We start from the raw sequence: 144,179 nt of genomic DNA, 5'->3' as shown, positions 1-144,179 counted from the left end.
AAAGAAAGAAAGAAAGAAAGAAAGAAAGAAAGAAAGAAAGAAAGAAAGAAAGAAAGAAAGAAAGAAAGAAAGAAAGAAAGAAAGAAAGAAAGAAAGAAAGAAAGAAAGAAAGAAAGAAAGAAGAGAAAAGAAAGAAGAAAGAAAGAAAGAAAGAAAGAAAGAAGAAAGAAAGAAAGAAAGAAAGAAAGAAAGAAAGAAAGAAAGAAAGAAAGAAAGAAAGAAAGAAAGAAAGAAAGAAAGAAAGAAAGAAAGAAAGAAAGAAAGAAAGAAAGAAAGAAAGAAAGAAAGAAAGAAAGAAAGAAAGAAAGAAGAAAGAAAAAGAAAGAAGAAAGAGGGGAGATGAAAAGACAAAGAGATCATTGGTCTGGGTTTGTGTTGGTCCACCAATGGCACTGAGGGAGTCCTCAGACTGTAAGAGTGCTTATGCAGAAGTTCCGAAGTCCTTAAGGTATCAAGTCCTCCAAGAGCCTCCCTCAGGAATCTTTTTATGCCTGCTAGATTTGGGGAGTTTATCATCATCCAGCAAGTTCATTGTCAACGCTCACCATCAACAAGTTCATAGTCAATAAGTCTGTAGTCAAAACTCCACGGTAAACAATTTTGTTCCAATAAATAGGAGTTTTGGACTGAGGAAGGCTGTCCTATCTCCACAGGGCTCCCTCTTCTAACAACATCTTAATCCTTTATTTTGTTGTCACAGTGATGGTCTTATTTTGCAATGTTTGAGACAGTTCGAGGCATAACACAGAGAAAGTGTTTTATCTTGGTCTACTACAGTGGTCCTCTAATTCTCTGAAGATTAGTAGGAGCCCACTGTCTCTTATGAATGTTTAGATGACTTTTCTTTTGAAAACAAAACAGCAGTAACATTATATAGGATATCATATGACAATTTCCATTTTGGGAAAAGATTAAACCATCTGTTTGGATCTTTTAGAACTATGATACTACAGAATAGAGATGAAGAATGAAAGCTCTTAGAAGGATAGAAATATATCCACACATACCCAGAGTTACTTTGTCATACAAAAGTGCTTGAAAGCACTGTAAATTATTCACTGTTTACTTTTAGCATCTGTTTAATTTAACAAAATAAGAAGAGACAAATTGCATTATTAGTTCTTTCAGTATCTGGGTATTGTGATTTCATTCTTAAGTACATACATGGGTAAGATTCATGGTTATTAAGCAAGTGTAAAGATAGGGGAAGGTTCCATATTTTATTGGCTAGAAAGAGCTTGATATACAACTACTCACATAAATTCATCATACAGTAGAAGACACTTTCGTACCATTGCTCCACTGGGAAAGCCTTTTCCAAATTTTGTTACTCTGAAAAATTCAAATGAAGAAACGAGGGAGGAAAGTCTAATATGTTTCCTCAGCAATATCTCATACACCAAGTGCAAGATTTTCAAGCTAGTGGCAAAATTTCTTTAAATTTAATATGGGAAAATTTTCATCTAGAAGGGCTGCCTAAGAAAACAGTTATTTGTAACAATTGCATATTTTGTACTCAGTCTCTACTTAGATAAAGGAAATGGGTTTTAAGCATGTTTCTGAAACTATCACATTTTTAATCACTTGTATTTCAACATCCAAGGACTTAGTCAGACTGAGACATAATTGTCCTAGACATTGTGCAAATATATGTTAAATGAAATTCCCTGTCAGAAAGAATTCAGCCTTGTACATTATAGTTATAAAAGCAGCCTCAGCACTGAATATTCTGAGCTTTGTGCAATATTCAACTAAAGAGATCATATCCTGTGTAGACTAGAGTCCCAAGAGACTGGAGATGCCTGCATGTGTCAAGCTGGCAGGAATTAATTTATTCTGATAAATGCAAAAATGTTACTTTATGTCTTCAAGGCTATCCTGCTGCCTGGGCATTTGCCTTTGATCCAATATAAATGAAGATACTTGTTCCAAGGAAAGGCATAATATTTTATTCATCCACTACTCTCTACCTTTCTTAGCAAAGAGCTGTTAACAAATATGGTATTTTTTTAATAATTACATATAACAAATACTTTTGAAGAAGGACTTGCTTACTTTGAGTATAGTGGCATATCTTTCATGGTTCATCTAAAACTATCCAGCCTCTGAGAAATATAAGCTGGTGAGACTTGACTGTCTTCACCAGTAGCAACTGACAGATTAATCTGAATGATAGGATACGACGGGACGGGACGGGACGGGACGGGACGGGACGGGACGGACGGGACGGGACAGGACAGGACAGGACAGGACAGGACAGGACAGGACAGGACAGGACAGGACAGGACAGGACAGGACAGGACAGGATAGGATAGGATAGGATAGGATAGGATAGGATAGGATAGGATAGGATAGGATAGGATAGGATAGGATAGGATAGGATAGGATAGGATAGGATAGGATAGGATAGGATAGGATAGGATAGGATAGGATAGGATAGGATAGGATAGGATAGGATACGTCTGGAATGGACCTTCAAAGATCATCTAATCAAATTGCTTAACTTCCTCAGGGCTTACTGAAAGTTAAAGGATATCATTGAGAGTATTGTCCAAAATGTCTCTTAAACACTGACAGGCTGGGACAGCAACCACCTCACTAGGAAATCTGTTCCTGTGTTTGACTACCCTCACAGTACAGAAATGTTTCCTAATGCCTAGTCTGAGTTCCACAACTTTGTGATGTTCACACACATTCTGCTGTTGATTCCTAGAAGATCCCAACACCTCCCTGTGCTTCCCTTCTGAACTGCACTCCAGGTCCTTGTATCCCAAACTATAACTGTATTTGGCATCACACCATCCCAGGTGCAGTACCAGGCATTTTCCTTTGTTAAACTTCATGCCACTGCTGATTGCCCAGTGTTCCAAGGTATGTAGATCCTTATGCAGGATCTATTGTCCCTCCAAGGAGCCAACAGTGTTGTCAAACTTGCTAAGCATGCACTTTCCTCCTGTAACTAGATTGTTAATTAAATTCTTGAAAAGTATTGGCCCTAATATCAAGTCCTAGAAAACACCACTGGTGACCATTCACCAGCCAGAAGGTTGTTCCTCCTACAACCTGAGATCTACCATCAAACCAGTTAATCACCCAGCAGAGCATAAACTAGTCTGTTTCACAGTTGGACAATCTGTCCAAAGTATGCTAGTATCAAAGAGATATTACTGAAATACAGAAATATTACAATTGCTGCCTTCCCTTCATGCACCAGGTAGGTTATTTTATCATAGAAGGAGATCAATTTACTAAGGTAGGACTTTCGCTTGATGAATCTCCTTAAACATGCTTGATAATGGCTTTGTTCTCTAAGTTCCTTTCAATAGCACACAGGATAACATTCCATATAAATCTTCCAGGGGCTGAGGTTGGACAAATAGGTCTGTAGTTTCCTGGGTCATCTTTAATTCCCTTTTTTTAAATGGGTAAAATGTTGGCTTGTTTCCAGTTGTCAGGGAACTCCCCAAACGGATGCAGTATCTTACAGTATCAAGACACTGGCATATCATATCAAAAAGTTATGTATACCAAACTTGCCTGTACCTTGATTCCACCTAAGGTGGTTGTGGTAGCTGCCACAGTGGGAAAAAGAGAAAGTTGGACCAGTTTCAGACAACTGATTGTGAGAAACAGGTCTCATCACCCTTCTGCTTCTCCTTTCACATTTAGCTCAACTGTCAGACTCCAATAATTTGTGCTGGGATAAAAGCCCTCACATTTTCTAAACCACAAAGAAATGAGTGCTTAAGAATGAAGACTTGCATTTCCTTGTGCATTACTCTCAATTCCATAATTGAGGATCAGAGTTCAGAGCCAGGAGTCATTAAACAAAAACATTTGTTACACAGTGATTTCTCTCCCAGGCACTTAACATTAGCCCCTTCTGCCAAACTGATGAAAAGTTTTGATCTCCTCCTTTTCTAAACACTTTCAGAACAACAACAACAAAAGTTTCCAAAGAAAGAAAACATATTTTCAGAATATGGAAGTTGTGGTAGACACTTAGTTGGAAGACGCTTAGTTGGAAGACAACCAAGCAGTCTGACATTCTGACCAGGTGTTCTTCTGACTGTAAAGAAATATGAATGATTTGCACAATCACAGTACACACACACGCATCCAAAGTCCTAAACAGAATAATAAGCATTCTCACAGCAAGGAAGAAAAATAACTGGGTTTGTGGCTTATTACAAGCTTCTCAGGTATTTCACACAAAAGAGCAGCTAAGCTGGCCTGTGATTTCCTGCTGACATCATACAGATATGACTGTTTCCCATGAACAGAATGGGAGAGAAGAGGAAACTCAGTACTGGCAGATCTGACATTTAACATGCAAGATGTGAGAAAGTAAATCCATTTCTTCACAAATCAAAGAAAATGTTTGCACCAATTTTTGGGTCATGAAGCTTCTGGGTTATGCCCAGCCTCATTCTAACTCCATTACTTCTTTCATGTCAACCCCACATTTTGACTCACCACTGCTGTCACAGAGAATATGTCATTCATGCATCTTCCCTTTACAGTCAGCTATGCAAAGTAGCATATAAAATGTGTTCTGCAAATAGATATTATATCCTATTTCTAACAGCAATGCAGGGCCAGGCCACTTTTTTAACAAAACAAACAAAAACCCATCAATACTGTGGTGGCAGATTTGGAAAAGGCCACTTCTAGGATATAAAGAAAAATGAACCACTGGGGTTGATGAATACAAAGAAGGTGTGTTCCAACTCTTCCCTAGCTTCAAGTTCTCCTGTTTTCTGAATCAGGAATGGTCTGTCACATTCCTTCACCCCCTGGAAATCTATCCACTGATCCTCTCACAAAATTCCTGGGGAAACATTTGTCTGCAGTGGTGCAAGTTATAAGTTCACAGTAGCCAGAAAGGTAAGAGAGCCTCCCAGCAACTGCAGTTTTTCAAAGTGAGGCTCCACTCTCATTGCCTATTTACTCACTGGTGGCAGGACTTCACTGTCTGTGTGATCTGCCTCTAGAAAGCAACACTGCTGTGTTTGTTCTAGAAATGGACAGTAAAGCAAGCCAAAAATATAGCACAGGAATGATGGCTGATCCACATCCGAGATTTCTTGCTGTATGCATCAACATCTCACATATGTTTGATGCAAAGATAAATGCTCTTAGTATTTGAGTTCAGCCATAACATATCAGAAAAACCTGCATAACCAGTAACTTCAGTAAAACAGATACCAAATGTTCTATTCAGGGTAAGAGAGCAAGTTAAGTTAACTACAATAATGAAAGTCCTTTCCATTGATTAATCGTGTTGTTGTTTCACTGGCTATGTAGAAATAGATCTTCAGCCCTTGTATTTTAATTCAGATTTGAATAACTGAAGATACCACCTTGCTAAGGTCATGAAGAGTTTAACCTGTTTATTTTTCACAGACATAGCTAGAAATATGTTGCCAACATATTTTCAAATTAATTTTGATTTTTCAATGGTATAACATAGATTTCACACTTCTGCTGCTTTCACAGGATGATATTCCCATTTAGAAGTTTTTACTTTTTTTTACCCATTAAAACAGGCCCCCAAGATACAAGAAGGTGTCTACAATATTACTGATTCCATTTTGCACAAAAATACACAGGAATGTTTTCCCGATTTGGAAAGGATGTTCTGCACATTAGCTAACAGTTTGGTTCTTTGTATAGCTTTACTGCAGTTCAGACACTAATTTTACGACTAACAAAATGCAAGTTTTACCTATCAGTTTCTCAGAGGAATGTTTTGAGAGAATCTTTGGGATATTTAGAGAAGTTTAATTATCTTACAGATCAGTAGGGAAAGAGGGAGAAGAGTTTATTAATTGGCCATACCTTTATTTCATTTCTTTTTCTTTACAGTTAACTATAGTACATAAGACCCACAAGAAACCTATTTTAAACAGAAGTATGAAGAATGACTCAGAGGCCACAACTTGAGCTTCTTAGAGAGCTTTGGTGCCACCATGACCTAAAACACTGCCATAATTTTTAAGTCATTCCTCCTTTGGTACTATAGGATTCTGAATGTAATCCTTTGGATTACAACACATCCATGTTTCATGTCACTGTGCAGTTTCTAAGAACTGGGTTTAAATAGCAAGTTACCTACATCAATAGGAAAATAAGTTTTTTTGAAGTTTTTCTGAACTTATCTGCTCAGCGTGAGATTTTTTTTTCTTAATGAGGGTCTTACTTGTATAAATAGACAATTGGATGATTTCACAAAAAGAAAACAAAGCTGAAATGAAAGAGACACTAACTATCAGACATTCTGAAATGTTTGTAAAGCAGTTGCATAGAAATAAGATTGCCTTTATAGGGATTTCTTTTAGAAAAAAAAAAAAGTCCCTCAGCTAATGCAGTAAAAACAAATATGCCTTACACAGTAAAATTTTAAGTAATATTGTTTTTCAATTTATAAAATACTGAACAAATACAAATCTAACAAAAAGTTCTCCTGAAATTCAGAAAATATGGATAAATTATTTCTCTAATATTTACTCAAGTTTGACATGTGAAAGTAGTGGAAAATATTTTCATTTATAGTAACAATATCAAAACATGGTTTTAAAGCTTTGATACTTGGTTCTTGTTTTTATCTCTGGTCATTTCTATTTCATTTCTGAATATCAGTGTATCTCTCACTTTCACTTTGGTTCTTACAATGTATTTTGGACACAAAATACTAATATCACCAGAATATCTGGATGCTGTCTCCTAGTTATTCATAACTAGAAAGTTCAACATTTCTACATTTTGGTCTATTTACTTTCACAAAGATAGATCCCCAATAATACAGTTTAAATGATAGCAATTCTCTACCTCTTTCCTCAGTTGCTTTATCTCTTTTATCAGTTTCAATGAGAAAATATTTTCTGAGAGAAGGAAATATTCCTTTGATCTAATTTCATCTATTGGATTGTAGATCATTTAGCTTGACAAAAGTAAGCATATGGATTAATATATGTAATAATGTTATATACCTGTCATTCTTCAGGCTTACATGTTTAAAAAAAATGATGATATGATGCCATATCATCTACTATCAAGTCACAGAGTTCTTCAAGTTTGAAACTCACTCAGTCTGAAAAAACAGATTCAACTTTGACAGATAAGCTAAAGATACCAATGGTCCTGATCCAAAGCTGTAAGTAACTGCTTTCGTCATGCAGAAAAATCACCACCAGTTATTCATACAAGGGATTCAGAAATCTTAATTCCCAAAGGTGATAAAGTAATGGGAGATTTCCAGCAGGATACAGAGAGAGAGACAACTGCAGTAAAAGCCATGTCATGTTCCTCTATGAGTGCTTCCAGCACAGTTCAGAAGAGAAGAAATTCTTGTTTAAATAAGAATTCTTGATTAAATAAGAATTGCAGTGAGGAATTGTGGAGGTTTTTTTTTTGTTTGTTTGTTTGTTTGTTTACGTTGAACATCACTACAAAGAGACTTTTACACACTCGAGAGGGGGATCATATTTTAAATCACTTAATGAAGTTTATTCTCCAAGATGCTAGATTGCTAGATTTATTTTTGTTTATATGAAACTCCATATTCTAATTTTATGATAGTCTTAGATGCAAAGCCATAGGTTAAATGTTACTTCTTACAGATCAACACATATTTGAAAGAAGTGACAAATCAAATGGCAAGGTTGACAAAAATGTTAACTGCAATGGTGGTAAAATACTGTTCTCCAATCCAGGGTTTACAGTCTGTGACAAGTACTGTTTAACCAACAAGATAGCAACTTCATATTTGTTAAGCTTTTTTTTTCAGTTTGCTTTGTTTTGTTTGTTTGTTTCTGTGTTCTTCATTTTTTCACTGTATATTGGATATAAATTAACAATAATACAGTTAACTGCTAAAATACTACAGGGAATTTATTAGACTAATACAGTTAAGGAGTTATCTGCATGCAAGCATTTCTCTTCTAAGTATTTTTTGAGAGATTTGTAAACTGAACTCAAGAATTTTGTTTCAAATGGAACACAGAATGTCAGAATTCAGTCCAAGACTACATTATCTTCACTACTGATTATATGTTTTCTCCTATATTACAAATAAAGATGCAGTGTAAAAATTGTCTGCATGTGTAGACCAAGCATCACAAACAGAGTTTTCAGGATTATTTTTACACAGTTCATTAAGAAATATTTTCTACTTAAAAGAAATAGCTCTTTTAAGGATATCTATTAATAACAATGAGATAACTTTCATAGTATTGCTATCAAGAAAGGTGGACTCCATATTTGTTTTCCTGGACATACTGTTTTATTTTATTTTTGAGAAGCAATTATATCTCTTCATGGTTATTTTTATTATAATGTTTTAATTTAATACACAAATACAGGCTTTCCCTGTGTAGCACTATCATTTACAGTAGAACTACAGAAGCCAGTATTTTTCTTTATGTATCCATTTTTTATATTCTGTCAGAGATTAATTGAAAGATTGAAAACAAAATAACTTTATCATAAAGATGTAGGAATGTTAATGGATAGGTGTAGTGGAAATGTTAAATCTCGTCTTGAAACAGTGATTGAGCACCTGGTAGGAAGGGAGGGCCTACCCAAGGGAGCTCAGGTGCTAGAAGTATACCTGAAAGGCAACCATTTAGCAAGTAGACGAACTTCTATTTGGGGAGATGTAAGAACACTGAATAAGCTCCCAGAGGAGAAAAGCAGAACATGCTGTGCTCTGCTGGTGGACAGCTGTCTTGGTATTGACTGTGCATCTTCAGAGGCAGCTGCTATGAATGCACCAGGCCTCTCTCACCCATTTCCCAGCAACCCTGACAACAGCCTTCAGCTACTGGCACCACAGTTGCCCTTCCCTTCACTCTTCTCCACAGTCCCATGTGCTGGCTGGATAAAGCTTGAGAAAGAAAAGTGAGTGCAAGGGAATATATGCCACATCCTGCTTATAGTTTGTTAGTCTGTTTTGATGCTACATCCTATGTATCAGCAGTACCCCAGCCTACCCCAACCACCCACCATCCCTGCGTAGCAAGAGACCAGGGAAGGTACTGTATCACATATCCCTACCAGCTCCATTTCTTCTAGGACAGCATTAAGGATTTGTCAAGAAGAATTCCAGTACTAGTACTGTCTTATTGGTGATATATATATATTCTCATGGCTGATATAGCATTGATAGCCTGAAATAAAATGCTTTATATTGATATAAAACATGTTTATAATTGGGATTATAAAATACACTAAATCAAGATGTTTAAAATTAGGATTATTAATTCCTAGACAAATTACTCATTACCGTGGTAATCTACCACATTCAAACTAATGCAAACAATCATGATGTTTATAGTTGGAATTTATCTTCTATTTCAGGATCACCTTTATTTTACAGCTATCTTACTACTAAAGCCAGGTTTATTATTTGAAATTGGTAAGACTGAAAATATTACAACTAATACTGCAAGCTCTAAACAATTTTGCTAAAAATTAAATGCTTACAATCATAAAAATTTTGACATAAGAAGATACTCTTCCCTGACTTAACCGAAGTGTTGTGAACAAGAGCAGTTGCTTAAGGCTTGACTACATGTAGAAAAAGAAAGCATTCATTAAAAAAGATTATTCATTAAATAAACATAATTTTGTATATCATGAATGGGATTAAAAAAATACAACTGCACATGTTTAAATACAGGAAATTTTGCAAATGAAGTCATTTGCCTGCTTCACTGACACACATCTTGTTACAATATTAAAAAAAAATCAGAAAAAAAAAAACCCAATATCAAGAATACCTTACTAATGTTATACATTGAGATAGTCTTCTCCGCCACCATCCCTTTACAATGGTGGAAATGAATAACTACGAAAAAAACACCCTTGACACTAGATTAAATATTTCACCCATGCATCTTGTAAACACATTGAGTCTTGCTGCTTGAGAAACAAGCAAATGAGGACTGTAACACCAGCACCAAACAGCTCTGTAATGATTAACAAAGCTAAAAGGATTAACATTTAGTATTTTTTCATGAGGGAAACAATATAATTCTGGAAGACCACATAGATAAAACACATGCAAAGAAAATCTGGATTTCTTTTTTTAATAAGTGAAGGCTTCTCTTAGTACTATTTATAATTTCAGAGAACATGGCTGCTGGCAACCTCTGAAAAATGACATCATCTTTGACCTTAGCAATAGGAGTGATAAATATAAGAGGATTATAAACCATTTTCCATAGTGCTTTAATGCTACTTCCTAGCTTGTCAGAAATGACTGCCTTAGAAGCAAAGTAGTAAATATTTAAAAGTCTTCGTTGTTGGCAGATTTAGCTTGTTAACTGTGAAGGCAACATTAGCATAAATATCTTCTAAATAGTGCCATTACTGTTTAGTGTCTGCTAATGAGGCCAGGCCAAAGATACCTGTGTTTGCCACCATCCACCCTCAGGAAAGGCCTTACTCTGCCTTTTGGACACCACTTCTCTCCTTCTCCCTGGCTCTCCCCCCTCAGCCTCTTTGTTTCTGTAGGCAGAGAGTCCCACTCCTCTATACCCAAATTCCCATCACTGTGATGCACTTTACACTTAATGTTATTGAACACTGCTCCCTCTTCTTTCAGGTCCATATCCTGGCTGCTGAGGGAGGCACAACACTGACAACCCAGAGCATTTTAGCTCTGTGGGTAACGGGCATCAAGGAACAGCTGTGAACATCTCTTTCTGCATAAAATCACTTCAAGGGTGGCTATTGGGTTTTTATCATCTCTTCATAATGCCAAGTTTTTCCCCACATTCCAGTGGGCTGCAAATGGCAGGAGCACTGGAAGACAGCTGTTGCTTGTTGTATTTTGATTTACTAGTTTACAGCATTAATGTCAACCTATAAAATGGCATGCCAAACAATCAGGTACTTAAAACACTAAGATAATGAATAATAAAAACAAACAAACAAACAAGAAACAGTATATTTATATTTATTTTAAAAGATTTCTCACATTTTTTAAAAAATTATTTTATTTTGTGGAGCATTGGAATTAAAACCAAACATGCACAGGGTACATACACTAAGTTACACTAAGTTTTCTCCTGAGGAATAGGAAAGAACGACTACTATATTATTTCATTCATTCCTCTGTAACCCTACCCTATTCATCCATATATATTTTTTATTTCATGTTTAATCAAGCAAACTGATGTATGGGATTACTTGGCATAGAGGACATAAAACTTTAAGTATGTGGCACATTGAGCTGTAGTCTGATAAGAAGGACGACAGAATCAAACCTCCTGAATAAAACCTAACTGTACTTGCCAACTGTACATTTTGCCAGACATACGGCTGCCCTGCGTGTCAAACAAAGTTGAAACCAGGGTATCTGTTTCACACTCCAGTTGTAGAATCCTGGAACCACTTACTTTCTCAACGAGCGCTTACTCAGTTGAAGTTTAAAGAGACTCTTAAAATATTGGCACTACTCATATGACAATAACAGCAGGATCAGGTTTCATACCAGAACAAATGTAAGCAATGTACTCAAGCACGTGCTCAGGCACATATACAGTGCCACTGAATTCAGCAGTAGTACAAGATGCATAAAACACCTTTGCAGAAGGGGAATTGAGTGAGGTAGATTCTCAACAACATGAAAATGTCTGCTCTATATCTGTCCTTGGTTAAGGATAATGTGCATTAGTAAGGCTGTACAAGGCTGTATAGTTAGAAAATCAAGACAACAATGTAGGTACCTGCAATCTCTCTCCAGCAGAAGCAGAGAACCAGTGACTAACCTTTGTTTTCATACAGAGTCAGTACAAAATAAAGAAATCCAGTAGAACTGAAAGAAAGGAGCTTCCTTTAAGATTAATTTTGAAGATGAAAAATACTGGTCTATTCAATTTCAGGTGAAGGTGATTTTAAATAATTGTTTTCTCACATTTTGTGTTAGAAACTGATAAATTATTGCAACTTTTCACACGATCATTTTAAATAATTGATTATTGTTTACCTGCATCAGGTTGTCCTTTGATGTTTGTTGTCATTTCTCTTTTTGAGAGCATTTACAGCTGCACAGTAGGATTGTTCTATCATCAGCAAACTGACATATCCTAGAACATTATTGCTTACTCCGAGCTCCAGTCCTGATTTCACCATATCAACAGGAAAAATCACATTAAATTTAATAACACCAAGATAAATGCTCTCAGTTCCTCTCAACCTTTTGGCAAGAAGGCATACAGGATACCTATATCCATATGCACATAGACCAGGGAAGGTCAACAAAGAATTCTGACTAAAAAAATTAAAAGAACCCATGCCTATTGAGGAGAAGAGTAATCTCACACTGATATAACCACCATCACTATGTTATTAATTAAACCTGTATAAACATAACTGGATGTTCAGTTATCAAGATACTGTGAATGTAATCGTTCTATGTTCCACCTTTCCAACCAAAGGAATACTAGAACATCTTGACAATTAGTTTTCGTATTTTGTTCTGTTACTTAGCCAGCATATCCATGCATCAGACTTTGGATAAGATCTCAGCTCACATTTAATAGAAACATAAATTTCAAAACAAATTTTTATATGGGCCAAAAGTGTTCTGAACAAAATTAAATAAAATCTCCAACCTCCCAACATCAAAATGCAGAAACCAGAAGTAAACTAAAGAGAAGTCATCATCAATTACTCAACAGTTATCACATGGCACTCTGGACGTTACTTCCCATTTCTTTAATTTTTTAGGATCTTGGAGTACTAGTTTTCCTAAAACATTTTTTAAGCCTTAAAATCTTCCTTTTTTTTTTTTTTTTTTTTAGAATGTAAGGGAAGTTGTGGAAATGATAAATATAATAATAATGCTTCAGTTTCCCTTTTCTTAGAAGAGAGATGACTAAGTTATAGCAAGAGATAAAGACCTGCAGTAGACAGGAGTTACCCTACTCAGCTTCTCCTGCATGTTCCTTATGTTCTGAAAGTCACTATCCCTTCAAATTTTCCATCTGAGCATCCTCACATATGATTCCAAGATTAGTAATATTAGCTCCTATGGAGCTACTCCTTCTACTTTTTCAGCCAAACCCATTCCTTTGAACCAAATCAGTTTACAGAATGTTCATACAAACAGCTTTTCTAACAATTCAGGAGATGAGAGCATTCGTCCTATGTCACTCCCTCTCACAGTCATTCACAGAGCCGCCCTATTTGTCTTCTTTCATTCTTTTCCTGCTCTACATATGGCCTCTTGGACAGATATGAGTGACTTTACTTGGAATAACAACTATCGTAAATGACATGGAGAATAAAATAGTAAAGAAAATAAAAAAATGCTACTTGAAGAAGCAGAAAAATATTTGAAATGAAAGTAATTTCTATCAATACATGACGAGTTAATTTCTAGTCTTAAATATATGTATGCAGTGAAATACAAGTGAATATATGTTTTTTTAGGTAACTGAAAATGACTCATTAGCTTTGACATCATACTTTGGAGACAGGTCTGTGTACACACATAGGCTCACATACCTGATTACATTTTTGCATCTCCATGATCTGCCATTCTGATCTAGAGGAACTGCAGATGTGCAGAGAGCAATCAAGAAGATGAAGAGAAATAACAAAGAGATATGTGTGTGTTGTGTCATGCGAAGTTCGGGAAACTTCATAAATCACAACAGAGGATGCAAAAATACCATACAGGTTTAAAGGAAATAAAAATTATCCTCTCAAAGCTAAGAGATGAATTGTGGATACAAGTAAGTACATAAGTTCTAACTGTAAAGAAGCAAAAAAATTGTAAATGAGGATAAGCTAAAAACGTGATCAACTGTCAGAAAAAAATCAAAACAAAACAAAACCTCAACAGCAAAAAATGCACTAAGACAAGTGGGAAAAATCTGATGCAGCTGGTCTAAACTAAAAACTAAACTGAAAACATGAAACAGCAATGACTTGACAACACTAAAACAGAATATGGTGCAAAATGCTCGGAGATAATTAGAGGTTTTCAGCACCTCTTGCCTGAAGATGATTTTGTGTTGGCAATACCAAAAAGCTGTGGTGATAGCCAACCAGGCCTATGTATATAGATCACCATCTGGAATTCTGAGTCTGGTGAAAAATTCAGGACCAGATGACAGTACTTGCATCTTACATAGCATCTTTATAAGCGAGAAGCAATAATGTTATGGACTATATATAATATACATTCAGAAAACATTACTACTCTTTAAATACTATGGTAAATAACTTAAGTGGAAAAATGAGATGAAGGGCACAGCTCAGAAAAGATGGAATTAATGAATGAACAAAAGAAAAAGAAGAAGAAAAAGAAAGAAAAAGAAAAAGAAAAAGAAAAAGAAAAAGAAAAAGAAAAAGAAAAAGAAAAAGAAAAAGAAAAAGAAAAAGAAAAAGAAAAAGAAAAAGAAAGAGAAAAAGAAAAAGAAAAAGAAAAAGAAAAAGAAAAAGAAAAAAAAGAAAAAAAAAAGAAAAAGAAAAAGGAAGACATGGAAGAAGAAGGAAGGGGAAAAAAAGGGAAAGGGAAAGGGAAAAAAAAAAAGAGCAATCCATTCTCCATATTTCCTAGAAATTGATAACTTAGTTCAATTGGTGATTCCAAAGGCTGATGTTGTGACAAAGAACGTAGATGGGAGATCTGCATGAAGAGTTGATCCTAAATTTTTACATGTAGGGTGCAGACACACCAAGGAGTGTTTATGGAAGCCTCCTACACATTGTTTTTGGTTTTCATTGCTTTTCCGAACATAATCATGCAATCTTCTGCTGTTCTTAAATATCCTCTCTGTATGAAATTACATTTTTAAATGTTAAAATGGAAAGCTAGTAAGACTGAAAAGGTAATATTACTTTGAAAGAGGGACTAGCATTTTCAGTAATGAAAATAAAATTCTAGCATTTCCAACATTTTTATTTTGATTGACTGGCAAATAACTTCTTATGGATTTAAAGCAGCAAATTATATGTATGGATTTGGGATATAAAATACACCAGATAAGTTTTGAAAAATAACACAGAACTCTGCTGAAATCTCATATCCAAAGGCAAAAGATATATAACAAAAAAAAAAACCAAAAAAAACCCACATGCAAATTTAAGAAAAAATTCAAGATTTCATAAATGCAACAAATACATGTAGATCTACTTTGCTTGTTTCATGCCAGACAAACCATTGGAAAATAGTCTGGAAAATAAATTACGACAGACAATTGTAAATGTACTGTTTGAGGATTTCTGGACAAAAAGCTGCATCGAGTTCATGTTGACCACAAGAGAGCTCTGGATGCATAAGCCAATTTCAACTGTGCTTATTCTAGTAGAAGATGCAACTACTCCCTTTTTCTTGCTGCTGGACACTGCTAAAGTGGTACTCTTGTTTCTGTATGAGGATTTCTTTTGATCCCAAATTAGCTGCAAAAAATAGGCCCAATAGTAGGTGATTTGGTCATCTGGCTGAAACAGGCAAGAGAATAGCTGTAAGAGACTATTATTATTTTATACCATTGCCTCAAAGTTTGCTGATGAACATGTGCAAACATGTCCAAGCAAGTCCTGGGAAAGGGTTGCAAAATCCTGTCTAAGGGACAAGCAGATGGGCATGTCCTGGGGCAACAAAAGAGAGATAACCTGCAGCTCAGTGGCTGCTTAACACTCTTTTGTTTGTTACACATCACTGTGGGGAAATCTCAGGAAATGCTTGCCTGGCATCCTAGCACGGGATTTGTCACGCAGGCAGGAAAAATGGAGGATAAAAGAGGGATCGACCACCATGAGATTGAGGTGCCCTTCCATCAGAAACCTCATGAGCTGATCCCTGCTGCTGAACTCCCTCCTGGGCCTGCTGCCTGAGACATGCTGCTTTCTCCTGGACCTCACCGCTCCTTCAAGGTGTTCTACCATCTGAACCCTCACAAGCTGATCTCTGTTTGCTGCTTCTCGGAGAGGCCCTCTCTTAGGAGAGACCTCACGAGCTAATCACTGTTGGCTGCTTCTCCCGTGCTGACCCGGTGCCGCTTCTCCAGGACAGCTGCTTGCTGCTCAGGGCTGCCCGTCGCTGCTGCTGTTCTCCCCACTTCTGCCGCCCCTGCTCTTCTGCCTCGGACCGTCGGAACCGCTTGCGACCGGACCGCCCCTGGGATCCTGGCTGCTGACTTTCCCCGCATTGTTCAAACCCTTGCTTCTTTCCTATCTTTCCTATCGCTCGCCTTCCCTTCCCCATCACCCTTATTAGTAACAGTGTCCGCCTTCCCCATCTCCCTGGTCAATACTGGTAATTAACTGGTCGGACCAACATTTGAATCGTTGCTTCTTAATCTCATAACGGGTATACACATAATCTAAGAACCTTGTCTCCCTCCTTTATATTGGAGCGTGACATTTTTATTGGCGTAGTCGGCAGGATAACCACCATGACTCACCTCCCTCCTTTATATTGGAGCGTGACAAAAGCCACTCAAAAAGCTATGGCAAGAAAACATAGAGAAAAGTAACCACTGCTAGGGAGTCAGTTATTTTGAGAAGATATTTTGAACCAAATTGCTGAGCAGATGTGCATTACAGTGAGGATGCTTTTCTCCAACACGTAGAAAATCCATGCCCTGCAAAACTGTCAAAGTAAGTAGACCAGGCAGAAAACAAAATGAGAAATTAAGTGATGGTGAGACAGTATCCTCTTTTCCATGAAACACATCTTGTAATCATTAGGACACATCTGCTCAAGCGTTTTGTCAAAAGGTGTTACAAGAATAATCTGCCTGAAGCCACTCATGGTAACAGTAAGAACAAACACCATCTCCTGAGTCTCAGGCTATTGTCATATTAGAAACACAGAAGTAGCTGAGCAGTTTGGCCATCCATATTCATACTCATGTTATCTACTATAGTAGTGCTGGGCTTTGACATTCTTTAGAAATTCTGGCCTCCTCTAGACATGATACTCATTTGTAGAAAGTGCAAGAAGCTTGTCTATTTTGTGGAAAAAAAAAAACAAAAACTGAAGTAGCTACAGCAAGACAGCTCATTTCCTCCAAAGACATTCATTTATGGAATGTAATGTCCATTTGCCATACATTTTCTTCTGGAAATAATACCATTTTGACAAAGTACAGATACTGACACTAAGCTTTGGTTTATTTGTATTAGATGCAAGTCAAATATAAGTACTCATGAGGTGTGTGTGGGAAGTGGTTATAAATACCTATCTCTAACACAGGGGTGTTCAAAAATATATCAAATTTTATGCTAATATATATATACTTGCAGAAATTGTATTTTAGTTGTACAAAGATGCAAATGTGAAGACATTCCTATGCCTTCATCCCCCCCATCACAATAATTAGCTGCATCTCAACTTTAGGCAATTATACTTTGTGTCTTTTCTTCCCAGGGCAATTCTGTACTTAAATTGGATGGGAAGTATTATATGCATGCATTCGACAGAACTCATCCTTTGTAACACTCCACTTTTCCTGGCAATATTGTATTATTTATTCCTGAAGATCCAGTCCACATCCTTTTCATTCAGAAATAGAGCATTATCTATGGCAGCTACAGAAAGGTACAAATCGGTGTTAGCCAAATCTTGGTCTGGCAGGCAAGAGTAACATCTGTTTTATGCTCATATTTTTCATTCTTGTTTTAGCAGTCATGAACACTTTTCTCAAACTGGAAAAGAACAGAGCTGGAATTCAGGTAAAATAAAGCTTCTGAATTCTGAAAACTACACTTGTGTTTGTTCACCAACTTAAAATAAAACTGATTTTATTCCAAGAATGTTACATTTTTATAAGTACTAGAGAAGGTTTTTAGCACCACTGTTCGCCCCTTTGATTTTGTGTTTTGTTATCCCAGGAACACCATTAATGGTAAGCATTCAAGACTAGATAGTTCAGTCACTCTAGACACCTATATCCACATAGGCACTCTGAAGAGCAGTTGAAAACCAAGAACTGACTGGTGATCAGTTAACTCTCTTAGCATGAAGAGATAAATTAAATTATTATTATTTTTTATTAAAAATTAAATTATTATTATTTAATAATAAACTGATCACCAGTATCTTGGAGTAGAGAACTTTCAGTGAACTAACCAAATCCTGAATATAGCCTCTTAATATTCACACTGAAATATACAAACTAAAGTATACAAACAAATAATAATAATAATAAACAATTTTTTCTTTTCTATTTCAGAAGATCTATATATCTCATATTCTTTCACTATGAGTAAGGAATTACATGAATATTAACATAGGAAATATAAGCTTGCAATCCCTAACAGGGAACAAATATAATAATCAGATAAATAGTCCATGGTCTCAAAAAAATAATAGCAATCAAAATAAGGATGAGTAATATTTGCTGAGCAAAACTGGTATCAGTATATAACTGTGTTCTGTAAAGAAGCCTTTAAGCAACTGGAAGATCAAGGTTGCAGATAGTTTGAAAACCAGTTTAAATGGGAGTCACAGATATCTTTTCTTGTACTATCTCCTTCACACAGTTCCAACTTACCTATTGTAATAAAAACTAACCTAAGTTTCAAGCTTCAAGTTCTTCCAAGCTACTGTTCAGTAACTTCAACTACCATCAGCATTCCCCCCTCTATCTAATTAACATAAAGAGTTTAATTATCAGATTTTCACAGCATTGAAAAAAAACATTTTTCAGGAAGTGAGAAGTATTCTTCTTTTATTATATAACTAAAAGAAATGGTGAAGGTGGAAGCTTCTGCAGATTGAAAAGAATTTAAAGTGATGGAAAGAGCAAAACCCAATTAGTTTCCTAATTATGGTCTATGATTAGCATGGCGTACTGATTTCACCAGATAACAAAGCTACTCCACACAAAGTGAATAAACCAGGATTCTGTGGCAGAGATGAATCACATCAGGAAAATTACATTCAAAAAAAAAAAAAAAAGCCTTCCCAACAGCCAAAAGGAAAACAACAACAACAACACAGCCATCAGAATGACTGGGAAAAAAAAAGTTATTTTTAAACTGAAATCTACAAAGATTAAACAAAAAGAACTGTTAGGCAATTAGAGCAGGCTGGGTAGTGGTTGGCACAAGATATGCCAAAATGCATTTACCCTGCAACAATATGAGAAATCTACACTACCTACTCTGGCTCAGTGGGAAATACCGGTGATAGGCATACGGTTGGACTGCATGATCTTGGAGGTCTTTTCCAACCTTGGTGATTCTATGGTTCTACTCCTTGGGAAGGCAGTCATGAGTATCATTGCCACTGAGACTTGCACATGGCTGTTATTACCTAAATATGTAATACATCCTGTTTGATGGCTCCTATGTTAAACGTTTAAAGACATTTATTAACTTCTAATAGAAATATGGTTTTGGATCACATAACTGGCCTGATGCAGTTCAGCTTTCCAAAGAAGCTGCACATATAAAGTCATACTGTGTCCATACTATACAGATGTTTTGTAAAAACCTTCTATACTGCAAATAATAGTTCAACAAAACAATATGTCATTCAGTTCTGAAAACAAAATAAACATATTCTATAAAGAAATCTGTTGTCCAGAGTAAACCATCACATAAGACTTACTGGAGGTTTCTCTAACCCAGGTTGTTTCAGACCTCCGAGGTTGAAGATGTTTAAAATAGTCAAAAGAAGACACTTAGGCTTTCACTTTTATCCTGATGTTGGAAAAGGAGAGAAGGATAGTCTCAAGGCACAATTCAGTACTCTGGCTGCCAAATTTTCCATTGAAAGCTGATGGGAATGAGGTGATCAGGTGCCTTTGGAAGTATTTCTTCTAATTACTCTCTTTTAATTAAATCTTATAGAGATTAATACATATTTTAAGTGATTAGTACCTGTTATAAAACTAATAAGACCACAAGCTCAGCTAGAGGCCTGTTTTATTTATTTAACCTTCAGAATATGACAAGTATATATTTCCATACAATGTGAACACCATAAAATAGTGCATGACCTATAATAAGTTTGAAGAATTTCATTATTTTATACTTGAAAAAATACAGCTTTCACACTTTGAAATGTTGTTAATGTAATCCATGCAAACGAGAAAAAAAAATAATAATAAAAAAAAACAACCCTGAAAGGATTCAGTGATTGCATTTAATTGGTTTTCCACAAACCAGGATATATTTCCAGAGGCAAGTGGTAGCTGCTCTTCTGGTAACAAACTTTCTTTTGTGGATCCTTTTCCTGAGCTGCCAAAAGCACTTGCCCGTTGGCAGGCAGCCAGCACTGATTTTAGACCCATAACAGGAGCTATTCTCTAACGTGGTTGCTTTCACTGAGAGGAGCTTTCTCAGCATTGTACTGGTGGTTACTGCAACAGTCAGCATATTCTTGGAAGCATGCTTTAGCTCTAAATTAGGAATGAGATGCTGTAACACATTGCTCTAAATTTTGCACACCTGTCAGCAGTAGCTTTTGAAGCCTCGAAAGTGCTGCAAGATGATCCTCCTTCTCCATTGCCTTCCTGCAATTCAAGGTCTCCTTGAAAGTGGCAGTAAATCGCATCTGAGCCAGGTACCTGCTCACCCAGCCCAGCATCTTTATGGGTGCAACTATGAAAGACAGAAACTGTTTTCCTTTGTCTCAAAGCTTGCTTCGTAAGGCCTTTTCTGGTGACAAGACTGACTGATAACTGCCGGTTATCTGGATGGGTGTTATGGTGCCATTGTCTCTGCTTATGGTTGTAAAGATAAGCAGAAATAGGTGCAAATAGTCTTTTCCCTACGGCTTGGAGAAGCTTACCACCACAAAGACAATGCTCCTGCATGGCAATGAAGGCAACATCCGCTGGTGGCTTATCTGTTGGGCCAGACATGTCACACAAATAAACTCCTGAGAAATGGGGGATAAAAGGCCTTCACTGAACTAAGGATTTTGGGGGGAGAAGAACTTTCAGAAAAGAACTTTGGAGAAGAACTCCCAAAGTAAAAATCTTTGAGGAGAACTCCCGAAGAGACTTAGGGCGGACCCTGAGGCCTGCTTGCTGCCATCTCCCATCCCCCGCGGTGACCAGACAAGTTCCTGAGATCAACGGACCTACTACGATCCTCGCTGGATCCACGGTGGTGATTATATCTCTCTTGCTTTCTGCCAAGTTCCCTTGCTTTTCATCTCTTTTCTATCGCACACCTTCCCTTCCCCATATCCCTAAGTAACTAGTATTTGTAATAAACTGGTTGGGCTAACATTTGACCCGCTGTGTCTTAATCTCGCCCTCGGGTATACATATACATATAAAGAACCTCGTCTCCCTCCTTTATATTGGAGCGTGACAGCAACCTCTTCTGCTCTCTCATTTCATTTCTCCTTATAGTCTCTCCCAAGCAGCACAGGTGCTGATAATCAGAACACAGGCTGGGGTTTCATTCATGAATTAATATGTAATAGATATGAGATTAAAAAAAAAAAAAAACAAAAAATGTGTGAGGTGTTAGTAGGCTGAGCAGAGTAATAGAGGTTCTTTCTTCGGTGGTTAAGAATAAACTGAGATAGAAAATACCACTTACCCTTTTCTGTTGTTTTTGGTTTTGCTCTGTCAGTAAGCAGATGGTAGCTGCAATACGTGATCCACCTGGCAAGAGTCTTATGTGCTCATAACTCTCATGATTTTGAAAAGCCAGGTTACCAGGATTCCAGCGTGACCTCTAAAACACATATCTGTATTTTGGGAAGATTTGTCAGGGTTTCTTCAGGATGCACAAAACACCTCATCAGACATCACAGCCAATCACTCAGTAAGTCCCTGTCATCCCTATACAAGAAAAAGATGAAAAGTTTCATGAAACATCCTTTTGTTAATAAGTGCACTTGCAAGTAAATTCCACTCCTTTGAGCTCCATCCGCTTGCACCATGAGAGTGGTTTCTCATGTCTCAGCACTTGATCTTCTGTTGTTTCCATTAATTACTCAATTTGACCCAAAAACATTTCAGGTTCAGTTCCTTGGTGAGTGTACACAACAAAACATCAGATCATAATCAATGAGAAGATGTCTGAATGTTGAGAAAGCCTCAACCTCCCCTCTTTAAGAGCTTTGGCAGGAATTCTTGAGGAACAAGATCAGATAAGTGGCATTTATCTGTTTTCTTTCTGTAGAAGAAGAAAACGCATCTGTGAAATCTGTTAGAGGAGATTCATGTTCTTCTTTTTCCTCCTCTGCTCCCATCACTGCAAAAAAGCCCCAACACATTACATACTCTATTAACATAGACTGTTTACAGTGATGCAAGAGGAGCTGTCTGCTGACCCAAAGAGGCCCTCAGCTACTTAGGACCATCTGCAGTATTTATTTAAAGAAATGAATATTGAAGAAAGAAAGTCATCTTCAAAATCGTATTAATCTGACTGTTTTCTATGGACATTAGAAAGAGAAGGGCAGATAAACAGAATAATCCTATTCCAATTTTATTTGGTTTAAATGATGAGTTCCTTCGACAGTGAACGTGCTTTTGTATTCTGTATTTCAAGTATTTCATGGCAAATGGTTACATAGATTGAACTATCTTGAAGACTGCTGCTCTCCTTACAAGTCCAATTATAATAACAATTATTTTTAATAGTATGAATCCATCCTTGACCTTGCTTGCAATTAAACATTCACCTGTTTTCCAGCTAGTGCAGACCTAGAACAAAAATTGTGCTCACATTTATATCTCTGCACTTTTAGGTACACAATTACTTAAAATTCATATTGTATCTCTAAACACACCTTTCAGCATCATGTTGTTTCTAAGAGAAACAGTTATTTATCACCAGACCCCCCCCAGGCATGTATAATTCCCATTTGACTTGCTTCTATTGCAAATAAACCAAACTCAGTCAGTTTCCTACCACACTTTTAGTCCTGTGAAGATGAAAACAGCTTTTGTTTTTGGCTTTTGTTGTTGTTTGTTTGGAATTAGGTGGTTTTCTTTGCCTTCTTTTTTTCCTTTTTTTTCTTTTCTTTTAACTATTTATATTAGCATTCAAAGAGAATATTTTTCAAAAGCATTTTCTTACCCCAGGTATGAGCTATAGAGCCATTGAAGCAAAGTTGTTTACAAGTACAGCTATAAAGCTAAATTGTACACCCCAATATTGGCTTTAAACCTGAGTTTTCTTCCCTAAGCAGAAGTGCCTGAAAGTAAAAGGCAATTTGTTTGAGCAAGACTGGAAGAAAATCAAAAGACTGTACCTTTAAGAAAAATATATCTCCTCTATCATTCTGAATGGTTGGATTATAGCTCTGCTACTTTTGTGCTTCAGTTGAGCAAGTTACAGATATTAAACAGAATGGCACATCACAATAGGACATGAAATGAATTATAGCATAATGAGTGAACACATCTACTGTATTATTATACATAGTCACCTTTTATGTATTATGTAAAAGAACCCAACTTGAGAGATCCAACTCATTTTTCATTTCAAAAGAATTTTGTAGAGAACAGTAACAGCGTCAATTACTTCAGTATCAAATACCAGATTTTTCTGAAAGCTGAAAGGTGCAGAAGAGGGAAATGGAGGGAAGTACATCACCAATCACTCGGACAGCACTGATCTTAACACACAGCTGTTAAAAGCAGCATCAACAAATTTCAACCCTGTTTTGTTATCCAGCAGCATAACTGCTCTGCCTGGGGTAAATGGCAACGCATCCCCTGGTCTCTGACAGGATGCACAGAGGTCTTAGCGGAGTGGTGCACAGCTGCACTCTCCATCCTATTTTATAGGAAGCTGCCTGCACCTATGAGGGGCTTTTATTCAGTAAAACTGATGTCCTGTAGTAAATAAGGCAGAATGAAGCAGAACAAAGCACCCTTCTCCAGGAGGAAATATCAGCACCTGCAGAAATAAGGCTGCTTGCAGCAAGAGAGGAGGCAGATCGCAACTGACTGCATCTTTAAAAAGAGATGACAGTGTTTCAAGATTCTGTAACTTCTGCTCAAATATAATGGAGCACCGGACCCTTTAGCTCTTGGGAGCATATGTAAGCTAAGGCCTTGGCCCCTAAAAAGGCACTCCTACTGAAACCTAATGTTCATCAAAACATAAGTAGATTAATAATCTCTATACAGTTTATAGTGTCTTGACAACTGCAAAAATACAACCCAGAGTAATAACTTTATAATCATTTATCTATTGGAAACCAAATACATTTTTAAGAAAAAATTATACATATTCTATTATTTTACCTTGGTAAAGAGATTTACTGAAAACATGAACTTACCTACTCACCATGTATAACCGTAAAAGAGGATGAATTTTAAACACTTCTATGGAATCAATCACAGATATTCCTATGGCTACCCAAAGCTGTCCCCTTTGGCTTCTGCAAAATATTAAACCTGTTTGTCTCCAATTTTTACACAAGCAATGTTTATAATAAAATACATTTTTACCAGTTTCAAAGAAAGTAGCCCTTGGAATAAAAATTTAAACAGGGATACCAGTGTAAATCTTCTTACCCCTGGTGTCCATAGAGTCATAGAATGGCTTAGGTTAAAGGGGCCCTTAGAGATCATCCAGTTCCAACACCCCTGCCATGGACAGTATTGCCCACCACCATATGAGGCTGCCCAGGATCCCACACTACCAGGTCTAGCATGCTACCAGAGATGGGGCAACCACAAACCGTTTAATATCCTGTTCCAGAACCTGACTGACCTCTTAAGAAAATTTTCTTCCTAGCATCTAACCTAAATCTCCCCTCTTTTAATTTAAAGCCATTTCCCCTAGTTCTATCACTATCATACCGTGTAAATAGTCAGTACCCCTCGTTCTTGTGAGCTCCCTTCAAATACTGGAAGGCTGCAGTTAGGTGTCCCAAGAACCTTCTCTTCTCCAAGCCAAACAAACTTCAGCCATCTCCTTCCACAGAAAATGCTGGTTTTACCTTAACCTGTGAAACAGAAAGTATACAGGACTCCAAATGTCATACAAAAAAAAAAAAAAAAAGACTTCCATGACTGCCATTGCCAGCTATTATAAATGATGAGCAAGGATACACTTTAAGTAAAAAAAGAGACACAGTTACTACATGTTTCCTCCTATGCCCTCTGTTCACATAAGAGTCACTAGAGAAGGCTTTCAACTACAACACAATCTTTTGTAAACGTTGTCCATCTGGAATCTGGGTTCAGAAAAGGAGAAATGTGACTCCGGTTGTGATGATGTATTTATTAGAACACTGTTTAGGGACTGAGAGTAAGCTTAATATTTTAAGTTTCTGGTCTGCCTGGGAAACTGCTACAAGCTTCCCTGTTACATTAAATCCTCCTGAGACATTACTACATCTGAGAGTAACATCACAGTGCGAGGCAAATGCCAACTGACAGACATTATGATATCCCTCGGAGAGGTACCTCATTTTATACATGATCCTGCATAATGAGACACAGTGTGCAAGCATTCTGGATTCTGGAATATCTATAGATGTGTCAGGTTTTCACATTAGCCTGTCTTTTGGTCTCAAATTTCTTGAAGCAGTTATGTTAAAAATGTTTCTGTTCTTTATGTAATCATCCACTGAAATAATGTTATATAGTTTATAAGTGAATACCTGAGTTAAAGATAATAGTTGCTCTTCCCACTTCTAATCCAGAGATACCAAAGTGTCTCATAAAGAAGCATATTTATCAACTATATTTTAATAAAAGCTAAGAGCTAAGTTAAAGTAGCTTTGCAGAAAAAACGTTGTAACTTTCAATGAAGAACATCATCAGAATATCTGATTAGAAGTCACTGTGGAATAACTGATCCATTATGGCCATTACTGAAAAATAGAACATCATTTACATCAGATCTCATGCTTCTGCCAAAGCCTTGGCTATAGCTATACAAACTGTAACAGTAAGTGACATCAAACATGATTTTAGGATCTCCTAGCTTGGTCAGTATAGAATTAGTAGGATATCGATGTTACATCTCCTAACCTTCAACACAGGAACAAGTAAACAAACCTATAATAAAATGCAAGTTGACTATATCAAGCAGTAAAGCAGATTAAAAAATAGTTCAGAGGAACCTTTAGACTCATAGTTCAATCTAGTCCTCTAGAACCAACAACCAGAATACCACATTTGTTTCTATTCTGAGAAAGCATGAAGACCTCAAGAAACCCAGGCAGTGTGCACACAGAAGGCAGTCCTCAAAGCCAAAGGGGTTGAAGCCTAGGAAACAAGATAGGAAGAAGACAGACCTAGGCACATGGCTGTGTATGTGATGGCTGGGGTCAGCATCCTGTCCTGTTGGCAATGCTTCTGCTCAAGTTTTTGCACAGAGTTCATTAGAGCAGGGGGCTGAACCTGGGGCTTCCACTTCATGCTGGTCTGTAGCAAACTTATTTCCTCACAGAAAAACATAATCAGTTACCAAAATAAAATATTCCCTTATTTAAAGTCTCACATTATATCTGAGAGGAAGGGCACAGCTGAGATGAGGTACCAGTGCCCAAAACAAAAGCCCTTACAAGAATTAAGAATATTCTCATCTTACAACCTACCCAGGGCTCAGGTAAGGACAAACTCCTTTGTCTTTCATACTGTTACCACAGGCATGGGAATTCCTCTGGTGCCGAAGTCTCATGGTTGCTGATGAGAGGCGGTAAAGAGGATCACAGAATCATAAAGGGTGAAGGTGATGCAGTATTTCCCTCTGCACTCAGACCTGTAACACCAAGCTAGGACTACCAGGTGGAAAACACTGACAAGATGCTCATTACATATTTGGTATTTCTTTGCCACCAATGTGGGTCAATCTTTCAGTGAGATCAGCAAGAGAAACCAGTGCTCCACAATCATTCCATGTCCCTCCTTGTAAAGAAACGTTTCTGGTAGCATGTGAACAACTGGGTTCAGATGCACAATAATCAAAGGCAATTATCAAAACCTGCTCACATGAGCAAGTGTATCTTGGGGCACATCCCCAGCAGCAACCAGAAGTAGCCTATATTTTCAGCAGGGTTCAGATGGCATTACTTACTCTTTAGCACGTACACTTCCTCTGCTAAGTAGCTGCCTCCCATCAACCTCGCTATGGCTGGAGTTCAGCAGTAAATAAAGCTTTCCCTGCCCTGTTCCTACAGCTTGTCAAGTACACTGGACGAAGGTGCCACATAAATGTCACCAGTTATTTTAGGTGATTCCCTAAGGGAAAAGCTGCTATAAAAGATGTCAAGAATAAGTGATACCTCAGAGCTTGCAGTAGATACATTATCCTTTTAGCCTCCTCTCATAAGCCATTGCAACAGAGAGATGAAAAGTCTCACAGGAGCAACCGAGCACAAGTGTGTGTTATCCTGCAGTATTCTCAGTGTGAAGGAGTGCAGAGAGTTCTTCCTTCTCTCTTTTTTTATTTTGCCTATTTTTTTGAGCATGCCATATGCAATCACCCTCATGACTGTTTTCTGCATTAGAAAATACAGCCATCTACATTTTTCTTCTGGGTATTTCTCTATGTACCTGCTGTATTTAATTATTAAAGCAGTTGGGAACCCAAACTCAGCTGCATCAGATTTTTTTTTATTTTTATTTTTTGCTTTATTTCAAAACCTAAAACCTAAACCTACAAGGCCATACAAACTCAGCTCACATTTTCCTACCTTGCGCTTTGGTATATTAGATTCTGGAAAGCTATGCATGATGATGGATTATGATTTCTCTGGTGGACCGCAGTTCAGCTTCTGAAAATAGTGTTTGAAAATGGAAAAAAAAAAAAAAAGAAAATAGGAGAAGTTAGATTATATGAAACAACACTCTAGGTGATCTATCAAGTCAGTACATGCACCCTCACATTTTTCCAGCTGCAGCATTGCCCAGCCAGAGTATATAAATACTTCTGGCAAGATACCAGGAAATTTCCCATTGCTAGGCATTAAGAAAGCCCTGGTCTTGAAGACAAAACTGATAAAATTTAGCTTGGTGTGGGATAGCTACTTGTGTTTTATATGGAACAGTTTGGTTTCTCATACTATTTTCCTCAACTTTTCCTGACACATAAGTCAAAGAAGTGAAGGGATCCTCAGCCACATGTCCCCAGGCCACATCACTCCTAGCAGCACACAGAAAGCAGCTAGTATGACTGATGACCCACAGCTATAATCATCTGTCCTTCCCTCTGTGCAGCAAAAAATATCTCCCCTCTCTCTCCTCACAGTTACTCTGAGCAGCTTACAGCTCTCAGTCTGTACGGCTGCAGTCCAGGAGACTACACTGGGCCCACATGCCCCAGACATGACCACTAATAGATGGGAGAAGAAGCATGTGCTGAGCCACCAAGCTCAAAACCCCCCCTAAGACTTTGGCTTAGAACAGAAACCAGATCACTTGTCTGAACTGATGGAGTAGAAACCCAGCAAGTTTAAGTAGGCTGTAGCACACTGCATTAGTGCTTGAATAATGTGCAGTTTTCCTTTTAACTATTGTTTTTAGATAAGCAGTGTCATAATAAATAGACCTAGCAAGAAGCACTCATTTTTCAGCAGCAGTGAAGCACTCCAAATGAATGTTTTCTGTTTGACAGCCCTTCTCTCCCACTCATTTCACCCACCTTCCTTCACTCCCTCCCTCACACCAAACTTTTTTCAAAATAAACAGCATTTAATTCCATTACCTTTATATATGCAGGTCAAATACACAGGAAGAAGTGGCAGACATCCACTGCCCTCCAGCTGTGGACACCCTCTCTTAAATGCCTCACTCTCTACTTTGAAAGCAGTCTGATTTTCTCTGCCTCCAGATCGGAAGCTGTAGGGTCTCCAGCCTTCACAGGAGCCTCTTCAGTTCCAGGCTGCGCTGTTTTCTTCATTTGCTGTTTGTGCTAGTGTTATCCTTCAGATTTAATACCTTTTCATTCTTGATGAATAAGCATTTTAAGTGTTTCCAGATGACATTACTATCTGCTCTCAGCTTGACAGTTCACTAAAGTCTTCTGGCATGACAGTCCCTATTCCCTCGATTTTTCAGTTTGCCCCATAGGCCCTTCTCTCTATCAGCCCCATTTTCAATTAGGTTTTTAAACACAGGTGACCAGACTTGCACTCACCACTCCCAGGCAAAGTCTCACCAGCACGTTGTATAATGGCAGCGATACTTCCCTCTCTGCTGCAAATCTCTCTCCTGATGCACCTTAGATTAAATTTGCCTTTTTCATGGCTGTCTCCTGCCTAGGCCAGCAAGACTCTGCTCCTGCTCCTGAACACTTGTGAAACTAGGTAAAGGGTCCTCAAGACAGAGGACCAGGACCATTCCGGATGCATCTCTTTATTTAAGACACAGAGGAAGAAAGAGGTGTAAATGAGTCTGTAGCAGCTGTGACAGCAGCTGCTCTAGCCAGACAAATCCTGTGAACACTTCCCACTTCCATTTGCTGAGCAGCCCCCAAGATCCAGACCAAGCCACAAACAAGAGCATCTCTTCAGCTTTGGGACATTTCTCAGTGGGGAAGGGAGGAGTGATAAAACAGCAGCAAAGTCACAGGCACACACACTCACAGATGCATTAGATACAGCACAGAGAAGTTATACTGAGTAATATAGGTCTGAATGAAATAAGCTGATTTTAAAGGAAATGGGAATTTTTTAATTCAGGCAAAATGTGTGTGAGGAAATGAGAAGATACTGCTTTGCAAAAATACATTTTTGTTGAAATATTATCATCACTGTTCACAGTGATGTGTTCAGAACAGAAGGTCCTGCTGTAAAATAAGCAGAATTTTCTGTGTACTACTACTTAATGTGTTCCAAAGAGAAAGCCCAGTAACCATCTTCATTCTTTCAACCTCATTACTTTCTGTAAGAAAAACATGCCATACTTGGACGTAATTTGGACTTCACAGCCAATATCTCAAAGCCAGGCTGAAACACATGGAATTCTATTAATGTCGTACCATGTATTTTAGAATTTTCTTCCCCCACTCCATTTGCAGCTTCCAGTGATTGGGCGGAAGACTGACAGAGCAGCAGAGCTACTGCCTTGTTTGCACACTCATTGTGCTCAATAAGGCCTTGAAACGATTCCCCAGAGATCATCCTTGTTCTTTTCTCAGCAGAAAATGCTTCCTTATATTTCAATTCAGCTGTGATGAATTTTTATAAATAAAGGATACCTAGTATTTAGGAGGTGATTTTTGTGTGGAAGAATGTAACGCTTTGCACAGGGCTTGGGCAAGTCATCTCACAAATGTCAGGAGGCAGAGCAGAAAGTAGGGCTCCACCCAACACCTCCAACTGTGACCCCAGCGTCCGACTCCTCAGAAAGTATCACTCTCAGCATCAAACCAACACTGAATGACAGTAAAAAAATCCAAGCCAGAATTGCTGATACTCATCACGATTCCCCTAAGATCCACCAGACAGACGTCCAAATGCATTCAAACATATCACAAAAACAAACAAACAAACAAACAAATAAATAAATAAAAGAGGAAGGTTTTTGTTGCTCAGGAAATGAGGTAACAGACTATCAGGTCACGCTTTTTTTTTTTTTTATGTCAATAGCACTGTCTCAAGACTGGTTTGTAAAAGTCCTATTGTCTCTTTTCATTTTACATTTTTCATCTCTTTTCACATTACTGTGAACTGTGCCACAGCACATTTGTTATAAAATTCTTCAAGAACGATGATAACAAAACCAAGGCAACTACTCTTCTAAGCTCTTTTTTAAAACAGATTTGATTGAGAGATAAAGATTAGCTTGGAATTCCTCCACCCCTTCCTTTATCTGAATATGAAAAGAAGATGTAATACAGATGCTTGCCCTGATATGACATTAGAAGACAATTTAGGTCAATATAATTACTGTAGAACGGGATATAAAATATCTGTATCTCTCTATCTATATCATTGCAAAATATTTGTACTTACTGATTTTACCTCTTGTATGCATTTTAGCATTCTAAGGTAATCAGCTAAGTCCAAGCCATGGATGTAGAAGTAACTACTAAACAGTCCCTCACTTCATGTGTTTACCATGCACGCAATGTCATAGACTAATTGTCCCAAAACAAGAAAAAACGTGTTTCTGCAACAACGTGTCCATGTGACTCAAAGTGACCCCTAGAAGAGCTTCTCTGCATTTGATGGCAGGATTATGGACAAGCTGTGTATGTCAGCCTACACCATTTTTAATAATAAAAAAAGACACTATAATACTGTTTCCTTGTAACTGAGACAGAAAATCATTTGCTAAGAGTAAGAACATTTATTGGTTTTGACATAAAAATTCCTTGCTGTGAGGTGGAAACACTGTACTCCAAATACCGGAAGAAACGTGAAATCTCAAGGGCTATGTTCAGTAACTCTTGGTTCAAAACCAGACGCGACAGGTGCATTATTTAAGAGCTTGTCAGAGATGATCTTGTACAGCACACTACTCCAGGATTCAACTCGTGCTATGCCTGGGAAGGACACTCTCATATAAATATAAGGCTGTGTGTCAAGCCCACACTGCCCAAACTATTTCATCACCGCTGTGGTCACTACAAAACATTAATAATAGAAAAGATCTTCATTACTAAATGCAACTGCTTCTCCCACAGACCCCATGTAATAGTAGGTCTTTGGCTGAGCTTCTTCAGCACACATCTGCTCTGAAAATTTCAAACATTTTTCACAGCAGGCATACTTGATGTTCTTAAATGTTACATCAATGCATTGCTGAATTCAGTGTTAATTTGGTGCCACAAAGACATCGAAAATTCAGTGTAAACAAGAAACAGTTGCAGACCAAGATACTGCTTTGAATTTCCTGATTTCTGCACAGGCAAAAATCTGATTATGTTCTACTCAACAGTAATTTGCTTTTCATTCTTACAGAGCTAGAAGCTAGCCACGTCAGGATTTCAGTGGGAGTGATCAAACAAATATGTTGTAGAACAGAAGAGGCTCAAAGGTCCAAACTGTTAAAAACAACACCACAAGTAACCAAAATCATACACCAACAAAATAGTCTGATTAGGTTCTGCAGCAATGAGACAGAATTTCATCTGCATAAACTGTGGGAGCACTGCTATGTTTGGCACCCAAACATTCACTTGCACAAAGGATCTGACCTATGTTTCATAAGAGGATACTTGAGACAGATGTAGATCTGCAAAGGTTCCTTCCTGTTTCCACCGATCTCTCAGGAAGAAGAAAGAATTTTTTATGTTTTGCATGCCAGAGTGAAAACCAAAATAAAAGATTTGTTTGAACTAGTATAGACTTAAGTTTGCTCATAATCACATCTGTTTATATGTATATATATATATATATATATATATATGTACACATACACATACAATGCAGCTGAGTAGATTAAAAAGGAGAAAAGTATCTACTTTGTCTAAATTGCATGAGAAATGTCATTTGAAATTTTCAGAAAATACTATTTTGATGGAAAATACTCCCACCAAACATGTCCATACTGGCCAGCGAGAAAAGACAGAAAGATTAGAAAAAAATGGCTTTCGTAATGCATCGCTGCACGAGGCACAGTTTGTGAGGAAAAAAAGAATAATGAGAAAGCAATGCCTGTAACTTGAATATGGAGAATGCAGGCCTCGTGTTTGCAGTACAAAAAACATCTGTGACAAAATATTCCTGCACAAAATTGCACTCTGCAGTGGCAAGAGGAACTAAAGAATGAAAAAGGAAGGTGACCTTATGTGTGCTTAAATGAAAAATAGAAAGTAACTCTGTACCACCTCTCACTTGCATTGAACCCTGAAAAGGAGAAAAACAGGGACGATTACTTGTTTAACTGTGATAATCCTGGATTAAAGCACTTAATTCCTACACTGTTTACAAGCCATTAATACAAATATTAATAAGCAGATATATGGCAGTCTGCTTTAAAACTATATTACTTCACTTTGAAAACTAGCTCTGGTAGAAATTCAAGATACGCAATTCTTTATTCTTTTTAAAGGCAGGCTTTATTTTAAGAGTTTAAAGTAATTTCTTACGCCTGAACTATTACACAATAACACAACATCCTCTGCAAACATTAACTAGGTGCTTTTCATTTTGTTAGTAAATGGGAGTGCACCCCTAGCCTTTAAAATATTTGAATGGCAAAATAAAAGGCGTCTCCTACATAACATTTCTAACAGGTAAATTGCATCTCTTCAAACAAAAGTAATAACAATTGACAGAGAGCATCTGTACAGAATTTATCTTTACAAAGCATTACTGTAATAAGTAGCAGAGAATCTCCATTTGAGTGAAAACTCAGATCATTTTGGGGGAACTCAACTGTTAACTGCAAGGAATCGGGAGAGCTCTAAAGGACAAGTAACAGCATTTCCCTCCACACTCCTCTTCACTGACAAGTATCCCAGTCACTCACGGTGAAGATAAATGACTTAATCAGCTTAAGCCTTGTTTTAGAATTTCAGAAAAACAAAAATTTCTCAGCTGGGGGTTTGTGAAACAGCAGTTAGCATAGACAGGATGTGACAGCATGACAGGATTACACCTCTGGGAGTTGGTAACATGCACATCACTTTTCAGATACAGACTGTGGGAGAAACATTTAATTCCAATATCCACTTAGATGCTTTCCATTTCCTTTTCTCCCACTATGACTAGTACAACTTCCTCTCCCCTTGAGTGGTGTGTAACTTCTCCTAGTCCACTTTATTTTCCATTCCCAAATACTTCACTTTAACCTGCATCCTAGCTACTGAGTTCTTAATCAAAAATCTATTGCAGTCAAGAGAACTCTTTGGATGGTTGATGACAAAATTGAGGTGCCGTTTTCCACTGTACCACCCTCTCACTCATATGCTACTGATTTCTGCAAACTTCAGCAGGCCTGGGAGCTGGAGCTGTTCTAGATTTCTCTATGAGGTATGGAATAACATAAAGCTTTGTATCAGATGAGAAACTAAACAAATAGGAAGTGGCAAATTCCTAGGTGATATGGTTGAAGTCTTGGGGCCTCTGAGCATTGAGACCACCAAGAGTTGAGAGCTGCTGCAGTCAGTAACCTGAGAAATTACTGATTAATTGATTTTGTTGACTGGGAAAAACTTGGTGAAACATGGCATTGTCTATGAGTGACATCACGTATCTGTGCTGGCACGCCCTACTGAATGTCAGTTCCCCTTACAAGCAGCATTCCGCATACCTAAGTGAGATTACTGTACACAAAAGAACAAGGGAGGGAAGAAAGACTTAGAAAAATATATGTTAGAAGATACTTATGTTTAATGCTTAAAAGTCTGAATGCACAAACAATAATCTACCATTATAGAAGTACTGGTGGTCAATACAATGCATTAGAACTATGTACAATGACACAGTTTAGTATCAAAATCTTTCTACAATGTAGAGTATTACGAAACTGTTAATGACATCAAACACTAAGCACTTAAGACACCATTTTTTGCTACCACATTTGGAACTTCAATGAACAGTCCATTTTAACTTGCAGCATCAATCCATTTCTAGTATGAAATTAAGTAATTTTCTACTTATACAATAAGATTTATCTACACGGGTCTTTTGATTTTGATCCATAGCAGCAAAGGCACTGTACATCAGCAGATCCACAGACTTAAAGATTTTTTTTAAAGCATTCAAAAAAAAAAAAAAACCAAAAAACAAAAACAAAAAAAAGAGTCACAGATCATAGTTTAACAGCAACAACAACAACAAAAAAAGATAACATGTCTCTGGCACAATGGCTCAGTCTATGTCCATTTTAGGGACATCCAATTGAGACTTGGATTGAACTGCTGGCAAACAAAACAAGTCCTTTTCCCAAGTGAGAATCCATTCCTTTTTGTATGCCGGAATGAGTGCTCTTGTAAATCCTACCTTGGAGGTCATTGCTTTTGAAGTTTTTATATCGGTAGGCATCCTTTTTTTTTCAGTGCAGTTTCCAAAGAACATATCAAATATTTTTCATAATCTCTTGTAATTGAAAAATTGCCCAAAGACACATATCCCCATTTTCAAGGAAACATTGCAAAAGTTTCCAGAAGTAACAAAGGTGATTCTTTGAGGCAACTTATTGTACTCTCTACAATATAACAAAGAGAGGTGTTTATATTAAAAAACCTAGCTTGACACCAAAATGCTTTATGTTCATCAACAGAAAAGCATTGAGAACAAATCTGTACACAGGATGCTATATTAACATTGCAAATATATAAATTAGCACATTCTTACTTAAAGTGAATTTAATTTAGATGTGAACTGAATTTGCCATTCATCACAGGCATGTAGATTACTGGCTACAGTTTGCAATTTCCTAAGTTTCCAAGACTGTCTAAAATAGTTAAGTTACAGCATCTTCCCACCAAATAATTATACTGTAATAACACTTAGAGGTCTTATCCAAGAACAGGACTAAAAAATATAACAAAGGTTTTTTTTTGTTTTTTTTTTTTTGTTTGTTTTGTTTTGCTTTGCTTTTAAATAGAAACTACAAGCCTATTTAGTGTAGCTATCACTATCTCTTGAACATCCTTCTCCAAAATCCCCAATTTATCCACTAGCAAAAACACGAAGTATTCAATGCACCTTTTAAACTAAAGCCGGGCCAGACAGCTTTATTTAGTCAGTTCATTGTTAGAAAGCCTTCTTTACACAAAATAAATACATTACAGATATAATACATAATTAAAGAGTCAAGTTCACTGTTAAGTATGATTATTCCATCTTCTCCCAAATAGCTATCTGACAGTTTGGTATCACAAGTTTTTAATGAGCATTCACAAATCAATAGCAATTTAAAAAGGTAAAAATAAATTCCACAACTGCAATGAGCATTTAAGTTCTTAGTCTAGAAAAGGAAAGAAAAAAAAAAAGAAAAAGGAAATACAGCAAAGTGCTAGGAGAAGGAGTTCTGCCTGCATTTAGATTTGTCTCTAATAAATAACTTCATAGACTGTAGCTTTCTTGTCCCCAGAGCCAGTGACAATGTACTTGTCATCCACAGAGATATCACAGCTAAGCACGGATGAGGATTCTTTGGACTACAAGAAAAAGAGAGAAAGAAAAAAGGAGAATTACATCTTTTCAATCCTTCAAACCAAAAGGGCTTGAAGATTAATCAGAAGAGTTTATAGACAGGGAATACACAGAAAGCTCACTTAAATACCAGCTCTAGAGGTCTGAATCTGAAGTGAAAGGGTGACAGCTTTTGCTACAAGCCTTTCCCCAAATTTGTTTCACCTAAAGCTCTGTGGTAACACAAAAGGGCAGCAGAAAGGGAAGGAAATGTTTTATTTAGTGCTATAGACCTGGAGATAATCTATCAATCTACAAACCAAGCAGAAGGTTGTATATATGTTCTACAAGCTATAAGCATTTATAAATATTTTATGCATTAGCCTTTACGTAAAAATAAATCAAAAGAGATCTTATTCTTCCCTTCTTTTCTCATTTTAATCCTTATGGAGAAACACTACAAAACTGCACTATCTACAGGTATGAAACAACTCCATAGAAGTAATCACATCTCATCTCAGTATTTGCTTAACAATGGAAAAACAAAAAACAAATAAACTTACATTACCAGCAAGGATGCAAATATAAAAAAGACACTGTGGTGTAATAGGAAGGTGAAAGGAAGATAGCATACATTAGGATGCAATAGCTTTGTGCCCTTCCCAGCTGTTCTGCCTTTTTTTTCAGATGATGTGTATGTATTGCCATATTTTACTTGCTGTTCTAGTGCATTGTTTCCTGAATATATATGCCAACATTTTCTGCAAGTTTTATACTACAAAAATACACTAATTTTTTTTTGCAAAGAAAGATCTACTGTGCTGCAGTTCTTTCTCTATCCCTTATTAAGAAAGTTGCAATGGGATTAACAGTTTCTAGCAAGTTCCTTGAAAGACAACTCAGACTTTGTGTGGGAAGTCATTCCAGAGCCGAATAATCTCCACTACTAAAATTCAGAGCTCAGACTTCTCATGCCAAGACAAAATCTGCTGCTGTTCTGGAAGACAGAACCATTACAGGTATCAGTACAGGCAAGATCTGATCATTTAAGCAGGAACACCAGCTAACTTAATTAAAAAAAATCCCAGCACAGAAGTACCAGTAGGTGAAAGTACATGCCCCAGATCCTGCTTTTCTTTAATGGCACTTAAGTACTATTAAAACTGGACCCAGAAGGATTAAAAACTACTGAAAGGTTACAATTTCCAATTCCATCCAACAGGATCCCTCCATAAGGATGCAGTCTTTAGTTCATCAGAATGGCTGTCCAACACACTGAATTTATGCATCTCATTCAAGAAAAAACATGTTTTATACAACTTTCACTAGTTCAGCTACAAAATGGACCTTCAGTGAATGCTAATCTAACAAGACTTGGATTGCGCACAAGGTTAAAAAGAAAAGACAGTAAGAACAACTTCAGAATATATGGTTACTTTATTGCAAGAGATAAATTACTAAAATGTTAGAAAGGACTGAAGTATGTCTCTTTAATTACAGAATATAGCAATTAGCCAGGAACTTCTATTTAAAAACTCCTTAAGCTAATGACAGACTGTTAGATGTGCAGCTCTACTGCACTATAATGTAATGTGGAAAATAGCTTTTAGGAGATTATTACCTGGAATATACTGGCTCCATAAGGTGTTCTCCAGGCATTAAGAAGATTATCTTTTCCAGTGCTTACAAACCATTTGCCTGCAACAGATTGTTTAAATGTTATTGTTGCATTTTCTTTTCAAGGAACACACCCCAAGCAACAGACCAGTGTAAGAACAACACATTCACATGTTAATGAAAAACATGTCTATAAAGAGTAGCCACATTTTAAACCAGTAACAATAAGAGGTTTGGTGACAACATAGAGTTTCTACAAAAAAAAAAAAAAAAAAAAAAAAAAGGAATATTTTAATAGCTTCAATGGTTAACTTCAACATCCAATTCCTAAATATCTCTTAATTCTATCTACAGGCATTCTTGAAAGAATTTCACAGGAAGGAAGAAAGAAAATACCAGCATGGAAGTACTTGCTTACCACAATGAGCAAATTTGAGTGACAGCACGCAGCTCTCATGAAGATGTAGCTGATACTTGTCCGGTTTAGTAACGTGTAGCACCTCGACGTTACTGTTCTCCATTCCCACTGCCAACCACTCACCAGTTGGACAATAGCCCAGGGAGAAGATCTGGAATTAGCACAGCACATGCTTCTGTCAGTCAGGAATGAGTTCCAGATATTCAAAGCGGACTTCTTGCTACTCTTGTTAACACTATGCAGAAACATCATTGTCTGCTACAGTTTTAAAAACATGACAATCCAATTACTATAGTAATCAAGATAAATTAGTGTAAACAAAACTCAATTAAAACTATAATAGCAAAGCACTGAATCAAGCTTTAAAAGTTAATATCCTAGCTTATCGAACAGAACTTAAAAAATATTTTTGTAAAATATTTTTGAACAAGGGTCTACAGGAATGGGAACAGACTGCATTCAGGAACACTTTAATCTGGCAGTTTTTTTATAAAAAAAGATTCTCCACTGCTTTCATGGGAGAAGTACAAATCTGTCAAACAGACATAATCCAGAAAGATGCTTAGCTGGCACACAGAGAAAAAAAAAAAAGAGCATGAAGCTAAGTGAAAAATTATTTGTAGTACTTTTTCCAATCTGTTTTTCTTCATTATATAATAATAATGAAGAAAAATATTATTATTATTATTATTTTATAGAAGGGTTTGTTTCAGAAAACCATGACAAATTTTTCTTAACACGTTGAAGCTCCAAAGACTGGACCTGTGATGTGAAGTCATGTTGCTGTAGCTGTCTCCCTTCTCTGAGATCCCAGGATCTGACTGTGTTGTCCAAGCCTCCTGTCCAAAGCTTGGTGCCATCATTAGAAATATCGATGCAGCTGGCTCCATCTGTGTGACCCTGAAATTGCCTGAAAATATCAGAAGAGTCACATATTCTCATAATGGAAAGAATCAGTTCTGATGATGTACTCAAAACAATTTCTTTTTCTTTTAGACTCTGACAGTGTCATTAGAGACAGGTAAAATTCACCTAAAAATGTAAATTTTTAGATTTCCATGGAAATCTAAGATTAATCTGAACTCTGAGATGACCATACAGGTTTTGCAATGAATTGATGATGGAATTAACCAGGCCATACAGCCAAATGTTAATTTGATCTTGAGAAGCATTTCTTTATGAATTAGGTATTCTGAAGATCTTTGTTGCTGACTATGTATTACCCACATCTCAACTGGAAAGACCAAGTGTTCCAGAAAGAAAGTTACATGACTGTCAAAAGTTGTTTGCTTTAGTAAGAATCTGAAGGACACTGACAATTTATTTTAAAGCAGTTAAAATGGAAACATCCGAAGGTAAAAGCCTGCCTTTGTGTGTGCAATATTAAAACAGCATGTTTTATAATGATATGTCTGCTGTGTAGTGTACAAAGAAGGTCTGTACAAGTGGCTAACTACCTTACTGGTCATTAGCATTGAACATCAACTCCAACTTCTAAGACACTGAGTGTGCAATGCAGTGATTTACACGCATTTGTACTTGAGACATTATCTGCTGATTAAAGAGATTGGAGTGTGAGCACAGTGTATTGCATGAAAACAAAGGAATCCGTCTGTTCAAAGAAACAACAGCAATTTCTTAAGAAATTAACAGTTACGGAGCAGTTTGGAAGACCTGGAATTATGAAACTCTCAAAATTCACAAACAATTAAATAGATTTTTGTTGGAGTACTACCACAGCTATTGCCTAACAGTGAAATAGCAGGAGCAGCTATGCTGACACAATGAAGAAAAGAGTGTATTTATGTTGAAGAGCACATAAGGCTATGTCTAATTAATTCTTCACAGCCCAGCAATCTGGTTCTGTTGACCTACCTTACCAAAGTCTGGTTATGCAGATCCCACACTGCAATATTCCCATCACTACAGCAAGAGAAGCAGACCTTGGAATCAGGGCTGATTGCTAGGGCATAGCAAGCTGGAGCAGAAGATGTCAGCTCTGCTTTAATGCGTGGAGTCGGAGCTGCCAGGTCCCAAATGGATAAAGTGCTGGCTTCTCCACCAACAATCAGGGTGCGGCCGTCAGGGAGCAATCTGCAGGAACGGATGTAGTTATCTCTGTTCTGTGGAGACAGAAGCCATCAAGAGATTACTCATGAGGAAAGGAAAACAGCATTAACATCAGAGCAGAAATCCATAAAAGTATTGTATTCCCTCCTGGTTTTAATGAGCCATTTATACTTACGACAATGATAAAGTATATTAACGCCAGAAAATTACATGACATTAGGGAAGTACTTAAACTTGATCTACAAAATTCAGTAGTGAGAGATATTTAATCTTAATTAGCATCAAAATGCAAAGACCTGAACCCAGCTCCAAACAATTCAAGACAGCTGTATTCAACAGCTTGTGTAGAAAGTTAGATTTTCATATGCTGTATATTTCAGCATATTAACCTCTGGGCATGGAAGAGTACCAAATTCCCTGCACATCCCCCTGCTCTGCTCCAGTGAGACTTGCTGCCACCATCTAGGAGATGTCAGAGAAAAATATTTGGGCAATTTTCTACATTTGTGTAGCAATTTGTGCTCCAATTCATTATATGTCTACATGTGCTGCAATGTTCTCATTTTATTGCCTTCGTAACAAGAAGCAACATCTTACCAAGAACTGGTAAATGACACGAGAAAAACTGCTAACAATGGTTCATCTTGTTAGCACATTCAAATAATTTGTGAATAACACTCCGGGATATTTTTAATTAATAATAAATATTTTTAATTTTTAATTTTAATTAATTAAGACAGGGCAATGCATTCACACACATACTCAGACAGAAAATATGTGACAATCTTCAAAAAATTTCTAAGAATACAGCTGCAAGACAACAATTCTTCAGCATGGCGGGATATCAAGCTTTAACATTGCCAACAAATGTCAAAGTTTATAAACAATATCTGCTTTACTGTCTTTGATCTTTCCCCCTTCCAATACGATTTTAGGATATTAAAGATGTCTTGATTCACCGGGGGGAAAGCAACACAAATAGTACAAGGAACAAACTTCAAACTGCATTCTAAAAGAAACAACATTACAAATAAAATATCAAGCTTTGATACCACGGATAGCACTCAAATAGCCACTGTTTTTTGTACCTTAACAGTATCATTTCAATCTTAACACAACCTGCTATCTTCTCCAACCACGATTCACCTACCAGGCAGTCGAGCTGAGAGACAGGGCTCTTGTTGCCAGGGTGGCTGATATCCCAGACTTTGACACACCCCTTGCCACCCGTGTACACATGTCTTGTGGGGTTGCTGATGGTAACTGCACACACAACTTCCCCATGATTCAGAGTGTTAATCTGACGGGCATGGCGAGGGATTCCTGGACCAATGAGGGCATCGGGAGGGAAAGGAACAGGCTGCATCTGGCCATCTGCACTCACATGAAATGAGTATGCTCTAAGGGGGGAAAACACAGGGGTGAGAGGACAAACAGTGACAACATTTTCCTTCAAGCCTATTTCAGAAAACAGAATTATATATGTGTTTCCACTACAGGCATTTAGATGGCTCACTGAGCTCCTCTTAAAGCTCATTTTTCTGTAACATAAGGAAGAAATTATTTAGGTATCTATAATAAGGATTTCAAAGCATATACATCAGTACTCTTAATGTGATGAGACTATCTACCAATCAAATGAGCTGGCTTCTGGTCTCTCCACAACAATACATGGGGAGACCACGGCCGGCAGACAAAGGAAGAACAGGTTAGGGCCCACTGGAAGACAGAAATAGGTAGCCAGTTGCAGTAGAGCCCTGGGGCAGCTGTGTGCCAGGGGGCATTTGGTTGCTACCATACTAGCTCTAACATGCAGACTTCAGCTGGATCATTGCCTAGCTGCCTCAGACACACTGCAGGTCCCTCGCAGCTCAAAGGAAACTGCAGAGCACAGTGCGTTACCAAAGCAGTAAAAACACCGTTAAGAAGGGGTTAAGCCCTCACGTATGCTTGCTGACATCTGACATGACAAACCAGCAAAAAAGCATTGGGATTTTCTTCCTTCTTTTGAGCTTGCTTTCTTTTCCTTCTTTTCTATTTTAATTCTTTCTTGTAAAGCTGACACAACAACTACAAATCCCAATTTCTCTTGCCAGAATTAGGACTCTCACTGAGAAAAAATGTGTTGTGTGACTGCCAGTTATGCCACCTGTGAATAACCTATCAACAGCTTCATCTCAAAACATTTTCCACGGAGAACCACTAGGATGTGAAACTGTCTTGTTCTTAGATTCTTCCTGGCACATCTTATCTATTACAAGAGCACAAACGTTATAAAAGGGTTCACCTACATTCACAAAGGTAACCTTAACAAAAAGCTTTACTTTCTTTAGACTTAAAACATCACAGAAGTACTGACAAAAATAAACAAATGAGAACCAAAACATAATAATAATAATGGTGAGGATTAAAACAGCTCACAAAAAAAATAGATTATGATACTACTTAGAAAGCTCACTTCTTTAATTGCTGCTTGAAAGTCAATGAAGGAGAGCTTCAGAATTCAGCTACTAAATTTGTTATTTAAGATTCAGAGTATATTTACATCAGAACAGTAATTTTTATGAGGATAATATGCAACTGCATTTTCACGTTCCTGCCCTATTTGCAAAGCTTTACAAACTCTTTTCATCCTGCTCTCCGTTTCTTGTTCTGGCAGGTCTGAGTGACACATAATATCATCATTCTCCATTTTTTGACATTAAACACATTCAGGAAAGGGTAGGACAGATTTCTGTGGCAGTCAGAAGCAGTGAACTGCCAATGTAAGTAGAATCTTGGTTTCAATTATCACCACAGAAATCTGAAATAACTTTCTCATTATTTCCTTAATTCCTGTTTGCTGCAGTAAAGTACTGAAAAAAAGCAGCTAAATCTAACAAAACTAGTGAAACTTCATTATCATATTTTCTGATTTCTGTTTTAAGTTTCAGTCATCCTGTGCACTGCTATGCTGAATACTTTTAATGTGTTTTCATCATCCACAGAGATCCTTGCCAGACTTATAAAGTACACAGCTAACAAATTTGGGGGGTTGTGGTGAGGAGGGGATGGGCCTCTTCTCCCTGATAAATAACGACAGGACGAGAGGGAATGGCCACAAGTTGTGCCGGGGAAGATTTAGGTTAGACCTGAGGAAACATTATTTTTCTGAAAGAGTGGTCAGGCACTGGAATGGCCTGCCTAGGGAGGTGGTTGAGGCACCATCCCTAGCGCTGTTCAAGAAGTGCTTAGATGAGGTGCTAAGGGATTTGATTTAGTAGTTGGGTAGGGATAGTGATAGGAGGATGGTTGGACTAGACGATCTTATAGGTCCTTTCCAACCTTATGAACTTATGAAATTTGAACAATTTCAAAAATAAAGCTTAGTTCTGGAGCAATTAAAAACTACAGTATTCTCATTCCATCTGTTATTCTCATCAGCATATGTGACTAAACTGTTGCTTTTTAATTGTTCTTAAGTATTGACAAATTCACACTGTGTGTTACTTAAGTAATTTAACTATAAACACTTGGTAATTTTTTTTCTTTTCAAATTACCTATTTTTTCTATTTATATAATGTACTATCCTCAGCTTTGTGTGATATGTCCAAAGTGGAAACAGAATTATTAGTAGCTAGATCCCTGACACACCACACTTAAGGGATCCATTTCAACTAGCTGCTCCATTTCAACTAACACTCAACAGTGCAGATTTTCAAAACTTTTGTCTTACAGTAAATCAGAAAGCAACAGTCCTGAATGACAGCTGTGAAAAATATCGTACTTAAAAGTTAAGAAAATACAACCATGCAAAAGCAATCACAGACTTCAGATTTTAAGGCTGACAAATATTTAAATGCAGCTGTCAATTAAAACAGTCATCATCAGTGACCATTCAAAAACACTTCAGATGCAACAAAACCCAAACGGACTTGACTTCAGATCTTCCCACCATCACCAAATGTGAGATGTGAGCAGCGAGGTCTGCACAATTCAAATTTCTCAGACCATACAAGCAAAGCCTAACGCAGCCGGTTACCCTTCCTGGAGCCAGTTCTGCCATGGATAAACTTGAACAGTGCAAACATATATGATTGTTACATCTAGAAATTTCTAAGTTTCCACTGCATGTGTAAGATGAAAATCTGCACCCTGAAGAAATTCTTAATGTAAACAGCTGATCTGGAGGTTGTTGCAAAACAATTTTCAAATTTGGAATTCAGGGTATAGTAACTGGAAGAAAGACAACCGAGGAAACTACGGTGTGCAGTCTAAGAGAGTTAGACATGGTTTATGAATTTGGTGTTAAGTTTGTACAAAAGGAATTGTCACACAGGAAGTGGAATTGGGGACCCTCACATAAAACCCAGATCGATATCGTTTGCATCAATGCTTTATTTTTCTCCTCTCTAACTCAAGAGGGATGTGAGCACACAGCTCTTCACATCTACGTAATTGTTTTTCTGAGGCTCATAACAAGTGATGCGTGGTAGAGCAGGTCACCTTTTACGGTCAGTTCCATCAGGGATGAATTTGAACATTATGATACAATAATTCTTTCCAGTATTTTCAATCAAACAAAACATTTCAGTGTTCCTTTCTCTGCACACTGCTGCCTATAGCAGCCTGTAAGTTTGCAAGTAATTGCAAGGCTTTTGCAAACAAAGAAATCATTTTTTAAACTGAAAAGCAGAGTACAGTGGAAAAGGAAAGCCAAGATCCCACTCCAATTTGTATTTCTATGTAAGACCAACCAGTCATATTCAGCATGTAACATCTTGAAATTCAGCTGCCTTTCTGTTTGTCTCCTTTTCTCTACTCCACCCAATCCTTTCCAGCTGCTATTAGTCTTCAAAACAAATTTGCAAATGCAACTTTAAGATTAAATAGAGTTTCTTCTTCCTTTGTCAAAGAGCCACATTTATTCTACTTCACACAATAATTTTCAATAGCTAAGGGCAATTCCAATCAACTAGGAAACACAACTTCAACAGATGAATAATTTGTAAAGCTGAATGTTTGATACTCACGGTTTTCCTCCTGGGATGCCTGTGAGATTGGGGGGGATGCCTGGGACTCGCATGTGATGATGTGGATCAAAACCAACCTACAGTTTTCCCCAAGCAAAACACAAAGGTATACTGAGGTATGTTATGCCTTAACAGGTATGTATAAGAATATATAGGTATATAAAAGGTATATATAAGGTATAATAACGTGTATTATAAAGATGGAGACAGCAAAATAAGACAGTTTTATTTACAAAGCCTACTTCCTGAATTACAAAAGCTAAACTAGATTTAACCCCATAGTTCTTACATTTGATATGAATTAGCACCAAATACTCTTGCAGCTAACACTTACCACTGGAGATCTTCCATAAGCTGCAGCTGCTGCGGCCGCTGCAGCTGCTGCACTCATCTGAGGGGAAATATTGTGAAGACCAGCATAGGCAGCTCCAGGACTGGTCAGCTCTCCATTCATACCAGCATGTGGGACAATGCCAAATGGAGTTGGATAGGGACATGGCACTGCCATGGGTGTCCTTAGACCTGAAGCTATTGAAGGAAAAAAGAAGGAAGTCACACAGCCACTCCAGACCCATCAGATGAAATATGAGTTTCTCAAACAGTACAGTACATATACAGATATAACACAGCAAATTCATATGTATATATCTATGCGTCCATACATCTCTCTATACAGATATATATATGCTATTCTAAAGTGCTGTCAAGTTTAAGTAGAGGTAAACTCTGCCTTGCCACTGTACACTGAAAGGAAAACATGTTTTGGGATGAACAGAAGCATCCTCACACTGGTGAGGCAGATCAACACTCACCTAGTGGGTCCACACCCGGAGGTTTGCCGGGCACAGGCCTCAGTCCAGGAGTGGAGTTGCTGCCTGGAGTTGGTGCGTCAGTCCGTGGAGTTGGGGTATTTGATTTAGATACAGGAGTAGTAGATTTCTCATTCTAAATCATCAAGAAGGAAAAGGGAAAACAGCGTGTTAGTTATTTTACTCTCTTGAGTAATTGCTAGAAAGCAAATGGAAGACAACCAGAGCACATGTGATCAGTGAAATCTGGCTTCTGGTCTTGGGTTTCAAAAGTCACTGGCAATGTAAAACCAGAGAGACACTGAAGAAAACAGAATGGATATGGAAATTAACTATAGCCTTCAGAGCTTTCATTGCCTGGCATCTATGCGTGATACTAACTGAAGTCAGTGACTGAAGACCACTGTGCCCTGCCAGTTATACTGTCAGCACATGTTAAATCCATCCAGTGGTCACAGATCTGTCCGTATTTCAAGCTTCTTTGAGGAACCACTGCCATATAGACAAGAAGAGCAGAAAAAAAGCACAACTGACCAACAACTCACACACAGATGTGGTGCTGGTAACATATGGTAGAGACAGTGATGGGCATTAAGTCAGAGACTGTGCAGTGCTGCTCTTGTGACAAGCTTGTTTATCAGACAAATTGCTGACTCCTGGGCCTGAACCTGTCATTCCATCACCTTTCCTGAGCACTACATTCACTTTAAGCTTTCTTTTTATTTATTTTATTTCTTTTAATAATCACGTATCCTGACCTGTGAAGAACACAGAAGGGAGTTACTGTGCAGCTCAGAAATGTGATTAATTTTGGCCACAAACAGGAAAGGAAAGCACACCCCTGACTTGCTGGCAACTCTTTTTTTGCCTTGTGATTTGCGATGTAAGTCAAGGAAGGCTCTTGTAAATGACAGATTACTTTTTAGATAGAAAATAAAAATTATTGTTGTTGTATATAGCCTGGTAATTCAAACAAAGCTAACAACCAAATCACATCCAAGCAGAAACTGAATTTGCTATAAACCACAGGCACAGGCAAACAGATCAAGGAACCCCTGTGTACTCTTATTTATTCTAAGAACGACAGTTTTTCACATGGGGGGAGGGAGAAAAACATCCCTCAGCACAACACATCTATCATCTACACACACCACCAGTGAAATTACCTTATCCTATCCCCCTAAAAGGCTGTGGACTTTCTCCCTACTGTTTCCTAAATTTAACTTAAAAAAAAAAGAAAGAGAAATTAAATTTCAAACTGATGCTTCATAATGCTATACTAATAGTTGTAGAAATTCAAATTGTATCCAGATAGAAATCTGGTAAGCAGTTGTTTCAGTGTATTAACTCAGGTCAGGAGAATTCAGAAGCACTTACAAGGCTAAGCTCTTTGGATTTGGAGGAAGGAGTACTGCTGGAGGATGCAATAGATGCTGGACTAATTGGTGCATCTTTCTTCAATAGTCGAGTCTTGTCCAGGCCATTCTCCCTTGGAGAGTGTGCTGGGCTTCCCCGTGGAGAGGAAGGATCCTGAATGTCAGCAATGTAGATTAGTATAAAAAGTTCATACTAGCCAATAGTGCTTGTCCTGAGCAACTCATACTTTGGAGTGAATCTCTTCCATAAACTGTGACACATTCCTTCAGTCCTTAAGCAATTTAGTCGATAAAATTCTAAAACTGAGATCTATGTCATATATATATATATTTTAAGAAAGACTTAAAAATTAACATAATTAAACATCAAAAATGATGTTTGAAGTCTGTGGATAATGAAATAGGCAAATAAGTCTCATTCTTTAGGTGACAGACTAGAAAGATTTGAGGCACTTGGCAGATCTGATAAATTCACAAAAGAAGTGGAGACCAGAGTGAAAGAAAACACCATTAATGAGATGTACTGGGCTGGATTCAGAGCACACTTTTGGGGCATACAAGAAACAAAAAACGTCTTTTGTAGAAATAAGTGTTACAGGTGTGATTTTTAACTTGAAGAAAGACCAGACTGGACTCTCTCAAGCATTGCTAGCTCTCTTATGAAGGCAAAGGCTGTAATCTTATTCATATCCAGTATGCATAGACAGTATTGAAGACATCACCATCCAACCCCCATTGCTGTAAAGTACAAGGAAAAAAAAAGACCACCACCAACAAAAAACAACAAAAAAGAAAAAAACAACCAAAAATGTTCTGCGCACCTCATTGGAAACATCAACTACCAAGTTGTCATCACTCTTTTCACCATCACTGTCCTGCAATAACAAGACACAGTGTGAAAAAAATGTATATTCAATACCCTGAAATTTCTTAAGTGAAAAGAAAATTAATCCACATAAATAATGAGCTGCTCACAACTATGTGACGCAGCCTTTTTTTTTTTTTTTGAACCAAGATCTATCTAGTAATAAAACTGTAATATTTAGGTCACCTACAGTGCTTCTATCCTTAAGAGGTTCCACCAGCTACAGCATTATTCCCAGATCAGTTTTCAGAGCAGTGAATGAGGACAGAGGATGAAAATCCTCACCCAAAGTTGCACTGCACCAAGAACTGGAGACGAGCTAGAATGCAGATTTATCAAGTCCCAGCCTAATTAATGCTCCATCCTCATCCACTGCCTTCCACGTATTCATTTCTGTTATCAAAAATTCTACAAATCCTACACATTCAAGCTCTCTAACCATTGTAGATAGTAAGTACAGACAGTAAGAACATAGTAAAACCCTGAACATGGACTTTAAAATTAGTTATGCAGTAGGAAATGAGCAAAATTATAGAGGAACATTTAAGTTCGACAGTATACAAACGTAATTTTTTACTCACATAACGAGCTGCTATTTCCTTCTCTTCTGTTTTCTGTTTTTTACTCTCTGAAGAATAATCTGTCGAATTTCTGTGCTTTTCTGCTGTTCTGAAACTGGCTGAGGGAGATACAGAAGAGCTCTGCAGTTAGAAAAGAAATGGAGAAAACACATCAAATGCTCTTTCCTTTTTTTTGTCAAATTCCCTCAATACAACTTAACCCAATCAGATGATTTAGAGCTGTTCTTAAGGACAGCACTTTGGGCTTTATACAGCAACTGCTTCCCAGCAAGTTTCTTGTGTTAAAAGTGCACAACGCACTGCAATAGACACAGATAAAGGAGATCAATTTACACTGAGGAGTTGATATTCACAGTGTTAGTAAGATGAATGTAGAGCTACTTTGGACCATTTTGTAGATACTTTGCATTGGCCTAGTTTTGGCATGTTTCCTGTATAAATATGCATGGTTAAATCAATACTGACCTCCCAGAAGAAGTATGTAGAAGCCTGTAGAAATCAAACCAAGAAGAACAAAGATGGCTCAAGCTAAGATAGATCTCAGTAAACATTTGAACAAAGATTTCTAGTAAAGACTAAAGCAAGCTTCTGAGTAATAGCCCCGCTCAAAAGAATAGGGAAAAACCTCTGTACTCATTTTAATCTAACACCTTCTGCAACTTCCAGTTGTGCCTACAGTAGACAGGAATACAACACAGTGGCTCAGGGAGTCTCCTGCCATTCTGTGGACTTCACTTACTAATGATGGTTACAGAGCATATTTATGGGATGGGAAAGAAAAGAAGGTAATTTTATGCACTGTCATCCAACAACTCTTTTCTTCTTCTTTATACAATCAAGATGACACTTATCAATTCCTAACGTATTTCCAGAGCTTGTTGGAGCCTTGTAAGTTCATACACAAACAAACTAAAGATACTAAATTCCTTCTGGGATTGACTTCAGCAACAGCAGAAACTTTTGGCCCTAACTCAAGAAACGATTTAAACACATGCTAAACTTTTATCTCAAACTGAAGTCAATAGTTGAATGTAAATAACTAAGGATGTGTTCTGGCATTCTGCATTATTGGAACTGAAAGATGAAAATAATCTTCAGTTTAAACCCTGTTGACTGTTTGCACCTCTCTATCCTCTTTATGTAAGAGGTTGAGAGGAACAACTAAAGAAGTCCTTACTGCTGGATTTTAGGCCCTCCTGCACATGCAGAAACACTGGTTTTGTGTTTTTTCTTCCATGTCTTATGTCAAGTTGCTGTTCTTCGATAAAGCTGTACAATACATGACTCTGGTTTTAGGGTTAACTGCGCACCTCCATAGGTTTATTTTATCACAATCACCAGGAACACAAACACCAGAAGTCAGCATTTATGCTCTGCAACTTCAGTTCCATCACTGTTATTGAATTTCGTCTTTCCTCGACATACTACGCCACGAACTTCTGGTAGGAATTAAGAACACCTAACCACAAGTTGAGTTGTAGTCATTGCTCAAATCACATGACAGAACATCTCTCCTTGTCTGGATACCCAGTTGCTACTACTTCAAAATTTTCAGTTCTTGTCAACAGTAGCTCAGATTAAGGAGTGATAAAAATTAATATATATATATAATAATAATCAGCTTTCTTAATTGGTGATTGTTATTTATACAAAGAATTTTAGCAAAAAGCCAGTGCTGAGCACTGCCTGTGTCTTTCTCATTTCCCCCCCTCTTTCTTGAGAGCATACATGGATTTCCCATTCTGAGAAAAGAACATCTTAAAGCACGTTCACTGGTTTAGCTTTAAAGTAAATCATTAATCAAATGTTACACCACAAATGACAAATAAAATATGTTATTGTTTGCTCTGAAGAAACAATGTATGCTAAGGCATTTGAAGACAGTAATGACAGTAAGCACAGAATCCTTAAAAATAGAGTCTAAGTAGAAACACAGTATTAAATGAACTGATAGCTTGAAAAATGTATTTGTTTACTGCAATGATATAGCACAGTCTTTTGCAAAAGATTTTAATAGCACACTCTTGTTACATTTATATTCATTTATAATTTGGGAGGCGGTAGCTAGTAATGTGAATTCAATTCATTATTTCTCAACTTCACCCTACAGAAAGCAAATTACTTTAAAACGAAGAAAAATAATCACCAGTAAACTACAAATTAGACTGATGTCTAAAGAATTAAAGTAAATTACTGCACTTATTTAAATAGAAATACTTATTTTCATGAATTTGAAACTATACAGTTTCATTTTTCACAATCTAGTTAGTTATGTGCTATAGATACCATTTTAATCTTTGATTTCATTGCTTAATAAAGTAATAAATTAAAGCTTCCTACTAGAATGATAAAGTAGTTAATTATCACTAGCACATAAAGGATGAGTACCATACTGGGCACTGGAGCAATGCACGCTGCTTAATGGTTTTATTGCTTCAGAGATGGGTAAGTCTTGATTCTGATATGAAAAGACAGTAACCCACCTGACATTTGTAGAAAAAAATGTTGACAACTAACCTAACGATAGCTGATGGGTAGAATGGGCAAATTAGAGTGAGGAAAGCATTAGAATCTCATTTCCCAAACTGAAATTTGGCTGATGAACTTAGACTAACATTATTATATCTAAAGAGTCAGTTACTACCCAATAAATTAAATATTCATGCTTTAAACTGTTCCATTCCCCTTCTTGCATGGAGCCCAGTCAACTGGTACTCCTGGAATACCAGCTTATTTTCTGCTTAGTATCTAATGTACCTGCAACATATGGATATCTAACTTCATGGGATCTCTGGTACAAGTGCTGACACATCTAAATTTCTAATGCTAAGTAATAATATGCCATGTATCACTTAGCCAACAGGCTATGATTTAGATCTTTATATGCAGTTAACTCCTATTAATTTCATTATCTGTGGGACAACCATTAACGATTCTGCACTCCTAATTGTGTACAATAGATACAAGATGTCTTCACGGTTTCCACTAAAATTGAATTCCTACATACTAACCCTGTACCATTACCATTCTACTTTATGTCCGCAAATCTACATATTCCAGTTCCTCATATTTGCAAACCGTGAGGCAACAACCACAGAAGTGCACCATTTAGCTGTCAGATTCTACACTGCTCCTCGATTAAAACATCGGTGCTGTTCTAATCGTTGCCTTTAAGAAACGGGAGTAGAAAGGCTACTGAGAGAAATTAAAAGACTCAGCATTATGCCTTGGCAGGCAGTAACTTAACGGGCCAGAGCCCTTCTTTTAGTGACTATTAAAATTTATAGAGAAATAAGTCTTTTCACACTGAATTTCAACAAAATGCATTTATCTACTAGAAAAAGTAGCATTTTCCTACTAACCAACACAGAGTTTGATCACATATAATAATTAGATCAGACATAGGAAACAATATTCTTAGGGAAAAGTGGGTTACATTTAGTTTCCATTTTAGCGAAATGTAACAGTTTTTATTTTCTGCTTAGGTAGGACATTTTTATTCATGTTAAATACATCACAAAACGCTGACATAAAACATTTGAACAGATACATTTATAAAAAGGCTGAGTGCATTGCCTTCTTCACATAATTGGCTTAAGATGTGAAACAGTTTGTTTCTAGTGCTAGATCCACAGTATCTATTGCACTAGACCGTAAAACACGACATGGTATACCTTTCTGTGCATTCTGGGCAGTGCTAAGGGAAAAGATTGCCCATCACAAAGGCCATTAGGGGTTTTGCAACTCTAAACAGACAAAAGCAGTGCATTTTCTCTACAACGCTCACTGGGTACCTCTCCTGGTGGAATACTGGTGTCACACAGGAACAAATTAAATTATCGTAAAGAGGGCAATATAAGCCTCTTACTGAGCCACAAAATTCTTGTTGGTAACAAGGCAAATATCAGCATCCTTGCTTTCTACTTGGTATAATTAATACTTGAGACTGCCTGGAAAAAGAGAAAGCAGCGGTACTGCAATCACCATTTTAACTCTAGCTTCCACTGAAGTTACCTGCATTAACAAAGATGACTCACGCTGTAATGGGAGGCAAAAAAAGAAAAAAATCAATATGGTCAGATTGTGCAGTCTTCCTACCGCTCTCAAATCCTGTCAAGCCCCAGCTATACATATGCTCATTCCTTCAAATGAAGACCTGGCCTGAGCAGACTTAGTGATAACTAAACAGAATCAGTGTTAAAAGTAATGACTAGAGATGACAGGATGAAAAGCCCTCTCCCATGGTAAAGCTAGTAACTCTTTAAAGCATTCATGAATATGACCATTCCCTGGTGTACCCTTACTGTTAAAATGATCTATTTGGAGTGCAATAATTAAAACAATTGTTCCCAACAAAGTGGGATTATGAGATAATTGACCATCCTGAAGTATTAAGCAAACTGCAGTAAAAGCCAAGGATGCTCAACGCTAAGGTCAATTACAGTATAATTATCTGAATGACATTACTGATGTTATAAAGTCTGTTGTAAGTATAAAAGAAACTATAAAAATGGATACAACGCATACTACAGTCAGTGATGACTGGACTGCAATACTGCTTAGTTGGACAGTTGGTGCCAACACTACACATGGACATATAACTGCCAAGACCTGTCAAAGGCACTGTCCTGCTTTGGGTGAGCTCTGTCTACTGCCCTGTCCCTCCAGCTTCCCCAGGACCCTGGGCTGCTGCATGGAGGCTGCTTGAGGACCACACTGCCTGCTCCTCTCAGAAACTGCTGGCAAACTGCTTAGTCTGTGGATTTATCTCACCCATCCCCTTCAGAAGCTGTTGGTAACTGTCCTGCTACAGCAGCCTCTTAAGACATCAGGCTTCAGAACATCTGTGTGTAGAGAACTTTCCCTTTTTTGCTTCAGACTCAGTCTTCCATGCATTTCATCAAGTGTCCCTTAGATCTAGTGCTGAAGGAGCTAGTGAATTTAGCCCTGCATTAGGCAGGCCTTGTCATTCTGTAAGTTTCAAGCACATCCTCTCTCAGCCTTCTCCTCCCCAGGCCGAAGGTCCTGCCTTCTCAGCCTTCTTCATTTGAGCCACTCCATCCAGTTAATCATTTCAGCTGCCATTTCAGTGCCTCCATCACTATGTCATCACTTAGACATGGAACCAGGACCACCCAGCATGGGCCACCAGATGCGCAGTAGTCACACAGTACCCCATTGGGCTATGGCCTGTACCAGATCAAGGCACAGCGGGAATGACCACTGTGCTGTCTTCATGGAAGAAAACCCCACTAGCCACAGAATTTCCTGTAAAAGTCTGCCCCTCCAAGTTCTGGACATGAGTGGAAGTGGAATTCTGCAGGGAACCCTCTGGCCTCTTATGCGAAATGATGAAGCAGGCTGCCCAGCCCTCACCACCTCTGCTCAGAGGCAGGTAAAACAGACAGTCTGGAGCAGCCTGCCAGGGCCACATTACACAGACAGGGAAAAAAAACTAAACAGCTCCCACACAGTAGGCCTTCTGCATGGCTTTAACTGTAAGGGAATACTCATCTGTTTAAAAAAATGCATTTGTTTACATACTTCTCTATGCTCGTACATGTATTTTTTATTAAACTTAGGAAGATGGTGTGAAAATGTTGTAGGCTGCTCTGCAGGTACCATATGCTGTGTTTCTACAGGGGCTGTATTCATGAGGTCACCCACAATTCCACAGTTACTACACATTTCTGCTCTTATTATTACCACTACTGCATTCCAGTATCCATGCCAGCCCAAATGAATTTCCACTGTTTGCTTTAATTTACTGATGTCCTTCCTTTGCTGTCCTAATTTAGGCAGCTAGGTTTTCCTTACCATTCTATCCCCTTTATACATACACAATAGACTGTGATCACTCTGATACAGTCCAGAATGGGCTCATCAAATGAGGAGAGACTGGTAGCCAAGTATTGTTCTCACAGACATCATCAGAGGCAGCGAACTTTTAAAATATTTTTACAGCTCATTTCCAACTTGTTTCTCTACATAGGCAACATGAAACCCAACACCCAATCTGCCTCATCAAGATCAAACTGAGTTTCTTGTCTCATTCCCCGTCTTCTCCCTGCTTCTGCATTTTCAGATATTAGACAAAGTCTCAGTAATTGTTAGAAAAGAATGATACTAACTAGCTGAGAAAGGCAGAACAAAGCTACTTTTAATATCACGTGACTCTGAGCTAAGTGAACTAAGCATAGTAATCATGGGTGTAATAATTATTTTTAATACAAACTATGATTAAAATGCAAACTTTGAAGTTTCACATTTTTACCCACTAATTAACATCATTAATTGCAAAATGAATGAAGTTAATTACTGGATAAGAGTGGCAAAAAAAAAAAAAAAACACATCAAAGTCTAGATATGCAGCGCTGCTTTCATGAGCAGTGAAATGGCCATAAAGAAGCCCAGAGTAAAAAGAATGTGTAGGCTCAGCAGTTTGTCTACAAAAGACAAGCATTCTCAGAAGTCTCACATGAAAAAAAAAAAATAATACAGATACGTATATACATTATGTATATGTGTTTGTAATGTCTTTCAAAATATCCACGTAACTGTTTACATGGGTGATTTGCTTGCCCTGTTGACCCCACTGTGGTATTTCACCTAAATGAACTAGTCAAAAGCATCAAAGTCCAGGTAAAATGAGTGTTAAAATGAATGACAAACCTCTCCTGTTTGCATGTTAATTCCAGTAATGTATTTTGAAGTGATGCACTTATCAATTTGCTATGAGGTATGCAGTCCACACAGCAGAAGCCAGAGATACCTAGCAATTTTAACATGTAATCCTATCAGCATGTGTTGCTGTTTCTCTGGTCCCTCCTGGCGTACAGGTGCACAGTGGTGGCAGAAAAAGGAGGTGTTTAAAGCAATGGTGAGGGCTGCTGGCTAGCCCTATATGGACAGATTTTTGCAATGAATCCTTTAAAATACATCTCCAGTAATCACTGGCTGAGGGACATACACACATAAGGCCTAATCACTGCTGACACTGTGAGAGTCAAAGGATAGAGAGAAGAACCAATGTGGCTTAAGTACAAGCAGAGAAGTAGTAGAAGAGCATAGCTGTGAGGCAAAAAATGAAATACAGATTTAGGTTAAAGTATATCTTAGCACAAGCATGTGAAGGTAGTGAAATCAAGGAGTGTGGCAAGAATAACAAGCATCCTTTGGTAAGCAAGACAGTTTGAACAAAGGACCTGCTTTAAGCAGCGAACAAAAGAAAAAGTATCTGATGGGTAGGAAAGGAAGTTATACACTTCTGATAGTTTTACAGAAGCTTCAGAGTTCACAGATTACATTTACCACCAAGCTTACTCTTGTCCTCATCTGCCAGCTCGTAAATATTGAATTTAATTGATGGTAAAACAACCCAGGTGTTGTCAAACATCCTCCCCTTTAATCCACAAAGTAATTCACCGTTTCCCACTCACTGCCCCTCACTTCAGCCTCCTTCCCTTTGAAGAGACCCAAACTAGGACGACAGGCTTCATCACACAGAAGAGCAGGTGACTAGGCCAGAGTGAAAAGATAAACAAGGCATTAAAACGAGTTACAGCTGGTAGAGAGAATACAGAGAGCGAGAGCCCCAGGGCATATGCAAGCTGCAAAGGAGTTCTGTACCTAATCATGTCAGAACATGTAAACACTCCTGAATAACCAACACACACAAGCATAGAAATGCTACCAGACAGGGAAAATTCTGCTGCTAACACTTTGGAAAATAAATGCCAAAATATGAGACAAGCCTGCATATCAGTCATCATGGCATACAAAATCTTAACTGTTATTTTAACCAAAATCAGATACTGAAACAGAGGGGTCAAAGGCCAGTAAGTTAAGAGATTCAGAAGGATTGTGGATAAATGCAGTCAGCTTTGGAAATGTGAAGAAGAGAGCTGTGCCAAGGAAACAGAACTACAGCCCTGCTCTCCTCAAATATTTATTTGGGGGTTCCAATTACTGATCTCTCATGCTATTTCCTTCAACACAGACCTGAAACCGTTTGAGCAGCTGTAGCAAAACAGAAGCAGAAAAAGAGAGGAGAGTATTGGGAGTTAACCAGTGAGAATGAGCAGGGGAGAGCATGCAATCACAGGATAAGAGAAAAAGCTCAACCAGCCAGAGCATTCATTGCAGCAATTTAATTGTGGGCTCACCACCATGAAAGAGAGTGAGACAGATAACCACCAGCCTGCATTACAGGCTTTGATTCAGCAGCATGCCACAACACGAGGAAAAGCAGTGGCACTACCTCAGCTTTCTTCAAAAGCTAGTGATGGATGTGCACAGAAAATTCCCAACATCCAGTGTATCTCCAGAATATTAACACTAATTATATTTCCATAGCAGCTAAATTTGAGCAGAGCACACAAGGTAATTTGGTTAGTTTCAGAACGGTAAGAAAACACTAAAGAGGGAATGTTTTATGATACCCATTAATGGCCTGTGTCAGTATGTCTTATAATTCGTTAAAAAAATATCTGTAAGAATCGAGAAATTCCCCTGAAGAACAGTTGGCTATTGCTTAGTGCCCTTTCTCAGACTGAGCACCACAGTAAAACTGTTATCCTTTCACTTTGCACAGTGATTAAAATGGATTGTGTGGCACTGAGCCAAGCTGAACATGAACACTTCCCCGCAGTGGCTGAAGCCACAGGGGTTATAAAAAATATCGTCAGTACCAGCAACAGAGGTTAGGAGGTAAAAATACACACACCCACACCTCCCCTTAATTTTCCGTGTTAAAGTAATAACGATCAGGTTTTAAGCTTTACCTTCTCTGGGGATAGCTAAGTAGATTCACTTTCCAAATGACAGGTCCTAACAACTTTCTCCTGGGATTTACATTCTCTACCTAAATCTTCATTTTGACCAGAAGGATATAACCTGGCACTAATTAGCCTTTTTTGTTTGTGCAAAACCACAGAGATCGTATCTGAAGACAGCCACACAGGGCGTTTCATTTAGCTGTTTTCAGCAGCCATCCAAATCAGATACTTTGCCTCAGTGCCTCACATTTGTAGTTTTGGTTCCATCTAATACAGGTTATTTCCTTGGCAAAGGTATGAATTTGAGTTTTCACATTTCTGTTCCTTTCCACTGTACCTGTATGTGGAAATTTAATTTTTTCATTCTGCCTGTTTGTATCAGAAGTATTTCAAAGATGCTTTGCTGCATATGTGACCTAGGAGACAACACGGAAAAGCAAATGGTTGTTTTTATACAATATTTCAGTTATCTTTTTCTTCAGTTTCTGACTTCCTTCATCTCTTTCCCTTATTTTCAGTCCTATTTTCTCCTGATGTGATCAATAAAAATAGTGACAGGAAAAGTTACAGAGGATAAAAAAGCAACCTAAATGGTAATAGAAATATTACTTCTACTTCCCAATTGCCTTGATCAGCAGAACAACATTCATGTTTATCTCAGGTACTAACTCAGAGTCTGCCACTTTGGTCATTTCTTCTCATGGTGGATCTTGTGCTGTGTCTGAAAACTCTTAATATGTTTCAGCCTTTTCTAGTACTCAGTATGACTAAGGAAGCTAGACCTACTGCTAAGTACCCAATGAAAACAGTACTCACAATTTAACCAGTCTCTTAATTGTGCAAGTGGATAAAACATGGCTGGGTGCTATTAAATATCTGAAAATTCCAGTTCATGCTGATTCTGAAGCAAAACATTTTCTCAGCGATCTATAAAAATATTTCCCAGAAAGAAATCTTTGAACACTACTGTTTGCCTCCCTGCCCAAACATTCAAGCCCATTATTTTTTCCTCACTTCATCTACAATTACTTATTACTGTTCCCAAGACTCTTGTTCAGGAAATTATCCTACTTCCTATTCAGAAAAGCACTCAAGCGGATGCCAGATTTGAGGCACACACTTTGATCTCAGAAAAGTCACAAGGCAGATAAAGAAATCAGAGGAATGCATATATGTGCTGAACTCTAGATGCCTACTGCAGGCTATCTTGAATCAGGACCTCAGCAGGTTGCAGAATTAACTGTACCCAAACTCATTCTTCAAATCAAGGATTTTGGTAAGCAGAATGGATGGTGAAATGCACACTTCCTGCAGTCAGACTCAGAACAGTTACACTGGCATATAATAATGCATTATACATATAACTGTCTTCTTCGAAGACAGAAAATAAAACATGCTGTTCTTCTGCCAGATTTTCAGATGCATTACAACTCCTGAACATCGTAGAGTTCTGCCAAGAGAAGCAGTACTAGCTTTTATTTTTCTGGGCATTTCATTATTTATATTATACAGGTCATGCTGTTAATTTTTTAAATGTTAAAAGCACAACCAAATACTAACTTCAGGCTAGCTGGAAATGGTTTGATGTCAGAAATGAGCAGCCAATACATTTTTAATTCGGGCTAGAGGAGAAGAAAAACAAAAATCTCCCTCCAGTACACCCCATACACTCTGCCAAGTAGTTAAGTGTGATAACTGGCATATACACACACCATCTTCTGTTCAATCCAAATGAGTTATTGTAGAAAATTTGTGAAGACTGTTCTCCCTCATTTGAATACTTCATAGTACGATCCATCTTCCTCTTTGCTTTGGTTAAGGGAAAACTACAGTAATCCCCTTCAAACAGAATTCTGGCAAATGCTCCTAAATTATGTAACTCACTAGGTTCAACTTTCAAGGAAGACGAGTACAATACATTATCATTACAGCTATACAACACTGAGCTGAATTTTCCTTGGCTGAATTCCTAACATTTTAATGCTGAAATTGATCTGTTTTTAAAACATCATGTGAAAGGTTTTTTTAAATACCATACATGCTCAAGCTCTTTATTTTAAACAGTTTATAAATGAGCTAGTAGAAACAGGGAAAATCAAAAGTAAAAAAAAAAAAGTTTGTGTGCTCTAATCTAGCATTAAGTACATTCTGAAGAACAACAGACATGTTTCCAAACAAACGACTGCAGCGTACAAATTACCCATAAGGGATGGAGATAACAATACCTATGGTGTGGGTTTAGATATGCGAAGAAGTTGATGTTTCATCAAGGTTGTCTAGGAAACCATTTTTAAAATTTACTTTGAACACAAAATGAAAGATGTTTATTTCTGTTTGGGATGTCTCTAAGAGCTGGCATGTAACAGGTTTATTAAAATTACAAGTTCGAGGTAGTTTCCTTGTTGACTGTAAATAACCACGCCATGAGCCAATTAAGAACAGAGATCAAAGGCCCAAGCAGTGTAATAAAGCCAGGAGTCAGAGAGTTAAGAGAGAGCCTCCTCAAGCTACTGCAGCAAGAGAAATTTCCTTTATCCAACATACACTCTAGTAATGCCATTTTCATATGGCTTTGGACAAGGCTAAAAACTAACATCCACATGTTACTGGATGCCTACGCAAGTGGCTTTCATTTGTGTATACAGCCAGGAACTGTTTTGCTTAAAAAGAGTGATCCTGATGGACCTGCAGCAGCTCGATAGTGAGAAGGCAAGAAAAAGTGTTGATGAGGTACATAAGAATGCCTGGCTCTAATTTGTAAAATAGGATTCTCAGTTGGGAAATGTTATTAGATCCTGTATCGCAGCAGTTTGTCAGTTAATTTGTCTTCCTTAGTAGCTGCCAAGACTGCAACTTTCAAGTCAGAAGTCAGCATACTAGCAACCTGTCTCCTAATGAAAGACTTGACTGTTGTTGTTATTATCTCTGCACACACCAGCTTCAAATTTGGTATCAGCATAGTGCATGTTTATCCCTATGAGTGAGTGGAGTCTTTTCACCGGGTACACAGAGTGCTGCCATCAATTCTCTTGCAAGTCATGCTACTGTTTACTGATCAACACCTGGGCTGCTTGAGCACGAGTACACTCTGCTCCTTCCTCACCGTCAGTTAAATCCAGCTCAAAGAAAATATTGAATCTTTAAACAGGGTTTCATTACTGCTTCTTTAAATTAAAGGACAGATGTGAATGTATTAAGTCCATTTCCTTTGATCCACTGTCTGTCCTTGCCCCTAACATGAGCAGGTGGAGGTGAGGGAAGCACTTTTAGCATGTGTTGTGACTGGTAAGATCATCAGACTGAACATTGTGTGTAGACTTCAATTTTGACAGTAAATGTAAATTTCCATTTAAAGACACCTAGAGCACCAGATGGAGCTCTTACAGTGAGAAAATGTAACAAGCTCATTCACAGCAGGCACAATTGTATTCCAAGCTTTAGACCGCAGATGGAAATCCTTCTCTGTCTACGCGATCTCCCCACAGGGTGCTTTTGCTACCCACAAAAACCACGTTCACCTGTGGGATTGCTCCCACTGCAACTACACCAGAAGAAATGAAAGAGGGTCCTGAAGCTGTGCAACATCCTATGTTGGTAGCACCACACCATACCAACGTTGATGCACAGCTGAGGAATCTTGCTCTGCACATGGGAAGCAGTGCAGCCCAGCAAGCGTGACATCAGGCTGGAAGAATGGCTCAGGTACAAGCTGGCAGTGATGCCCTACCAATTCAGGTCAGTGCAAGGCACGGTTCTCAGTGGCGGTGTGCTTCACACAGTGGTCTATATACGATAACGTGTGATCCCAGTGCTGCAACCCTCCCACTGAACAAGGTTTCTACCCATCCTTGCCACATCTACAGCACCAAGAAGTATTGAAGGATCTGTACAGTGCAAAAAAGCAATGTAATCAACCCTCAAAGAAGGATGAGAGTAAGCCAAAGCTTCTCTTTTGGAAAAAAAAAATGGTTAGAGACCAGGTAGTCAACAGAAATAAGCTCTGAAGGACTGAGCCAGCAAACTAAGCCTCAAGAGCTATGACAAGAAAGAAGCATGTATACGTCTGCCCACAATGGTACTCAGTGGAAAGATTTTAAACAGAAAAATTATATAGAAATGGATCACAAGGTAACATTGATACCCAAGAAAGAAACTAGAACTGAGGAAGACAGAAAACTGTACTTATATTCGAAAAATCTAGGCTTAGTACTCTGTTCTTTTATCTGATTGGGTGAAGTCAATTAAGCTTTTCCATGCCTCAGTTCATTATCTGTAAGATAGGGATCATTTGAGAAGTCTACAGAGCCTTTCTTTCTCTTACAGAGATTGCTGAGAAGATTAGTGCACTGAAGATTTGGAGGTACTACCAATACTAATATTAATAGGAATAGATTCATTAATATCTCACACTGAAATGGACAAATAAGGTAGGGGGCAAAAACAAAAATCACTTTTCTTTGTATCAACACCGACACAACTAGAACAATATAAGTACTTCAACAGCTTGCCTGTATCAAACGCCAGAAACTAGCATGTCTAATTTTAGCCCATTATTGGTTTGTACAAGTCTGTATCGTGAAGACACAGGAAACTGAAAACAGGAAACGTTTCTGTATGTACATAAAGCTAACATCAGCTAAACTAGACTGTCAAAAATCTATTTATGTCTTTGTAGAGACGTAAATAAATGAATAATTCCAACATTTCAGGAAGAATATACTGCTGTTTATTGTTGGTTTGTTATATTTTGTGTGTGTGTATGTGTGAGTGTGTATGTTTAAATAACCCATGATTAATAAGATTAGTCAGGAAATGTGCTATCTGCAGACTTGACTTTGAAATGTTTTTCACAAATTAAACTTGTGTATTTGAAGGGTGAACAAAATCAATCCTGCAGCTGCTTAATAAACTCAGATCTATACCTCAGAAGGCATAAGGCCATCTAAAATACAGCCAGATGTCAGATAAACTGCTCTGATTTCGCAGAACCATTCTTATCACCATCTCTCCTTCCCTTCCTATAGCCTATCAAATACACAGTCTTTCACTGCTTTGTGCAACCCTGTGTCTGCACTTATAGCACTCCGTAAGTACGAAAAACAAACAAACAGAGTGTGTGTTTATCTGATTAAAATCCAATGTAAATGATATGAAAAATAGGTACAGCCCACTGGTTCATGGCAAGCTGCCAGTAAAGACCTTCTGTGCTGAAGGTTGTGCATTGCAGATTTAGGGCGTCATAACTCTGTCAATCTTCTATAACTGTATTTTTATTTTACACTTTCCTTATTGTCCTGGTTTCATCCAGGACCAGCTGATTTCTAATTTGCAGTGTCTGGTATGATGTTATGTTTTGGCTTTAGGAGAAAAATAATGCTGATAACAAACCGACGTTTTAGTCGTTGCTGGGCAGTGCTGTAGAGAGCCAAAGACATTTCAATTTCACGTACAGTCCTGTCAGCAAGAAGGCTGGCTGACACAAATTGGCCAAAGGGATATTCCACACCATAAGACACACATGAAGAAAACTTCAAAACTGTGGGAGTTGGCTGTGGCTAGGGTCAGCCTCTACGTGGGGACAGGCTGTGTGTTGGTCTGTGTATGGCAAGCCACTGGCTAAGCTGCCTGCTGAGTTAGACCACATTATTTAATGCCCTTTCACACCTCTGCTCTTATTACTGTCTGGAAACCAGCAGTTCACATCCTTACCATTTGATGCCAGCCTACGTAAAACAAATCTTGCACCATAATGTACAATCACTGTGTACTAGTAAGTTCAAATCCAATCTCAACTTGAGCAGTCCAGCACTTCTCTTCCTTCTTCTTGCTCCTGTAATCACTTCTAACTACTGTTACTCCAATTCAAATTCTTTCCAGAAGCACTTTCCTGCTCCCAGAAACTTGTGCCTTCTCCTGTTAAATAGCTTGGGGCCATTCCAAGGGGGTCATTCTTACAGGTCCTCGAGCAAAGATTAGCCTAAAGAGCTAACACTCTGACCAAGTGGAGGGAAAAGTGCACATCACATGAAATCAGCAAACTATCCAAGCTTGATTTAAAACCATCCAGGCAATACCACTGAACATTCACAAGTTATTTTTCTAAATTTTTGCATAATTCAGACGATTCAAAACTGGATTTCCCAAATGCTGTGTAGAGATGATTATGGGATATATTTGTTTTGACAGGGCTGTAAGTCTCTACTTTTCAGAGATTTCTCATTTTTCCTTTACTTGGGGTTGAAATTTGCTGTGAGAATTTCTTCAGCCCCTTGCAGAATTCTTAAGGGTATTCCCTAAGGAGAGAGACAAAAAGAATTGGGGATTCATCATGCACAAGCTGATATTTACAGTAACACCACTCCCAGTACATGTCAGCTGGAAATAGCTTGATATTTCTTCACTTTCTTTTAATATTTGTAGGATTAATAACAAATTCAGGCCCTGATCCCATAATATTTAACATCTGGGCAAAATGTTCCATGCTGACGTCCACAGAGCTCTAGTTTGGCACAACAAACACACTGCATGGTACAAAAAAAAAAAAACAAAAAAAAAAACTTAGCAATGGCAGCAGTAAAAGGCAATTTCTTCCTTATCTCTTTTTACGCTTCCCTTCTTTTGTTAATGTGAAGCGACTAGGAACAATATGGCAACCAGAACAAAGGAGAATAAAGAAAACACTCATGGATGATTGCTCAAACCGTGTCCATCAACACCACGATTACCTTGCATTCGGTTTTAGGACAACTTGAAGCTTCATGAAAACATGGAACAGAAGATATTTACATATGATAGCATCAGTGCCCCGAGCACTCTGGGTGCCTCAAAAACCACCAGGCATGTAGACTGCAGCAGAGGAAAAAGAAAAAAGAAAAAAAAACCACAACAAAACAACAACAACAAAACCCATACCAAACAGCCTTCTCTCACCGTAGTGGCATCTTCGCCCCCGTTAACTCTATTTGCCACTTTCTAATTGACGTGCACAACACTCGGAGCTTGACTGCTACAAGAAAACTGAAGCTACAGTAACAAATATGAAGCATCTCTTGCTAAGTGCTAACACTCTTGAGATCACACATCAACTTCCTCCATGACCAGCCACAGTAACCTTATTTCACAACACATTAAATGCATTAAGGGTCCCACACAAAGAATGCTGAGGCACAAAACTCAGAGCCAAGATGGCGAGAACAAGTTTGAACCTTTTCCAGGGCCAAAGCTGCCTTTTTAGTGAAGATATCCTAAAGTAATTCTATTCTTCTCTCCCTATTCTCTGCCATCCCTCATGACAGCCTTGAAAAGAAAGACAGCTGGCAAAAAAGCAGCAATGACAGAACTGTGAGTCACACAGAGGTAAAAAGGTTGGACTTCAGGAGCCAGAAAGCACAAGGATAGGCCTCTCAGACACCTATTTTTAAATGCTTCCTTTCTCTCTCCTTCCTCTCTTCTTGAAAGACTAAATGCAAAATGAAATCATCTTAGAGAAGGACAGCCGCTTCCCCCCTGTGCTCAATCATTCCAGTCACACTATGTTGTCCAGTAACCTGCATTGATAATTCCTCATGAATAAAATGCCAACATTATCATCCTCAGCTATGTTGTTGACATGCTTTTGCTATTTCACTAAAAATACCATTAATTTTCTGGCTTCACAACAGCTGAGCTACTCCCCATTTGAATATACAAAAGAGTATTTTGTTTAAACCAAATTAAAAGCGTTCCAGTAAATGACTTCAATTTTGCTGGCTATACTACTTCAGTGTACACCGTTCTATTTAATCCTCTCTTTTCCCAACTCTACCCCCTTCTACCTCCCCCCTCTTTTCTTTTTTTTTTTTCTTCCTTCCTTTTTCATACTTAATCCTTTCATGCTAGGAGCTGGATTTGCCCAGCAAGACATCCAGCAGGCAGAAAGAGCTTCAAAAATGTGGTGCCAAAGAGTTAAGGTAAATGCGAAATTGCCTCTGCTCTGTTTTTATTCACCTGTGTTTGCCAAAACATATTTAGCAACTAGGAAGGAAGAAAAAGGGGAGGGGGAGCACAAAAACAGTGAACACACCTTCAATTTCCCATCCTGTAAGTGTCGACATTCCCCATCTAAGTCAAAAAGAAAAACACTACTATTGCCAACCCCTCCTGGCATCTCAACACTTTATTTGTTCCCATTTGTATCTAATGCTTTTGTCAACAGTTCAACAAAAGTCAAAGCAAACAAACCCACTACAAACACTGGGGGTAACAGCAACAAGCATGAATCCTTCACAATTATCCAGCCCAGCTGCTCAGTGCCTGTCCAGGCTGCTTTCATTTACAACAGTGTCAACAAAAGGCTGAAACCCAATAACTAGGTGGGTCAATACTACCACTGTAAACCCTCTAGAGAAGGAAATGCTCTTCTCCTGCTTTACTGCTTCAGCAAACATGCAGAATAATTCAGTTAGATAGACAAGTGCTTGCCTAATCACTTGTTGTGTGAATTATTCAAGGCTTTCCCTGTTAACTACTAAATGATGACTCTCCAAATATCTCCCAGAAACTACCAGATGTCCAACAGGAGAAAAGGAAACATTAGGCAAATTCTGCCCTAACAGAGGACAATGGAAACCTATTGAAATGTCTAACGTTCAGAGGGTTGATACATTTCTACTCTTTTTTTTTTTCTGGTGCTACTATACAGAAAGAAAACAAGTCTTTAGAATACAAGTATGAAGTACACATTCGTCTACTAGAAGCCTGATTTTTATACAATACAATCAAGTCTGCTGCCTACAATTTTTCCTCTCCTTTTCAAATATAGGTTGTAAAAGAGTAGTCTCTAGAGAATACGTAAGTTGTGGATACAAATAAGCATAGTAGTTAGCTAGGTGGACACAAGCAACATGCATCTATTCCCACATCTCTCTTTGTGCTGTTCATTTCATCTCTCACTAATCACACACTTTAGTGTTTCCTTCATTTCAGCTATAAGGTGAATGCTCATGCGCTTCAGAAATTTCATGAAGGTTCATGTTTACACTTCCAAAGAGCAGCGTAAACACTCTACATTGTAATACTGATTTAAGTATTAAATACTACATTTTTTTTTACTTCTCTTCAGGGTAGGAAACAGCCGCCTTTAGAAGTTCCATTTTCTTGGTTTGTAGGCTTTAGTCATAACCACACAATTGCTAACATACTATTTATAAGCTTTAAGAAAACAGATAAATTAGTTAACAAGTGGTACTTGTTTTGATTTCATTTTAGAAATTGTTCACAAATAAGCCTGGATATTGACAACTGTTTCTTCTAAGACCAGTTTACACATACATCATAGAGTTGGACAGATACATATTTTGAGCCAGAACATAGTATCAAATACACTTATAAATATTTTATTTTTTGACATCTACTGTAGCAGTTGTGCATGCTGAATATCTGGTATTCCAAAGAGAATCTCTGGCAGTTTTAAGATTTAGCAAAACAGTAAAAGAAATTCTGTCTGTATGTCAAATTAAAGCACATAGTTTTGTTTTTATAATTAAGATCTGTAACATATTTTGTTTGTAAAACAGTTTTTGACTGACTGCACCGTAACAATCTCTGGAGTTCTGTGTTGTCAACATAGAAACCTCTTCCAATCAAAAGAATTTTCTTCCCACTCCTGTCCAACATAATTACAAAACATTTTGTCTACGAAGCAGAAGTGGCTATGCCACTTTGTGATCACTGCCACTGTTTGTAGGCATTTCAGCTCCGCACTGCTTGGTGGGCAACTTCAGTTACATTTACTACTAGAAATCCAGCCGTTGCTTTACTACAGATCAACCGAGTGCTATTTGCAGCACTAAAGTTGTTAATCACTATTTGTAAGGGCAGTACTTTCATTGCTTCAAGTCGATTAGTGATGTCTAAGAAATGGTTTAGGCTTCACAGGGACCAAAGGCACAACAGAGAGGTACTGGAACACAGAATACTTGGTATCAAGAGGATTACGTATTGCACAGATGAACTGGAGAAAAAAAAATACACGATCTGGTGCTAGATACTCTAAAACCAGAGGGAGATAATGTCACACAGTAACTTCTCCCTTTCCTAATCCAGAGGAGGAGAAAAGAGCCCCAAAGTGGCATTTCCAACCTCTGCCATCGCTGGAGGCAATGCAGTTACCAGAAAACCTTCACGAGGCACACAAGAGTCCTATAGAAGGTCTGCTAAATACTTAATTGCTTTCAAATACCCTGCGGTGTGACATAAAGCTTCCTGGCTACCTAGGTGGCGACCATACAGTGCTTTTTACAAAGGCATCAAATGGACCCTGGACAGGCTGTCTTTATACTGAAAGCAAGCTGCCTTTCCTTCTCTGATGCCAATTACGCATTCTGACAGGGCACTTGGAAAGACACTTTACTTCAAGGGAATAGCAGAAAATGGGTTTCTTTCACCCCACAAGGCTTACTACTAACTGATTTTAAAGGGCTTATTTCTAAATTGTTCAGACATTATTCAGAATTCCTCTCATATTTTGCAGTATGGAACAACAAAGCTCACTACAAAATAATATTTGCAGGCCACTGAAAGAAACTCCTTCTCGAAGCAGGGGAGGAAAAACAAGACATTTGTTTCCTGCAGGGACAAAGTAAATTGCAGTTCGGTATTTTTAAAAGAAGCCCTGAAGTAGACATGTGACAGACACAGAGCATCAACAAATATAAATTCAGCAAACAAGGAGAGACAAGACGTTTGAAGTCACAGTTATAACTACTTCAAGCCAATGAGAAGGATTTCCTAGTATGCGTCGGACTGTAATGTCACACGGTAAAGGTTCAAGTAAATTAGGTCAGCACTGGCTTTTTAATTCAATGCAAGTAATGACTTATATACATGGTCTGTCCACTTGTTACTAAAATAGAGTGAGCAAAGGACTCTGAAACAAGTTGCAACAGCTGCCAAGCCAGCTGTGTGGCCAGAGCCAAGACCACAGTACACATCCCACACACAGCCCAGCCTCTGGGGCTGCCCGGCTGCGAGGTACCTCCTGGCCCCAATTCCATACGGCTATGCCACACCTTTGGATGGACAGCCTCGGCAAAAATCATGACTGTTAATTACTTTGACCTAACACGGTTCATAAAGTGGAAAAAAAAAACAAATAAAAAACCCCAACTCTGTGCCCTCTTTAAAAACTAGCTTGAAAGACAGCAGCTTTGCAGCACAGAGAAACTGCGGCAGACCACTGATCCTGAGAGCAGAAGAAGGAACAAACAGTATCAAAATCCTTCCCTTCTCCCGCCCCTTCGCCCCACTTAACTCATAAGCACGCATTAGGGAAACTCCCACAGCTGCATTTGCTGCCTCTCAAGAGGCAGAAAAACAGTGGTACAGCTGTGCCTGCTCATACTTGTATGCAAACAAGCAGCGTCCGGCTGGCTGCAATGCCTCACTTAAAAGTACCTCAGTACTCTTTGATAAGCTTGCAGCTCAGAAAGGAGTGATTCAGAGCAATCTGCCGTCCCCGTAATGCAATTAGCAGATTAGAGAGGCATTTCACTCTCAGTGCTTCATTAAAACCCTGGTTGCATCCAGCATTAGCTGCCGATACGACATACGCAGTGTTCCCCCTACAGTCCTCCCGGAGACTCGGTGTAGGACGGTGGGGCGAGAAGCCGCCAGCCCAGCCCACAGCCTACCGAGCCGGGCCGAGAGTGGCAGAGACCCACACTACACTGCTCAGCTGGGACAGGAACAAGCTTCGTGCCTGCGGATTGTGCTCAGGACCAAGCTGCACAGAGGTGATCAGGCTGCTTGCTAGGTGCACAGCAGCCAGCCCTGTGCCTCTTTGCTTGCTGCCAACCTGTGAGGGTGTAGCAGGAGAAAGGTAAACTTCAGTGAACTGCAGTGCAGATAGAAGCGATCACTTCAGTCCTTCACGTGGCAGGCGTCTGAACCCATGGCTGCCCACATTGGCTCGACATTTTTCTACTCGTTTCCCCAAGTGTGCCATGAGCATCCTGCAAGAGCAGAGAAGGTCTGCTACCACAGGAGCATGGCCAGGACATGAGCAAAGGTGGCAGCAGGTGGATCTGGCACAAGCATGGGCCTGCACAGCCCTACCAGCATCCAGGGAAGGACAAACTAAAAAACAAAACAAAACAAAAAAACACAAAACCAAAACGATTAATTCACAGATGTTCATGCATTTCACACACAGGGTGCCCTGTGGTCCGTTGCCAGGGCAACATGAGACCACCGGTGCGCGCTTTATTGGCTTTATGAAGTGCGTCTCGGGGGCTATCGTCCGAGAAACACAGCATGGTAATTGCCAGGCTTTTCACAGAAGCCTTGTTTTGTGTTTATCCACATTTAACCCTCTGAGTGTGATTAAGAGCATTGCTATGCATGCCTTGTGCACTGAGGGACAGGAAAGGAGGGGCTGATCTCTGTTTTAAGCCTGAAAACCCCAGAAAGTGTGTTCCTGCACCCAGCTCCTGCCTAAATTGCCTTGAAGGCATCACCTGCAGGCCGCATACAGGCTGCCCCACACTAGCAGCGTTCACATAGCAGAGCCTGAGCTAAGCCTGGCACGGGGAGGTGCCATCATGAGTGTGGCACCAGAATGACAGGTTACCAGCTTTGGGCACGATGTGCTTTACCATCAGCTTTGAAAGGAGTAAAAAAAGCAGCACACTGACTTCGTACACTCATTACAAGGAGCCCTGAAACTACATTTTGACTCCTGCCACTCAAAACCCCACCAAGACGAGGCCACCACCACAGCCATTCTGAAAGAAGGCTGTACATCCCGTGCCTCGGTGACATGCGGAACATGCACACCAATGAGCTGGAGCTTGCCAACCAGGGACAGGGTCGCCATCACAAATATTGCAACTCTTGTGGCACCAGCATCGTCATTCTCAGTAGCAGCACACATCAAGTGTTAATCTGGCCGGAGTGGAGAGCGAGAAGGCGAGGGCAGCAGAGGGAATCAATAGAAGAAACGGCTTACATTCAGAGTCGCAGGAGAAAGAGCACACAGAGACAATCATTTCCTGGGAAAAGCTAAAGCCTAATGAGAATTTACTCTGCCGCCTTTATTCACACAACCAGCCCTTTTGTGGCAAGGGCTTCCTGAGTGACAGGAACCCAGGGCCCCTTAATAGGATTTCCATATTATTTCCAACACCTGCCTAGAAGTTATTTGTTTACATTGAAGGAGGCAAGATTCTCAAATCAGACATCTGCTTCTGGTTCAGGCATATCTTAGGAAACCATCTAGAAAGAAGCTTTGTTGCTATGGAGACATTTTTATTTTCTTCCCTTAGTTGGCTGAAAAACATTAGCATTTCCAATTTTTTGTTCTTCAAAAGGCCAAATGTCGCTCATGAAAAAACACATAACTTTTCAAATCGTTACGCAGAATAGGTTAATTGAGCTTTAGATATTTAATTATTATTCGACTAGATTAGAAGCATACCAGAGAGAGGAGAGAGGCATGGTGTAACTTTCCTACAAATTCTCCTCAATGTCTGATTCCCACTGGCCAGCATAATTGATTCTTCCATCAAAAACACATCTAAAACACTGCAATTCATGATGCACTCAACGATCTTTCATAACAACTTAGGTATCAGTCAGACAACTAATTTCCTCCAACTTCTTCTAAAATCAGCCTAAGAAGCTGAAAACGCACAAACTGGGAATAAACTTCCTTCCCAGTGTGGGAGAAGAGACAGTATGAAATGCAAATACTAACCTACTACTAGCATTCAGTGACTTTAGCCTAAGGACAGAAAGTTTCATAGCCTTTTACCCTTGTCTTTGATTCTACAAAGTAATCTGTTATTCTCTCTCTAATACATTTAGAGTGCCCAATGAATCCACTGATTTGCATTAAAATAAGGGATATCTCAAATTACTTTGGATAAAAACGTCTTAATAACAATTCAAAATACTAATCGTTAGTTACATAGAAAAAAAAAAAAAAAAAACCAACCTGATCTCACTGACAACATAAATCTATGAAGCAGAAAAGCAGCCATCTAGTTTGTTTTCACATTGGTAAAAGTTGATGAATGTTACCTACTTTCTCCCACTACTGTGACTAACACCACCTTAACCTAATCTACAGCTTTTCTCCAGACACATTCACTGTGAGTAAACTGGTGTAAGCCACAAATGCCAGCATCCAGAGAATGATTTTAATTGCATACTTGCATTATAATGAGAACTTTAAAAATATATATAATAAATAAATTAATTCCCTCCCTTTAGTTCTTTCCTCCTAACTATTACATTGTCAAAGACTTCACACTGGAGAAGACCTTTCCACCCACCTCCCACCCCAGCAAACTTCCTCTTCCTACTCTACAATGTGAAGTCATAATCCTGCATTATCAACATCATAGTCTGTTGCCATGGAAATAATTAGACATGACTGCTCAGGTTAGAAATTACAGCCCATGTAAGTGTTTGTGTCCTGGGTGAAGAAAGCATCAGGAGAGAGAACATTTGAGTTACTCTAAATCAGCAAGTGGCAAAATAAAGTTTAATAGTGAGAAGTACTGTAGGAGTTCATCCAAATGTGGGCACACTACTGAATAAGAGCTGCCCTGCTGCAACAGGCACAGGAATGCAATGGAAGAGGCCAGCATACATATGCACAGAGGATACTGAAAAGCCATTGGGTAGAGGAGGAGAAACCATCAGACATGGCAGAAGCGACTAATTCTTTGATAACAAAGTACATGCTGCTACTTTCAGCTATACTAAATTAAAATTCACAAATGACACCATTAAAAAGGCAAATTATGTGATCCTGAATGACAGAAATGTAACTTAAAAAAAAAAAAAGATAAACGTGAAGTTCAGTTTTGTGTTTTAAAATCTATTAAAAACCACAGATTTAAATGAAGTCTAGCCATAAAAGGTTATTACAATTAAAAAAAAAAAAAAAAAAAGATGATAATGCCAAAAAATCAGCTTTATAAGACAAACCAAGACAACAAACAGGACTCTGCTAATTAATATTTGTTCTGCTTCAGCAGACAGTTACTGGACAAAACTGCAACAAACAAGCATGTCTCACCCCATCACATCATTAATCCATTCATGTTCACCACCTGAGGACCATCTATGCCCCACAGATATTTATTTATCTGTTCCACAAACAAACAATTACAACACATTTTCTGGAATTAGGGCACCTGTTACATTCAGCACTGCTTACATGCCCAGAGGCTGATATCAATTAATACTGAACAAATTACTGTATTGCAAGTCAAAAGAAGTTACTCATTATATTTTGATAACACTACCCTCAAAACACCCACGAAAATAATAATTAAAAAAAACTGCACAACTCTCGTGGAGCAAAGTTTAGTTAAAATATGTTCCAAATTACCACTTCATCATTATAGGAAGCAAAATATATGCAATGTCTTTTTTCTGTATGGAGAAAGGCACACACAGAAGCTGTGACACGAATACGAAGTATGTTTTGATTTTTACAAGCCTGTGAAGTGCTTTTCAGCTGAGTGGTATTAAAGTGGCAAAATAAAATGATCAGGAAATAAATTCTGCAACTTTCTTTAGGCATGTAACAGATAACTATGTTTCTTTGGCTCGTTAAATACAAACTGAATGTAACGGCATTTGGCAAGAGACTCACATCACTGGAGGAAATCTCACTTAAAAGAAACTTGACAATTAAGATGAAGCCTACTATAGTGCAACACATCAGTTTGTGGTGTTCCTCTACCAGAGAAAGAATAGTGTCTGAGCAATGTAATTACATTTGGAAATATCCATAATTCTGATCATAGCTAAATCTATATCTAATCTATCTATATTATTTTAAACAACCTTGATCTTTATAGAAGCATTACATTCATACAATTCCCCCCTTTTTTTTTTTAAGTATCACATAACAGCTGCAAAAGCAAGAAGCTTACTGTTTCTTACATACTAAATGAACAGAGATCTAAACACTTAATAGTGGCTAAAAGCTCAAGAAGCTAAATTGAGACAGGCTCAGGTTTTAGCAAGCACTGGGGCACCTGCCACAAGAAATGTAAATGAGACTCACACCAGTCCCCTTTCTCTGTATTTGCTGCATGTATAATTATTAGCTTTCCCAAAGATTAAGGCAAAAGTAATCTCATTGCTAAAACCACTTGAATTTGCCCTGACAGACTACTTCTCATTCACTAACATGTTGGACAGAAATTCATCTCAAATCTGCATTTGATTTGTTAATTCAGAAGCTAAAATAATCCTTTCATGTAAACCTTTATTTCCACAGGGGTCTCAAAACAGGCTGTTTTATTTCTGCCACAAGACTTCAGCTTTTAATTATGGACTCTTATTGCTGCTGAAACAGTAAGCTCTGACACAGAAATGAAAAGTTTCCATAATGTTTGCATGTCTTACTACCAGCATGGTCTCATCCCCAAATAATTAACAATGGAAATGAAAAAAAAATACCCACCACCACTAAACCCACAAACAAATAATGTATTAATGTGTATAAAGTTGGGTTAACAAGAGATATGGAAAAAGTTGCAAGAGCTAAATCCTGCGTACAAGACTCAGAAGACACTGAAGTTCTTGAATACTCTGGTAAGAGATAGGGTGACAGACTCCTATCAGCCAGCACATGGGGCTCCTTTATTCCAGGTGCCTCATACAGAGCCACAGGAAGAGACCGCCAGCACTTGGTAACTTTGCCAGGTGTCACCTTCACATACAAACTGCTTCCTAGGCTACTTCAGAGAGTCACTTCTCCAGAGAATATTTTAGAAACCAGAGAAACTTTTGTCAAATTTGTCCCAGAGAAGGTAGGTAAGAAGCGAAGCTGGGAATAATTACCTGCCTCCTGCATTAGCAGTCCTTACAGGAGGTGGAAAAATCCTTTATGGGAGCAATTAGGAAGTAAGAGCACACCACAGAATCTTTTACTTACTTAAATTAGAACAAACAAACCAACAAACAAAAAAAACCAACAACAACTAAAAAAACCAAATACATTTCATACCTTGCAAAGAAGACATATAAAGTCTTCTCAGAAAAGGTATACAGCTAACTGCAGAGCAGTTTGTTTGTCCTTGTACCTAAACACGTTATATTCCCTCGGAGCCATTACGCCAGCGCTGCACTCGCAGCACAGCCTCTGTGCTTGCTGCCCTTCCCTTCCCTGGCTGCATGAAGAGCAGACCCATGAACCACTCTACTGTGCCCAGCATTCCTCCACACTTTTTGAGGGATTCAAGCTAACTAAAACCAACACGAAATCAAACAGTTCCCAAAGCCACCCACCTCCTCAGAGCTTGCTGTGTAGATGACTATCTATTATTTAGGAATAGCTTCTGGACAATCTCATATTATCTGGAAAGTCCCTACTTGGTTTCAGCAGTGAACTGCTCACTCCAGGGAGGTGATGGGAATGTTGTGAGCCTGGGCTGTCTTATGCAGAAAATGTTGTGTTTAGAAGACTTATACAAACTGGAATGGGACAGTGCCTGAAAAGAAACAGCCTTCTGAAGCTGACTTGCCTTACACTGCAGCTCCAGCCACAATATCCAGGTTGACAGGAACAACTTACCTGCCAGTCCCCAAAGAACCTATAAAACCACATATGCAAGAAGTATCATACACCCAGTTCTTTCCTTCCTGCTCTGCTCATCCACAGGGACAGATCTCACTCACACAATAAGTACTCCTGTGCATAGGAAGCCTCAGTTTCCCAGCATAGCATATTCACTAGACAGAAGTGAGGCGAGGATCTCAGTAAGCATTACTGGAGAAAACAAGTTTTGCAAGCAGAACTGCCCAACAAATCAAAAGCACAGGAAGTGGTGGCAAGAAATGCCATCGTGCTCCTCGGTACCAATGGGTAGGGTGCCGTCATTATCTGAAGTGTACATTAAAGTGTAAATTTACACTTTATGAGCTATTGTAAAATCTGCCCTGCTTAATAATCTGTATCAGCAAGAAAACACTTTAAAGTGTCTCTCACAATTAAACCCAGGCACAACCTTGTATAAATCAAAATTTTGCTACCATATCAAAACGTTACACTGGGGCTGTATAATGTTGCCCATATCCTCATTACATGCTACACTAATTACTACCAGCAGATTCAGAATTTTCTGCACATTAGAGGCTTTTAGAGGAGCTATAAAAAATTTCAGGCACCATTAATTTAAATTTGTATTGAAATTTCCTTTTGACAGATGGCCAAAAATTACTTATTATTTAGAGTACCAGAGCTGCCTGTTTGCACATTAGAAGAGGAAAGGGAAAAATTAAAAGCAAGAAAGAAATTTATGTCACGTTCATTACCTGTTAAATGTTAAGGAGTATTATCCTGCATGAATAAATTATTTCATACAAGCACGCAGACTCCAGCTGCTGGCAACTGGCACGTTCTGGCTGACAAAAAACATCTCAAGTCACACAGCAGATGATCATAAAAAGCCTCTCTTAACCAGAAGCCACTTAAGGGAGGACAGATCGATAGAACAAGCAACTAACTGCTACTCTGGGCATCACTGAAAACATATAAGGAAATTAGCAAACTATTTCACCTTGCAAAACTGGAAGCAAGCCCTGAAATACTGACACACAAGCCAACTCACAACCTGAACACAGTATGAGATGAACATCTACTTATCATTTCAAAATAAATTGGTACAAAGTGGTGACACTTTCCTCTTAGTCTCAGAAGCTGTATGAATAACGGAGTGTTTGAATCATTCTAAGTAACTTGAGAGCAACCAAACAAATCAGCCTTTTTGGTATAAACACTCCCACATTATTCATACCAGCATAAAAACATCAATATCACACACATATTACAGATATAGGAAATACATACACTATATATATTTTTTTAAATAATATATTTAAAATTGTCATCAGCATACCTGATACACTAGCCACTCTATTCATTCACCTTCTTGAGTGAAAGGTCTTGTGGTTTCAAGTTTCAAGGTAAGAAAACTTACTTTAAGAAACAAAATGTTTTTTATATTCACAGTTTTAGATATCTGCCCTACTTGTACTTTTTTTTGTTTAGACACAGGGATTTAAAGAAAAAAAAAAAGAAAATCTATTGAAACTATTTACTCAGACTGAATGGGATGTTCTGCTGAAATCATCATTAATCTATGCCTGCTTTCACTGTACAAAGCAATAATTCCAGTTTCTAGCTCTCATGACAAAGTAGATGAAGTGAAATCTGACATGTTGTTGTCCTGCATTTGTGGATAGACAGCTTCGATGCCTTGGCTGCTCACAGTAAAAACCGATAGTCCTGTCAGTTCCCAGTTCTTATGCAGAACCACGTGGCTAACATAAAACTGACAACACTTAGCACCATTTCATTCTGCGGGGACACAGCAAAGTTGCCAGTGGCAGAATAGATATGTGGGGTGGGGTGCAGGGCATGCCTCCATCCACAAGTGCTGGAAAAGCAAAGGTGTTTCATGCACAGCAGCCCCCAGTGGGACAGGACTCTGGGAGGCAAAGCTTGTGCCTAGCACTGTGCTTCCCCTGACTCTGTCCTCAGCTCAGGAACAATACAGAATCACAGAGTATCCACAGTTGGAAGGGACCCACTCAGGACCTCCCAAAAATCAAACCATAGTTCTGGGAGCACTGTATAAACACTCCTTGAACTCTGGCAGCTTGAGGCCGTGCCCACTGCCCTGGGCAGCTGGTTCCATGCCCACCACCCTCTCTGGTGCAGACCAGTTCCCTAACCCACAGCTGCCCCTCCCCTGACACAGCTCCATGCCATTCCCTCGGGCCCTGTCGCTGTCACACAGAGCAGAGCTCAGCACTGTCCTCTCCTCCCTGTGAGGAGCTGCAGATGCCATAAGGCCTCCCCTCAGCCTGCCCTGCTTTGAGCTGAACAGACTCGGGGAACTCAACTGCTCATCTCAGCTGCTCATCGCACATCTTCCCCTCCAGAGCCCGCATCATCTCTGTAGCCCTTCTTTGGATGCTCTAATGGTTTTATGTCCTTCGTACACCGTGAAGCCCAGTACTGCACCCAGTGCTGCAAGTGAGGCCATACAGCGCAGAAGAGAGCAAACAACCCCTCCCCCACTCCATACATATATCCAGGGCTACACCATCCCAAGTGCAAAAATCAGTACCTGCTCTTGTCAAACTTCATGTGATTAGAGTCTGCCCAGTACTCTAAATTTGTCAACATCCCCCTGAGAGGCCTTTCTACTCTCAAGAGAGTGAACAGCTCCTCCTATTTTAGCGTCATCTACAAATTGGCTTAGTATGCATTTGCGTCCTTCATCCAAATCATTTATAAATCATTGAAGAGAACTGGCTCTATAATGGAGCCCTAGGGACATCCTGCTGGCCATTCCTGGCAGTCTCATCAAACACACCTAAGACCTGAGCTGTGAACACTTCTGCTGCTTGGCCAATTCTAAGAGTAAATCACATATTTCTAAGAAAAGCACCACTGAAAACTTGGCAAATCAGTTGTGAGTGTTCAGTAAGGTGAGTGCACATGTCTTGCCCTTTGTAAGACAAGCACCTCTTCCATTTCACACTCACAATCATCCAAAAAATGCTTAATCTTATGCTCCTGAAGATTGTGAAAGCTCTTCAAGCTCTAAGCTGTAACTGCATCCAGCTAACCAGGGCTGTGCAGGTAATTGTGCAACTGGCAACAACTGCTTCTACTGCGAGTCTGTAAATGGTCAGTAGTAGAGAGGACAGCAGATGAATCCAGGAGAGAACAAAGCCCTGATACACCTTCCCACTCATGGCATTAAAGCTTTAGGAGCCTCTGTGAGACTCTGATGACTATCAAGCAAGGACAGGAATCCAGGTATATATGTTTAATCCCTGCAGTACATATCACTGAATGCTCAAAATTACATGAGTTGCAAGGTATGCGTTACATCTGTTTATAAACACTACCATTCAAAGGACAGCAAACGTATATGAGCTAGAGTTATTCACAGCCTAACAATTGACTTTTGGAAGGGGAACATGGGACTCACATATGTTTGCAGAATAGGGAATTGAAGTTTCTTTCTCTCCACTCAATAAACTGCTGCTGAAACTACATTTTCTCCGCAAGTAACTCACCCCCGTTCCGTAACTGCACTGAGATGGCCTCATGAGGATCTATCAGAATTTTGGTTTTACAGTTGCCAAAAACTCAAAACTTCTGTCTCACTATTTCCATTTCATAAGCTTATACAGAGACTCAGGGTAGCCCTCTTTACCATATCCAGGAACAACTTCTATGCTGAGGAGCCAGCCAAGGAGCAGAAGTGCTATCACCAGCCTCACTGTATGGTACGTCACCTGCAATTCTAGCTGCACTATCTAATGAGTGATACACAGCCTGCTGAAGACTTTGTTAATCAGCATGAAGGTCACAGCCCAGTTTTGCTTGGTGACTTTTTCCACCATTATAGACCATGTCAAACAAATGCACTGTGCGGCTCTTTTGAGCCACTCCTGTCACCTACAAAATTGAGTCCTACCTTGATGGAGTCTCTGTCTGCACATGGAGAATCCACCATTTCCATCGAGGACAGAAGGCAGCAGAGGGAGATGAGGAGGAAGAGAGAAAAAAGTACTAGTTAGTTTATATGAAGTTATACATTTATCATACTCAGAAGAAAGAATTCTGATATCTATTAAATAATTAACTGCACAGATGTTAACTTTTCTTTGTAGTTAATTATTAATATTCCACAGCCAGATTTATAAAACCATAACTCCACCATTTCAACACACCTTCTGACTACCACTAGGCAATAAGTACTAAAGCAATTATCTGTAACTCTTGCAAACATTTTGAGATTTTTTTTTCCTAGAACAGGTGCAGGAGAATTAGAATAGAAAGAAGAAAACATAAATAAATGAAGCCACACACTTATCTGGCAGCACCCACCTCTTTGGTGATCGTTATCATGGTGCTTTTTTTCATCCTTGATTGGGAGGTGTGACTGGCCTCCCAGTGCACTCGACAGTGCCAGAAGGCCAGCACTGCTGCCAATGGGTGGGATGGCTGGAGGCTGCAAGCCCGAGGGATGCGGAGTGAGAGGTACAGGAAGACCATGTCCATGTGACAAATGCTGGGCCTGGAGTTGTTGCTGCTGTGAAAAATGAAACACAGATATTGAATTTGTCCGGGGAGCATGGGGGTTGTTTGATTGACCCTGTACCAGTCAGATCAGCCAATACAACTGACTGACTCAGGTATCAACACTTAAAACACCCTGGCATTTAATAAATGTCCACATGTTTGGATGCAATGCAGTCTGTGAACTTCAGGCTGAAATAACAACTAAAAAAAAAAAAAAAGGAATTTTCCAGTTTTAGTAAAAATAGTGTTTTATTCATCTGACAGAGCTATTACGTTTTATTCTTGCTAGCAGAAACACACCATGTACACGTCTAATCAAAGCATATGTAACTATAAAAGCAGTTATATAATGCAAAAAAAAAAAAGCTGAAAATTGAGAAAATTAGCGTTAAACAGTTCTCCCAGCGCTACTGCACAGCATGCAGCGAGAGTTAATTTGAAAGAGAAAACCTGAATTAACAATCCAGAAAAGGAAACTGGTTGCAGCCACCGTTTTAAGCCCTTTAAGTGTCCTCAGCGGTACTTGAGCAAATTACTAAAGAAAATCTAATGTAGCAAGGTTTGGGTCCTCCTGTAGGCTTGTTCAATAATGCTGAAATAATTGGGCACTCTGTGCACGTTTAGTGATGCTCGAATGGAAAGCTAGAGGCCTGCCCTTGTACTGTTCTCTAGCTGCTGACTCTGTGTTGTGACAGGTTTATTTGAGTGGGACTGTGATGCATGCACCAGTAACTGCGCTGACAAGAGTTTAAAGTCATTTTTACCAGTACACTGGCAACACATACAGAAAGCCCTTGAGAGGGTCGAATTGGGAGTGCTTGACCTCAACCAGGGCTGCATCAAGCTCTGTGCTATACTAACCATTGTGGGTAGATAGTTTGTTGCTACTGAATAGGAAGGCAGGAAAAAAAGTTACCTTAAATACCTCCCAAGAGAGATGTGTTCAGGACCAAGGTTTGCCTGCCAACTGTCCAACTAATTCCAGCTCACTCCGTAACTAGATTAGCTCTGAAATTTTCTCCTTGCTTTCAAGCAGTCACTTCTCAAGACTCATGGTAAATCAAATCAGAAGCCCTCTCAGACTGCTCTCTTCCCTGTACATCTTCATAAAGAACTTTGGAAGAGTAAGAAATAAAAACTTGTTTTGTACAAAAAAATTCTGAATTCCTAATTACAAAGATAAAACTCCTACTTTTATTTGGTTTCATCTGAATTCGAATTAATTTTGAATCCGAAAAGCAGCAGCAAGTACATGACAACTGATTTAGAACAGTGCCAGGGACAGAAAATGAATGACCCACAAGGAAGGGAGGAAAAAATCACAAAGAAATAAACACACACACACACAAAAAAAATAGGGGGGGGGGGGGAAGTGGAGTGCACAAGAAGAAAGACAGAAAGATGATTATTCCAGGTAGAAAAAAAAAGGATCACTCCTCCCCCAAGCATTGCAAGCCTATGTCATTCATGTAATAGACCCTTCTCATAGATGTATCAAAAACATTTTGTTTCTCTGCTGCTCTTATGGAAGGATGCTTCATTGCTCAGAATTTAAAATTAACTATAACAAAATGAAACAAGAGCCAACTGTGTGTTGTTTAGCTTCAGGGTTTGACTGGGGCTTCTTTACAGCAAAGGAACAAGCCAGCAAATTGGATTCGTAGTAGAGTGGAGGGAGGTCAGTGAAAGAAAAAAAAGAAGGTAAAAATTGCTGAATATCATCTTTCATTTTCAATGCAGATTTTCCCATTCCTTTTCAAGAGTATACTATAGACCAGTGCAAGATGTCTGCCTTAGTCTACCAGAGGTTTGAAGTAATGGTTTTGAAAATGGATTATCAACAGTGATAAGATTTTTTTGGCCTTGTTAACTATTTCACTGCTGATCAATAAATGCAAGGAAAACAACACTCATTGCACATTTCTGCACAATCCACAAAGACCTCTCTACCAATCTGCATTATAGGACCTCCTTCATGGATACTTAATGATTTCCACAGAGCTTGAAGGAAACTACAGTGAAAATGTAACCTTTTACTGTTGTATGTTGGGAATTTCTCTACATAACTCAGCAACACAGCAGCACAGATTCTGCACTTGGATGTGCCAAACATTCTTATCATTTCCCAGACATAAGTGCATTAAGAGTAATATGTGTAACAGTGTCTCAATGGCTTGTGATCACTCATAACAGCATAGTTGGCCTTTCTCATCTTGGCCAAGAACTGATGATTTCCCAACAACTTGACTTGCAGAGATCTCTGAAACTAACTGAAGAGATTGAGGAGAAAAATAAATAACACAAAGCTAAAAAATCCACAAACTTCCTGACAGAGAGGAGTATATATGAATCTTTATTAAATGGATCAAGGTCTTCCACAGAAATTGATGGGAATGTGAAAACTGGCCAAAACACAGCCCCACAGTCGCAAATCAACTTTTGCAAGTACAGCAGAAATTTGGTGTGATTTAGTCACACTGTAATGGCAGAAAGAAAGCATTTCGGTATGAAATCCTGACTGCTAAATACATCTAAGTTAACACCCCAAATTCCATTACTTCCCCATATATTTGTGCCACACAGATGTACACATGGTGCATGTTGAGAGACTGAGGTGGAACTGCAAGTTCAACAACAAAACGGTCATGATCTAAGCCTGCAGTGGCAGAGGAAAGGACTACAAGCTCCTTTGATACAATGAATAATGCTGTATGGACAAAGACTAGTCTAAAAGTAGAAGTGAAAATGATAGCTGTACTTTTGCCGTCAGTGGCAGAACCTCCTCAGCTGCCATTTCTAGACCTTAGACATTTATTACTGCGTTCAAAAACCCACAATATTCACACCTTAGTTTTGCTTTTTCACCCCCAATCACTGCCACCAGTGAACATCAGCTTCCAGGATGGTTGTCTATGGTTGTCTGGTTACAGAGAAATCTATAAAAACATAGACAATTTCTTATCCACTGGGCGTCATGTTAGCACTACAACATAATAAGAAAAAGACACTGTATCCTCTCTATCCTTCAAAATGCTGAAGATATGGAGGAGTAAGACAACTGACAGATATGCTCCCCACACAGAAACATTCCACTAGAGAAGGCTGTTTACATTAATTTCTGTCTATAGAATGAATTTATATCATTAAAACTTAAAATTTAAAAACCTGCAAGGAAAGCCTGAAAATGAGCCAACTGAGCAACCACGTAATTTTTTGATATTGCTGTAATTCTTTCACTTCTCACTCCTCCATCTCATCTTTAATTTGCTATCCTTAGTCATGTCATTTGTGAACTCTTAGAATGTGGTTAACTTTACACAATCCTAGCACATCTGACTGCAGTATGCATAAAATCAAGCATGCATTTTCATAACAAGTGAAAACTTGCGAATGCAGTACACCAAGCTATACTACACTCTAAATTTTCCAGAGCTATTTAAAAAAGAAAACAGCTACTGCTAACACCCCAATTTCCTTCAGTTACCGATAAATACACTCTACAGAATGCTAGTAGGTTTCAAGGTTTTTAAGAACTGTACAATGAACAAAAAATATAAGAGCAATGGTATAAACTAGTAGTCAGAAAAAAGTAAAAAAATAAAATCAATCTATTTTTGGTAATAAGTTCAAGAAGACAGTTTATTACTAAAGTCTGAATTAAAATGGTCAAGACTTATTAATATATATAAAGATAACATCTAGTTACTAATAATCTGCTTTTGTTTCTCACATTTTCTGAATATTCTCCTAAATAGTTTACAGTAAAAAGGAGAAAAATAACTCCCAAAGCCACATCTAAAAAAAAAAAAATAAAAAGGCTTTGCAAAAGATTCTTATCACTAGTTTTTATAACTAGAATTATAAATACTGATGTTTAACTTAATTCTTATCCCCATATATCTTAAGAGATCAAATTTAAAGCAAAATATGAAAATAAATCCACTAAGAAATTAGCTTTTAATGCTATCTTGTTATAGTCAGCACACCGAAAGCCTGTTTTCCTGGAAAAGGTTCAAGTTTTTACTGGATATTTTCCAAGAATCTCTGCGTCACAGTAATCTACCATTTTCCCCTCAAAGACCCTGAAAGCACAAAGTCACTATCCAAACAACCTGAACACACCCCTCTAACCTGAAGACAATTCTTAAGTTAACAAATGAATGCCTCAAAAATACATGTTGTATCTATGTAACTATACACATGCATACACTACCCAAATTTGCTTTTTATTATCATTTATTGTTACATGAGATTTGTTATTATGACAGCACTTATACAAAATGATAACCAAGATAAAGAATGTTGAGATAAAAACAATGGTTCAAGAGTACAAAATCGCAGTGTCTAAGCCTCTGGCCAGCAAGAAAGACGAGCAAGAAATTGAAGTATTTTGGCACGTACATTATAGGATGATAGCAGTTTATATATTTCATGCTTGTATGCACCTCTTGACATTATGTGCACTGTATTTCCTCTCTCTGCTAGCATACCATTCCAAACTTATATATATATATATATATTTTTTTTTTTTGCAGTGTTTGTTTTGTTTTTATGCTAAGATACAAGCATGGCAAAACAGCGTAAAGAGATAGTCATTCAATAGCTCCTTCAGTGGAATGGTCGGAAACACTCATGCACAAATACATGACAAGTTCACCACAAACACAATGTGGTACAGAAGTAGGACCTTAAGAATTAAGTAACCAAACAGAAAAGAGATCATTTTGCAAATGAGTGCACCCAGTGAGAAATGACATTAGAGAATAGTAGGAAATCTATATCCCCTTATACAAACTCTCTGCAGCAAACTGAAGTGCTTCACAAATGACAATGAAAGCACGGGTTACAGAAAATCCGTGAAAAACAACCTTAAAACTGCAGAATTGAGAAAAAAAAATGACATCAATTAAAGAATAAAAACAAAACAAACAAACAGACTCTATGCAAATGCCAAAATCCTTACTCTCTGAGAACTAGTAATTTCTGTTTTCTGGATACCAATTCTAATCAAGGAAAGCAAACTCCTCTGGGAAAACTATGAGCAGAAGGGAAAAATTCAATAGCTGTCATTAATAATTAGGGAAACAAGCTGTCATTAATAATTAGGGAAATATTCAGAACACCTGAATAAGTAACCAAGAAACTATCATAATCATATCTCTATGAATTGTCTCCAATATCTTTAAAGTGATCTACAAATAATAAGTCAATTCCAGAATCATACTGTTGGGGTGAAAGGTAATACAGGCAGAGAACATTTCCATTCTTAATCATATATACAGGGACATCTGAGAGGTTACACATTTCACTAGATGTCCTTACTTCTCCTTTTAGGATTATTTTTGACTTGGTGAAACAGTGTAGAGGACAAAAGCAACAAATATGACAGAAGATCCACTACTAAGTCAAAGACCTGTGGCTAAAGAGGTGAGTATTTCAATGAAGAAAAACAATAACTCACTGCAAAGGGGCAGGTGCATTTTTCCCCAGAATCTTAAGAGTTTGGTAGTTCATTCTTCTGCCTGCAGGACTCCTCTCTCATTTTCACACAGAGAGGAGGCTCTTTAAAATCACTTTCTATTATCATTTAATAAAGGGCAGAAATTCTTGCATAAATCATGCCACTTCAGCTTTCTTCTTCCTTTTTTTTTCTTTTTTTTTTTCCCATCCTTTTGCTAGCTTAGGAAAAGAAAATTTGCATCAAGAGAAGGCAGAAAGTGACAAGTGCACCTGCGCTCAAGGTCTTACCAGATGAAATGCCAGTGGCTTCCCATGTGCCACACATCTGACTAGTAAGTCAAATTTCTGTACAGCAAGTAATGATTAGCACAGGCTTCTTAGTTCTTCCAAAGCTACTAAGTTTTGTCATGGTTACAACACATGAATCCATAATGCTGAATTTAACCAAGCTGCCTGTGTTTTGGATAAACACCTGGGTTTCTGGAATTGATCCATTCTTTCCAACCCATTCTAAACTTCAAAGACTGCCATTTCTGCTATAGCCATGCTCCTGCGCAGACCACACTGCAGTACCTACTCTTCTCACTGGTGAGCAGCCTCTTCCCACAGAACAAAGTCAGCTGTTAAGACGCAAGGATATCAGTCTTTCTCTCTCTTTAAGAAGAGTTGATTGGGTGTACTGGTGTTCTGCCTTTCTAATGCAGTACCCATAATTCAAATAACCTAGACTTAAAGTGATTTCTTTTGCTCTAGTACAGTTTACCTGTTACAGCAGTTTTGATAAAAGACCTTGACAAGGACCAAATAATCTACATTTAAGTCACAGCTCTGAAACTGCAAGAGGGCTTACTTGCTGTTTGCCTCAGCTTCTCCCAGCTGTAGAACAATGAAGCAGTACTGACTTGTTTCAGAAACATTACAGGAGGAGGCTCATCAGTGCTTGTGATGCATTCATTTATTAAGGAAACTGTTGTGAGGAGTCCATCAAATGGTAAGTGGAGAATTATTTCGCTAACAAAAGTAAAACATTTTGAAATTTCAGACAACTTAAAGATCTCTTAAATTCCATCCTTTCAGAGTAATTTAAATCTGGAAAAGAACTATTATAGTCTGCATCCTGATAACTGTAAGGTTCTTGCCCTAGATAATATGATTGAAGACATACACAACTGAAGAAAAGCAAATGCTTAACTGACCCACTGTTGGGACATCTAATCTTCATTCACCGTCTATAGTACCCTACAACATGTGCTCCGGATGAAGACTAAATGAGAAATATATAGCCCTGCTTGTAGATGATAGCAAAACACTGTGATTTGAAATCCTGACACAAAAATGACAGCCTTTAGGCTATGAGGTACAGTACGGGTTTACTGTTCAGATGGACCATGTTTCCACTGAAAATGTAAGCGCTGTTAATTTCTCAGTTATGCATTTTTGGGAAATCCCTGCCTTCACATTATACACTATATCTTCATCTTATACACTATTAATCTTCCGAAGCATAACTATTTTGACCAAGTATTACATAGCAAACAATGGACCAAAAGTCTGAAGGAGTGTGACAAATTCATACTGGGTTGGAGATGGAGACAGCTCCCATGCACTTGAGTATGGACCAATATGCAAACATTATTCTCTCCTCTTTATTCCCTGTTTATGAAGCAAGTCATAAAAATAAAATAATGTATATGTTTGCACTGTAGAGTATGAATAAAATTCTCCATATGACTCCTCATACACACACTGATTAATCTTAATTCAAAAAAAACAAAATACAGTGGTCAATCAGCTTTGGTGTCAGCATTTGGAAAAACATGAGGCAGAAGTCAGCTCTCCTGTCGGATCAGATACAGTATGTGAGCTGTAGTACTTTTGTCATATGCACTTACTTAACCATAACAAGCAAGGCCTCTGGCATCAGGATATTGGCAGTGGGATGTAATAAGCGGTCTGCACTGTGGTCTGCACTTCGCCCTGCAACATGTTACTGACTGGTCCTACAGTGATAGACCAATATAAATTCAGTAGCTACAACAGCTTGTGTAAAAAGGAAAGCAGTAGCAGCCCATTCCAAGTGTAGCAACAGCATTTAAAATCCACCCTAGGAGGGGGTGGGTTTTCAGTAAATATGGAAGCTGGAGTTATGTACTTTCTAATTATTTCTCTCAAAATTCAAAATTCCCTAAAAAGATTTTCTGTACTTCATTTTCACCTTTTCTAAATTAGGATAATTAATGCTAAATATGGTAGAAATTAATTTAAATCAGTCCTCACCTGTAAGATCCTCTCTGAAGATAGAACTTGGTAATGGGCAGAGAAAAAGAAAAAAAAAAAAAACACTACAGAAAAACATCTCTTCCCTCCTGATCCTCCAGAAAAGCAATGTCTTTCACCTAGCCATACTTCAAACAAATCATTCGAAGCAAAAAATGTTCACCTAAAAGCATTCTACATCTACAATTTCCTCTTCTGCAATACAATTTCAGAGATTAGGCAGCCTCAAAAACGTTGCAGATCGTATCTCACACATTCTTAGCATACAATCGGCAAACAAGAGTCATTAAATAGGGAGGAATGAATCAGTATTTCTTTAGGTAGACAAATGAACACAACTCAAAGCACATATTCATTAAGCCAATCTTGTCTGCCACCTTCCTACTATAACAATCTGTGTACAATGTACAGCAGGTGGCCACTTCGTTTTACAGCATTTAAGCTTCAACCATTTCTTAATGCCAGCACAGCCCTCGAACAAACAATACAAAAAGGACCTAAGGACCTAAGAGGAGTGACTTGTGCCAGTGCTACAACACAGGCATTTCCCTACCTTTTGCCTGGCAGGAGCATGTCAACTATACATACTAGAACATTAAACATTCCTAGTTTACAGGAGAAAAGCTTCTGCCACACCTCCCTGTGGTAAACAGTCTGCCTGCAGCTGGGCATGGTGTAGGGGACTGTCCCTGCTCCTGCTTCAAGGCCAGCCCTTGGCCCTCCTCCATCATGTCACAGCCAGCAATGTCAGCCCAGGTCTGCTCTCCTTAATCAAACAACACCAGAAGTTCCTCTCCTCTCTTCCTCACTGCACAAGCACATGCGAAAGGCAGAAATAACCTACCATGCAAGGAGTCAAAAATCCTTCTGAAATGCTACAAGCACCTTAGCACCTAACAGCAGGAGTGCTGCATAACTGGTGTCCTGCGAATAAGAGTACACATTGATACTAGGTTTGCATTACAACTTGTGTGCTGTTATTACAACACTTTCAGAACTTTGCATGCCTGCAAAATAGCATATGGTGTATTTAAACAGGCATTGTCCTTCACATCTGTAGAAACAGAACATTTGCTTAGAAACAACCAGAAATTACACATCTTCTGAGACTGGGCAAACTAGCACCTCAGCCTCAAACACAGGACATTAAAAAAATATAAATATGTATAAAGAGGGTATTAAAGAAGGACTTTAAAGCTTGACAGTTATACACCACAATACAGAAGCATCCTTTCTTCCCATAACTGTCATTTGCTTATATTTAAAATTGATGGTAAAAGTGACATAATAAAACAAAATGCCTAAGAATTAAACCAAAGCCTATTTTTTCCCCTTTTTCTCAGATGTATAGAATGGTAAAGGCAAAATCATTTAAATCATTTCCTTAGTAATACAAGTAATATTTAAATAGATTTAATAGTGCTGCTCCAAACCAATGAATTATGAGTTTAAAACCTATTAAAATGTAATGTTTTTTTCCTGAGCTGAGGGGAGAGAGATTTAAATCCACTGAATTTTAATATTTCAGCTTGAGCTGCAGGAGGTAGAGAAAGTCCAAATGAACTATTCCATCAGCACCATTCAAGCATGAACATTTTAATCAGTTTTACTTCCTTGGAGTTCTCTAACACAGTTTACGCTGTCATTCTGAAAGCACTTAACACAGAGAGTGTGAAAAACCACCAAGGCTTGTTATTGCCTTTACAATTGATGGCAAATAATTTTGCAGACTTCCTATCATTAAAATGTCACTGCTAAAAATTGAGGTTCAGCATTTCTTGTGCTAAACTGCATTTTCTTTGAACACCATCACATACCTGTTCTTAAGTTTTTGGTGCATTTATCTCTCCTGTGACAAACAGGCACACAAGCAGTAGCCTCCATTTCTGTCTTACTATCCAAAAGCTGTTGAAAGCCAACTACTTTAAAACAGGGAAAAACATACTCTGGCGAAATTCTTATAAAGTTACAAGTTAATTCCCTGGTTCCCTTATTAAAATATAACCGCATTCACACAGCATGTTCTCATTGTATAGTAAAGTGGATTGAAAAAAAAAAAAACAAAACAACAAGAACAAAAACATTTTAAGAGAGTTAGACAACTCAATTTAGTAATACAGGAAATGAAAACATCATTCCTAATTAGATCATACTGCTGATTTAAGGCTACAATTTGTGCATTGTTCCAACAGTGTGATCTTGCAGTTTCCAATTTAAAAACACGGCAGCTACAACACATGACAAGACCAACTGGATGCATCATGTTGCTGACGCCTTTGCACCCAACCTGGAAAGGAAAACTGAGTGTGCACTACAACTTCTCCAAGTAAAAATCCTACACCACACCACTCATTGCAAATACCAGATACAGATTTACAATCCTCTTGCAGCATGCTTATGACACATAGTTTTGGTTTAGTTTTTCTCACTGTATCTCTCAAAAAGAAGATGGATGATATTGAACTTGTTTCAGTCCGTCAACAGCTTTAAACTGAACATGACCTGTGAAAGAAGTCATTATAACTGTGTTTCATTCCATTAAACACAACGAGTTTATTGTCAGGAGAACAAGCAATCTCTCTGGGTTCCAGGCTCACTTCAGTATTTTGCATTTAAACTGCACGGATCAGTGATTTGGTTCATTTACCAATGAAGATAGAATAATATTGCAAAGTTAAAAAGGTGCTTCATCAGATTCCATTAAATCAGAGAACATTCATATAAAAATATGTATGTGAAACACAAAGAGAGACATGATTTGTCTACATTCAATTCTTTTCTCGTGCCTAACTCCATTTCAGCAAAATCCCTTTTGAACTCTAGCCATAGCTCCTCCACTCAAAACAAAGCAGTTCCACCTCAAGGATGTGAACTGAAACATAGGTCTCACAGAGAAATTTATACTACATTTATATTTCAAAAACTAAAGATTCTGCTCCTGTCTTCTTCCAATACACACCTCAGTAGGAAATTAAAAGATAGATTCAGAAAAGTTGTGAAGAGCAAACAAACATTGGAAGCTTTTAAAATATCAGTGTTAACACAAACTCTGTCAGACTCACCGAAAAACAAAATAATGTAAGATAACATAGACACAAGATTTCTAATTATGTACATTTATTTATTTTATTTATTTTTTTATTTCCTTTTACCAGTCACAAAATACAACAAACCTCTTTTAGTCTCATACTACATTTTCAGACTCTAATTTCACAGGTAAAATTATTGCAGGTATTCACACAACTAGAACTTAAGCTCTTCTGATAACTTGTTATTCTATTTATTCCATTTTTTAATGAATCTCTTTAAGACTGAATTAGATTACTTCCCCTTAACTCTGCATTTTCAGTCAGTATTGCTCCCATTTCTCTAAAACTAAAGAGAGATGCTATGCAGTATTTCCTAAATCAACATAAAACAAGAGTGAGAAAACGAAATACTGAAAGGTAAAAAACACCCTTCTGAGGGAGATGAAAGCTATCCTATTTTAATGCACAGAAAAAAACTTTAGATATTACAAAAATTTCCAGCAATGGAATCTCAATTGCCTTGAAAAGATAAATCCAGACAGCAACAGACAAAATAGAAAATCTTCTTCTGTCTGGTGGGGACAGACCAACAGAAGTAACTGCCACGCTCTGAGACAAGCATCCAGTCTCTTTCTATCTATTCTGAGCAGTTTAGTGGTTCATGAAAGCAGGATAAACTTAAATAACAAGTGCAATAGGCTCTACATCAATAAACTTTCTCATTTCTAGGATGCAAATTACATTTTGAAGTCTCCCTAATATATGCAAAGGTGAATGATAAAAATGTATACAAATAGACTGAAGTATTCATATGCATGTGTGTGCATATATACACATACACACACACACCAATACCACAAACACACACGCAAAGCTGACACACAAAAACTTCTACAACAAAGAAGCTAACCTTTAGCTACTTACTTTATGCAAAGAATGTTAATAGAAGGCAATATTTTTGGCTAGGTAATGAAAACTAATTGGGAAATTATTCATCTCCCACTTTCCCCACTGGAGCGTAAAAGACGTAAAACAAATGTTATTCATGATGCTACACGACTCGCTCTGATTCACCTCCTTCTTTCTAACGGGCACTTCAGAGGAAATAAAGGTTACTCTTTTCCATTTATATCTTCTAATTGACTACCACTGTTTTCTTGTGGTCAGAGGGATAGAAAACAGAGTTAAAAACAGACTATTAAAAACAAGCTACAATAAGACCACTGCTCTACACTACCATCAGCAATGATCAGAGAGTCCTGGTTTCCTTGTTAAAAGACAGAGGCATAATTGAAGCAATATCTTCACTTCAGATTGATTATTCCGCGACCCTTATCCACATCTTCACTCAGCAATTTGAATTTTAATGAAAGTAAATGGAATAATTAGCATTTCAAAGTGTGTTTGATACACTGAATAAAAAAAAAAAAGGAAAAGACTTTTATGTATAATCTATACACAAAAGAAAAAGCATTTGGGAGGGGGCAGAATATGGGAAGTACAGTTGTAGCTCCTTCATTAGAATAACTTAAACAACTGCTTGCACCAGCTGCATAATTATACATGTGAATAATGTGCTATTAAGCTATGACTCCTCACCTTTATTTTATGTAGTGCAAGCAGCCATAGCTTTTGTTATTACGTCTTTTCTCTCCAGTCATAAAATGTAAACACTGTGGCTGCCCACACCCATAAACCTCACAGGGGTTCCACACTGAGCTTGTATCATCAGTACTAAAGCTTTTACAAGAGAGGTTCCACACACACATATTTTCAGATAACTGACTGGAAGCCTGCAACCTATAAGTGAACCATGGAAGGAACATTTGGCTGTGTTGTTTCCAGTGTTCTGTTTGTTATAAAAAGTAATGAAATTATTTTTCAAAGTAAATATGAATGTGTGATGGATATTCATAGTCTCAGACCACCATGCAGAGAAGCACATGAGCAGTACCTAAGGGAACAACTCCTTGTTAAAGCCTAGTGTCACACAGAAGTTGTTAACATGCTGCAGAAGCAGACTGGCAGTCAGTATACAAAGGAAGCAACGTGACTTAAAAGTACCAACAGGAAACAAATATCAATCCAACTTCAGGGAATGGATACAACAGAGGCATTATCCTGTTTGCCTTCTCCATACACTACAGGCAAAATTTTCAAGCAGTAGTTAGATTTTACAAAGATCAAGCTACTGAACTTCTCCACTGCCCCCAACTTCAGCCCAGTTGATGGAAATGTGTGAGGAGAGAAGAAGAGAAGAAAGAAGAGAAAGAAGAGAAAGAAGAAAGCAGAGAAAAAAGAAAAAAAGAGAAGAGAAGAGAAGAGAGAGAAGAGAAAGATGAGAAGAGAAGAGAAGAGAAGAGAAGAGAAGAGAAGAGAAGAGAAGAGAAGAGAAGAGAAGAGAAGAGAAGAGAAGAGAAGAGAAGAGAAGAGAAGAGAAGAGAAGAGAAGAGAAGAGAAGAGAAGAGAAGAGAAGAGAAGAGAAGAGAAGAGAAGAGAAAAAAAGGAAAAGAAAGCTATTTATAAATGTTATTAGAGCTGAAATGGAAAGACCACATACCCCAATGATTGCGTTCAGTTCTGCCATGGTCACTTGCTTGGCACGCTCCACAGCCTGCACCACTTGTTGCTGGTGCTATAAATGAAGATCAGAAACAGAATAAAATTATTTGTTTTCTAAATTACTAAGCACATTTTTTCCCTTTTTTCTTTTTTACTTTTCAATCATGTTTGAAATGATAGTTCTCTAACAGTCAAATTCTGTGTATAAAAAAAAGGAAAAATTTTAACTATGCTATTACTTGACTGGAATACCCTTGTCACCAAAAAAGACCAATTTTACAACCCATAAAAGGGCCCTGCCTTCCTTTTGTTCATCATTGTGCTTAACTTAAATATTTGTTACCTTAAAAAGCAAATCACTTTCCTTACAGTCACAGAAACTTCTTGATTAAAAAAAAAATATTACTGAAAATTAAAGGTATGTATTTTCAACAACCACACAGCTCCCACATCACTGAAGGATATACAGATTCTCCTCCTTGGTACATTTCAAAGCAGCTCAACCATAAGAATGAAATTTAAAATGCCATTCACAATTCTGTCAAACATGTGAAAGAGAACTAATTATTTCAATCCCCAACATGTAAATTTTAATAGCTTTAAAAAGTCCATCAGAAACACATGGTCTAATTAACAACACAGTTTACAAGCTTCAGTGGTTATATTATCTCAGTTTGAGTGATACTGTATTCCTGCAGTAAATTCAAAATTGCTGTATGCTGAAAAGTGATTGGTATTTACTTGAAAACATCAGCTACAAATAAAGTAAGGTTCTAATCTTGCAGCCAAACCTGTGCCAGTTTGGAGCTGCATCAGTGGCAAATTCATTTGTACATGCAGTCTTGCAGGGTGTAATTACCACGACAAATTGGTGCAAGGGGTGAGGAGGGATCGTGGAGAGATGCAAGCAATTGTATGCTCAGTATTGAGAGTGAATCACCTTTGATTTATAGCCTCAGAATGAGCATAGTAAAGCACTTCAACCTCCACTCTGAGGAGGAAGGGCTCTGTTGCACCCAGGTTTGACACCCTCGGATGTGCCATTTCCCAGTGCTCCCCACCCAGCTTTCTTCATTGAAAAGAGGAGACAGAGTCTGCCATGCAGAAACAAGAATTGTCTTGTCACTTAGAAATTCCCTCTCCTAAATGCTCCTCTGGTGAGGAAAAGCAAGCCTAAAAATCCACCCATAACCATAAGAGTTAAGCTCAAGTACAGAAAATGGATACCAGCAAATAATGAGGAAGGTGATTTACAAATATTCCTGGATCAAAAAAATAGTTTTAAGGTTTGCTTGTTTTTAAGCAAAGAAGAATTAAATGAAAGAAATGCCAGGACAGCAAAAACATACTATGGCAAAGAGAATCACAGCAGTCCTGTTTAGGGTTTTCTAAAGGTACTGCACTAACATAAACCAAATCTGTCAGTTAAGAGCAGCCAATGTGAAAACAAAAACCAGCCCAGACATGAGCAAATGTGCTCTTGGCATTTGGGAAAAAAAATAATTTGCACGGAGTGGTGTATCATCATCATGGATAACCATTAAAAATAAAATTGCAATTCTTGAGCTTCAAGTTCCTGACAATGCATCATCATGTCCAGAACATCATGTGGTGAGGACAGTACAGCTTACATTAATAACGCAGCTGAACAATCTTCGATACATTGCTTTACAAGCCAAGGAGGTGACAGAAAAAATAACACCACCATATTCTGGTGAAGGTGAATCACATCCAAAAAGGATCATACAATTTTTGATTATGTCATCAAACAAACAAGAAAAGTTCTGATCATTGAAGAAACCCTCTCATTTACTGAGTGGTTTACAGTCATCATTGTTTTCCTGTCATTTCCTAGGTAATACTTTTTTGCATGGAAATAAAGACAGGAGTCAGCTCTATGTTTGAGTATTCTTCTCTAAAACTGTTATACCCATTTACTTTTACTCTGTTCCCAGGGCTACAGGGAGGAAAAGAAACAACTTCCAAGGAACCGGCAGAATTCTGGCCTGAAAATGTGGTACAGAAATTATTAATCAGTACAGAAATTATTAAAATTAAATCCAGGCTTTGGGAAAATAACTCTACAATAGTTTAAATGTCTTTCACATATACAAACAATGGATCTGAAGAGTATTTGGGAAAAATGTTGTTTCATTCCCAGGTGAGAAGAAGTGACAGTGGAAGGGTCAAGCACCAAAATCTCTCTTCAAGATTTCTGCTGAAAAACACTGTAAAATAGAAATTCCCTAACCAGTCACCAAACCCATCTTTCATTGATTCTAACAGGTTTGGGATCAAGCCTTCATAGAGAGGAGAAAACCCATGGGCCTTGTAACACTGAACCTAAATTAGGTATGGTAGAAACAATTAAAACTCTCTGTTGCTAGCTGCTTTAGCACTGATTTACTCTTCAGTGCCACAGTAAGCACAACAGGGAAAATGGACAGCTTGTAATTAGCTTCTACATCACTTCCGCCCCAGCAGAGCAACCAAACCACATCCTCCCATCTCCCTGAGACCCCACTGCAGGCTTGCCCCATGCAATCCATAGGCTACTTCATATCACAGATGCAAACAGCACATGTCGATGCAACACAGCAAGCAAAATCAGAGTGGCCTCCACACCTACTCACACCTTCTTGGCATGGGGATCCCTTACTCATCCAGTACCTTGTGTGTGAAGGAATAAGAGGTTTCACATCACTGACCACAGCCTGGGCAGTGCCTGGAAGTCTCTCTATCTGTCAGATCAGACAAAGAGGCACATGGTAATGGTCTAGGGATGCGGGGTGGGCAATGTGAAGGACAGGTAGCACTGCAAAGGGCAAGGAGGCCGCTGGTCCAGGCCACTGCTGGACACCAGCATAGTGCTTGGGCACACACCCTGCATGTACTCCATCAGTAAGTGGTATCATATTAGCACCAAGCACTAGTGTGGCCATCAAATGATCATGGAAAGACTTACAAATAAATTTAAAAAACACCCCATAATAAAATATTACTTTTTTATCAGCTACGTGAAGACAGGGTGTTGCAGCTTTCATGCACTTTAATGCCAGTCTATCTTCTTGCATGCAAGAAAATGATAAGACCACTATCTTCAACTATGAGGAAGCAGTAGTTTGCATACCAGACCAGAGTAATGAACTCAATGTCCTGCCTTGCCTGTCACGCAGATTAGTATCGTTTCTCCTTTTTAACTTCTTCCCAGTCTCTGCTCCTCGTCCCCTTTTGTTTTCCTCAGGGAGCATTGTCCACAGTTGCCTTATGTTGAAAAATCTTCTTTTGTTCTCATGGTGGGTAGTGACCACAGAGACCAAAAGTAGTATGTAGGCGTTTTTGCAATCACATTGTCTCACCACACTGTCACCTAGCCCTGATTCCTATGCATGTATTGCAGCATGGTGGAAAATACCCGTTTTTATTATATTATTATTATTATTATTATTATTATTTTAACATATAGGAGCTCCCTGCTGCTTCCAACAAGAGAGCAATGCAGATGGCAGCCAAGCAGTGAAACTCCCCAACATACATGCACAAGAGTTAGTGTTATTAATGTCTAATTCCAGCCTTCCTCCAGCACTATTACTAAAACCCAATGTAAAAATTGCTGATAATTTACTTTGCACAAGCAGGTGGATTCTGATGTGTTTTATTTATAATATTTTGTTGTTGTATTATCTGTTTAAAGGGAGTACAGATCAGGTCTTGCTTAGGAACGGCAGCGGTGTCATTCTGAAAAGCCTGATCTAGAGAAAGCATAACGAGATGAAGCAGTACTGAAAACACCAGTGAGCAAAAACACATTTACAGTGGAGTGCAGCACACACTTAGAAAACTAAAAGGGACCAGCAGGGTCAACTGAATCCAGGCTCTGCAACTCAGACAAGAAATAATAACCACTTCATAAGATCCTAAGAAAACTACTAGAGATATATGCATAAATTGCTAATAAGATGTCTTCCTTGGTAGAAGGATTACAGATTGCAATAGCTTCCTTATATTTTCAATTTCAGCTTATCTTGGGCATGTCTAAGATGGAGAAAAGTAGTTTTTTCTTCTCAGCCTCTCACATCTCAGACCAACGGTTATTGCCTTTTGAATAACATTCAGGGTCCCTGCTCTGCTTCTATATATTGCATGTAATGTTCTTCATCCAAATTTACTGAGCTTAAGAAGCACCTCTATAGATTATCAATATAGAGAAGAGATATTATGGCTCATATCTATTATGGCTCATGTCTATTCTGCAAAATGAAAACCATTCACTAACAGTAGAGTGCTTGAGAGGAAAGCAGTACATTTGGGAACACATGCAGCATTTTCTTTTGATTGTTTCTTGGCAACATATGCATGAATTTGGCATCTGATTGTACTCCTCAGTCAATGTGACCATCCTGTTTAGCAGGGGAACTGAAGACCACTAAAGACCAGGCCTTGTAGCCTGTTACCAGCCAGTCCACTGGAAGGGACACCGGATCCTCAGAAATGTTTCTGATATCCTCTTTCAGCCTACGTGACACATGCAGTGTCAATCCATTTATGTGTGTCTGCATAATTATAAAAAGAGTTAATATTAACCCAAAATTAGGTAACCATGATCCAAGAGCAACTCATTCACACCAAACAAATGTCACAAACCAGCACATGTCATGTGGCACTCAGGGCAGACAGGCAGGGTCAGACAGCAACAGCCGCAGGCTGCACGGAGACACTCACACACCACGCTGACAAGACAGGAACCAGCTTCAATCTGAAACCAACATGTCTGAGGAAATGCCATGCTGTGCTGTAGCTGGTATGCCCAATTGAGAAGAAGCATAAATTAGCAGCGGTGTAATCTACAGCTTTATACCCAAAATGAATGGTCTCTAACCAGCTAGGTCATCAGAGGATGTGAACACCTACCTACATGAGCTGCATACAATGAAAAATATGTTAACTGAGTGCTAACAACCTCCAAGTATTTACTATAGCCTGCAGGCACCCCCTTCCCCGTATTTAATCGAAAGTACCTTGAGCACACCAGTATCTCACAACATCACACAGAGGTGGAAAATGACTATTGCAACACAGGAAGTCTGCAACAGCAGCAGAAATTGAACACAAATCACCCCTGAGGTTCATCTCATGCCTCGACCACAGTCATTCTTTTTTTTATTGAAAAGAGGAAGTTTGTATTTCTTAATGCTATTCTTTAGTCTTCTTAAGCTGGAGTCAACATAAAACCAAGATGCTATTTGACTGCATATATAGGAGGTTTAAAAATTTTATTTTCAATGTATAGGTAAGTAATCTAAAGCACTGTAAAGCTGACTGAAGCCTTGCATCTGAAGAAATTCCTGAATATTTTACTTGTATGCCCCTTGAAACAAAGCAGGCAGTAATACACAGAAGGGTGACGTACTGTAATTGCATTCATTTCATGAGATCTCTAGTGATTTCGGCCACAATTTCTTACTTCTAAGTGAGTTATCGCAAGTCATTGATTCCTTACAAAGTTAACAAGCAATAAGACAAGTTAACCTGGTGCTATTATGAGGCAATAATGTTGCCATCAGTGCATGTAACCACTGTATTTTGTTCATTTTTCCCTCAGGCACAATACAAAAGAGTCTGATCACATTTTTCAGGCACTGTTCCACAATCAGACTGTATGCAAACTGCATAAACAGCAAAAGCAGACTGCAATTCAATTCTCTATTAATCTAGATGATGAAATAAAGGGGCTTCCATTAAGATACTTAGTTCTTAAAGATACAAATTAGACAGAAACTGAGACTAGCAGAATGCTTGAAACTGGAGACCAGTTCTTTTGTGCCTCATCAGCATATGACAATACAACCTGATCATAAAACATGTTCGTATAATAGAGGTCAAATAATCACTAAGATTTTCTTAACTCCAATATGAAAAGTATCACCTTCAGTAGCATTCACAAGAAACATTGAAATTCTTTTTGTACTTCCCCATTCAATCCTAGTCCCTCTCCCATTTTATCAGATGAACTAGAAAATACATTTGCCTCCAAGAAATACAAATGTGTACAGCAGCTTTTTGGAAGTTCTCCCTTTTGCCTTTGTCACCACAAATAAAATGCTGAATTTGTGAACTTTTTTTGACCTCTTAATTTCCTGTATAGCCCCAAGAGCTTTGACACCACAGAGTTTCCACAAAGAAGCCATAAGACTAGTAAACAAGACACATGTAAACAGGTGAAGGAAAGTTTGCAGGCTGTGGTTTTGAAAAGCAGAGGCTCAGTAGGGCAGAAACCAAAGTCTGTTTTCAGGTCTAAAACTTGTGAATCCAAAGCTCTGACCTAAAAACAGAAGAAGTAAATAGCAGTCAGGAAGCACACTGACACTGGTGAGTTTAAGCCCTCGTGAGGTAGTATTGTACCAATGACAGAAGTGGGACAAAGTCATTATTTAAGTTTACAAACTCAGCCATCTCTGTTGTCTACCTACATAGTCCTTACAGTAAGCATGTCAGTGAAGAGGTGCTGCAACAGTTGAGAGTTATTTTAAAGGGATACACTCCATGCTTAGCTTGAAGTCCAGAATGTTGTCAAACAGTGATCAGGGCCCTTGGCTCATAGTTCAGAAATTACTGCATGTGAGCACCACAAGGGAGATTAGCCTTGACTGACAAGAAGTAAGAAATAAGATGTGGAGCCATCACAGTGTCTCCACTCTCTAAAACATGAACTTAAATTGTGTCAATTCTAGCTTTCAGGAGAAGGACTCCAGATTGATGTAGCTGCAGGGACTGGAGAGCAAGAAGAAAAACAGACCAGAGAAACAGGAGAAAGTCTGAGCTCACCTAAGCAGGATGCCACTAACACTAAAGCTCAAGAACTTAAGTGTATTTTTTTTTAATCCACATAAACACATAGAGGGGGTGGAGGCTAACATTTCAAAAATCAAAGCTGAGGGTCAAAATCCGTCAGTCACTGTGAACCAAACACATCTCCCTTCAGATGTTATAGGCTCACTTTCTCTGCAGCAAGAACCATATTTGCTCCAGGAAAAATAGGTTGGGACCAGGAAGCAGAGCAGCATGACCCACTATTACTTACTGTACTAATGCTCCGTTCAGGAATTCTTCTGAAAATAGCAGATCCAGTAGGAGTATTCTCGTACTAAGTTTCTAAACACTGTACTGCATACTCTGGAAGAGATGTCTCAGTCATAGAAATGCTGATCCTGTGCCTTTGCCAAGATCACAGCTTTGCCTGCCAAGAACTCAACTCTGCCTTTGTTTCAAAATCGTGACATTTTCGTGCTCACTTTAGCATGAGTATGAATCAGCTTTGCACCTCATTTTCATATGCTGTGTTATATCTGTGCAGCAAATGAAAACCCATAACTAGAAGTACAGTGATTCTGTAGCAAAGTACAAAATCAACAGTTACTCATTTTAGATCCACGCAGGACTTAAATTTTGGTCCCCTAGCAATATAACTAGATCATCACACATCATTTAGTTTCCAAAAACCCATCTTTAAAGGCAAAGAGCACTGCCACACTCACAAACATTGCCAGGTTCTAGTTCTGATAGCATGACTTTCATCTCAAACACCAGTAGATGCATGCATGCACATACACACATGGAGCATTAACTGAATGCTGATGTTGAGCACATGGCCTTTAGAACATAGTAGGGCAAGCAGCTTTCCTGAAAAGCAATGGTACTTAAAACGATGGCTGAAAAGGTGGCAGAAAGAGTTCTAGCACATTCTCAGGTACAAATATGATATTTTACGGACACACTACAAAGAAATACCATTTCAAGCTTTGAGTTCCATGCTACTGAAGTAAAACTTCACATTAAATAGATGCACACCCAACTCCTCATCCCCTGCCCCAGAAAGGTTCCCTTGCTCACCCATCACACACCCAATGTCTCCTTTCATGAACCACATTGATTTTTCCCTTCACACATTCTTGCAGTTTCAAGGCTCCATATCCAACTGATTCCCCCAAATCCCACTGCCTTTCCAAGTGTATCTACTGAGCATTTAAGATAGTACCAGCAAATTGTAATTTGGAGAAAATCAGTGTCCACAGAAATCAGCTCACAATGAGTTTCAATGCAAAAATACACAGAAATCATAAAAGGATTTAAGGTAATAACTCATCTGGGGTGGGAAGAGAAAACAAGCAGAAAAAAAACTGCACTCTTAAGTCTGTGGAGCATCACTACTCAGTACACCAAAATAGAAATTTCTGCTGAACTTTAAAGCCTTCTGCCAAGAATGTAGAACAAATCATGCCTTTCTACCATTTTGGCAAGCTATACTCTGCTTTCAGATTGACAAAGTCTGAACTGGGAGCAAAATTGCATTTGTACATATGACAGCAAAATATTTAAACAACTAAAATTTTGTTTAATGCACCACAATACTCTCCCTTTCAAGTAAGTACGTATTAATTATATTATATTAGAATTGCAGAAGATAATTAAGTTATAGTGAGGATAGCACTGGGAAGTCAAATGCAAGCACTGTGAGATTCTTAAGTGAACCACTTAAACACAAAGTCCCTCTTCAACTAGAGGGACTATAACAAGGCAACTGTTTAGATTGGTACAAGTACAAACTACTACCTACCTCTTGGGACAGGAAGGGAATGACTTGTGCACATATAGCGTTTAGCCTCTTGACAATTTCTGCCTGCAAATGACAAGAAAAAAGAGCTTTAACTATACGAATTCTCAGATGCAACTATCATCTGTGAACACACAATGTATGTTTTTTACTTGTTTGCTTCCATCTAGATAGGACAGCTTAACATAAACATCTGGATACCTGTTCAACAATTCCTAGAAGCCTATCACTTCTGACTAAGAGAAGAAACAACACATGAATACAGCTTAGAAATTCCACGATAGAAAGAACAGTTCATTTTCATTATGTAATCAAATACATTTATTTTTAATGAAAAAGTCTTCAGGAGATGTAACAGAAAGATAAACAGAATACTGTGGATTACTCCGAATTTTTTTGCAAGTCACTGTAAGTGAACAAATAAGTCAATTACTTCTATATGTACACTGTGTTTCATGAAAATGTTTTTGCAACACAATACACAATTCCACTGATAATCATTTTACCACGTATCTTATAAGGTTAGATGTTTTGCACTATTGTGTCATATTTTTGCTATGATCAAACCCAGAATTAACAGTAGTTACTTTCATGAAGCAACTGTGAAAATAAATTGGTAAGAAACAATGTTTTATTTCCATTCTGTAGTTCAACTCTTATTCTGTTAATCTATTCTGCAAATCTCAATAGTGATACAAGAATTACAGCTTGAGCAACAGAATATTTAAAGTAGTGTTGACCTTCTTGCAATAAATTGCAAGTTTCTTATAATAAATCATTACCAGGGTCAGTTTCTCACTATGCAGTAAGACAGAACATTCTTTGTGCAGAATCACTAACAATGTGACAAATACGAGCAATCTGGGCTTCCTTCCTTTACCAGAAACCCTTCCAGTTTTTTTGCTATGAAGTCCTCTAAAACACATACTTTTAGAAATGATCCTGGAAAAGAATGGCTTAGAACCAGCAGTAAAACGAGAGAACTATATATAAAACAGAGCTGTGCTCAAGGAATATTAAAGTTACACAGCCAGGTAACCAGAATACAGGTATGCTGGAGGTAAGGTACTATGAAACTAACTCTGCCCCCTTGTGTGTACTGTGAATACACTTTTGAATTCTTACACACTACTTTTCAATACGATTTCTCGATTTCTTCATAATCCATTTAAACACCTGCTTTATTTTATTTATAATAAATATTTATTTATATTTCAACCTCTACAGTACACCATCCCAGCAACTTCTCACTGATTTTCATGGGTTTATGCAAGTACTCATCTCATTAAGTTTATGCATTCTGATGCTTATTTGACAATCATATACTGTTTCATTAAAGTAGCATAGCCACCTTGATTAATACTTGAGAATATGTTCATCACAAAGCTAAACCATCATCTGATTTCAAAGGTCTATACATACCTGTGATATTATACAGTCTAAAACTTAAAAATTTAAATAGACAGTGTTTACTGTATAATTTTACCCCAAGATTAATGAAGTACTTGTTACATAAAGCAATACAGGGAGGCACAAGTTGTGTTTTTAAGCTTTAGACAGAAAGGCTACATGATGTAGTACTGCATTATTTGAGAAGCAATGTTTGATTAAGGAATTGTAGAACATAAGACAACTCACAGTTCCAAACTACCTGTGCTGTAGTGATTCAAGCACCATTAATTCAGTCATTTCCCTATTTTGGGTCCCAGCCACGCTGTCGTATTTTCTAAAGAAATCTCCTGAGTACCTTAAAACCAGAGAAAACTACATATCCTGCTCTTAGAGGCTTTTCCACAAGAAGAAAAAAAACCCCAAACACCACTGTCTCTGACTCATATTGGGGCCCCTCTCAGACAGTCAGCTGGTAACTCTGAAAGGCTTGGGGATTCACAGACTTCAAGGCCAGAAGGAATGGTTAAAACTGTCTTACCTGACCTCCTAAGTAACACAGGCTATAAAATTTTACCCACTTCTCCACAGGATTCATAAATTCTAGTTCAGCCAGAATATAGTTTAGTCAACCAAAATAACTTCATTCAGCGTACTTCAGGGCATGTCTCCTAAATTAAGGTATTAAGCTACGGTGTTTTTATTTTAATCACTCCCCCCTCCACTCAGAATGACGTGACTCTTTAACTGTTCTAATGGCCAAAAAATACGTGAAAAATGCTTGTTCAGTATTCAGACAGAAATGTACCTCAGGCAAATTCTGAGCCTGAGCAGCATCAATCCTAATGTTGTTTGCAAAAGGTTGTAAGCAGCTGATAGAGGTGAGCAGCAGGTTTCATGGCCCTAACAAATCTCTTGGTATTAGTCCTGCTGGATGCTGAACAGTGAGAGTCCTCCCAGGCAAGAAAGTGAGCTCAGCAAGGTGGCACCCAGCCCCACAAGTACAAGAAGGAAAGGACCTCACTGAGGGCTTCAGGGGACAGAAACCAAGACACCCATCAGTATCTCTCAGCTGGCCACGGAAGCCTGCTACACCAGTCACAACAGTCGGGAAGCTTTCCTAGGCACAGCCATGTGTAAAGACTCCATCCTTGTTAAACTGGTCTTCACTTCCTCAGCAATAAGCTTCTTAAGTTGTGTGGTTGTATATACAGTTGTAACACCTGCAACACTACAACTAGATAAAAGTCACAGTAACTTCCATAAGTACAGTTGCTTCGATGCATATGAATATTTATTAAAAAGTTTTGGGAAGGCAAACAAAAGCAGGAAGTAATCAGGAAAAAGTGCTCCACACCATCTCGTGGTCAAAGGTGGTGATGAAGACACCAGAAGAGCAAGCTGATATATCAGCTCTAGGAGCAAGGAATTTCAGGCAGCACTCAGCAGCAACAGAACAACTCAACCAAGCAGCAGGACTTCACCACAGGACTAAAAAAGTACAGTTGCCTGTGCTTGGGTCTGCACACTGGAGGAATAAATGCTGGCACCTGCACAAATGCTAGGAAGGTTATAATGGTCTGAAGCCCCAAACCTCTAAAGTTCCTATCTGCATTAGTGGGCCAAAGATGAGGAGAGTTCATGAAGAGTGAACAACTCCACTTGATTACTCCACAATGCTTAGACTTGGCTCCAAAGAAATTGTACTTGAACATTCTCAGAACATTAATGTCTTTGGGCGCCCCTTGCTATTTCTAAAAAGATTTCAAGAACCACAAACCAAATACTGAGCTATTATTGAATACTCAAGGATGAAGCCTTTCCTAACTCCAGTCTTACAGATATTTTTGTAAATGACTAGCACTTTATCATTAACCTCTGGTAGCTGCCATTTTTGCTGCTAAAACTGTAATCCACTTCGTTTGGGAAAGAAGAATCAGAATTCTCTTTAAACCCAAGTTAAGAGAATGGTCTGCAGATGAAAGTTCACCTACGTTTGCGTTAGATCACATCATTTTCTTAAAAGTGTTGCCAAAAGCATCAAGAACATACCACAGCCAACCCTCCTTCTAGACAGCAGCCACACTGATACTCCACAGATGTGTGGGACACACATAGCAGAGATTCGCCTCAGAGTTTGGGAGCGACACGTGATGCCTAACGCAGCATACAGCATTTTAGAAGGGATTTTCTTCTTTCCCAAATGTTCAGAGAAACAATTCATCTATATTATAATTCAACTGTCAGCAAGTATTTATAGCAAGAAGTATGCACAGCATGTTAGTTATAACAATAAGCAGATTATCAGAGAAGGAAGAAGAATACACAATTTGAGAACTCAAAGTAATTTTATATGTGCCTGGATAAAATGGCATGAAACTCATTTGGTGTTTTACCACCAAACTTTCCTGATGTACCTTATAAACTCATACAGCCAAATGCAAAAGGTAAAAGGCACTTTCAAGCAAATGCTTACTTCCAATGCAAGGATAGCAGGAGTGCCAGAGGATAATATTCGTATTGCCTTTGAACGGTGTCTGCATTATGCATTTCCAGTGGTCCAGAATTGAACAGGTAACAGCATTCAGCGATGTCAGAATGTTTTCTCACTACCGTGTTCCACATTAGGTTTTAAATTAGTGATCCAAACCATAACAACTCAAGAAACAAAACATGTCACTTTTTTTTTGCTTAGTAAAAACAAACAAACAAAAAAACACAGATGATGTACAAAAAAAAAAAAATTTTTGAAAAAAGCACATTTGAAAAACCAGCATGAGGATTTTTCTCTTAGACCGTAGAATCACAGAATCATAGAATCACCAAGGTTGGAAAAGACCTACAAAATCATCCAGTCCAAGCATCCCAGTGGGTCTTTAGTGATCAGCCTAATTGGCATGAGAAGAAAAAAGTATGATTTCATAACATCAGGCAGCTAGTTACTCACACTGAAAGCTAAAGTTGCCTCGGAAACACTGCTGCTTCTAAGGCCATCTAATTTTGCCTCCTTTTTCCCATGGGACCAAGCTTTAGAGAGGCATCATTTATTTACAGGCCTTTCCACTGGGCTCCAGTTATCAGCCAATAATGCTGAGGACACACACTTCTAATGGCCTATGTTTTGAAACCAAGTCTAATCTAATGGCGCAGTGCCCAAACTCCTTTTCCAGCATAGCCATTAAAGGATGTAGGTTATTGCTGTTGTCACCATTGATATTTGTCATTGTAATGTAATTAGGGCCCTAAAATGATGCATTACAGCCCTTGGCACAGCTTCTATTAAAATCTTTTCTTCTGCTCACTGAACTGCGACCTGCTTTCTGATGAATAACAGACAGACAGCTTTAGGGTGAGGAGCAGATTCATCAAAGAAGCATTTTTCAGCATTGGAAATAAAATAAATAAATAAATAGCAGAAGGGAACCCAAGAAGAAAAGCACAAGGAAAAAAGAAGAAAAAGCACACAGCGCATTTGAATTTCATCTGACCACTTGAAATTCTGATTGCATCTGATGAATCTTTCTTAGGACAATATATTCTCAGCCTGTGAATCACATGGTTAATCAGGGCTCTAATCTGCTATCCATCAGCCTATGCCAGCACTGTAACTTCCAATCAAATTTATAGGTTATGTGGGTCACGCATCCCTGAACAGCTACATTCACAGATATCCCATTTAAACCGGCACAGATTCTGAAATGCTGTTGTTAGGGTTACTGAATGTTATAATACTATTCAAAGCTTTATGAAAGCTCCTGATAAACAGCTGCTAAATTATTGCCTGTGGATACAGCGTGATGCTCTGAAATAGCATTAATGGCCCAATAAAAGGACGATTGTTCATGCCAAAATATAAAAAGGATAGCTTTTGCTGCCATAGTTTGTCAAATATGTTAACAAACACCGACACTTCTATTACTCTTTTCTCTAAACACAAAAGATGTTTGGTTTTGCACAGGAACACACCAGCATGGAACCAGAAAAGATGAGGAAGAAACAGGCAGCAAAGGCTTGAATCAGAATTGTCTTTTCAGTTATCTAATGCAAACTTGTACTGGTCTGCTCTCTTTGGGAGACACCTATGAAGGACATTATTTTAACAGTTTTAAGCTCTTTTCATAATGATTTACGTGGCTCTTTTTTGATTTGTTTTAAATAAGAATTAAGTATCTGCTGATAACAATGTTAAACATTTATTAATGATGATAATAAGTATTTTTTCTTGCGTATAAAGACAGCAAAGAAAAAAAGATAGCAAAATCATTATGCCAGAATCTGACCCAAGCAAAGGAATGAAGATCTGCACCAGTGAACAGTCCCTCTACAGTACGAAAACAAGGATCCAATGCAAAGGCAGCTGTGTTCCACAATTCTCTGAACATACTCTGACTAAAGCAATGAGAGAGCAGTGTTAAAATGATCATTAATTGCCTAAACACGCATTTTAAAAAATCTGACCTCTAAGCATGCAAGATCCTCCAAAAGCTTAAGTATTTTTCGAAAATATTCACCAGATAAGCCTGCAAGCAAGGCTGAACTGAAGTTCTCTGGAGGCAGGCCAGCCTGGAATGGGAGTTTGTGTCCAACATCTAACATCAGCACAAAGGAAGAGGCAAGCAATAGACCACTATACTCCTGAGCCTCTTTCAAGTAACACCAATGCATTTGGTTTGATTCACCTTGCTGCACACCACTGAAATGGGACCTAAGCACATAGTAAAATACGGGAACATGTTTTAAGTGCCTCACTAAGTATTCTAGCATATATCCCAAATCTTAGCACAATTGGAGCCTAAGAGAGAAGGAGGAGTCATATAAACTTCAGATATTGAAACACACAGAAATGTTCTAACACACAGGGAGTTGAGAATCCATTTGTTGCTTAAAAAATTTTCATATGCATTTCTTCTTAGCAGAGAAAAAAAAAAGGAAATTGGGATTTTATTTATAGTACATAAAGTTCAGGAAAAATATTTCTACTATATTTCATGAAGTTCCATAGTTATTACAATTATAAAAAATTGCTGGTAAAGAATAACCACTGGAGGCTATAGGCCTGTCAGTGGAATGGAAACAAAACTACTATATATGTATTGTGGAAATAAAACAGAATAATAAAACACTATTGGGAAACCCATTTCAGCAGCCACTAGGAAAAAGAATATATGCAATTACACTTTCAGAAAAATAATCTGAAACAACTGTTATTTCAAGTTTAATTTGTTTTACACAATGCACCCTTTGCCAAAAAGATCAATCTATTTTATTAAGTGCTTACCAAGAATTCATACACACACCCACAGTATCTAAACAAGCACTTCACAAATTAGTGAAGAAAAAAAAAACACATTATTACACTGTATGAGACGTATCATGATCCCGAATAAAGCGAGCAAAAAAGCTAATCTTAGTATTTCACAGAAAATTAACTCTTCTTTCATAAAGAAGTATGTGTTTTGTTTTAATCACAGACCATTGTCTGGAAGCACTTATTCCACTTCTACAGAACTGGAGAAAATATTGCATGCCCTGAATATAAAACTCCTCTTCAGCCATAAAGGAACATTGTTTGGAAACCCTGCAGTCAGGGAGAATAGAAGGCAAAGATCTTCAGTAAAGGGGACATTAAACAGAAAATTTCTTCCTTATTGTATGCAATGAGCAACGCAATTAAAAATGCAACAACCAGACTCTGCTAAATAAACATTGGTATATTCTCCCCCTTGCTTTCCTAATCAACCTTCTTTAACAAACATCCTAACTAGACCCACTTAGTACTGTAAACTCAATACTTACACAATTCATAAATTAACTTAGGTGCTTATTTCACAAAAAGTACTGAAGACAGCAACATACGCAATAAACTGTAGAAGCAAAATTTTCAGAATCAATTTACTAACACACATCCCAATCCGTGGGCTGCTGAATTGAGCTGATAAGACATGGCTTTTATTTAATGTCTCAAGAAACACATGGAGCTGAACTGAGCAAGAAAAGATACATATTGAATCATTCATGATTAAGACAATAAAAAGCAAATTAAGTAAGGTAACATACAGATGCCTGAAGCCTGTCACTTGAGGAAGTCATGTTTTTCATCAACACTGACTTCCACATGCAAGTATGGGCACAAAAATGCATAGTTTGGAGTCCCCATAGACCTTCAATCCTTCCAGCTGCTGCCAGGTTGCAAGATGCATTCTGTCTGCTGTGCCACAAGTAGGAAAGCATCTAGAAGAAAGGCTGCAAATGGAATTTAAAATGGCAGAAACTGACTTCAACTTCTTCTCTTACAAGACAGAGGGAAGCAACTTGCTCAAAAAAGAAAAAAAAGACTCTTAACTTTGCAGTGTCTCCTTCTCTGGACTAAAAGAAGGTGCTGTTTCAGAACAGCCATCATTAGAGTTCTGTAGTACTCTAGAAGGTATTACCCCACTATTTTGCAGCAATCCTCAGGGCATTTCACAAGAATACATATTTTGTGAGTTAACAGCCTCATACTATAAGAAAGAGAAGTTTCAAGCTTTCTCCAACGACTAAAGGAATCTGACTTTATAGTTGAGTTTTATGGAGGCTATTTCAAGCTTACTTAAGCTTTTTTCTTTTAAGCTTATAAACCTGTGGCATCACACTAAGGCAGCTACAGCCCTGAGCTCAGTCTTTTGTGTCCCTCATATAATTGTAATTAGGTCAGAGTTTCCCATGCTAATGTCTGCCCCAATCGCTGAAATGCAGCTGCACGTGCACAATCACTATTCTCTTACCACTTGACCCTTCCCCTTGCTAGTCCTCTAAACAGCCTGACCACAGTCCTTTTGCTCCTGCTGGAAATGATATAAGCCAGTCTTTGCTTATACTTGCAAATACATGTACAAAGTGCTTTTAGAGCCTACTTTTAATTAATTGATTAGTAATATGTATAATATATATAATAAACACAATATAGTTCACATTATTATATTTTATATTGTATACATATATATATAATATCATAGATAATAATAATATATAATACAATTAAATTATTCAGATGCAGTGCATCCCCTATTTTTTACAACACAAGTTCGTGTTCTGCTTCTCAGGAGTAGGAGAAGTAATCAAAGAGAAATACTGCTGATCAGTAGTTTCAATCCATACATCGTAAAGAATCAACAGAGTCAAAGAGAGAGTCAAAACCTATTCTCAGTGGGCTTATGCTTACCTTGAGGTGTCCTTACCTGTCTTGGAAAAATATTAACGAGACAGCATTTCTGCAAAAGGCTGAACACCTCAACTACAGCAATCCAAAAAGAACCATGCTTTTAAAATTTATGCACAGCATGATCAGGAAAGGAAACACTGATGTTCTTTTAAAACATTACCAAAAAAGAAATACTAAAACCATTTTCCCTCTACAAAAGAGAATTGCTTCAAGCATCCAGCTCTCACTCCCAAACCTAAGCAATAATCCTTCCTTGGCAAGCACACACAAAGGAAGATTCAGAAGAGGCTACGGGCCACCATTATCCTACCAACTTTCTCTGGTTTCAGTGCTTACTTTGGAACAGCATGCTTCCAGAGTTATCACTAGGAAACGGATAAGCTATCAAGGCTCAGAACTACAAAGATGGTGCCAGACTTCCCGTTATGTGTATAAAGTTGAACTGTTTCAGCCTTGAAACTTGAAGAAAACACTGCAGCCAGTGTTAACACAAAATATTCCGCTTTTGCCCAGACAAAAGAAAAATCTATGCATATGTATAAAGCTTCTCTAGCAAGTGTTTTGCCATTCCAGATTTCAATGATCTATACACAGAGATCAGCGATGAACTTATTAAAATGCTTAAAAATAAAAAAAGCCAAGTCCCTCATAAAAACAGGAAAAGCACTGTGACTACTGAACTTGGTTTATTCCTTCCAAACTCATCTCCATACTAGGAATCAGGCTTTTACTTCAAAAATGCAGATACTTCTTTTCCACTTATGGTTGCTTTTGCTTACCCACCTTACCTATACAATCCATGAAAGTTGGAGCACATGATCAGTTTGATTCATTGATAATAGCATTCCTTTATGGTTGCTTCTACAAATGATTATGTAGGGATCACAAAATTTGCGTGCAGTGTATTTATTAGGTATAGTTACGAGAATCTGCCAGAAAACTGTCAAACTTCAACTCCAATCCTTCACCTCCTCTACCTACCCAGAGATTCCACATTATACCATGTACCATTATGAATTAGTTAAGAAATCTAGCAAACAATTCTTATTTATTCAAGGAAAGGTAGTCTATGCTAAAGAAACATTTTAACTCCTTTTCTTCTGCACCTTCCTCTTGTATTATGATAATGAGCAATACTCAGATGTAATTTCCATACATTAAAGTAACAGATTTTTGCATTTAATTTAGTAGATAAAAATCTTTTTTAAACCAGTACACAAAAACATATCATTTTAATAATACCCCTGAAGAGATGAAAGAATACTGCAGTGGATTTTACAGTAAAGCTATAATCAAACATCAACTTTCGGATCTTGGTAAAGACAAAAACCCAAAGAAAGCATGTTACCATCTCAATTTTTAAACCCAGTAGAAGTTGATCCCTCCAGAAAATAACTATGTTTCATACTCCTTGATGGCATTTTATTAAGTCCCAGCTACTAGAATCATGTGAATATCTGAGAATCAGATTACATTTAAGACACCTTCTCCTTTTCCCACGTACGAAGAACTTTTTTTTAAGCAGCACTGGACAAAAAAAATGAAAAATATATAAACACTAAAGAAGTGCAGCAGAGCCCAAGTCCTTTTACTCTCAACCTAATTGCAGGTTTCAGCTTTGGGTACTGATTCTTGATTTCTTCCTATTTTGAGATGACAGTACCGCACTCCTACAGAAGTACCAGTCATGAATTTCCACACCACAGCACTCACAGGGTAGGCTATCTAGGCCGAGCTGTCACCAATCTTGCCACTCAGGACTTAATCCACACCACACACAGTGATACGGCCAGTCAGGATGCCAGTTCCTTTTTACTAGGGTGGGCTGCCCACAGAGAAGGTGAGATAGTATTATGGAGCTGAAAAGATGAGATCCACCTAGAAACAAATCCTCAGTGTTCCAGTGTTGCTTACAATTCCACCATTCAGACTACACTGCTTCATATCCGCACGAAGCAACATGTGCACTGCCATCATTAACAGGGAGGCATTCCTGCTGCAGCAAAAAGCTGCTTGCTTTTCTGTGAGCAACCACAAAGTAACAGTCTGCAGCTCTAACTCCCATTGTGGAGAAAATATTGATATGAATTGTCAGGGCTTATAATTTCAATCACTGTGGATCATAACTGCCTCTGCTCACAATAACTCTGTTTCAATTTCAGCATTTCTGCAACTGGAGTTTCCTGCAGCACTTACTATTTTTCTCTTAAGTGGAGGAGGACAGGGAAAGAACAGGTAATTTTATCCTTCAAAATGTGAATATCTAACAAGTGGTAGTTTCACTAGTGAAGTACATCTAAAATAATCAGGCAGTTTACAATACTCCTTTTAACCTTCTAAGAGGATACATTTGCAAAGCAAATGTTAAGACACTTGTAAGACATGAATGTGTAATACATCCAGGAAATTCACTTGTCCAAGACAGCTGGATACACTAAGTACATCTTGATATTCAATTCATTTGAATGGCATTCCCCCAGTAAAACTCATGCCAGGACAGACTCTGAGTCAAGCATCACTAAATGACATTCATCTTGAAATTACGGCACGATTATTGAAGTTTTCAAATACCTTTCATCCACGAAGGATTTCAACTTAACATGAACTTTTTAGAGAAACACAAAATTTAAGAAAATGCTATAAATAGTGAACAGGAGGTTTGGAGCAATGGAGAATGATCTGGTGGGGAAATGTAGATTTCATGAAACCTCTTCCAGTGCTGTAACTCCCTGTGAGATCACACTTTGTGTGGGGAGCTACTATGAACTGCATTAATTTCAGACAAATGCTAAAGATACACCATATGTTAAAGAATGCTCTTCATCATTCTGCATACACAGTCTTTAATAAAAACATCCAGAACACAGAAAGTAGGTCAAATGCAAGGAAATGAAAGGGGTAAGTGATCGATTCTATAAACATTTTCACTGCATGATAGCAATATCAACACATTTCTCCTTAAACACATTCTTTTCATCACTCAAACAGGATTCCGTCACTGTCCAGCTCACCACCACAACTCCCCTGCAAGCAGCTGGGTCCAAAACACAGCAGTCTCACCAGTGGTGCTCCATCCTCCTGGGAGATAAGATCAAGGAAGGCTTTGTCTGTAGCTTCCCCATGCAGTGGTATATAACTGACTCTGAAGGGGGCCACTTCTACATAATCCAGCTGCTCCTGTTCACCACCCCTGTGCTGTCAGTGCTGCAAAGGCCATTGAGTGAACCAAGGATCATACTGAAGTTAAAACTAACCCCAAAAACATTTTTTAAAATGCAAATCTCATTCCCAGATCCAGTTTACTGTGGGTAAACCAAAAGAACATAATATGACATAAAGGCAAACACTGGATCACCCCCTTCATTATGAATGCCACTTCTTGCCAGCTTGAGGAGCACAGACAACTGCAGTCTCAGACACCAAAAATCACTGTGCCAAGGCTCCTTGTGAACACTCAACACCCTTCTCCTTCAAGTCAGAAAACAAGAACATGGTTAGAAGAGCAAACCGCAGCACGGTGCTCTTGGCAAGCTGTGCTTGCCTTGTGACAGATACCGAGACATCACCAGGCGTGGGAAGGCTTCGTTTCACTTCCTCCACCATGCTGCAACCCCAATATGCTCCCATGAACCACAGAACAACCTTTCTACCTCCCGTGTTAGTACAGCAATATGCTCCAGCTGCAAGTTTTGACTAGTCCTTGCAGCCACTTATGAGATCATATGGTAAACCAAGTCACCCATGCACAATTGCACAGTGAGTTCAAAATAAGAAATAAAAACTGGTGAAAATGAACAGTGTGCATATTAGCCTGGTAGCGGTCAGATGAAATAACTAAGTGTTGTGGTTGAAACTCTGAAAAAAACACACTCATAAAGCAATGTATGCTTTTTTTGGTTATAGTAGACAGCATAACCACATTTCCATGCTTTTTTTTTTTTTTTTTTTTTTTTAATGGATCTGTGGCTTTTTGCCATGGAGTAATTCTATGGTTTACCAAAATGCAGTCTTTGGGCTTGTTAATTTCATATTTACTTAGCTAGGCCAGTAATCTCTCCACAATTTTAATTAAAAAGGTTTCAGGCAAGTGTTCATATGAAAAATAGTTGTTTGAATCCTAATATTTGTATCCACAAAAACTCACAGAGGTTGTATCTATTTTTGTTTATGAGAGCCTGTTTTGCACAAACTATTATAATTATTCCCTTTCATAACTGTAGTTTCCCATGACAATTAGAGACTTAGTTGTGCTATTCTGTTTGCATTAGAAATTTGCCAGAATACAAGAAAGGAAACCTTAACATCACTGAACTACCCACAGTTTGTTTGCAAACCTGTTCATGAATAATCCCTGTCTGTTTTTCACAAAGACAATGGAAAAAGTCAGGGGGAGGAGGAAGGGAAATATGTTTGATGACTAGTGGATAGCTCAGACTGTGCTTTCTTTGTGTGAGCTTCAGTGAAGATAAAAGAATTAAGTTGGAAAATATTAACCTTTAATATAAAGTGAAGGCAGTTTAAAATGACTGATTTCTTTATTGAAAAAGTCAGTTTTTACTACTGCAACATACCATGTTGCGTAGGCGAAGGCAAAGGAAAGAGAAGTGAGAAAAACGTTTCTGTAACAGTCACCAACAAGGACTGCATCGACTCTGCCACCACAGGTATAACCTCAGCTCATGACCAATAAACTGAGGCTGAAACTAGCTGCAGAATTGCCCTTGCTGACCCCTGGCCTCCCAAGCTGCTATTAGCAGGACCCAAGCAAATCTGTCCAGAGGTGGTTATCAAATATCTGCAAGCACTTCAGTTGTACCTTTGGATACATGTATCTCCATGTACCTTAAAGCACTTTATTTTAATTCAAGACTTTTAAGGAACATTTTAAATAAGCATGCCATTTTCATTCGGTGAAGCCCACAGCCATAAATGCACTGCAAAACCTCACCAGATTTAATTTGATCTGGCTGTAAATTAGGCTTCTCCCACATCTTCAGACTAAACTAGACTAGGAGGGAAGAGACCAGGTCCTGAACAGCTGCTCTGCACCCAAAATTACCACCTTTCTCAGTAAGACTAACCAGGAAGGTAGTGGCAAGTGGGATGCTCACACAGAGACACTGATCTGTTTTACACAACTTTGCTTCAGCAAGGTGGAAAAGCACAGCAGTGTTTCAGAGGAAAACACCAAACACCCTATTCTGTACTGTAAACAGTCTACTAACTATTGTTTCTTTTTCTAAGTCCAACTTCCTTTTAGCCTCAGAACATTTATAGCTTCTCACACATGTGGGATATTCACAATCTGAGAAGTGAAGATTCAAGCAATGCTGCAATCCTCACTGTTTAGTACTAAATGGGTTTGCCTCACCTTTGACAGCTCATACTGCCTTTAACTACTGCCGATCTCTGCAACAAATAAATCAAAAGATAGCCTTTTACAGATTCATAGTACGTAAAGCAGCAGGCAGAAATTCCAATGAAGTTAAAAAGAGAATATCTCAGCCTACTATATTTGTCTGGAATGAGGAGGTGTGGAAGACCTCAGCAAAACCTGTGTTTTCCTCATCTTTACAATACCATTGCTTATACCAGAGAATCAAGACCCCACAGTGCCGCAGCCACTGGCTATACAGTAGTTAAGTCCCAACTCTGGCATCTGCCGACGTTTGGGCAGGCTCTTGGTCTCAGGGGACAGGAGGCATAAAGAAATAAATTAGGGGCAAGCTCCAAGAAGGTTAGAAAGTTTTTCTTGTTGTTCTGCCTTTCCCCCCCAGAAAACCAACCAGGTTAAAGTATTATCCCATTTTCCAGGTGGAGAACAAGGGCTGAAAAGACAGATTACCAAGGAACAAACCTCCTTAATACAAATTAAAGTACCGTCTGCAATACTGCCAAAAGGCACGTCACTGGAGCTTGCTAATTGCAGCTGTGATGGAAAAGACAGCAGAACTCACATGGGAGACAAAATGAGGACAAAACTGTCTTGGGAAATAGCAGCCTGCCCCAAGCATCTTACAGTCTAGAGAGATAAACACAGCCCTTTCTAAGTGACTCCCATGTAATATTATCTCATAACCCGTTTCTTAACATGCATCGGTCTCCAAAAACTCCTCTGTGCTACGTGATGCTTCAGGAAATAGTATTTTTCCAATTCCCAGAGAACTGAGGCAGTGGAGGCCACAGGTGAAGTCTCAAGAAAATATGTAACAAGATTTTTAATAGTGCCTAAACAGACAAGTTTCCTAATTCAAGCAGAAAGACAACAGATAAATGCTCAAGATTTTCAGGAATTCCAAAGAGCAAGATGGCACCTAACCACACCTGTAGATACACAAACATACATTATGCATCTTAAAAAAAATGTCATCCCACATAAAAAGACTGAGTTTAGACATCACAGTCCAACTATGAACTTTCCCTACTCTCTTCCCTTCTCAGGGATCACACCACACTGCAGTAACCAAAAACACACAGGAGTGTGCTCCCCATTAAGTACTTCTGGGTCCTCTTTCCAGACATGTTCAGAAGTGTCTTTGGCATCCAGCTCACAACCAAGCCTGGGCAAACACTTCCCTTCAACTCAGCACTTCTCCACCCATGTCCCCAAGGGAGCTGAGAACCCCTGCCAGAATGATTCTCACATGAAACAGCAGCAGACATGTTTATAAAATGTAAAAAAAAGGGTGGATAAGAGAGAAACTTCTATGTAACAGCTTAGTGGTTAAAGAATTTAATCACAGCATTACATACATACATATTAATTCTTTCTTTACTTCTCCTTCCCACCTCCTAGGAGCACACCCTACCTAATAGGCTTCCGTGAAGGAAATAATCCCTGTTCTACCACTGCAGAAGGAAAGTCCCTTTACCAGATTCTTTTTCCAACCACTGTACTCAGTAACAACACCATGGGCTAAAATATCTAAATGGGTCTGGGACAAGAAATGGAACCCAGAACAACACTTCCCAGGACACCACAGTCCTTCCAGGGCAACAGCACAACTTCTCTATTCTTTCTGAAACATTAAGCAGTTTGTGCAAACCCAACAGCTTTCCTCTGGATCTCCTAGTCTCTAGATCCGCTCCAGAGATACAAGTATTCTTAGCAGACAGTAAAGTAGCTGAACTAAGATGAACTAAGGATGTTGCCTTATCCAGCTTTTTTGTGTTTTATTGACTGTTATTACTATTGGAGTCTTTTTGTTTGCTTAAGAGAAATACGCTGTGTTCAGGCTTTGAAGGAAGGTTTATGTTCGACTCTTCTAAAGGTGATTGAGCTGACACTCACTACCCAGTGAAAGCAACATGCTGTGGCAGCACTACCTGAGGTGTCCCAGCCTTCAAGGAGCATAAAAGTTAAGACACACCCACAACCTCAACATTTCTCTATGAGCTACCCTCAGTATATCTCTTCAGCTCCATGATTAATTGCTCAGCTCATCCCAAACATTGCAAGCTCACTCCTGCCTTTATCCTGCTCGTCATACAGGCTGGTGGTACAAAAGGACCCACAGCAGTTCTCCACTGTCTTAGCAAAGAGATGTGCTTAACCAATCTTGTGGCCTTCTATGATGGAGTGACAGCATTGGTGGACAAGGGGAAGGCTACTGATGTCATCTACCTAGACTCGAGCAGGGCCTTTGACGTGGTCTTACTCCCTTATCTTCAAATTGGAGGGATGTGGATTTGAAGGGTGGACCACCCAATGGAAAAGAAATTGGTTGAAGGTCTGCAGACAGAGGGTGGTGATTAATGGTTCTATGTCCAGGTGATGGTCGGTAATGAGCGGTATCCCCCAGGGGTCTGTCTTTGGACTGGTGCTCTTTAACATCTTATATCAATGACATTGACAACGGAATCTAGTGTACCCTCAGCAAGTTTGCTGATGACACCAAGCTGAGTGATGCAGTTGACATGGCAGAAGGAAGGGATGCCACTCAGAGGGACCTCAACAGACTTGAAAGGTGGGCCTGGGTGAACCTAATGAGGTTCAACACAGCAAAGTGCAAGGTTTTGCACTTGGGCTGGAGGAATCCCAAGCATCTATACAGACTGAAAGGAGCAGTGTTGGAGAGCAGCCCTGCAGAGAAGGACCAGGGGGTCCTGATGGATGGAAAACTTAACATAAGCCAGCAGTGTGCTCTTGCAGCTCGAAAAGCAAATGGTATCCTGGGCTCCATCAGGAAAGGAGTGGCCAGCAGGGACAGAGAGGTGACTGCCCCTCTCTACTCTGCTCTTGTAAGGCCCCATCTGGAGTACTGCATCCAGGTCTGGAGTCCCTAGTGCAAGAAAGACAGAGCTGTTGGAGAGGGTCCAGAGGAGAGCCACAAAGATGATCATGGGGCTGGAGCACCTCCCCTACACAGACAGGCTGAGGAAGTTGTGCTCATTCAGTCTGGAAAAAATAAGGCTACGGGGTGACCTAATTGCAGCCTTTCAGTACCTAAAGGGAGCCTATAAACAGGAGGGCAATCAGCTCTTTGAAAGGGTAGATAACAGCAGGACAAGGGGAAATGGTTTTAAGTTGAGGGAGGGAAGATTTAGGTTGGACGTCAGGGGGGAATTCTTTACTATGAGAGTGGTCAGGTGCTGGAATGGGCTGCCCAGAGAGGTTGTTCAACACATCTGTCCCTAGAGGTGTTCAAGGCTAGACTGGATGAAGCCCTGGGCAGCCTGGTCTAGTATTAAATGGGGAGGTTGGCGACTTGGGGGCTGAAGATTCATGATCCTTGAGGTCCCTCCCAACCCGAGCCATTCTGTGATTCCATGAAAGAGTGGTCAAAGAGGATGGTCTGAGGTCTCTGACCACACAGACCAGAAACTTTCACTCAGAACTCCACAAGACCCAGACTCTGGAAGCTGCATCACAGCTACCTGGGAGCTTTGAGCTTCTCTTCTTATTGAGAAGTATTTCCAGTGTCTACAGACTTGCAATCTCTCCAGGTTCTGCTGCAGGTTTAAAGAGATCACAGAACCCTTAATACAAAGCATAATTACAGCACCGTTTTTCCTTGAAAACACATCAACTGAGATTATCCCAGGATCCTTCTCACCCACACACACACACCAAAAAAAAAAACAAAAAAAACAAAAAAACCTTGGTAAAGAAATCAACACTTCAGAAGAAATGACAACCTAACCTCTAAGTAGAAAACAGAGCCAAGTAAATTTCATCTAAATTCAGGAAAAAGTACCCTAACTTCACACATTTAGAAAGCATATAAGTCTATCTGATTTAAGGGATACTTGGAAAAACAAACAAACAAAAAAGCCTGAATATGCCAAGAAGCTGGACATTTGTTTAGTCAAAGTAAAGTCTGACATAACAGAGAAAATGGGTAACAATAAGTGATGCTAGTTCAAAAAGCATCTTGTATATGTGTTTTAAAACTCCACTTCAGCGGAAACCCACAACCTCAGAAAAAAACCACCCCACATACATGCTCAAGGGGACTCTTTCACAGTTCTGTGGTGCTCTCTATCTCTATCTACATCTTTATCTACAATTGTTACCCTCAGTTAAACGCTGTTTTAGAAAGAATCTCAGACATGAATGCTTCCCAAGAAACTTCAAGAACGCCACAGGCACATAATTCTAAGATTTTTCTTATGCTGCCAACAAGGGACATATCATGAGTATTTTGGTGTCACCAGTCTGTGGAGATAAACCAAGGAAAGTTGTGAGAGGGATATAGAGAAATGCCTTCTACAGATGCATGGAAAATGACTTTCTCCTGTTACCGCTGTCAAAGACACAATATTAGTTTTGCTCCATTTAACACCCATCTTTGTTGACTGACTTAAACCAAGAATCTATATGTGACTCACTTTTAAAGAGTAACACCTCCACAGCAAACAACTCCAACATAAAAGTTCTCTGATGTTCAGAGAAGTCAACGCTTCTTCCACAATTACTGGTCTAGAGCAACAAATAAAAAGACCATCATCAATTCCTGGATTTATTTATTTGTTCAGTTTAGAGGGACAATAAGAGAAAAAGCAGAGAGGTCATCTCCAGAAGCTATGAAATAATGGGAGAAATTGTAATTAAACAACCTATTCAGAATGCAACAGCCTTCTGCAATTAAGACAGAAAATCAACTGGTTAAACCCAGCATCAGAACACATTATCTACTCTGTGATAATAGACTCTGTATGTTTATATCAGTATATTTTATGTATGAAGTCTGTCCAACTTCCTTGTTCCATTCAAACACTCTGGTCAGATATCTTCACAGATTTTAATTTGTACCAAGTCACGTGCTTTATGAAATTACAAGGAGCAGACAGTAGTGGTGTTGTAGTTGACTCTCTTGCACATCAGCACAGTGCCATCCTTCAAAGGGGGTACTGTGAAGCTGGATGGACGTCATACAGAGTGAATGGTACCGCAGGGAAGCAGAAGACGTGAGAAGAAAACTTATTAACTGTTTTCCTCCAATCATTCCTTGTTCTTTGCCTCCTCATTCAAAGGAGAGAGGTTTGGTCAGCTTTCTTCATGCTGCTTTTGATTTTCTTCTCGAGATGCTATCACAGGACCAGCCCCCATTTCCAAACTCCAAATATAGTTAATGCAGGAGCATGCAGGAGAACAACTCTTGCATCTCCACTGTTTCCCTCTGGTACTTTCCAGGGCATAAGGACAAAGCTCGGGCTACTAGGGCCCACTGAGCTAGGGCATTGCTGGACCTCATTACAAAGCTGGCATGGAAGAAGTCCTCCTCCTTCAACAGCAAATATATATTCATTCAATATTCTGTGACTCTCTAGAGCCTCCCATCTAATAATGGAAGTTAGCAAATTAAATCTTACATCACTCCTGTCATGTAAATATCACCACCATTTCAGAGAGGGAGAAAATGTTCAAAGATTTTCACAAAGGGATGTAGACTGTGAGTTCACAGTCGGAGAAACCACAGCTGCTAATCTGTCACACGCTTTCCATTAAATGGCCTCCTCCCCACATCCAAGACAGTCAGGCCCACAGGTAGGCACTTAAAAGTACCCACAGCAGGAAACAGAACACATATCAACATTGGCTTTTCACTCCAGACCCACAGTACCGCATACAGCTTAAGCACTGAACTCACATCTCCTTACCCTGCAGATGCTGTGAAAACCCAGCAGATCCCCATGCCCCTCCTGATGCCAAAACCACAGCATAATTTGGCTCATCTCTTGGAGTTAAACAGCCTCACAGAGGCAGTGAATGAGCACCAATTAAGTTCCACCTCTGCTACTGAGAAGCAAAGGGTCACAAGAAAGAAAATGAGTAACCAAAATGCCATTGTTGTTTCTAACAATTAATTTTAAACAATGCCACAAAGTTAATAGCACAAATGATGGCATCACCCACCAAGCAGCCGTGGAGAAGCACACCCAAGAGGTCCCAAAGCTCTGTGCTGCTTCCTGTTGCCAATGGGGAGCCAAGGCTGTGGTATCAGAAGGCGTGGGAACCTCCAGCTCTCCACTCCCGCTCCAGCACCTCAGGTGAGCCTAGGCCACATTCATTTTCCTCCCTGCTGTATCTCAACTCTGTGATGGGGGGCCTGAACTCTGAAATACATGAGGATATGGGTCCTTTTGCTTTCAGATCCACCCCCTTGAAAATTTAAATCTGTGCCCATGTACACACAAGTGACTGAAGCCCTTCTGATGCACCAGGATCAGCCTTACCAAGCTCTCTGCACAGATGAGTGCCCATCTACCACGGGTAGCTGAGTCCCAAAGCTATCACTGCTCCTTCTGAGGTACACCAGGACAAGGGACACGTTTCTGCCTCAGCAAACTCCCCAAGCCATCAAGAGAAGCCAGGCACATGTGCAGACAGGAACGAATACGTAAGAAGTTTATTGCATTTGAGATAGAGGAAAGAACAACATTTTTAAAAATTAAATGCTTTCAGTGATCATCTACAACATGCATCAAGCATACAATACAAGCCAAACAAAAATGAGTGGCAGGACCTATTAGTATGCAGACTCTTTATAGCATGAAAGGGACAGATTTTGATTTTTGTTCAGCTGTGAGATGCTCTGCTGAGGATTTAAAGCAAACACAAGAAAAAAAAAGCACACATTCTCATTGCCAGTGTTCCACATCCCAAACATAATAGTGAGAGGTTTTTCCTCCTTTGAAGAAGTTGAATCTCATCCAGCAAATGTCAGAAATCTCTGGCAGTATAAGATCCTGTGGAGAAATCATTTAAGCAGACCAAAAGAAGAAGGCCAAGTTAGAAAACCTCCACTCAAAACTACATCGTGTCCTGTGCTCCCTCTCCTCTTAAAATTGATGGGGAAATCACAAGTATATTCGTGGCATTATGGTATGTAACACTAAAAAAAAAATTAACAAGCAATTATAATTGTGTATGTGTATCTTTTTCCTTTGTATTATTTTTCCTTAGTAGACTGCAGCTCATACACTTCCAAGAGTAAAAAATTACAACAAAAATTGCCAGCTGCATCAGATAACCAGCTTCCTTGACTACACTGTTAATCTTAGGATGTTTTACTCTTTACAAGCAAAAACTAAAATATTGTGGAAGAACACAGGAGAAAAAAAACTTAGAAGCATGAACCAAGTGCAGTTTGGCAGCTTAAAATCAGAAGGGAAATAAAAAGAACCCCAAATTTATTATTTATCTCATGATTAATTTCCAGCCAATCTTGTGATATTTCTGAGGATTGGTATGATTTAACATTTAGAGTTGGCAATAGAGCATACCATACAAATACATAACCATAAAGAGACCAATTCAAGTTTACTGTGGGGACTATAACTTTGACTGGCCTGACATCTGCACATTTAAACATCTCAGCCATAACATCACAGTGTTCAATGCCAGAACATTACGTACCTGTCATAGGCTAGTAAAAATAATTCTGTAAGTCTAAATCCTATCTACACGGGCAAGAAAGAACTACATACAGTTCTAGTCACTACTTGTGATATATTTTGATTACATTTAAAAAAACACTAAAAAATAAAGTTACAGATGCCTTCTCTTGACACAGTGCCAAAAGGTAGCAACATGCTACATTTGTTTCACCACTAAGATAAAGAAAATCAAGGAAAAAATTTCACATAAATAGTACATCTAGATAACAGTGGAACGTGAAACTATAATCCTGAACCAAGACAAAACCTATAAAAATACACATATGAACAGAGGTACTTTTATGAACTCCTCATATTTTTTGCATTTTAAAATAAAGATTACTTTCTCATTCAAACCTTCAATTTATTTCAAATAATTGATTTCTGGAGTATGGTTAGGTGCAGCTTCAAGTACATCGTCACCTGTTACATGATGCAAGCATCAGTTCATACTTCCCGAGTTTCACATTATCATCTTTGCTCTGTTCCCTTTGTGCCCTGTGAGTAAATAGGTTTTCTGAAAATCAGTGGCAACAGATGTGCTCAATCTGCAGACAGCAGCAGAAGTGACTTCTGTAACAATTATAACCCCTCTGTTCACTAGCTGGCACACGTCTCTTAAAGACTCAATGCTCTGTTCTATTCTCACAAATTCCTACAAATGGAATGCCTCTTATCATTAAAAAAATAAAATACAAGTAAGGCCAAATTGGTTACTCTGAATGTAGGTAGTGTTATGTGTAAAAATAAAAAACTATGTTTCTACACATATTCTGTAATAGACCTGAGGGCATCTCCCTCATTGTACCCTGAAGAAAAAAACAGAATCTCTGCCCTGAGCAGCTTCCAGTCATGATTATTTCACATCCTTGAACCTTTATGTTAAAAGCTATTTATTTCAGTCGCAGCGCCAAGCAGCCAAACATTTTTAAGCTAGATTTACATTCACCTCTGCAGCCTTAATTCTACTTTCCTAATGTCTATTTTGTGCAGTGAAAGAGGTCCTCTAGGAAAAGCAGTAATGAGATCAGTGAGTATATAACCAAGACCTACTGCACGATGCATAAACACAATAGGGCAGGATCAAACTAACATACACACTGTAAAGCTTGGGCATCCTAGCACCCACATTTTGAAACCTCTCTGCTAATTAATGCTGTTGTTTGTTTGTTTTTTTTTCCCTGTATTAAACGACTTCACTACTTTTCTTTGCCCCTGAAAGGAAAGCAATTCTCATTGTACAGCACGCTGCAAATGAAATTATACATTAAATGGCATCTTTCCTCACTCCTCCAGCAGTGTGGCTGTGCCTGAAGCTGCACTAGCTGTTCAGGAGCCAGATGTCCTAGTATGCTCCTCCTCTGCAGCACCTTGCTTCTGCCCCACTGCCAGCTGGTAAAGAGCAGGAGGCTCCCACCACAACAACATCCCCTGACTGCAAACAGTAAAGTTGACAATTTCTTGCAAGGGAAAAGAAATAAACAAACAAAAAAGCCATAAATTTCTGTGAGAATTTTTGATACCACAAATGTTAGGCAAGTCTAGTCATAGGGTCACATCTGGTTCCCTCAGTAATAACAAGCATGCCCATAAACCAACATAGCCAGTGAGGCAGCACTGCAGCAGTTAGCATCTTTCAAAGGAAAAGAAACGCTTTTGTGTTTAAGCAAACTCAAGCACAGCCTTTTGCTAGGAAAAACAGAATGTACGACTTCATGTAAAAGTTTGCTCAGCATGTTTTGCACTACTTCCTGTGTCTTAGGCATTAGCCTGAATTGCCAAAACAAGTGGGTGAAAATGTCATTTTCCTTTCCTTATGAGTGGCAAAATCAGGATGGAATACAGGCTCTCAACCTAATATACTTTATTCTGCAATTGAAGGGGGCAAGGTTACTTCAACAGTAACAGCACAGACAAGGGCAAATAGCAAACTAAGTAATTAACAGGTCCTCTGCACAGAAAGATTGTCTAACATCTGTGTCATGAAAAAAAAACACTACACCTTGTTTAAGAATTGAGCCGTTAATACAGAGGAAAAGGTTTCTGGTTTAACTGCATAACAGCGTGTTTTCTAAGTTTTCATAGGCTTGTACGCTGTTCTACTGGCTTCAGTGGCTAAATAACCTAAAACTCAGACAAAAAAGCCTCAGTGGTCAAGCCGACGTGGCAATTTATTTTTTATATTTTGTGACTTTGATGGAAAAGCCACTTGTTTTTCTCTTCCTCCTTGGTGAGCTGCAGTCTTAAAATTCCACTTCTAATCTCACTCATTTTTAAGTTTTCCAGTTCAATTCTGACTCCTCACTGCCTGCATTTCTATTAAATCTTTCCTACTGTTTATAATAGAGAACAAATTCAGCCAGTAATATTTTAGCTGGCTCTCCAGCTATTCTTCAGACATAAGACAACATACATTCAGTTGCAGGCTGTGTTAGAAAAATAAGGTCTGCACACGTATGTGCAAACACATCCACGCCAAGCCTAGCCCACTGCTAATGAAACAAAGAATGCCTTTCTGCTACATACGTATCACATACACAAACCAATTCCCTGTGATGTATGTGTTTTACGGCCGTGAAGATGAAAAATGGTCAAAACTCAGCCCTAAATTAAACAAATTGATTCCCATCTTTACCCTTTTACCAAAATAATTTACTAAGGCTTAAGAAGCGAGCAGACTCAAGGCTGGGATGTCGTACAACCCATATATTAACTCAGTCGGCAATAAATCTCCCCTTACTCTCCAAGCTCCATACTATTTTCTTAAATAGCTCACTATAAAGCCCCAACCTAATTAAAAACAGCTTTCTCGGCAACAGTGGCCTTGATTTCACTTATTTACACATTAACTGCAGCATCCGTTTGGCCAATCCAGTCTATTCCCTGTACCACGCAGGGCCTTTTATCTGCCCTGGACAGCATTTTCTCCAGCAGATGAAGTAGATGCCGATTGATTTGCTGTCGAGCATGGTAAATTAATAGCAACAAATTGCTGAGGGCCCCATCTCACTGCTCCACCATGCTTCGGCAGTTTTGCTTTATTTGCTCCATGATGGGCAGCAGTCAGGCCTCTTCAAGTCAATTTCTTCTTAACAACCTGCAATACTTTTCAATGGTGAAAATAGAGCCGTTCCTTGTAAGTCAGAAATCAATATCCTATTGCCCTTAGAAAATGCTAAACAAGCAGTATTGGCAATCCACTTGGTACTACAGGGTATCAGATATAATGCAAATCCATACTGCTTCCCTCCTCATAGTTATTACAGTTTGCTAAAAGGTTCCTAATGCCATTTATCATCATTTACCATCGACTACTGCAGCTATGATTATGATATCCTATCAGCTAGTAGAGCCCTTTCATTTCTATCCAATTAATATTTTAGCAGCACTCAAATGGTTGTTGCCCAAGTCTTGTAATAAAATTTACATGGATAGAACTGAAATGATGTGTTGTTTTTTTTTCGTTACTGTGATCTTAAGAAGTAATTTCATTTATTTTTTAGCACACAGCTCCTAAAGAGATCTGAATTTTCCTCTAAAAATGCTGAAATCCAGCATTCCAGCGTGTGAATTAGTTCAAAGACGGAGTCCTGACCAAAAAGAAAGAATCAGCATTTGCATACTGCCACCTCTAAAAACAGAATGGAAATAAGAAGAGAATGCTGTATCCTGCTTATGCCTTCCATCAGTCTCATTCACAAATATCTACTGTCTGGAGCCAAATACAGACGCTTATTTTAAGTGATAATTACAATTCTCAATTAAAACCTTCAGAAAGCATGTTTGATTACAGCAATTTAAATAAACTGTTTACCATAACATTAAAACAGCCTAATTTCAGAAATTAAACCAAATGACCACCAACAAGTAGCAACGTTGATCTAGAAACAGAGAGCAGTATGTTAAGTATTCATTCATAAACCATTCACTGAGCATCAAAATTAAAAAAAAAAAAGAATAAAAAAAGAAAAAGCCACTCTGTAGGAAATGGACTTCTTTACATTACGCTCACACATTCTCCTTTACTCTAACACTGAGATTCACAACCAAAAGGAAGTATCTGTTCATACTGCAACCAAAAATCCCAAAACTACTGCCTTTTTTTTTTTTTTGAACGTGTGTTTTGAAGCTCTATTGATCCTGGTACAGAATATCAAAAATTAGCTTAATGTTTTAGGTTATAACACCACATGTCACAACACACCCCACACTTGTCTTTAAAAAAAAAAAAAGAAAAAAAACCAACAAATAACTAATTCTAACAGTCTAATGCTATTTACTCAGTTACCAAAATTTAAATTAATTATGTTCTCAAACATAATTGTTAAAAATTGGCAACATTATGCAGGCTTAATTAAGATTAAATCCAATTTACTAAATGTACTTTAATTGGTACTAATTACATTAGCTTTCCTTTCAGAATGACAAATTCCCCATAGGTTTCACTTTAATAGTCTTCTATCAAAATCAACACAGGATGACTGATGATGAGCATCACACAAGGGGTGGGAAAGCAACTCTCTCCCCCTCCTCCCCCGCCCAGCATGCACACACACTATCGCCGCGCTCCACGTTTATCCTTTTATCAATTTGCTAAGTCACAGAGTCATGACTCCATCACAGCCATCATTTTCTGTTCCAGTGAAAAATTTCTCTAAAAATAAATACTCTGTGGCTGGGAGCAGCCAAGAAGAACAGAAGCTTTAACAGAAAAATACACAAAGGTTTCAAATATCAGGGCCACCAATTACTAGGGTACTTCCAAGGACTCCAGGGAGTCCTGCTCTTGAACCCTTTGAGACGCAAATCTAGTAAGTGAATAAGCCTAACCTGATCTCGAGAACTCGGCCCAATTACGCCGAAGGGCAACTTCTCCGCATTATTGCCTGCTTTCCATTACAAGGGCATCCAGCAGTACATCTGGAAAAGAACCTAAGAGGAACCAAGGCTGTCTGCCCAGAAAAACAAATAAAGACAGATATGCCTCTGTGCTAAAGTGAAAAAAAGAAAGAAAATATAATAAGTAGGTGGTTTGCAGGGCTGTCTGTATTTCATAATGTGATAAACTGCCCTCAGGATTTTTGATATGATTGAATTTAGAAAGCTGGGGGGGGGGGGAAGAGGAATAGAAGAAGGAAAAAAAAAAAAAAGTGAATCGCTCAATTTCAGGCGAGGAAAATTCAAAGATCTGAGAGAAAGAGAAGGGAATTTAAAGTGGAAGACCAAAAAAGATTTGCGCACATCAAATGAAACAATCAACTCCCTATACACACAAAATTGGGCCCCAACACCACGATCACAAAGCAAAATGGGAAATATGTTGCAGTTGCTGAAGCAAGAGCAGAAAGGAAAAAAAAAAACACTCAAGGAAGAGCAGACACAGAAGATACAAACGAGTATCAGATTTAGGACTGATAGTGAGCGAGTTTCTTAGCCACAGCTGATTCGAATCAGCATCTGACAAAATATTTAAGTATTTTTCATGAGAGTAGAATACTTGAACTACTAATTCAAACAGACTGAGCAGAACTGGAAAAAAGGTGTTTAATTAAAACTTGGGTCCTTTGTAATCCTCATATTTAGCTGAAGCAAGGGATTTCATCTTTTCTTCAGAATATCACTGACATCTTTATTGCTATAATCATACACAATTTCTGACGTAGAACATTTAGATATTAAAAATTAAAATCGCTTTTAAGCAAATTTCCCCTACTTAAATCCAACTAATTACACATTTTACTTGCAAGCTGGTACTGTCCCACACGATTTTGCACGGTTAGTTGAAGCCTACATACAACTAATTGCTGTAAAAACAGAGCACCCAGAAATACAAACAAGTCAGACTGCAGTGGTTGCTTTCTAAAGCACATAAGAATACACCACGTAGGTGGCCTGCAGGGACTCTGGACTGGGTGAATTGTTCCTGTGCGTGACACCAACTCTGCTTTTCAGACAGGACCCAGCCAGACCAGCTGTTCCGCCACCCCGCACCTTCCACCCCACAGCATCACCCAACCCCAGACACAAGCCAAGCATTGCACCCACGCTCTATACGTCTACCAGGGCTTCCAGAGTGCCGCCGTATAGGAGGCAAACTGCCCCCAGGAAGAACCCTCTGCCTTTGTACCAGTGTGCCAACAAAAATGGCCTTCATCAGCACTGTAGTACTGGAGTTATAATGAGACACAACATAAAACAAACATGAAAATACATCTGACTTCAGTTAGTTCTCAGTGAGATAAAGGAATCCTATTTGCACAACCCAGAGATTCTGTGAAAGTTCCACATGCACTACTTTAAACAAGCACACATACGAGCCAATTGTCAGATGGTGTTTCTTCTGCCATTCAACCATTTATTTCTGTCGTTCACCCTTTCCAGCAACACGGGTGAACTGCTCAACCATTTGCTAAAATGAGTTGTCAGTATTAAACTCCACCATATTAAAAGTTGTCTCACTGGAAAAGAGGTCAGATGTTTAATTCATTCTCCTCCAGAGAAGGTTAAAAACACACATTACTGAATAAGAAATTCTGATTTACACTGCCATGCTCCATACCAGCAATCTCCTGCTAATCTCAGCCTAAGTTCTAGACTCCAAGGCACAGAACCAAGCAAACCATCACCCGTCCGTAAAGCTCCTTTACCCTATCACGTATGAGGTGCTGAGATGTGCTTTTTGACAAGGGTTCAGGTAGGCAACCTGAGGGAGACAGCAACATGGCTGCACACTGATTGCTGCTGTAGGTCCAGCTTTAAACAGCCCTGGTTAACTGAGGAGGAGCCCCTTCCACATTCAAACACACATCCCTTGACACCCAACAATGCAGCTGTCACTCCAAAAAGGCAGTCCCAGCAACACAGAGCCAGGGAAGCCCAGGGCTGCATTCACGTCTACCCCTGCACACTTATATTCCACACAGCCATATACAGGGGGATCCAGGCCAGCAAGGAGCACAGAAAATTTCCTGTGCACTTCAGCATGCAATTAAGGCAACTCGCACGTAACAGACATCTGGTTTAAGGCTGATGGAAGAAATTACAGTCAGCGTTCTTACACAAAGCAAAATATTTACCTACCTGTTTATGCATTTCTATATTCAGCCCATAGGACATCTCATAATACTAAGAAAGAAGAAAATGACTCTGTTAGACCTTATAATTACAACAGCCATTCCAAAATTTGCTCTGACTCAGACATCATCTATACAAAGACAGAGACCCAAAAACATTTAGTAGCCAGGACAGCTCCTGGAATTTGATAGCATTTTGCAGTAGCCCATTCTTTTTGCTTTATCTACGTTGCTTCTTGGCACATCTACAAAGGATGGCCATAGAACAAGCAAAAAAAACGGATAGCAAAAAAAAAATAACGACAAGTAATCACAGCCAGAGTTACAGATTAGAAGCAGAAAAACACATAGAAGATTTTATTCCCTAGCACACATGAAAGATGCCAAAAAAAATGCCTGAAGTGCCTGAAGCCAGACAGGCGTATAAATTAGCAACAACTCAAAGAACAGTTATTCAATATTTTAAATTAAAAATACAAAAAAGCTACGACTGGATGGCAGGGATGCAAAGGAGGCAGGAGCACACTGGTTGGAGAGCCAGGAAGACGTGCCGCTTCGACATCCCCCATCACAAGGAGCAGGGTCAGCGTGCAGCTCAGTGCCACACCATCCCCAGGACTTAAGCAAATCAGGCATGAAAAAGACAAATGCAAGCCTTAACATATGCCTGTGCTCCTGGTTAGGAGTTTTTCAAGATTATTTATTCTTTTTTTTGTGGATACTGGGGTGTTATTTGTCAGGCACACATAGCAGCTAATCCTTTGTAGATGTACAAGGTAGCGGGCAGCACAGGCTCCTCGGAGTCACCACAATCCATCATGCAATTATGTGCAGGGAGACATTTTCCTGAGCGCCTCACTTGGCCACGCAGCCCACAGCCCTCAAAGAAACCCCTCACACACAGAGCCCCGCCATTCCCAGTTCAGCAGAGCAATGCACAGCAGTGCAGGAACAACAGCTCTCCTAAGGCAGGAGGCTTCAGGGCCACGGACATACCTGCAAAATTCTGAAAACTGTACAGAAAAAAAAAAAAAGCATTACCCTAGAGCATTTTATGACAGTGGGGGGAAACCAGCAGGAGTGACCATGTTGTCCCCAGAAGCACTGCTGGAGTTGCAAGGGACGTGCCAGCATGCTGAGGACACGTCCCCCCGTTGCTCAGGACATTAAGCGGCAGATTTTGCACAGAGCGTGGCTGCTGCAAACAAGTTACAACCCCTGAACTAAGAACTGACGACGGGAGCACTGACGCAGCCCCACAGCAGCAGCACTTGCTGTCATCTCTCTGCTCGCCTCTAGCAACCTGAGTACATCTCGGTCTCAGCACACTGCGCTCGCAGATGCTCTAACTGCTCTGCAGCTCACTTACCATGACATAATGCCGCTGCATCTCTGTCTTCTCGCTGGCCAGCTTCTCACATTCTAGCTTTAAACTGTGCAAAACACAAGAAAAGCATGGGTGCTTCGACACAACAACCAACACCCCCCACACACACGCAGGATACCCCCTTCCCAGCTCTCCCTCGCGTGCAGACAGAGGCACGGCCCGGCTCCCGCCCGGCGTTCATGGAGGAGATGCACTTTTCCTCCTCCGGGAAAAACCGTGGAACACCCTCACTCCCGGGCCGCTGCACCCGGACTTAAAGCAGAGCACTGGACGGCAGAGCGCAGCGCACCGTCTCACCCCTACGGCATTAAGCCTGAGGAGCCACGGAACAAACCCATGGGCTGGTTTGGGAAGTTCGCGTTTCCACGAGTTTTACAAACACCTCCCGCTCCGCTCGGAGCAAGTGCACATCAGCGCTCCGAGGACACAAAAGTTGTCGCGCTTCCGCCGGGGTTTTATGTTACCGGAGGCAGAAAGGCAGCGAGCTGCTGCGAGGCAGCGCGGGGCACGGACAGCTCCGGAGCGGCGCGACAGAGGCAGGGCCCGTCCATCCCCCGCCCCCGGCCATAAAGGCACACACGAGGGACGGCAACTGCACGGCCACCCCGAGGGCAAGCGCCGGGCAGCGTTACCTGTGGTACTGCGCCTGCAGGAACTGGAACTCCTCCTTAATCCGATCGCAGGACTCGGAGATGGTGAATTTAAAGGGCTGCGCTGGCTGGTGCGGAGCCTGCAAGCAAGTGACACACGGTCGTTCCGCAGCCCCTCTCGGTCGCTCCGCGCCCCCGGCCCCGCGCACTCCGACACGGCCCCGGATAAAGGAGGGAGGTGGGGAGAAGGGGGAGAGTGGGGAGAACCGGGAGGGCCGCGCGGGGCAACAACTCGGGGCGGCGGCGGCGGACAACAATAAGAAAATGGCTCCAAGTCGGCGGGCCGCGCCGCACTCACCGGGTGCCGGGTCTGCGGGTACATCTTGCTCAGGTCGCGGATCATCCACGCCGCTTCGCGGGGGGGAGCTGGCGGCCGCGCTCAGGGCTCAGCGCTCAGCGCTGGGGCGCGGCGATAAGAAGGGGCGCCCCGGCCCCGCCGCCCCGGGGCTAGCGGGGCACCCCGGGCGGCAGCGGCAGCGAGACGCGGCGGCGGCGGCGTCCCCGGGGCGCGGGGGCCGCTGCCACATCCCCCGGGGGCGGGCGGCGCCGAGCGGCTCTCTCCGAGCACCGCCGCTTCGAGCGCTCCGGCAGGAGAGAAGGAGGAGGAGGAAGAAGAGAAGGAGGAGGGCAGGGAGAGCCCCTGGGCCGGGGGGCGCTGCTCCGAAGGTCCGCGTTCGCAGTTCTCCGCCTCCCGCAAACTTTTAGGGCCGGCGGAGGGGCAGCGGCGCCGGGCGGGGCGGAGCGGTGCGGCGCTGCCGCGGGGCCGAGGCGCGGGGCCGCTCCTGGCCGCTACCGCATCGCGCGGCTCCGCTCGGGCGGGTCGTTCAAAAACAAAATTAAAAAATAATTAAAAAAAAATTTTAAAAAAGGGAAAAAAATAAGAGGGAGAGAGAGGACGAAGACGGTACGGTCCGCGCTGTTTTATTTGTATTTTGCTTTCTGCTTCTCCCTCCGCCTGTCCAAACTCCGGGAAGCAGTCGAGCACGGAGCGCTGCGCCCGCTGCGCCCGGCTCGGCTCGGCTCGGCTCGGCCCTGCACGCCCTGCCCTGCCCTGCCCAGCCCAGCCCTGCCCTACGCCCGGCGCCACCGCTCCTCGCCGCTCCCACCGCACGCTCTGCCGAGGTGACTCCTTTGACCAAATTTAGCAGCTCCTCGTCATTAACATTCTGATACATATTCACAGCAGCCGGAAGGCCGCCGCCCGCGGGGCACCCTGGGAGCCGTAGTCCTCCCGGGAGGCGGCCCCCCCCGCCCCTCGCGCGCGCCTCCGCCCGGCGGACTTCCCGTCCCGTCGGGCAGCGCGGCGCTTCCCGCCCCCCCCGCGTGTCCCCCTCCTCGCTCTGCCCACGAAGGGCGTCGCCGGCGACCAATCAGCGGCGCCCTCGCGTTAATCGCTGTTCTGTAGTAATGCCCATCATTTCGCCGCTGACAAATGAGCACAGGGGCCCGGAGAGGGAGGGCGGGGGAGATGAAAAGGGGGGTGGCTCCCACGTGGGAGCCTGACGTCTCGCGAGCCCACGGCCAATCAGGCGGCCGGCCGGGTTTCTCGTCTCCTGTTTCCCCGCCGCCCGAGGCGGAGCTTTGAGATCGCCGCCGTTCCATAGCGTCGGCGTTCGAACAGGGGAAACATTTGTTCAGCTGTCAATCAAAGTAACGTGGGGTGGTGTCGGCTGCCGCGCTGCTGCTCCCGCCGCGTCCTGCGCGCGGGGTGGCGGCGCGGCGGGAGCGAGGGCCTCGGAGAGGAAGGGAAAGGAGATGCGGGGGGGGGGGAGGGGCGGCCCTGCCCCCGGCCAGCTCGACGGCGGCCGCCTGTCCGTGCCCACCGAGGGGACCGCGCGCTAACGAGGGGCAGCGGCGCCCGAGGGCGGTTAGGGCGACCCCCGGCGGACGGGCGGCGTGCAGCGATCGCGGCGCCGCTGGGAGTGAGGCGCCGCCGTCCCGTGGGGTTGGCCCGGCGTCGGTCGCCGGGCATCCCGAAAACGGCGTGGGATACGGTGCTGTCAGGTCGCTCGGAGCCCGCCGTCTTCTTGTTTTGCTCCTCCACCTCGCGCCGTGGCCGCGGCGGAGATGCGTCATGTTTGTAGTTAGCGAATGTGACATAATGTAAGGTTTCTTCCTGCTGGCTGTACTTAGGGGACAGAATCTGCTCTTGGAAGCGGCTCCGATGAAAGGATGTTATTCTCAGCTTCTCGCAAGAGTGAGGCTTAAAGATCTGACCTTTACGCGATACATTCTGAAGATACGTTGGCATTCAGAGGGGGCATTTTCTGTCAGTATCCTGTGGGTGAAGGACTGCCGGATGCAAGGACCAGGTTTTTGCGGGTACAATAAGAGTATCTGTAAAATACCTACGGGAAGGAATAGATAGATGACCGCATCTGGATCTGACAAGCCGCTCGGCCGTGGCCTCTTTGCCTTCTGTGAGCCGCAGGCCTTAGGAAACACATCCCATTGCATCTCGGCACTTGGACACTGGAGCAGGGGAGCCTCATTTCCCGGAGAACAATTCTGCACCGACTGGTGCTGTGTCCTAAAAGGACCCCTTCACTATTTCTTTGCCAAGCCCTGCTGCAGACAGTACCATGCACTGATGCACACACAAGCGATAGGCTCGGAATTTTTCCCTGTCTGCACCTGTCATGCTCAAATTTGCCTTCAAGCAGTTTGTATTCCTGATGAGCAGGAGTTTAAACCTGCATGCAAAATAGATGTGGTTTAGTCACGTCATTCTTGATGCCTGTATTCCAAATCTCAAAACGTTCACTCAGCAATTAATGCTCTGATAATGGGAGCTAAATTACACATAGTACCTTTTTTGTAGCACAATCTCTTTACCACCCCCAGCACTCTGGCTGAACCCTGCAGCTGTGGTGCAACTCTAAGATCTTGATAGTACATCACAGTTCTGCCTTGCTCACCTGACTTCTGAGGGCTTTGAGGGCTGGTCTGGTGCTTAGGGCCTCCAAGTGCTGGAGTAGAGTGAGAGTGGTGATGGTATCTGTCTGCCTGGCAGAGGTGGTGGTGGCATCCATCTTCCACCAGGGTTCAAGAGGTGTAGGACAGAAATAATCTTTCTGTTTTGAAAAAGAATTTGTAACCATACTCTGATTCCAATATGGTGCTTGGTAACTAACCACTTAGTAGGATCTAGAGCGTTTTGTGGCAGGTGATTCTGAAGCCATTTTTGTCAAAAATAAGTCATTGAGGAAACGGACCAAAGTATGTCCTCACATTTTGTTTTTCCATGACCAAAAATATGCACAGCATAATTAAGCATTTAAATACTCCCTTCTTCATTGTCACAGATCTCATTTCCACTGGAATGTTCACATTTGCAGGGATCATAATCAGTGTTCCAGTGAATTTTAGGTATCTAAATGTGTTCTGAGGAACATACAGAGGTGAAACACCCGCCTAATTGTGAAAAGAGCACTTTGCATATATCTAAATCTTCCAGCAACAAAATTCTTCTAAAAGATTGGTCGTGAGCGTCATTCACTACTCAGTACAGCCTCTCATCTCCTCTGAAATGGAGGATGTTCATGTGCGCCAGGATCAGGTCTTGACTTTTGTAAGTCTTTTTGCACAGTCTACAAATGTCTGTCACCCGTGTGCTTGAAAACTTCACAGGATCAGAACTGTTATGGGGCTCTGCAGGGTTGAATGCACCTCTGGAAATATGATGAGCAGATTCAGCATGTAATTTTAGGATCAGATCCTCAAGATAAAGAAGGACTAGTCTACTTATAAAATAAGCACTGTCTGAAGAAACTGGATTCTGAAAATAACAGTGGGCGGGTTTTTTGTTTGTTTGTTTGTTTTGTTTGTTTGTTTGTTTTGTTTTGTTTTTCGTTTTTTGTTATTTTAGCCATGTCTTAGATTTGCTGGTCAGAAGGGAAAGGTATTCAACACCTTAGCAGACAAACGTATGCAGCTTTTTTGACAAAGCAGTCCCTTTTCTTTTGGAGGGCACTTTGACAGTGATGCTCAGATAAGCTTCAGCGCCGTTCACTCTCGTTTGCCCATTAGTCTTCACTGAATTTATGTCACTTGAGGAAGGGCAGAGCTAGATTTGCTCAACTCTAGCAAAATATGTGTATGCGTACTTAACTCTTTGTGGAACAGGTTACTGTGCATTTTTGCAGTTTTGCAGCATTCTAGCAAGATCCACAAAACTCAGAACTTTAAGAGAAAGTGCTTGCCAATTTTAAGTAATGTGAATTAAGACTGGAATGTCAATGTCATTCTATTTTCCTGTCTTCTGTCACTTCTGACACAGCCTTGATGGATCTTTGAATATAGGTGGTTTTGTATTTAAAGTTCCTTGTTTTTTCCTTCCTTTATTAAAAAAAAAAATCTTTTATGGTAGGTTATATAACCTGTACTATTATTTAGCAAGTAGAAAGAGTAGCTTTTAAATGTTTTACACATCTTGCTAAAGATTTCTCATAAGTAAATCAACTGCAAGAAATATTTAGGCAGCTTTATATGCACAGTAAGTGTGTTGAGTTTTAACTGTTGTAAAAAACCCTCACAAAATAATTCATGCAAGCTTGGGGTTGCAAAATATCCATTGTTCGTCAGCTATGAAATAGTTATTTCTGTCCTATTAATTCAGAGCAGATCAGCTTTTATTTACATTTGACATCTAAGGTCTAAACTGAACAGCACAGAGTCTATATACGTTTACGTATATATTACAGGATCGGTAAGAAAGACATTTTATTTTCCAGCTAAGATTTTCTAACCTACTCTCAGACTCCGGTGATCTTTGTTTTGTTGAGCCATAGCCTTAATCCTAAGACTTAGCAGTGCCAAAGAACCTTTAGTAACAGGCCCAGTTCTGAAGCCACTTTTATGTAACCCTACAGATTTCCTGTTTGGAATGACTGTGGCTGAAGACCATTAGAGTTGTGCCTAGTACTGCAACTTATTACAGTTTATTTTGGGACTGAGTTACTAGGTCGCCGTGCTTTGTCAGCTGTGTTCTCACAAACACACATGCGCACATACACAAACATTCACAAAAATAAAGGTGTTAAACTCTTTGATAAATCAATCAGATCAAAATGCCTTCTACTAATTCCTACATTAGTATACTTAACTGCACTCTATAACAAACATTCAAACAGATGAACTTGGGGAGATTTTCTGTTGAATTGGCACCATGTCCTCTCTGCTTAAAACTTTTAATTATGGTGTTAAGCCAGGTTTTACTGTTAGAAGAATGTGACAGTATGACACCTGTTTTGCATTCTTCTGTTTTACAAGTGCTATCAAGTGACCTTGTCTCAGTATGTTTTTAAAACGATCACTATGGACAACTTTCTAAATTAGTTGTTAGTGACCTTAGGAGTATGTTGTAGAGAGCGAGCACATTAAGAGAATTTATGATACAGTGTGTAATAATGATGATTTACACATCAATTTTTTTCTATCGTCCTCACAAATATATATATAGATATATACATGTATGTATATATTTACATTCTTCTTTAACACAGCCAAAATCCCACTTTACTTATATCTTTTTACAAGCATTGATATTTTGGATTCATGATCCTTTATTTATTTATTTATTTATTTATTTATTTGCTGCAGACTTGCAGGTTTCATTTCATGCAATCACACAATTCAGCTCACAATAAATTTAATTGGGATGTGGCAGGAAAAGCTCTACTAAAGTCCACAGAAATTTTATCTGCAGGAAAGATAGCATTTTAGAGCCCATCATATACTGTCTTTGCAGACTTAGGCAATGGAGAATGGTTAAGGCAGATGCTTGAAATTAAAGTAATTTTTCCTGGCCAGTGTTCCCTTTCTCATTGAAATACATGAACAAGCAGTAAGGATTTTATTTTTTGCTGTGGCAAAACCATGGCAAATTCTTTGGGAAGTAAATTTGCTTTATCCATAGAGCTCTTGCAAAATCCTGTGCATCACAAAGTTTTGCTTGCACCTTATTACCTAGGTAAGAATGCTACTTACTCACCTCTTGCTTTCTGTAAGGCAGTGGCTTACTCTTAAGACTCAACTGCAGTATTTAAGCCTCCATGAGCCCTTACACTCCTATCAACATTCTTCTAGCTTATAATAAACATGGAACAATTTTGATATGACATCACCTGAGAAAGTTGGCCCTAAAGAGTCACTGCCACTAGCTATGTATTTTTGCATGCCATGAACAAGCCCCTATGCACTGTTCTTGTAAAAATCTACACCAGTGTGGTGACCCACTGTCACTGTCACCGCTGCTGAAGGACACCACCGTCTCACTCTGCTCACAGCCACTGTTTGATCTCCTGAAATGTTTGGCATGTGGCCATGAATGTCAGTGGGTGCAACTTTTTCTGCATGGAGGAATTCACTGACACACCTTTGCTTCATATGTACCTCCATGTCAGACACCGTTCTGTCAGACTTCCCCTCTGCTGCCATCTTTCATACAGCAACAGAATGTAATGGAATATTGGCAGGAAATGTCAGCCTCTATTGCCACACCACCAACATAATAAAAATAAGAGGCATTATTTCCAGAGCACTCCTTATCTAGAGAATATCAGGATATTAGTTCATTGTCCTTTACAGTGACTACGTTAAAATTTCTTTACCTTTGTAAGTGTGGGTAAACTGAGTAGCAGAAAAATATTTTCCGGGGTAAAATTCATAAAAGAATTCTGAACTAAGTTTCAGAATATAAAAAGATTTTGAACTTCTCAATTTCACATTATATAATGCCGATTTCCTTGTCGCTCTGAAAGGACAAAGATACCATTTCTTTTTAAATTTGCAGTCATATGCTGATGTTGACTTGCACGCTGTTACTGTTCTGCAGACTCAGCAAGCAATGTGAATCAGAAGTTTAGATACTGTGTGTTGTGAAACAGTTTTATTGTCTTTGGAACTTCCTTAGGAGCAGCATATGTGAGTAAGATATACACACCTCTTTTAATAGCCATATTTAGTAATAGATTAATGTGTTTAGCAGAGAATGATTAAAAAAAAAAATAGCTTCTTTATGTGTTTATTCTTCTAAAACAATGGAAAACTGTAATTCAACAGCAGTGTATTTTTCATCTGATGAACAATCAAGATTTTACTCAAAATACACGTTTCATTCCTGAGGAACAGGAAGAATAATTCCTCTCCAATTTTTGTTCAAATTGGAATAATAAAGTGTTTCAAGTACATTTACTCATCACAATGTAAACTTCCTGTTATCTTACAAGAGTCCAGACAGTTTTGAACTTTTAGTGTATTTCATTGCTGAGACTTTTAAACACTAAATGGCTTTTGAAGACCTCTGAATGCATTGTGCAGCTTTTTCTGTTTGATGTATTGGCATACAGTGACCCTAAATATGACATGGAAATCTGCATGGTGTCAGCAGTCATTTCATCCAAAAATGGTCATGACTGGGCTTCCATGAATTGGATTCAGATTTCAGGGTAATGTGAATAATATTGTCAAGTCATCAGGTTGTGTCAAGGCAGCATGTGAGATGAGGTTACCATTCTCTTTTCCCTGTTCTTCTGAGTCCAGAGATCTAAGAGCTAAATTCTCCTGGTGTTGTTATATCTCCATGTTTCAGTCTTGTCTTTCTTGTCTTTGGTACACTTTTCTTTCCTATATTCTGTAGCAAAGAAAATCAGGGAAAAGCCTAGAGTGTTTTCAGGAGATGGAGAGTAGCTATAAATCTCCTGGAGTGGAACAAAGGGGATTCTGGGAGAGGTGAATATCTGTCCTGTGTTGTTCTAGATACGATTTGTAGTAAGGGTTACAGATCTGCTCTTGATGAAAATTGAGTGCAAACTGTGAAGTTCTTTTTGCTGGAAGCTGGTGAGCAGACCTTTAAAATCCACAGTTAAAGGAAGTAAAGGTAAAATGATTGTTATTTGAAGGTCTGTTTTTGTTGGTGTAACTGAGTATCATGTAGTCATCCTCACCCCAGGTACTCCAGGTATCAGCAGTTCTTTAACCCACACCTGTCTTAAAGGTAAACAGTGAAGTTTTGTTTCTGATAGCTAATCCTCGTTGATGAGCCAATCTCACAAAGGCTCCAAAAAGTTTACTTAGGGTAACAGTGAATGGGGATTTACTCCCTGATTGCTCATAGCTCAAGTGAAGTGACTACTTCAGGTGACTACTTCAGGTTAAACGATGCTGCTTTGGATGAATACAGGTATAAAAGACAGAAGAACACCAATGAGAAAGTTGAACCATTTGGGAAATAAACTTGAGCAATCAAACTTCCTGTTTCCTAAGCAACATTCAAGTTACACTGGGTTGAACTGGATGGGAGGTGGCTGAAAACAAAACAGGGAGTAGACTACTAACTGAACTCCTTTTTTTTTTTTTTTTTTGTCTTCCCTTAAGAATGAAACACTGCCTGCCACAGCAGAGTCCTTATTAGAAAAAGGAGGGTCTGAGTAAACCTGAATATGGTCAATAAAACAGTACCCCCTTTAACAACAGTCAGTCACTTCCTGCAATCAAACCCATGCTAGCATGTGGCCTGTTCAAATAAAAATTACTGGACCGGAGCCAAACAAGAACGAGTAATTGATAATGTGTTTTTTCAGAACCCACCCATCCATCAAATGTGTCACTCCTCCATAATACTTTATTGCCCCTTGTGAAGAAAGAACTTTAAAATTCATCGCGTGCGCTTAAAAACAAAGTGTCCTTGTCCTGGTTTATAATGATTCTCTTTTAGATTGGGTTTGTTTTGTTATTTAATTACATTCTCTTCTATCTTGCATTTTTGTACAGATAGTTGCTGGAAATTTCTGCTGCTCTTAAACAAAGAATCTTTTGTGCTGTATCAGCCTGCATTTTCCTAGGATTGTGTTGTGCTGGTGTCTTTTCACTGACTTCAGCATTGGAGTACTGTAGTCATAGCTTCACTAAGTACACTGTAACAAACAGATTCATCGGCCCTTTTTCTGTGCTGCATCTTATTAACTGATCTGTGGGAAATGCTCTTTACATTGTTAGGGCATATGCACTATTACAAACATTAAATTAACCAAAGCTGGAGGAAGCTTTGAGACTCCTAAGAGTAGTGCAGCAGAAAAGTTATAAAAGCTTTCTACCTACCAGATATCAGAGGGATTTTTGTTACAGTATGCCATACCTGTCTTCTGCACTGACCTTTCACTGTTTCACTACTGAACAGATATTACGTATAAAATTGTAATATTTCTCATTATAAGAAAACAAGGTAAGTAGATTGAATGCAAAAGTTTTGTTTTCCTCAAAATTAAAGGACAACAGTGTGCACAATTTTTAAGAATAATATCATTTTGAATTTGAGGGCACTGTGCACAGATCCATGGTATCAACTTTATAGGAGCTTATAATGATAAGTTTTGAATTACAGACTTCAGTTTTGTTTAGAGGTCAAATGCCATGATGCTAATTGATTCATAAATAATTGCTTTTGATTGTGATGTTTAGACTTCTTTTGAATATTAAAATGTGTTTGAGCTTGCAACTTGCCTGCAAATGTCAGCACCTGTGATGATGAAGGAGTAGAAGCTTCTGGAGCAGGCAGAGGTCAGAATGGTCATGAAATTCTTGTAGCGGATTAAAACAGGGGCATACATATTATGACAAGAGATGTCCTCCCCACCCTCAGTCCTCGAACAAGATATGCCTGTTCTCTGGATCTGGGATGGAAGGAATCTGAGTTTATATGCTGTCCTTAACTCATCTTTTCATCGTTAAGGAATTCCTTTGCTATAGATTTATACCATGTTTTTAAATTAATCAGAAGTTTGTCACCTGCTCCTCTCCTTGGAAAGTAAAAACCCAAAAAGAATTAAAAGGAATTTTGCAGTCCACTCAGGACTGATTAGCTAAAATACAATAGCCTCAGCCCAAATTTTGATTTTTCCAACAGTGTGTCTAGTTTTTTGCAACAGATATCAAATCAAAGTCGAAAAAATAAATAAATGCATATTAGAACTCTGTAAACAGTCCCGTCACTCACTGCTTCAGTGAGTTCAGTTTCAGTTTTGCTGTAAGAAAGTGTGATAAGGCTTGCTGTAATTAATATTTGTGCAGGGCTGTGGAATCTGTAAATTATTTATGTTTCATTAGGAAGCTCCAAGGTTAGTACATGCAAATCCTGGAACCCCTACAGGACATGAAATTCATGTTCCTTTTGGCATTTATGGAACTGTCAGGGTTTTCTCAACACCAGTTCCAGTTCTAGTTTCACACCAATGACAAATTTGTCGTATCTGAGAAGAATCCATGGGAAGCTCTGTTCTAATACTTGCAACTGAATCAATAAAGTGCTTTAAGTGTTTGTTTAACTTCATGCTATCAGTTCAGTAGAGCTAGGCACAAGGTTAAAAGTAAGTTTATGCCTAAATGACTTGTTGGACTTCTATCAGACTGTTAGGTTTATGATTTAGGCAACTTTCTTAAACTTGCTGAGATCATCTCCTTATTTAAGACTATATGGTCAAGCTGAATGTGGTGGTAGACATAAATTTCCATTTGGGGCAAAAGGTCTCTCAATACTCACATGTGCTTTACTTATCTAAACATTGACTAATATCTGCTTAGTTATCTAAACATTCCAAATGCTAGTGTATGTGACTCATTCTCGTTACTTCTATCTCCCAGTAATGCAAAGCTAAATCCTACAGTGCTATAAACAGTTGTGCCTCAGTCAGCTGCAATAAGGCTACTGTGATTTACACGTCTGAAGATATTTCCCCTGTTCTACACTACATTTTAGTTCCTGTGTTATCATTTGTAGTACAGTGTATAATTAATGGAAGTAGAAATAAGCATTGTCTCGTACTCTTACAGAGCAGTCTCAACTAATTTTAAGAAGCCTGTTGCTGAACAGTGCACACTGCTGAACAGTGCGCACTGCCTCGCCATATCAGGCTTGTAATCTGTATTTTAAAGCTGAAAAATAAGGCTTTTACTTTAAAGTAGGTGTTTGGGGGCTTATCTACATAAAAACAAATCTCTGCGTAGCTGTAAGATTCTAAGGTGTAATTTAAAACAGTATAAGGTAGTATGTAGGAAGAAGTGTTTTGTTGTTGTTGTTGTTCTTAAGCTAAAAACAGTTCTCTGGTGTTTACTGAGCCACCATTCCAGGCAGGGGCCTGAAATTTGTTGTTATAGGTCAATATTCTAAAGACATGTGATTTATTTGCACTGTGGGTTGCTTTGTCTCCTATTTAGTAGATAAAGTAGTAGTATAGACTGTTGTACTATCTGTGATATAGAAATAACAGCATTTGAAAATCGCTGTTCCTTTTAATTACTGCATTAAAATATCTATCACTCAGTATGCTGTAGATTTCAACTTATTTATGATTAGTTTCGGGGAATATAATACTTACATTTGATATGTCTTTTATTTTATTTATTTATTTATTTATTTAAGGAATGTGCAGTATTGCAACAATGAATAAAATTTGTTTCAGTCTTTTGGGATAACAGGTTTTATTATTATCCTAAACATTCAGTTAAAATGAGAATAGGGTTTTTTTTTGTTTCCAATAGCAATCTCATTTGAATGTTTTGATTTATCAAAACATTCCATGTTTACTTAAAAAACACATTTTATACTCCCTAGAGAAGTCCGTAATGCACTCAGTAAAAATTGAGCATCAGAAAGAATGTACTCAAATGATTGAGTAAAATTCAGGGAAAACTGTTCAGGTTTGCTTTCGTAGATATGTGTGTAGTTGAATGTTAGTGATCTATGTTTACCACATATGTTACATATATCCTTTTGTTGGCATCAAAATAAAGTATATTCTTTCATTAAGATTAGCCTGATTGGAAATGGCACTGCTCACTTAGGAATGGCAAACCATATAACAGCTTAGAACAGGAAGTGAAGAATTCTATACCTATATGAAATTAGAGAGGGAATTCAGAGAGCAAAAATGTAATTATTAGAATTGGAACATGGCCAAGATCCTCGGGTTAACTTCTGTATTCTTATTAGAAATTATATATTAGATCACACTTCTTGTCTTTCTCTGCTGTACATTTTTTTAGAAAATTCTAAAACTTTTTTCTTTTTCTGTTCTAGTATAAGC

The 144,179-nt window shown here is 39.1% G+C and overlaps 1 protein-coding gene across 4 annotated transcripts; it reads right to left on the bottom strand.

Moving 5' to 3' along the window:
• Nucleotides 1–35,385: 35,385 nt before the first annotated feature.
• Nucleotides 35,386–132,937, bottom strand: LOC136054336 (transducin-like enhancer protein 4). 4 transcript variants are annotated; one of them, XM_065745562.1, is made up of 20 exons: nt 132,398–132,937; nt 132,082–132,179; nt 131,432–131,495; nt 130,070–130,114; nt 101,521–101,583; nt 92,905–92,979; nt 79,384–79,588; nt 78,971–78,987; nt 48,691–48,810; nt 48,066–48,119; nt 47,246–47,398; nt 45,872–46,004; nt 45,394–45,587; nt 45,060–45,136; nt 41,197–41,446; nt 39,852–40,099; nt 38,739–38,886; nt 37,977–38,127; nt 37,563–37,639; nt 35,386–35,967 (listed from the first exon to the last, which is right to left on the bottom strand). In XM_065745562.1, the coding sequence occupies exons 1-20, from the start codon at nt 132,440–132,442 to the stop codon at nt 35,860–35,862; spliced, it is 2,325 nt and encodes a 774-aa protein (XP_065601634.1). In that variant the 5' UTR covers nt 132,443–132,937; the 3' UTR covers nt 35,386–35,859. The 4 variants fall into 4 exon arrangements, with proteins under 4 accessions (XP_065601634.1, XP_065601635.1, XP_065601636.1 ...); XM_065745563.1 differs by having other exon boundaries at nt 79,384–79,585; XM_065745564.1 differs by lacking the exon at nt 101,521–101,583.
• Nucleotides 132,938–144,179: the final 11,242 nt, after the last annotated feature.

This window comes from Cyrtonyx montezumae, unplaced genomic scaffold (assembly GCF_038088225.1).
Source record: "Cyrtonyx montezumae isolate F1298 unplaced genomic scaffold, pur_monq_1.0 scaffold_36, whole genome shotgun sequence".
Lineage (NCBI taxonomy): Eukaryota > Metazoa > Chordata > Aves > Galliformes > Odontophoridae > Cyrtonyx > Cyrtonyx montezumae.
The sequence above is the reverse complement of the archived record's forward strand: the minus strand, read 5'-3'. Positions and strand labels throughout refer to the sequence as shown.

Bases quoted from the DNA above. Each gene is read 5' to 3' on its own strand.
- LOC136054336 (XM_065745562.1), bottom strand. From the start codon at position 132,442: ATGATCCGCGACCTGAGCAAGATGTACCCGCAGACCCGGCACCCG. The intron at 45,588-45,871 runs GTGAGTGTTGAT...TTCCTTCAATAG, and splicing joins TCCGGGTGTGGACCCACTAG to CTTCAGGTCTAAGGACACCC. The intron at 37,640-37,976 runs GTAAGCAAGTAC...AATCTGTTGCAG, and splicing joins ACTCAAATTTGCTCATTGTG to GCAAATGGTTTGTAAGCACT.